Consider the following 110,665-nt stretch of genomic DNA (forward strand, 5'->3'; position numbering starts at 1 on the left):
AAACCTCTACAGGAGAGTCTTTGAGAAGTTTGATACGGACAGGGATGGACTGCTTTCTCTCGAGGTAAATCCAAATCAAATGGCATCGTGTAACGTGGCTCCCCCCACCACAGTGGATGGTCTGAGAGGAACCCTCACCAGCAGGCACCGACCCAGCAGAAACAATTGTTAGACTGACTCGTTTAAGGATGAAATGTGAGAATCTAAATCCATTTCAAGTGTATAATCCTGTTACAAAAGAGTTGTGGACAAATCTATATCGAATCACAATTTACAGACCACGTACAATGGGCTGTGTCTCTTTGTACTGCAGGAAATGGAACGTGGCATATGTGACCTGCACATGGCAGATGTCACCTCTGGGCAGCTCCAGCGGCTGTTGGTATTGATTGAAAGCAGATGCAAAATCACACTTTGACTGTGTGTCATTCTGCCCTGTCTGAAAGATAATTTCACTCTGCGTTAGTTTAAGTCAGTTTTGTGTGTGACACATGATAACCAACTGCCAAATTACAAAATAAATACACCGGGTGCATTCATGAATGACATGAACTTGTTCACTTTCACATAAAAGAAACAATCAAGAAAAGACCAGCAAATATAAATACTTACATTCTTAGAAGTTATCACTATTAACAGATTTAAATCAACACTTGAATTATCAACATGGGAAATACTGGAAATAATTTTGTTAGGAAAGACGACATGGAGGAATATTGTGAAATGGACCGTTTAGAAGAGGCAGACATTTCACCTCCAACGACTAGACTGTTGTTAATGATTTCAAGACTTAGATGTGTTCAAACAAACCTAGACCAGCACCTCAAAGGGATGTACTAGGCCAAGCAATCTCACGTACCAGACTTGATAGGGCTTTCTTTATAGACACTGTGGCTGTTGAGACTAGGGCCCCTGTAACCTAGTTAGGGTCTTATACCTGTCACGGTGACAATTCATATAAGTGTTTGTAGGCTTATTTGTCCCCTTTCATTTTAATAAACGTGTCAAAGCCAACATTCTTGTAATGTGAGCCTACATACAGTGCGTTCGGAAAGTATTCAGACCCCTTGACTTTCCACATTTTGTTACTCTACAGCCTTATTCTAAAATGGATTAAATTGTTTTTTCCCCTTCTAATCAATCTACACACAATACCCCATAATGACAAAGCAAAAACAAGTTTAGAAATTATTCACATTTATTAAAAATACAGAACTGAAATATCACATTTACTTAAGTATTCAGACCCTTTACTCAGTACTTTGTTGAAGCACCTTTGGCAGAGACTACAGCCTCGCGTCTTCTTGGGTATGACGTTACAAGCTTGGCACACCTGTATTTGGGGAGTTTCTCCCATTCTTCACTGTAGATCCTCTCAAGCTCTGTCAGGTTGGATGGGGTGTGTCCCTGCACAGTTATCTCTCCAGAGATGTTAGATCGGATTCAAGTCCGGGCTCTGGCTGGGCCACTCAAGGACATTCAGAGACTTGTCCTGAAGCCACTTCTGTGTTGTCTTGGCTGTGTGCTTAGGGTTGTTGTCCTGTTGGAAGGTGAACCTTCGCCCCAGTCAGAGGTCCTGAGCAGGTTTTCATCAAGGATCTGTCTGCACTTTGCTCCGTTCATCTTTCCCTCGATCCTGACTAGTCTCCCTGTTGCTGAAAAACTTCCCCACAGCATGATGCTGCTACCACCATGCTTCAACGTAGGGATGGTGTAAGGTTTCCTCCAGACATGATGCTTGGCATTCATCAATGTAACTGTGTTATTTGTCACACTGCTTTGCTTTATCTTGGCCAGGTCGCAGTTGTAAATGAGAGCTTGTTCTCAACTGGCCTACCTGGTTAAATAAAGGTGAAATAATAAAAATGTAATTTAAAAAAATTCAGGCAAAGGGTTCAATCTTGGTTTCGTCAGATCAAAGAATCTTGTTCTCATGGTCTGAGTCTAGGTGCCTTCCGTCTGGCCACTCTACCATAAAGGCCTCGACACAATCCTGTCTCGGAGCTCTACAGACAATTCCTTTGACCTCACGGCTTGGTTTTTACTCTGACATGCACTGTCAACTGTGGGAACTTATATAGACAGGTGTGTGCCTTTCCAAATCATGTCCAATCAACTGAATTTACAACAGGTGTAAATAAGGTATTTCTGGTCTTTTCTTTTATACATTTGCAAAAATTTCTTGAAACCTGTTTTCTCTTTGTCATTATGGGGTATTGTGTGTAGATTGATGAGGGAAAAAATTGTATTTAATCAATTTCAGAATAAGGCTGTACCGTAAAATGTGGAAAAAGTCAAGGGGTCTGAATACTTTCCAAATGCACTGTATTTCCCTGCCATACATGCTTAACTTTTTTAACACTGTTTATGTATATGACAACTGCTAGCAAATCAATGCAATCCATCATTACAAATGTTTTAACTTGACATCTTCAAAAGAAAGCTCTGATTAGAGATTTGGTGTAGGGGGCCAACCAACCATGAGCCCTGTGGTGGTTAGTAGCCTAGGGATGCATCTCCAACCTTCCACCAGTGCTTCTCAAATGACCGGGACTTAACATGGCCCACTGAAAATAAATGGGCATACATCCAACAGGCAAGCTTCCATTTTGTGAGTCATTTCTAACTACGTTTAAAAACACCCAATACCATGGCTTTACTCAGTTGCTTTATGAAAAGTCAAATCAACACGCATGAATTCATCGTCTGATGCAATCAACACCAATAGACATTTCGGTATGTTTAATTTAGATTGTTTAATGTTAATTCCATGCTGTGTTTCAGTAAGAACAATACAGATGCTCTGTGGCTCCAGTCAGATATCCAGTAGTACAAATTAGCTTTAAGTTACACATAATGCAGCAAAAAGAAAAGGAAAACATTGAGCTATATAAAAGGAGGGGAAAGAGGCAGAAAAATAACGATTCATTTACTCATGCAGGCTTGAAATCATCTCTTCAGAACCCTGTCATCTTGGAACAGAAGCCAATCGAGAACTGTGTTAACGCGACAACGCTCCCTTGGATTTTTACAGCTACCAGCCACCATCTGAAATCAGCAAGTATTCGCAATACAGTATTTTAGCACAACGTACAATCCAAAACATTACAACAGAATCACTATGGTGTAAAAGCTAAGCATTTTGCTCCACGTGGATATCAAGAATTTTGCCACCTTCCTCTGATCAACTAAGTTAACGAAAGAGGACTTTGTTTAGACTTGCCCTTAAAAAGGTTTAATGATTTGCATCTCTTTCACTAACACAGAAATATTATAGCTACCACAACTAATAGACATATCAGTAATAAAAGTAAATTTCTGTAATTACATTAAGAAAAAAAAATCTCAAAATACATCCAGCAACTGATAAAATATTGAGGAAAGAGTATAAACAAAACAAAATTAAAACAATACAATAATGAAAACAAAGAGTATTTTTCAGAACCGCGTGTACCAAGAAAAATAAAATAATCCAGGGACTCTTTGCCTTTCCAAAATTGTATTTATTGTCTCAATTAAGTGGTATTTATATTTGAATTGAATTAAAGGGAGAGAAAACAAAAAAACAAATATTAACAATGACTGATCATCTCTAAGACCATGGGGCCAGAGAGCTGCTGAGAGCCGCGGTCACTTGGGCGTGGTGGCTACAGTTTCTTTGTTGGGGGGGTGGGTGGGGGGTCTCAAGTTGGCTGTAATGTCTCACTGGGGCTCATCCTCCACATCTTGCAGCGCCTCTTTGTTCTGTTCTTCACCTGCTTGAAAACAAGAGAAACGGACAGTGAGGGCTGGGCTTTCAGGCTATGTACACCAGAGACAACCCTCAGCCTAGGTGATCAGACTCAGTGCCCAAACATATTGAGATGCTGTGGAAGTACTGCATTACTCCTGTGCCAGTTTTAACCTACAGTCTCCAAAGTTACAGGTGAACAGGCCGAAGTGAGCCCAGCACTGGTTTCATTCAGTGTGTCACAAACATCTTAGCACATGCAGTGAAACGTCAACCACCATCTACAACCTTGTAGGCCATATCAAAATAACTACTGTAGCGCTTCAATCAAATTAAAATGACATCTCTTTTAGTAATTAAAAACCCTTCAAATGAAACGTCCTATTATAGGCCCCACTTGACGACAACCTGACAGATGACTTCCGTTTACAATTGAGAAGCGTTTGATTTGTCAATTTCCCCATAGCCTACTCGTCCCATGATTTATAAGCCATCTAGCTAACACAGTGACATCCAATCTTTAAATCCCTCGACAGATCTGCCCAAGACTCACCTGCACCCCACTATTCTATTCCAACACAAGCCACTATATTGTACTGGCATTCCGTCTCTAGTGAGACAGCTGTCTAGTTGTGTCATGCTACAGGACGCCAGGCAGACAGAATGACAGAGCAGAGCGATTATGGGACTGGATGTAGATGCATGTCACCCAGTCAAAGACAGACAGGATATCCCACACAGCCTCAACAATTGGTGCCATGCTGTTAGTCCTCCAGTCTCCACAATACGCGGCTCTTACAATAGCTACGGAGATCAAGCACTGTACGTCAACAGATCAGGCGACTACAGAGCGTCAGAATCCACGCACAAACCCATTTTCTAACTTGGTGAGACACCTCGCAGCCCCACAGAGAAAGATAGTTACCGTGTACCTACAGAGCTGTCCTTTACCTGACCTAAAATGGCTCCAGCTGAAAGACGATACTCGCTCACCAGTATCAAAAACCCCAATAATCTGTCAGCTGTCCAAGACACGTGGAAATCATAACATGAAAAAGACAGTCGCTTCAGGTTACCTTCAAACTAAATGCATTACTGATACACCGGCGCCAAAATAAAATAAATCACGACGTAGAAAGACGTATTCATAAGACACAGTGTGTGAACATACAACTTTCCCGACGACACAAACCAAATGGGTGAGTGGCATTGCAGTGAGTTAATAGTGAAGGGGGACAGAACAAACGATTCAAACTAGGGCAGGGCAGAAAACACTTACAACGTACAGATTAAGGGAAATGAACAGCTGTTTTTGCTCCTTTAGGAGTCTACACAGATGGAACGAGAGAGGAGAGAGGAGTTGGACGTTAAGATGAAGGTTAAAGAAGCTACAGCGCTAGAGGGCAGAGGGGGCACTAAGCAATGCAGAAGGAACTGAAAGGTTGAAAGGCACAAGGTTGGGTTAGAGACGGATGGAGAAGGGAGACGTTAAGAGTTTGTGTAATGATCCACGTCAGCAGCTCTGAAAAGAGCTGAATTACCAACAGCACACACCTATAGGAAACACAGCGCTACTCTTTTCTGGAAGGATAGCATCCGTTCACAAACATCGTTATGGGCATACTAAAAAACAAAATAGCAGAGGCAAACTGCTGTAATATTGTAAGTATACCTCAGACTGGAAGGAATGAAGCATGTCCACTCAAACAGCAATTTCTCCATTAATAACATTACCAACTTCCTCCATGCGTTGGAAAAACCCCAGGTGGGTGAGCTCTCACTCACGCTTACCATCTCCCTGCATGTCTGAAGTCCATAGTGTCAGGTTGTCGCGTAACAACTGCATGATTAGTGTGGAGTCCTTGTAGCTCTCTTCGCTCAGCGTGTCCAGCTCTGCGATGGCGTCATCGAACGCAGCCTTCGCCAACCTGCAGTACAAACACCGGTCTTATGTCGCACTCGTATCAGGGGAATAAGTCACCGTATTGACTCGTTTGAGCACACATGATCAACAGCCAAATTAGAGCTCTAAATTAGAAGGAGAGCCGTGCGAGGTACTTGCCTGCAGGCGCGGTCGGGTGAATTGAGGATTTCATAGTAAAATACAGAGAAGTTAAGAGCGAGGCCTAGGCGAATGGGGTGTGTAGGTGGCAGTTCGATCATGGCGATGTCGCTAGCAGCTTTGTAGGCGACCAAACTGTTCTCCGCAGCCTCCTTCCGGTCGTTCCCGGTGGCAAACTCAGCGAGATACCTGTGGTAATCGCCTTTCCTGAGGGAAGAGCAAGACGGAGAAGAATCAGTGGGCCATCATGGTGTAAAATATACAAAGGCTCCGTGAAAACATGGGTCCATGTGAAAAACAACTATGTTCCCAACTCAGGGCCGTGACCAAGACAACCTAAAACATCTAGGGGATAGGTCCGTTTCAATGATCAACAAATGGAGGATAAATGTCAGAAAAGCAGGAAGAACCACAATCACTGTTCTATGCTTTATTCTAGAGCCATTAAAGTTGTGGAATACTGTTTTAATCCGGTTGTTAAAAAAACAGCAATAACCATCTATCAAGCATCTATTGCCAAACAACACATCGACAACAGAAGCTCGTACATTTTGTAGTAGAAGACCTTGGACTCTCCCGTGTTAGCAGCTGGAATAAGGTGCTTGTCCAATACATCAAGAATGTCATTACAGATAGACTTCAGCTCGTTCTCAACCTGCAGGAGAAAAAAAAAATCTCAATGAATGACCAGCCACTGGCACAATGTTAGGCACAACAAGCAACAATACAAATGGTATCATTCAGGTGAATTAGCCTAAATTATTTTATAATGTTCAACATTTTCTCTAGTGGAAACGCCACCATATTGCTTTAAGAGGGCTGCAGCTCAAATGCCTCTCTCATCATGTCAGATCTCTCTCGCACTACACTAATGCACTCAGAATGACTCATCCTTCTGGGCTTACTCACCGTTTGCCTGTATTCCCGGATCATTTTCAATTTGTCTTCTCCGCCCTTGTTTTCTTCCCTTTGTTCAATACTGCTGATTATCCTCCATGATGCTCTCCTCGCCCCAATAACATTTTTGTAGGCCACCGATAGTAGGTTTCGCTCCTCGACTGTTAGTTCCACATCCAACCCGGCCACTCTCTTCATGGACTCCACCATTTCTGTGGGGAGCAGAGAGGAAGTCATAAGTGCTTCTACACCTGCATTGCTTGCTGTTTGGGGTTTTAGGCTGGGTTTCTGTACAGCACTTCGAGATATTAGCTGATGTACGAAGGGCTATATAAAATAAACTTGATTTGATAAGTAATTGGTGCTGAAAGATCAGATCCAAAATAAAACTAGGGGACAACGTTTGATGACTTCACATTACATATCTTTCTTCCCCTTTTCTTATGTACAGATTAGAATTTCTCTATTCACAAAGTGTCTCAGAGTAGGTGTGCTAATCAATTTAGCATAATCGACCATAATGAATATGATTTTAAGGACAGGTGAGACCTGATCCTAGCTCGGCATGCCTACTCTGATGTGCTTTATGAATACAGGTTCTTGATAACACAATCTTGGAAGGTAGTATCTGCTGCAAACTGTAGGCTTACATTTTGCAAGAACATACACCCAGTGACAAGGTACATAATCATACGTTTAAGAAACCGGTAGTTACATCAATGTCAAGAATGAGAGCGACATGTCTGAAGAATCGCGTTTGATTTGGGGGTGAAATAAAGCTGGTTTTATTTCGGGGTAAATCAAAGTTGCATGTGACCAGGGTTCCATAATCTGACAGACATGATCATGCCCTGTAATCACACAACTAAAAACAGCTTCATGCCAATTGACAGGCATGTTCTCTCACTGACTAACTTAACTACGTCAAAATTGCTTATCATTGGGGGTAGGTTTTATTTAAGGTCAGTCTTCGATACGTCACACCCAGATAGCAGGCTATGGCTAACGTTGGACCACGAGAATGTTAGTAAACGTGGGTATTTAGCTGGCCAACATATTTACATAGTTATCTAATGTTAGATTATAGCTAGTAATGTAGCATAAACTTAAATTGGCTGACATTGTTTGGGAAAAGTAATCCCCACATAGGTACTGTAGTACATCTAACGTTAGTTTGGTAACGCGTTAGTTAGCTACCACCCCCACTTGCTTACTAGCTACCTAGCTCTCGCACCATCAATAATCCGCCATTTTGTATTCTCTTTAAATTATCCATATCTTTGAACAAATCTGGACAGTTAAGTAGCTATCGTATTGGCTAATTGATGCTAGTTACACGGCTACCTAGTTAAGCCAATGCGTTAGCTCAGGCTAACTAGCTAGCTAACGTTAGCGCACTGACATCACCATCCTCGCCCCTGCAAGAGGGAGGAGGGTGAGTGAGTGCAAGTGTTAGCTATGTTGGAAGCTACTAACGTTAGCTAGCTGGGGGAAAAAACAGCGGCGAACATGTCCCTCCATCGAATAATACAATTGTATCTCTTACCGTCATATCTTTCCGCCTGCTCGGCGAGTTTTGCCTGATATACTAAATCCTCCCGATCGCCCATTTTGTTGCGAGTGGCGAAGTTTAGTTAAACTGACAAATTGGTAAAAATGCTCGACAGTAGCTGCTAGTAGGTCAATCTGTCGGCGGGTCCTGGGAAATCAACGGATAGATCAGTGGCGTTTCCACCCCACCGGTTGTACTGGAGTAAAAAAAAAATGGCGAAAATCTCAATCCGGGAACCTATCACCCCCCACTGAGGATCACCCCTTCCTCATAAACCCCCCTCCCATTCTTGCACGGCATGGCAACCAGTGACTCGGGATTCCAAACATTTACACCCACAGTATTATTATCATGGTGAGCATTATCACACACAAAAAATGTAAGCTTGATAAGGCTTTCTCAATCTTCTTATCAAGGACATCTGTAAAATGGTATGGAATCAGCTTGATTCTTTTTTCAGTGGTATTGTTAACAAACACGCCCCCATAAAGAAAATGAGAATTAAAAACCGGTTCAGCCCCTTGATCTTACAAGAGTCCCTCCACCTTAAGAATTGCATTTGGTGAAAGGCTCCGCACACGCATACTCAAGCAGACTGGCTATCGTTCAGGCAAATGAGAAATAAGTGCACTCGGGCTATCCGGAAGGCCAAAGTTAGTTACTTTAAGGAGCAGTTCTCTCTCTGTGGGTCTAACCCCAAGAAGTTCTGGAAAACAGTTAAAGACCTGGAGAATAAACTCTCCTCCTCACAGCTGCCCATGTCCCTTAATGTTGATGATGTGGTTGTTACTGACAAGAAGCATATGGCTGATCTCTTTAATCACCACTTCATTAAGTCAGGATTCCTATTTGACTCTGCCTCTTTGCCCGTCCAACATTTCCTCATCTTCCACCCCTTCTAATGTGACTATCCCCGATGCTTCTCCCTCTTTTCCCCCTGCCCCGCTACACAGTTTCTCCCTGCAGGCAGTCACTGAGTCCGAGGCGCTAAAGGAGCTCCTTAAACTTGACCCCCAAAAAACATCTGGGTCAAATGGTTTAGACCCTTGCTTCTTTAAGGTTGCTGCCCCTATCATTGCCAAGCCTATCTCCAACCTTTTTAACCTGTCTCTCCTTTCTGGGGAGGTTTCCATTGCTTAGAAGGCATGTCAATAATCAACTGACTGGCTTTCTTGATGTCTATAGTATACTCTCGGGTATGCAATCTGGTTTCTGCTCAGGTTATGTATGCGTCACTGCAATCTTAAAGTTCCTCAATGATGTCACCATTGCCCTGGATTCTAAGCAATATTGTGCTGCTATTTTTATTGACTTGGCCAAAGCTTTTGATACGGTAGACCATTCCATTCTTGTGGGCCAGCTAAGTAGTATTGGTGTCTCTGAGGGGTCTTTGGCCTGGTTTGCTAACTACCTCTCTTAAAGAGTGCAGTGTATCAAGTCAGAAAATCTGCTGCCTCAGCCACTGCCTGTCACCAAGGGAGTACCCCTAGGCTCAATCCTAGGGCCCCAAGCTCTTCTCAATTTACATAAACATAGCTCAGGCAGCAAGAGCTCACTCATCCATTTATATGCAGATGATAGTCTTATACTCAGCTGACCCCTCCCTGGATTTTGAGTTAAATGCTCTACAACAAAGCTTTCTTAGTGTCCAACAAGCTTTCTCTACCCTTAACCTTGTTCTGAACACCTCCAAAACAAAGATCATGTGGTTTGGTAAGAAGAATGCCCCTCTTTACTACCTCTGAGGGTTTAGAGCTTGAGGTAGTCACCTCATACAAGTAATTGGGAGTATGGCTAGAAGGTGCACTGTCCTTCTCTCAGCACATATCAAAGCTGCAGGCTAAGGTTAAATCTAGACTTGGTTTAATTGTAATCGCTCCTCTTTCACCCCAGCTGCCAAACTAACCCTGATTCAGATGACCATCCGACCCATGCTAGATTACAGAATCATAATTTATAGATCGTCAGGTAAAGGTGCTCTCGAGCGGCTAGATGTTCTTTACCATTCAGCCATCAGATTTGCCACCAACGCTCCTTATAGGACACATCACTGCACTCTATACTCCGCTGTAAACTGGTCTCTTTATTCCCGTTGCAAGACCCACTGGTTGATGCTTATTTATAAAACCCTCTTAGGCCTCACTACCCCCTATCTGAGATATCTACTGCAGCCCTCATCCTCCATATACAACACCTGTTCTGCTGTTAAAGGTCCCCAAAGTACACACATCCCTGGGTCGCTCCTTTTTCAGTTCGCTGCAGCTAGCGACTGGAATGAGCTGCAACAAACACTCAAACTGGACAGTTTCTCAATCTCTTCAGACAATCATGGACACTCTTACTGACAGTTGTGGCTGCTTTGTGTGATGTATTGTAGTCTCTACCTTCTTGACCTTTGTGCTGTTGATTGTGCCCAATAATGTTTGTACCATGCTTTGTGCTGCTACCATGTTGTTATGTTGCTACCATGCTTTGTCGTCATGTGTTGCTGCCTTGCTATGTTGTCGTCTTAGGTCTCTCTTTATGTAGTGTTTGTTGACTCGTTGTGATGTGTGTTTTGTCCTATATTTCTTAATCCCAGGCCCCCGTCCCCACAGGAGGCCTTTTGGTAGGCCGTCATTGTAAATAAGATTTTATTCTTAACTGACTTGCCTAGTTAAATAAAAGGTCAAATAAAAAAATCAATAAAACACGTGAAACAGGCTGGCTGTGACATCTTTAACAAGTCTGGGACCAAGTTTTAGTAGAAAGGCCTGTAATAATAATCAGCTGTCTGGATATTTAAATACAAATAAACACACCAGTAGGGCAACTGGCTTTTTGTAAGTCTGTTGTTATGCATGACAAGTGAGCCAAATGATGAAAAAAGGCAGTGCAGTTTGATCTCATCAATTTATGACAATCAACAAGATTGCTAGGGTACATTATTTTCATTTGCCAATCCTTTGACTTTATTTACTATGTATATCTTAACACATTACATGCTACAGAAAATAAAAAGGTAATTTCAATTGTCTTAAAAGAATATATAGTGTTATAATACAATGGCACATTTTGATATCACAATTTCCATTCGCGGTTGCCAACCAAGCCCCATTATGAAAGGTAATGACTTACACAGGGTTACAAAAATACAATACTTAAAAATATTTATAGGCATTAAAATAAGAGCAGATTACATAAGCAACAGGCATGCACTGAGAAAATGAATGGAAAAAGCAGACATGATTTAACAAATGTTAATACTGGAGTAGCTGATTACAAAAGGAACTAACTGTAATCACTTACATTACCAGCAAAAATATTGTAACCATCTTACAAATAGTCTTAAAAATTCAGAAAGGATGTATGCAACAAACAAAAAAATATATTATGACACCTTTCTGTTTTCTCAATGACATTCAATTCCGCATTGAAAAAAGGGGCAAGTTTAAGGTTGTTCCACCTGAGCGAGTCTGACCACAAGTCAGAGACCACTATGACGACACACCAAATGCATTTGATGGTTCCTTTTTATCTGCTTCTAATGCTTATAAATGGGAAAGTACTCCAAAAGTAACTGAAAGTAATCAGATCATGTTACTGAGTTTAAGTCATCCAAAAGATATTACTGACTACAATTTGACAGGTAACTAGCAACTAACTGATTACATCTAGAAAGTAACCTACCCAACCCTGCCCATAAACATAGATTGTTGCATAAATTGGCAAAACAAGTTTGTCAGGTGGCCCAAAAGCTACAATTACACAGAGAAATGGTACAGTTTTGTGGGCAATGGGAAAACCCCTTTTGTTTGCGGACAATCCAATCGTTAAAAGGTTATATATTTTATTCATCTGGACTTTGCAGCATCAACTACCCAGAACCTACATCTAAGGCCAGCACCCAGTGTATTTTTGACAAGGTACTACATCATTGGAGTTTAACTCGTATTACCATAATCATTTCTGTACACTTCACACCCTGATAATGCGTTTAGATTTTTCACAGCTGCTTTTTTGGGGGATAAATTACCTTCATTATATATTTTTAAAAGCCACAGACAATGAACACAGCAGAAATTACATATTGGCACAATAAAAGGCAAGAAAAGGGAGGGGTCAGAACTGATAAGTAATTGTAATTTTTGGTTTTTGCTTGAAGTGCATTCTGAAAAAACAAAAACACATTTCACCTATAGCAACCTCAACACAGACTACTGTATTGATCAACATGGGCTAAGGCTCAAAGAGGCAGCCTAGCACTTAGGTTCTCCCAGAACTTCTCTGCCTAATGCTGTTGCAGTGCACCCTAGTGGCCAGTTCTACAGAGGACAAGGTCATCAATTTCTCAATTCACCTCCGCCTAAATCTGTGGGAAAGCACTCTAGGAAGTGAAGTTATCCAAGTGAATTTCAGGGGCACATTAATTGGGGTGCAAAGTGTAAGAACGGTCAGATACAGGTTTAATTCATAGTGGAACAGAGATACTCATCTGCTGTTCACAGTAAACTACTTACATCTGTAACATTTGTGATGCTGTGCCAGGGTGCAAACGTTGTCCTATTTCTACATAATAGGGATGGAAAGATTGTCATGTGTCAACAGGTGGACTTAACTGTGATCTCTTATCAACAGAGAACAACACTCAAAAGTTGACAATCTTAGCAATAGTATGGTGGTTTGTGGATACATGCAAATTAAACATGTTTTTTTTGCTCGCTCTATTACACTAATGAATACGGACAGACATCAATTCTCAAAATATAGTGGATGACTGGAATCTAGAACTGAAAAGTGAGAACAGTCAGTGTCAATGCCTTGACCCCGTAACCAATGTGTTCAAGAGAACAAGTAGATACTACCGTAATCAGTTTTGAATCTTGCAAAGAGAAAGCCAACTCATACTAATATTGACCTTAAAACAACATTTTCATACGAGTTAACAGTCTATCTTTGGCTATGGTATTATACGGTATGGCAGAACATTTACGCGACCCTGGCTGATCATACACAAAAAGGCATCTCCACTGTTAAGAACAAGGTGAAAAGTTAAGTGTAAAAAATATAAAATATGATGTTTCAGTGATTTGGAGTAGGAGTGGAGCAGACAAAGACTTCTTAAAAACAACACAGACAAGCAATGCAGGACAGACAAGCAAATAAGACAGAGATTTAGCGCCTGACAATACCATAAGCAGACAACATAGCCGACACATTTAATGAGATCTCCGCAATAGTGGTGGACTGGCAATGTTACTTCTCAGAAAAACAACACAGAAAAATTAAAAACACGATTTTAGCATGTGACGGTCATCAACAATTTCATAATGATATGTTCTTTTTTTTTCTTACAAAAGACTACTAGTTACTTGGTCGTGGACTTGTAGCGAGGATGATAGTTTTGGGTACAATGTAGTGTTATCCTAACGGCTCTCCTTGACAGTCAGAGAAAGTGTTTCTCCGTGGGTCTCTGTATGTACGTTTCCAGTCCAAGAGAGCATTTCTACCTTGCTTTCCCTCTCCCTGAATAGCTGTCCACACACTCCCCCTCTTCCTCTTGGTAACACACAGTCACTGTCCTCGTCCCCATCAGACAAGGCCTGAGTCTTTCTTTAGAAGGGGTATGTGTGTGGGTGTTTTGATAGAGCTGGCCATGGTGCGGAAGTGGTATAAATACTGGTGTTGTGAGTGAAGATGACACAGCATAATGATTATCTAACGGGACCAACTGAGGAAGAGGTCATGAGGAGGCTGCTGATTGGCACAGGGGCGATGGTGGCAGGAGAGGGAGTGAGTGTGTCTATTTAATGGCAGGGTAAGGGATGGGAGGAGCCCAAGGAGCCCAGTGTCCACTCTCAGCTCACCTCGTCCTCGGGGTTATTATGGTCCAGCAGCTTAACGTGGGTGAAGGGGAAGTGGCCGCGCTTGCCCTTGCACTCGCCCTCCCACTGGCCGTTCACGTTGATCTTTGTCACCTTCACCATGTCGCCCACCTGTTGGAGGAGAAGGACTCGTCAAACAGACAGACCTAGGTCATGTTCATTACGGCACGCAACGAGAAAACACTTCCAAACGATTTTCAAAGGAACACAAAAATGTTCCTTTCTTACTGGACAAGTCCAGGGAGACGCTCGCCGTTTCAGTCCGCTTGGTGCCCAACGAACACGGTGTTCACCCTGTACTGACCTTGTTGCAGTAGTTGCAGCAAGATAGCCACTTGTGAAACTTTGTGTCTTTGTATCGTAGCGGTTCATTTGGCCTCGCAAACACAAATCACAATGCAACTAAACACAAACCAGTACTGCAGAGGTCCATTTGCTGGTTCACCCTGTCGGCCTCTTCATTACAGGTGGACCATTCTTCTAAAGAGAGTGAAGTACTCTCATCGACTAAGATGTGACCAGAAAGTGTGTGCAGGGGGCTAATCATTAAACCTATATACCTCCTGAGTCATACCACTGGCAAACACCTTCATGGAAGGTAAATATCCTGTTGGTGATTATCAGAGCGCAGTGCTGGCTGACTCTTGGGTGAATAGAAAATCTAAACTCTCTGGGACCCAAAAGTATATTAAAGTTTGGCAAAAAGTCTTTGACATGACTTTTTGTCCTTGTAAGCATGTAGCCGCACACTTTGGTATTTCAAAAGACAGAGGCAAAACAGACTACTTCCACCCGGTAGTCGATTCCGTCAAGACAGAAAGTGAACATCATGTGTCTGTTTCACTGTTCTTTCTTCCCTCTCTCCAAGCAGGTAAAAAAGAGGAGAGAGGGGAGCAGCTGAGACTGCTGGCTTGTCGCCCAGAGGCCGGTCTGGCTCAGAGTAATGTCATTAGAGAAATTAAAGGAAATGTTCCTCTACACAAAGTATTTCCTTCCCACAACGAACTCCGCTTTGGAAGCCCTCTTTCCCCTTCCGGACAGTTAGTTAAGACAGTCAGGCAGGGAGCCTCTGGCAGCATTCTCTAATGAACTTCAGAGCAGTTCGCTATCGATTTCACTGACTGACCACCACCCTCCATAGACTGGTTCGTATTCATTAGGGCACACCCGTAGCAAAACGTTTTACAATGGAAAAAGAAAACAAGCATTGCTTATTGGACAAGATCAGGGAAGTCCCTCCCGGTTTTAGTCCGTTTTCTTCTGTTTGGTGACTAATGGACATGAACCAGACTACCTTGTTTTAACAAGCCTAGTGGCTGGGACACTGAGGGGCATGCAACTGGTTAAGAAGCTGAGGAGGAAGTCACAGACAACGAGTCACAGAGGCCGCATACCAACGCCTTCATTCCTTCCAGCAGTGAGCGGAAATGGAAGACATAACTTGGAATGACCCACTGGGAGGGAACCTAGGGACTTCTGTAGATTATGACTTCACAGAAGGCATAATAAAAAGGTAATTTGATTCCCTGGCCTCAATCTTGACATAATGCCAAAGGAAATCTATGTTTTACAAGACCAATAATAATTAGCCTCATTGCACTGAAGGCTGTGGACAAAGGAAAATCCATGACAAAATGAGGAGGATCAAAGAATCTGACAGAGGGATGATGAAAAAAGGGAAAGACGAGACAAGAGAACACAGCTAGGGAGTTACCTCTAAGGCAAGGGCGGTCTTGTCGTAGGCATTGGGCACCCTCTTCTGGATGGCCCTGGCAAAGACGGGTCCGTTCTGCAGGTTGGGCAGAGGTGTGGGCTGGGCATACTGGCTCGGGTCTAGCAGAGGAGGGCCCTGAACACTGGAGCCATCTACCGAACCCACCCCACCGGGACCCCCTGCTCCAGGGCCCCCCGAGGTGGGAGAGGCCGGTCGGTACTTCTCCACGTAGGGCACAGGTATCATCCCGGCACGCCCCTCTAAATTCTGGGCATTCCACCACTGCTCCTCAGGCTTCTCCAGAACCCGCAGGATGTCGCCCTTTTTGAAAGGAAGGTCCTCATCGTCGTTGCCTGGGAAATCAAAGACGGCACGGACAAACTCGTCTTCCAGCCGCTGCGGCGGGCCTCCAGCACCTGCGCTGACCAAGAAAGAGTGTTTGGCCTTGTTGATGGGCTCTATGAGAGTGGTGGTGTCCAGGTAGTGGATCTTGTAGAACTCTAGCAGGGAATGGAGGGCATCAAACTCCTGGTCCCCTATGCGGAACTGTGGAGGCGTTAGGCCTGGGAAAGGAGGGTGGGGAAAGAGGGATGAGTAGAAAAGAAGGAAAGAACAGAAACCATTTCACTGGCCAAAGGTATTAGGCCTTATTCATTGGCATGTGAATTACCACATTTATGGCCCATAAAAGGCAGTCGACTAGATATTTGACGTCTGGTTAATCCAAACGTCACTGTTTGGTTGATTCACGTGTAGTAAGTTAATCTAAAGTTATGTTCCAAATAAAGCAAAATCAACGTGTCTTGCTGGATTCATCTTTTATCATTGGGTTGCATGCGTTATTGTACATCCGGTGGCAATGAAGTCCTACAAGGACGGATACCCTGGGGGCTTCTTTATTCTGCAGCCCCAAAACATGTCTCTCTTACCTGCGCCAGACTGCCGGTTGTTGCTGATGCTGTTGATTATGTAATGCGAGACTTTGGAATTCTCTGAAACGGACAGGACGTAGTCGCCTGGACTTGTAATTGAGTCTCTCACCAAAAACACTCCGTGTCTCTGTCCTTGTAAAAGTGAAACTGCCTCCTGTCTACTTAATCTTCCCCAGTACCAACTTGCACGGTCCTCTGCGTCAAAATTTCCGGCCATGACTCCCACTCCAAAGCCGAGGCTTCACGGGCCTTCCCTTTGCCTCCCCTTATCCACAAACAGCATTCAACTCATACAAAAACTTTAGCGCGGAGAACACGTTTGGAAAATAGGCGACATTCGCAACTTGCTTATTCCCATCAATTTAAAATCCACAAGCCGGTCCTCGTACAAAACGTGTCTGATCGCCTGATTAAAATTATATGTCGATTATAACTTACCCAACCCAGTTGTAAAACAATACAATTTTGAATAAAACCTTGTAACTTGCCACAAGTAACTTCAAAAAATGAAATGGCGGATCCGGGGAAACAAAACTGACCCCATCAGCCGGATATGACGTCTATATAAATTACGTAGCAAGGTGTCAGATGAGGGTGTCCATGTTGATAAGGTCAAACATTACTTTATTTTTGATAGGATATGAGATAATAATAAGAACAGTATACATTGTATTAATTAATCCAACCCATGGATTATCTAACTTGTGGTCTATTTGATGGCCCATAAATCCAAAATATGATGTGCTTTAGGCCTGAAGGCCACTGATTTGGGCAATTATGCCCGACTACATTTATTTATACAGGTTAGTCAATTAAGAACAAATTCTTATTTACAATGACGAACTGTCAGGGTGCGGGCGCAGCACATATAACACACAAGTAGGTAAAACAATATCATACAAACAGTCAAAATACACATAATGCACAGTCAGTAAAACAGTCAGTAAAACATTCAGCAATAGGCAGCATTTAAGAGGCAGGGGGGAAACACATGCAGTTATCAGTTAAAGCTGCAATATGTAACTTTTTGGGCGACCAAACCAAATTCACATAGAAATACGAGTTATAGATCTGGCAATCGAGTTGAAAGCAAGTCTAAGAAGCAGTAGATATGTTCTATGTGGCTATTTCTATGCTTCATGTTCTGAGGTTTCATTTTTGCATCTTTTACTTTTGGTTTTGTACACCAGCTTTAAACAGCTGAAAATACAATATTTTTGGTTATAGAATAGACATTTTGTCACATTAACCAAAATTTGACAAACTATTAGAATTTTAGCAACCAGGAAAAGGCAGAGCGATTTCTGCATAGTGCACCTTTAAAATCTCTGACAGTTTTTTTTTTAAAGTACCAATGAACACAAAAGAGCTTAGTTTCAGTGTTTTTTGAAGGATGGTCCAGTCTCTAGCTGCAGAGAATTGAAAATCAGTTTCACCAAAGATATGAGGGACTTGAGGATTGCCAGGTTTATATAATTGCTGGATCTCAGGTTGCTGTTGGTGGTGGGGAGTCTTAGTTGTGAGCTGATATAAAGGGGGGTCTTGCCGAGGGGGGATTTGTATATGAATGTGAGGCAGTGGGTTTGACATCGTACATGTAGGGATGGCCAGTCAATGGATTAATATGTCACAGTGATGGGTTTTGTTAAAACGGCAGAGATGATCATGCAACAGGTACTACAACCAGAATGAGGTTCTGTGGTGCCAGTCCGACCAGCTCCGCGACGCCAGCCGTCAGAAGATGTTTGAGACTCTACGCCCTTCCACATCAGCTTCTCCATCAGCCCCGATCTCAGATCTCACCCTTGCTGTGGAGTCCCTCAGGAGATGCTACAGCTTTCTCCAGAGCCAGAGGAGATACCAGAGCTCACTCTGGGGCAGCACCCCTCACCCCACTGTGCTCCAGCCATTCAGATCCAGCCTGCTCAGTCCATGGTACTCAAGTTAGTAGTGGGGCCTACCACACCAGCACCTGCCATGGAGCCACAGCTCGCCACTCCCACCGCTGTGCTTCAACCAGCTCCTGTGTCTTAAGGAATTTTCTAATCTGACTTCTCTATGTGGCCGTCTATGGAAATGGTCTTTCTGGGCCGGGCGTCAGGTTAACTGTAATACCGAAGCAAGTCTGTAGGAGAAGTCGAAACTGTGCTTCTAGACCGGAACTCTGGCCCCTTGGTCTCAATTGACTTTATTTCACTTGAAAGGGAGCTGAAATGCAGCAGTCATGGTAAAGAAACGAGAGTTGTCATGGGGGGAGGTTTAATGTGGGTGTCTCTTGTGTGCGTTCGCACGTGGCAAGCAGTCAATGGTTTGTACATTCACTCTCCCAAAACAGTACACAGTTACATCACCCTTCTAGATAACTTGAAATAGTCTAACCAGGTCTTGTGTCCTGAAGTCGCCTAGCCAACTTCTTTCGCCAATTAGATTCAACCAGCTGGTGTGCAACCATGGTAAGGTTGGTTTGACATTGGATAGCTTATCTCTGGGGCTAATTAGGCAACGTCGATATATTACAAAGTGTAAACGGGACAATATTTTCAAGTTGCCCATCTTTAAGTTGTCTCATTAAATGCATTCAATATTTGTTTATGAATTTATACAATTTATAGTAGGTTTGAGGTTTTTAAGTCATTGAAATTTGGAGGTATTGGCATTTTAAAATAATTTACTGATAATCCCTAATTTGCCCAATTGGGATGTTATAAAATGTCAAACCAAGTTGACCATGTGCATTACGATTTGGTCGCATGTAGAGGTATAATAAATGATACTAGAATACATGTTTCTGACTCATATCGATGCCACACAGGACATTTTCAAAACAAGGTGCTGCTTTCCAGAGGCAGTCGCTCTTTGTTTTCACCTTTATGATGTTTCCAAAAGTGACCACCAGATGTCAGTCTAATACCAGAGACCCAAAAGAGTGCCAAAAAATGTGTTTTCAATATCATTTTCTGGGCATTATTCCAACGGTATCATTAGAAAATCAATACTAGATCCGGTGTAGTTCAGTTGGAGCAATAGCTCCCTAGGAAGTGGCACTCACAAATGTCCCTTGAAGTACCTACTTTAAGTAAAAAAATCCTTTCCAACCACCTTTTCTTCCTCACTCAAAAAGATTTTAAGAAGGCATTTGGGGTTTTCCTGAAAATATGTCTTAGGTATCTGGGGTTTTCCTGAATTTGCATATCTGGACTGATGCGATGGAAACTAGCTACATTTATTGTGGCCACCTAGTGTGAGACGACCCAGATTGCCTCCCAAAACCCTGACGCTGGAGCACTGTGTTACATCCTCTGGACTCTGGATGGATAGTGCAGAGAATCACAGAACAACTGGTCTGCTAGGGGGTCAGCAGAGCAGCACCCACGCCCCATATGTGTCCACCTCCAACTCTGTTACCAACTAAATGCGTCTAAGCCTTTGTTTGCTCGTTGTCTGTGTTAGTGGGAGAGACAGACTGCTCTAGTTATTGATCCAAGAAATAGCACTAAAACTCCATATATGGGAAAAATGCGAAGTTATTCTGGAAAAAGTGATTTGGGAGGAAATTTGAAGCTGAAGTCCAAGGCAACATTCCAAAATATTTTCAGGCAGAGAATTAGGAATTATTTACTGCAGCTCACTGCTCAGGCATTTTACTCATAATCTGTTACACTATAATGAGACCAAGAAGAGGGGGAAGACTAAGAAAACATGCAGAAAAAGAAGAAACAGATATGTTTTCCAGAATACAGTATTTATTCTTTTTATTTCATAGCATTGGCAAGACAGCAAGTCACTTGGTTTTCATTTCATGGAAATACACAGAAGTTTCCTTTCCAATTCATCACCTAAACTGAGAGAGCAAGGAACAACGAGAGCGCGCGAGAGAGAGAGAGACAGAGATTGAGAGATAGAGAGAGAGCAAAGAACTCAAAGTTGCATACAGACATGCTTTTAGAATCGTATAACCCTTTTCCCTTTCAGAGAGAGAGAGAGAATCCTTGAAATGTTGATGATCCTTATGAATCCATGATACACTCAATATCATAATAGCGAAATTCAAGTACACACAAGTCTAGAGATTCCAGTACACACCTTTGGTTTATTTGTATTTAACTGTTTAGTTTGCTCCATTAACTTGATTTAATATTCCACTAATAATCATCCACTGGTTTTGGAGGGGAAATTGCAGTCCTGTGGGCACTGGACAGTGAGGAGAGAGTTGCCAGAGATTCCCATCAAACAAGTATACACTACCGGTCAAAAGTTTTAGAACGCCTACTCATTCAAGGGTTTTCACTATTTTCTACATTGTAGAATAATAGTGAAGACATCACAACTATGAAATAACACATATGGAATCATGTAGTAACCAAAAAAGTGTTAAACAAATCCAAATGTATATTATATTTGAGATTCTTCAAATAGCCACTCTTTGCCTTGATGACAGCTTTGCACACTCTTGGCATTCTCTCAACCAGCTTCATGAGGTAGTCACCTGGAATGCATTTCAATTGTGGAAATTTCTTTCCTTCTTATTGCATTTGAGCCTATCAGTTGTGATGTGACACGGTAGGGGTGGTATACAGAAGATATACTTTTTGGTAATTGACCAATTCCATATTATGGCAAGAACAGCTCAAATAAGCAAAGAGAAACTACAGTCCATCATTACTTTAAGACATGAAAGTCAGTCAATACGGAAAATGTCAAGACATGTGGAGGTTTCTTCAAGTGCAGTCGCAACGCAAAAACCATCAAGCGCTATGATGAAACTAGCTCTCATGAGGACCGCCACAGGAATGGAAGACGCAAAATCAAATCAAATTTGATTGGTCACATACACATGGTTAGCAGATGTTAATGTGAGTGTAGCGAAATGCTTGTGCTTCTAGTCGACAGTGCAGTAATATCTAACAAGTAATCGAACACATTCACGACTACCTTATTTATACACACAAATGTAAAGGGATGAATAGAATATGTACGTATACATATATGGATGAGCGATGGCCGTGCGGCATAGGCAAGATACAGTAGATGGTATAGAATAAAGTATATACATATGAGATGAGTAATGTAGGGTATGTAGACATTATTAAAGTGCCGTTATTTAAAGTGACTAGTGATACCTTTATACCTATATTAAAGGGGCCAGAGATTTGAGTCTGTATGTTGGCAGCAGCCTCTCTGTTAGGGATGGCTGTTTAACAGTCTGATGGCCTTGAGATAGAAGCTGTTTTTCAGTCTCTCGGCCCCAGCTTTGATGTACCTGTACTGACCTCGCCTTCTGGATGATAGTGGGGTTAACAGGCAGTGGCTCGGGTGGTTGTTGTCCTTGATGATCTTTTTGGCCTTCCTGTGACATTGGGTGCTGTAGGTGTTCTGGAGGGCAGGTAGTTTGCCCCAGAGTGACCTCTGCTGCAGAGGATAAGTTAATTAGAGTTACCAGCCTCAGAAATTGCAGCCCAAATAAATGCTTCACAGAGTTCAAGTAACATACACATCTCAACATCAACTGTTCAAAGGGGGCTGTGTGAATCAGGCCTTCATGGTCAAAAGGCTGCAAAGAAACCACTACTAAAGGACACCAATAATAAGAAGAGACTTGCTTGGGCCAAGAAACATGAGCAATGGACATTAGACTGGTGGAAATTTGTCCTTTAGTCTGGAGTCCAAATTGGAGATTTTTGGTTCCAACCGCCGTGTCTTTGTGAGACACGGTGTGGGTGAATGGATGATCTCAGCATGTGTATTTCCCACCGTAAAGCATGGAGGAGGAGGTGTGATGGTTCTTTGCTGTTGACACTGTCTGTGATTTATTTAGAACTCAAGGCACACTTTACCACCCTGGCTACCACAGCATTTTCCACCGATACGCCATCCCATCTGCTTTGGGCTTAGTGGGACTATCATTTGTTTTTCAACAGGACAATAACCAACAGACCTCCAGGCTGTGTAATGGCTATTTTATCAAGAAGTATAGTGATGGAGTGCTGCATCAGATGACCTGGCCTCCACAATCACCCGACTTCAACCAAATTGAGATGGTTTGGGATGAGTCGGACCGCAGAGTGAAGGAAACGCAGCCAAGAAGTGCTCAGCATTTTTGCGGGAACTCCTTCAAGACTGTTGGAAAAGCATTTCAAGTGAACCTGGTTGAGAATGCCAAGAGTGTGCAAATATGTCATCATGGCAAAGGGTGGCTATTTGAAGAATCTCAAATATAAAATATATTTGGATTTGTTTAACACTTTTTTGGTTACTACATGATTCCATGTGTGTTATTTCATAGTTGTAGTGATGCCTTCACTATTATTCTACAATGTAGAAAATAGTATTTTTTTTAAATAAAAATTGAATGAGTAGGTGTTCTAAAACTTTTGACCGGTAGTATACAAAGAAACTGCATTATCACATCTCAGTATGACAGATAATATGGACTGAGTTCCAGAGAAACGTCTTCCAATTCTTATCACTGTTAGCAGTGTCTCTGGTGACTGTTACACGCTGTCTGGGGACCTAAGGAAGCAGTTGAGTCTATCCTCCCAAAACCAGCCATCGAGACACAAGAGACTGCGCCCAGACAGACAAAGCACTCGCACAGAGAAATTCATCAGAGACACAGTGGAACACAGACAGTGAACTCGTCCATGACATCTCCTATAGACCCACATACACACAACATTGTGTTCAACTGGACTCTCCCTGAAATAAGAAAGACTTGAATGAATAAGACATGTCTCAGATAGGAGTAGGCCTGAGAACAGAATACACACTCTTCTCATTTACAGTATAGTAACCACATTATCAGCACAAATGTCTATCTGTTTGGGGGATGATAATAGTTTTGAGGAATTACACTTCTGAGAACTGACATTGAATATCTGGACCCAATTGCATTCACCTCGGCTGACACATAACCCCATGTCACTGCCCTTAAAAGGCATAAGGTACCTCATATACACAATTAACAAAGAAGATGAAGCGCATAATCCTAATTCTTAAAGCGTTTTTTATTAGACCGTTGTTACAAATGGGAAAACATACGCTGTGCGAGAGCTACATAGTTACTGAGAATGAGGGAATGTTCTATAGCCGTAGCCTAGAGACAGTCCATGTTAGATGGCATTGTTGTAACCACACAACAAAATCCTATTAAACGTGTTGATACAAAAGTTATAAGTGATACGTGCACTCTACATGACTGGCAGGGATAAAGGGAACAAGTGAGGCTACTAAAGATGGGTTGTTATAGCTCCTGTCGCCGTAGCGCCTGTCGCCGTTGCGCCTGTCACCGTAGCTCCTGTCACCGTAGCTCCTAAGCCCTTTTCCTTAGCCTAAACAGTGCTTTTCGTCACAGTAACAGACTCCTCCCTCACATGCTTTACAATCATGAGCCTTATAGTCAACATCTTTTAACCCGCCTTACAACCAATCTTTTTTTTGGTTTCCATCAATTCTTTCCGCCAATAGCACTTGTTTCTCTCACTGCACTCAGATCACATCGGAAATCGACACACTGGAGCACGCATATGCATAAAAAAATACTGGGTAGGTAGGATTGGTGAAGAGAGCGCTGGTCAGAGAGATAGAGACACAGACGTACTGTAGTATCAGAGAGAAAGATGCAAGCTTTTTCACAGACCAAAGCTGTCTGGGATTACCGCTCTTCTTCTGTCTTTCTACCTGTCTGTTTGTCTGTCCATCCGTCAGCCATCTGTCTGTCTCTCTCTCTCTGACATACAGTCTCTCCACCAACAGGGGAACAAGTGGCTGGCACATAGGCATTCATCCAACTATAGGACAGGATGAGCAGGGAGTAAAACCTGAATGAAACATCTCATACGTGCCAGATATGACATACCCATTATTAGAAAATGTTTATTTGTTTTCTACATTTGATATATAATATATCTATTACTCTTTACTACAGAGGATTATAATCCTAATTCATAATGAAACAACAATAACAGTTATCACAAACGTCCTCTTTCAACCTGGATTGTCATCTCCTTAAACTGTGCATCCATGGACGAACAGTCCACCCAGATCAGTTGGTTATTCCGGAACTATTCCAGTCGGTTGAGATGACAGAGCCCCTCCCCCAGATGTCCAACCCAGGAAACAATTTCCGGTTACCTATGCATTCCAAGAACGTTACCTAACGTTATACGAACGTTCACTGCTTGCTGGTACTGCTCTCTTCTCATTCTAGACAAAACGTGGGAGGGTAAGTTCCAAGCAGAGTGGACCGGGGTTCTTGCTCAGGTCAGGTGGTCTAAGTGATCAGTCCCCTCCTCTCCTTCTTCCTCCTTCATCAGTTCAACCACTCCAGAAGAATGCTGCGATTGGCTGGAGCACGACAAGTGGGAGGACTGACTCTGTGTGTCTTCCTCCTCTAGCTCCACCCTCTCCACCATCTTCCTAATTCCCTGTCCCCGTGTCTCCTCCCTCCTCTGCTCCTCCATTGTCCACATGCTGTCCTCGATCTCGTTCTCCTTCCCCTGCACCTCCAGGTCAAAGTCCAACAACTCTTCCATCATCTCCTCAATCTCCGTCTCTCCGTCCATCTCCACCTCCGACCTCAGCTCATCCATGCTCTCTGTCCTGTTGATGTCATCCCTGTCATCCCTGTCATCGTCATCATCCCCCACCCTCCCCTCAGGCTCGCTGGCCTGGCTCTCACCAAACTCCAGGATGGTGGGCAGGTTGCCCTGCTTGGGGCAGCGCTTCCTCAGACTCACCAGGAAGGGCTGGGGCAGGGAGAAGATGTCCACGTTGTTGCCCAGGTCGATCCACGTGACACTGGGGAAGCTGGCCGGGTCCTTCAGGCTGTCCGTCAGCTCCTTGAGGACAGCACGGGTCAGTCGGTTGCCGTTGAGGGCCAGGGTCTCCAGGCGGGGCAGGGCGGCCAGCGTGGGCAGGAGGAGGAGGAAGGCGTCGTCGGTGAGCTCGGTGAAGCCCAGCTCCAGGCTGCAGATGATGGGCGCGTGGCGCTGCAGGTAGGCACACAGGCGCTCCATGTCACGCACCGTCAGGGGGATGCCCGAAAGGTCCAGCGCCCCGTTAGGGGGAGGGGTCGACAGCATCACCTTGAGACTGGAAGGCAAAGGGTGGGGGGGAGAAGTAATCAGTTACATGTCACGATGCGTGTTGACCAAACTGTAGGTAAATCTATTTAATATCTCCAATGCAAAATGTGTATGCAAATTGTAATTTTCCCAAGCACAAAACATGGTAAAGGTTAATTTATCATACAGTCAATAAAACTATCGGGGTGAGCTATCTCTGAGAGCACCATCCCCCTGACAGGAAGGATATTACATTACTAGACCGTTAGAAGAGCCTGTGATGAGACAAGGACAGCAGGAGCATGGAGCCCCAGGCGTAGCGACAGGTAGGTAGATCAATTACATTACTATCTGTAATGCGGTTGTTTTTACCATTTGCTGACACTTCATGTGCTGAGGGGCAGAGATGTGAGAAATGGGTTCACCCGCTTACATGGAAAGGTTTGCAGAGAGATAGAGGAGGAGAGATGAGGAGAGAGAGAGAGAGAGATGTTTAAGTTTCTGCATAATTAGTAGTCTGCCAGTCCGTGTTGCGTTTCAGTTTGCAAATCTGTCCATATGATCCAAACAAATGCGATGAGAGTGAACTGTGGGAGATTTTCTGCCGACCTCACCGAAACAAAGAAGTGGCTCTCTGTGGCACAGCTAGAGTGTTCACGCGTTTTGGCATAAGCTTGTGTCTTAATACTGTGGTTGACACCCAGGTGTGGAGTGTCTTTCAATTTGGTCACTATGAGTCATAATAACATAATGATTCCAGCGATGTGAGTTTGGATGAGGAGATGATACAGAGGGGTCTTTTTGACACCAGTCAACAAGCAGTAGACAATGCAGTGGCCTTGTGGTTAGAGTATTTGCCCAGAGATTGGAAGTTTGGGAGTTCAATGCCAAGTCATACCAAAGACTGTAAAAATGGAACCTGATAGGTCTCTGCTTGGCACTCAGCATTAGGGAAATAGATTGTGGGTAATGCCCTGCGATAGACTAGTTCGCTGCCCAGGGGGGTGTACTTGTACATCAAGCCACCTCATGCTTTAGAACCAGAGATAGGCTGCCACTCCAGCTTGCACAAGCCAAGGCTACTTATTTTACAACAAGAAGTAAAACACTGATTGGCAATATTGTTTGCTCAGTTCGGACTCTCAACCTAAAAATGACCACAGAATGAAATGAAAACTAGAAAGAAAGTGGAGATAAATAGAAAGAAAGTGGAGATAAATTGAAAGAAAGGGGAGATAAATTGAAAGAAAGTGATTGAGAAAGTGAGTGGGTCCAGATAATCCAGACCTCGAGGGACAGAAGAAGAAAAACAACTGTTATAAAGTGAAAATGCACTCACAGCACAGCAGAAGTCTAGTGCTTGGCAGTGAACAAACTGAACTGAACAAAGGCCTGCTCTGCATTTTATGCCATAAAAAAGCAAAAGTGAGATCAGACTTGAACGTCTTCCAGGTACAAAAGAATACAATGCATGTGAGGCAGAATGAGGTCTGGACCCCAATTATTACTCAACCCCCCCACACATTTTTTTTGTTGCTTAATTAGGAATTTACCGTAACAATAGTAAATCTCCCTCCCAATGGCTGTGTAGTGCTAGGATGTGAGCCAAAGAAACCCATTTATTAGTTGGTCCAGGCATAGAATTACAAGAAGGGACTAATCACAGAACATTGACTTGAACGTGAAAATCCGGTATAATTCTTTGGGTCAAGCACTCCGCTCTAATCCGTCACCAACATTGAGACATGGTGTAGTCCCACTTATGCTGCTAAATCAGTCCAGATTTTGTTTTGTTATTAATTACTTAAAACAAAAAAGGTTTTATAACTTCTCTCAAGCTAATGGCTTTTTATGGGAATTGGGTCGTAGCAAACCAATGGAATTACTAGAACGGGGAAATCTTTCAGACGCTGTACAATTGACAGTACAGTCATGCCTACACTCAATATGGCTGACGGCCCACCCAACACGGAATGTTGACTTAAATATCCGTTCCATTTATTATTTGTCTATGAGTCGAAGTCAATGGTCCCTGGGTTATGACCTCATGATGGATCTCTGGCTCCCTTTCAGCATTCTCCCTGTGACTTCTCCCCCGATAGTTTTAACTAACAAATCTAAAAAGCAGAGCAGAACGTAAATAGAAACAGATGAAACCGGTGTACAGGACATCAATCCCACACTATCAGCCTGGCTTCCGACCAGAATCCCACGCTTTATGCTAGAGCAACGCTGAGCCGAGTTCTCTCCCTCTCAGACACAGGAGTCAGGACCTCAGGGCTTAGATACTACATACCACATGGGGACCTTTCTCCAGAAGATCGACTAACAACATACATTTAAATCCCACGCTTTATGCTAGAGCAACGCTGAGCCGAGATCTCTTCCTCTCAGACACAGGAGTCCTTAGGGCTTAGTAATCAAATGTTATTGGTCACATACACATATTTAGCAGATATTATTGCGGGTGTAGCGAAATGCTTGTACCACATACTACATACCACACGGGGACCGATCTAGCCAACCAAGACATTTTTTCAAAGTTTTATCCTTTCTTTTCATCTAACTTAGTTTCTAATGTAAAACACAGCTCATCTGTTTAACCCCAATAACAAACAAATTATATCACATTAATGTGTGTTTATGATAATACGAGTAAATCACTGTTTACCCTCAAGGATAGACAATAGATTATACCTCAAATCAAATCCAATCACATTTTATTGGTCACATACACATATTTAGCAGATGTTATTGCGGGTGTATCGAAATGCTTGTGTTCCTAGCTCCAACAGCGCAGTAGTATCTAAAAACGATTCACAACACACACAAATCTAAAAGTAAAAAAAAATGGAATTAAGATATAAATATTAGATTGAGCAGAATACAGTATATACATACGAGATGAGTAAAGCAGTATGTAAACATTATTTAAACATTATTAAAGTCACTAGTTATTATTAAAGTGACTTGTGACTTGTGTGAAGCTCACTGTCGAGTGAGCTTCACACAAATCTCTGACCCTTGGTGACCTGGTGACACCATTGTTCAGTGACATAACTCAACCCTCGTGACAGCACAGTGCCATTGCAATATCATGAGTGTGGTATTAAATTACACTTAGGTCTCAGCTAGTCCATTGACAGCAAAGATGATATCACTTTTCCCGTGTGTGTGTGTGTGTCTCACCTTATCCTGGTCATCTGTCTCTATGGGAGACGTGCAGAGCTACGGCTGGCCCCGATTACTGCTCCATTATCTCTATCACCACATTCAACTCCACTTCTCAGATCATTACAGTTGCCACATTGTTTTGTGTAGGCCTGACATACATGCGCTATTCTTAATTTGACAGTTGCTTACTTGGTGGCTAAGCATCTGTTCTCTCTTGGCTTCCAGTGGTCATCACTGTCAGTTGCTGTCTTGCTGCAGGGAACAGTGCTGTTATTTTTAGTTAGCTGATCCTCACTCCAATGCAGAGACTGCTTAAAGCCTTTCAATTCTAAAGAACAACAGCTAGTATCCTTTTTTTCATATAAGAACATGATCAATTAGCAACCACTCTTATCCACAAGAATTTACAGTAGTGAGAGCATATCATATTGTAGCGTACTGGTCCCCTGTGGGAATTGAACCCACAACCCTGGCGTTGCAAGCGCCATCCTCTACCAACTAAGCCACACGGGACCTTAAGGAGGGTAATGTACACACACAACCACATCTCGTTTCTATTTATTATAGTTATCTTTCAACATTTCCTACCTTGACATTCCTTATCCATTCTAATATATATATATATATTTTTTTATCTCCCCAATTTTCGATCTTGTCTCATTGCTGCAACTCCCCAACAGGCTCGGGAGAGGCGAAGGTGGAATCATGCCTCCTCCGAAACATGACCCGCCTAACCACGCTCCTTAACACCCGCCAGCTTAACCCAGAAGCCAGCCGCACCAATGTGTCGGAGGAAACACCGTTCAACTGGCGACCGGGGTCAGCCTGCAGGCACCCGGCCCGCCACAAGGAGTCGCTAGAGCACGATGATGCAAATTGTGTGCCGTCCTATGGGACTCCCGGCCACGGCCGGATTGGGCACAGCACCGGGAATGAACCCGGGTCTGTAGTAACGCCTAAGACCGCTGCACCACTCGGGAGGCCCCCAGGACAAATTATATTTCCTGTTTAAGGCTGAGTCAGCCACTGCCCAATTACAAAGCCATCCTCAACATTTATCAAGACTACGGTTCAGTATCTAACTAGGGGAAGTTCACTCATTAGGTTTCCAAGTACTTTTTTTTAACCAATAACCACTTGAACTGGAAATGGGGCTTAGGGGCTGGCACAACTCAGTCACGCAGTTTCCCCTGGAAGAAGCAGTGTGTGTGTGCGTGCGTGTCTCCATATGTGTGTGTCCATCTATACGTGTGTGTGTGTGTCCTTTCGTGTGTTTGTGTGTGCGCGGTGGGTGCTGAGGTCATGACCAGTCCAGAGCTGAGGCAGAGTGTATGTGACAGCAACGGCAGAGGAGGAGGAGGAGATGAGCCCTCTCCTCCAGTGCTCCTGTCCCCCATACTAATTAGCTAGCGGCTAATGAAACCCATGGCAAAAGGCATTAAGGGCCCCAACTCCTCCACCACAGAGACAGGGGCCCGGAGACAAGATTCACGGAGATAAAGCTAAAGTGATCCACAGAACACATTATATGCAGACCTGGGTTCAAATTTTGCAATCATTTCAAATACTTTAGCTAGGCTCGCTTTGAGTTTGCCTTGCGCTATAGAGCCAATGGAATAGTCCCAATTGTCCCAAACGCCCGCCCCCTGTAAGTCCAGGCAGACTAAAGCAAACAGTCAAAGTATTTGAAGCCTAGGTCTGATTATATGCAGTGAGGTGGAGATATTAAAGGTTTCCTCTAGCTACCTCTGTAATTACGGATGGAATGGTGTCAAGGATGGAGTCAAGGAGGACCCGGCAGGCACTGACATGCACAGTGCTTCTCTACAATAGGACCCAGGCACTTCAGACTACGTGACAAGAAGGAGTTTTCATCACTAGCAAACCGTGTCACAATAACCTTCTCAAAACCATTTTCAAATGACATACTGGTGGGCGACAGTAAACTAGCCTTAGTGATCTATGCACCCAGTCCAAAACCCAGTACATAATCAACGACATCAGCCTCGATCTGACAAACAGTAGAACGGACAAATAGAATGCATCTCTCCTGAGACACAAACACACAGACGCCGTACTGAGGAAGAACGCCCACGAGGTAGGTCACAGAAACAGGGGTGTTAATCACAGCACTGTACATAAATCTCAAAGTCCATTGTGATTACCATAGAAGTACAATGACCAGAACAGTCATCATTTTAATGATATGGTAATTGCACTGTCCTGTCAGAGCAATATAAATATAATTATATTTCTATGGTCAGAGCCGTGTACAGTGCTAACGTGATTAGAACCCTGTTGTCTGGGCTACTGCGTAGGCGTAGTATTTTCCCTTCTACGGATCCTATTTCTATGGTGATTACGCTGTGGAACAATAGCAGGCGATAGTAGAGCTCAGAGCTGTAAAGGTAAGAGAGACTGGAGACAGAGGGAGCTGAGGAACATCTGTACCCCAGTGTGTGTGTGGTGAGTGTGGTGTGTGTGGTGTGTGTGGTAAGTGTGGTGTGGCACTGAAAGAAAAGGCTCAGGCAAGAGCTCTGGGGATATAAACACCACCGCTGGGCCCCTGTAATAACCACCTCCGGGGTCAACGGACCCATTACACGCTATATGGAAAGTTACACCATAACACACTTTGGAAGTTGTTACACAGGAATACACACACACACACTACATCACCAGTTGTATACAGTGCAGCAGCTGCGCCATATATTGCACAGCTATGAGAGTTAGAAGATCTGCAGTACTGATGGGGAGGGTGCAGCACACACACCCATCTGTGGCGCTGTCATTCACTGACTCACTTAGCTGAGTAAATATTACTCCCATTCATCAATGTACTAACGGGTAGAACAGTTAGAGCTAGGGGCAGAGTGAAGGCTTCTGGGAATAGATGATGAATGAAAAGACGAGATAAGATTTGCTCTAGATTAGATTTATACAGAAACACACACACACACACACACACACACACACACACACACACACACACACACACACACACACACACACACACACACACACACACACACACACACACACACACACACACACACACACACACACACACACACACACACACACACACACACACACACACGATGTCTTGTTTTAGTTGAGTTAGACTGGACCAAGCCAGACACATACACCAGATTATGTGGCATTTTCGTGACTTCCTCTGCATTGACCAATGAGGAAGGAACTGGGAAATCAGGGAGGATGCCAGGTGAAACGATGATTCAGTCCGATCCTTCGGCCCAAGACGCCACGTCAAGCCTTTTATTTGCACGAACTAATTACATTAATTAACAGCAAAAAAGGCCTGCCCGTGCAAGCCTGCAGTTTTTGCGTGTAGGCCAAAGAGTGCGCCAGTCCACACTGATCCAGAATTACATTAGGAAATGAGAAACGTACATTTGACAAACCTTCGCACATATAAATAAATAATCATAGCTTCTTCTGTGTGTGTATGCTGCCTTTGACCAAACTTTCTCTCTAGCTCTAGTGACCCATCAGAGGGCACCACATGCCCATGTGATACACACATGTAGGCGCGCACGCACAACGTTTCCCCTGTCTCCTCACCATGCCTGCGGCTTCCTCTTCAGTATGCCCTGCCGTCTCCACTGTGAGTGTGGGCTCAGGTGATAGGTCAGCTGGCGACACACCTTCTCCATGGCACCCAGAGAATCCTCCCCCTGACAGAGAGAGAGAGAAGGAAAGAAAGAACGTAAGAGGGAAAGAGAGAAAAACAGACAGCGTAGGTTAATATTGGCTGACAGGGGACCAGAGGAGCTGAGTTGTAGCACACAAACACGTCTTCCTTCGTCTGTGATGACAGGAGAGGAGCTGAGGGACTGCACTGAACGCTGTGTGGCCTCCTGATGGACTCAGGCCCTGGGTTATACCATGTGTTATCTCTCTCTCTCTCTCCCCCCCCCCCACCCCTCTCTCTCTCTCTCTCGCTCTCCCTCTCTCTCTCGCTCTCCAAAAGCACTACGTATCGACGCCAGTTTTTCACAACAACTACACAGGTAAACACAACCCACAGGGACATATAACACATTTTACGGAGAACATGGAATGCTCTTACCATGGCCGTCAGAGGAAAAAAGTGAAGGGTGGCACGGGTATGAAAAGATATTATACAGGTCATTATTGTCTGTGAGGTCATATCGACGCCCTATTGGTTAATCTCTGCTATTCTGCACCTAGGTCATCGTCCCAGAAGGCCAGTATGTGCTGTTGGTGGTAAGATCCCTAGGAATGAAAACAAAGCCATTATAGGCGGCCACTTAGGTTTGTTATTCAGGGAGAGATTGGTAAGAGGTTCAAGGGTCTGCCCTGTTGCTGCTTTGTTCCAAGCGTGTGTGTGTGTGTGTGTGTGTGTGTGTGTGTGTGTGTGTGTGTGTGTGTGTTCATTGTTTCCAGCTCCCTGCCTGTGTCCTCTGGAGGTAAGACATATTACATTATTGATGTCTCCACTTTCTCCTCCACTCGTTCAGCGAGCCCTACTGACGTGGTAACTATACCAAGCATGTGTACCGCCAAATACGCATCTTGTGGATTATATGATTGTGTGTGGATGCCCGTAGTACAGTAACACAGGATTTTATAGCTCTTGCAATTTCCTTTGAGCAGATGTGGTTCCACAAGTGCTAGATGTAACAATATTGTTACACATGTTGATCAAATATGAGATATTTACAGTCATTCGTTATAAGCCGTTCTAAGTATCTATCTCAATTTGGCTGTGTAATAAACCTGTTTGTGGTGTCTCTCTGTCTGAACAGTAGTTTGTGGGAGTAGGGGAACAGGAGGTATCGACCAGTCTGTTACTGATTATCAATACTCTGCACTAACTCACCATGACCCAAATGGCAACCTATTCCCTACATTGTCCACTCCTTTTGACCTGGGCCCATATGGATCTGGTCAAAAGTAGTGCACTACTAAGGGAACCGGGTGCCATTTGGGATGAGGCCTTTCCCCACTGATCTGATACAGGCAGCAGCAGGCTAGCAGCATATGCTGGGCTACCGAGGGATTCCTCTCCATGCTGTGTCCACTGGCCTAGTTATGTCTACAACAACCAGCAGACTCTGTCTCAGACCGACACACAGACAGACATGTACAGGATTACACTGTACTGTAGAACAACACTGTTGTGGTAGTAGGGAAGGGAGAGGCAGCTATGCTTTTCCTCAGAGACATTTATTTACATATATATGGGGCTCTGGTTTTCCTTCAGTCATGTAGCTATCTATCAGCTGTATAGCACTCTATCAAAATGAAACGTCGCACACACACATACACGCACACACAACTTGGGATGCAATCTGCACTGTAAACCTCTCTCCGGTTCTGTTCTATTTGACTACCTGACCTTCACAATAAACATGACAAGGACAGATAATGAATTCAATACCTACCGACTCCCCACTGTCTCCTCTCCTAAGACCCAATCAAAACCATCTCAAAGGAAGTGCAGTACGGTCAGTATGCATTCCCCTGTGTGGTATGGCTGGCTGCGTGAGTGTATATATATAGTTGTGTGTGTGTGTGTGTGTGTGTGTGTGTGTGTGTGTGTGTGTGTGTGTGTGTGTGCGTGAGTGTCACTGTGACACAGGGCAGAGCTGCTCTGCTCTCTGTCCCTGTAGACAGGCTGCAGTCCCCTACTGACAGAGGCATCAGAAACTCAGCACCTCACCGTTGGGCCTCACAGCACTCTCCACTCCTCTCCTCTCTACACTGTGGCAACTGAGCTGCCACCAACTCTGCTGGAGTATTGAAACACATCATCCTGAGAAGTTTTGAAACATTACATTACAGACCACTTAATCAAGTATTGTGCAACACCTTGCCAGGGACTGGGAGCACTAACAGAAAAGGTTGAAAACACTATTTTGGTGTTCCGTGTTTTGTGCAGAATTAGGTACCTTCTCTTTTGGTGCCGTTTCCTTTCTCTAATGCTTCTAAACACAATTATGATGTTTTAATCCTGTTTAGTGGAGAATTACATACTTTTTCTGTAATATCGTTTTATATATTTGATAATTTGCCATTATATACCTTTCGGCAGGCATTGTCAAGCACAGTATTCAAACCACCAGCAGTAACTGGAGGTTGAACTGCAAGAACTGAGGATTCTGCACTTGCCTCTTCCATTGACAATCTTGAATGTGGGACTGGGTGCTATCCTCACTGAACCTCAGTTTGCCTGACGGTTTTGATAGCTATGATCCATTACACCTCATGGCACAACAAGCTTAATACTAATATAGAAATATACTTTTTTCTTCAAACATGAATACAAGATTGTGTAAATGTCACGCCCTGGCCTTAGTTATCTTTGTTTTCTTTATTATTTTGGTTAGGTCAGGGTGTGACATGGGGGATTTATGTGTTTTGTCTAGTCTAGGGGTTTTGTATGTTTATGGGGTGTTTTCTAGTCTAGGTGTTTGTATGTCTATGGTTGCCTAGATTGGTTCTCAATTAGAGGCAGCTGTTTATCATTGTCTCTGATTGGGAACCATATTTAGGCAGCCATATTCTTTAGGGATTTCGTGGGTTATTGTCTATGTATTGGTTGCTTGTGTCTGCACTTTATATATATATAGCTTCACGTTCGTTTTGTTGTTTTGATTAGTTTGTTTAGGTGTTCTTCGTTTCGTTATTAATAAATAGAAGAATGTATTCGTATCACGCTGCGCCTTGGTCCTCCTCTCTTCCTCCATACAACGAATGTGACAGTAAAATAATCATGAAGTCCTCCAAACAATTGGGGGCCACAATCCTCTAAAAACAGTCGTGGCAAGATAGGAAATGCAAGGTAATTAAACCAGTTTTCCAATGACTTCAATCACTCTATTCTCTCTCTTTTGTTATCCTCATGAAATATACTTACATTTAGAGAAACATTTTAAGTTGGATTTCAATTATTTTGGTAAAATGAAATTAACAAATCATTGAAACGACTTGCATACATTTTATAAAAAGATATTTGGGGGTATTTTGACACTTTATTGAGACAGCTCTGTTTTAAAACCCATTCAGTGTATCAGAACACTTACATTGGGTTTACATTCAAGCACCCTTCAAACACCAGATCTCAGCTTAGGTGCACTACTTTTCATGGTTTCATTACACAATCATGGAGTTTTGAGACTTTCTATTTTTACAGTGTACACTAAGACACACTCTCCCCCCCGGGATTGATCTCTCAGCTAGTCTCTCTAATTTTTCCTGCCTTCTGTGCTTTCTTGCTTTTCTTCCCTCTCTCCACTACATCAACACATAAATCTGTTTCTCTCCTCTGTACCCAGAAACAAAATAGTGTCTTCGTAGCGCAGGTGGACTACTAGTTTCCCCATGGTGTTATGCGTCGTCATGGTGTTATGAATAACAATCTTCCATCGCTCATCCTTCCTGTTTACCACAAAGCCCAACTGTGTTTTCTTGCACGAACCACTCAGCACAAGCAGTTCCCTCACAGTACAAACGCAGTTCTTTGAATTTAATTTGGTAAATTGTTACAGGGCTGAAAACGGCAGCAGACTGGGAGAGAAAAAGAGAAGTCGAAAATAAACACCTGGGTTCACAATCTGCCAAGCTATTCTTTTTTTTTTTTAAAGTTTGGGTTCAAATTGTGGCTAAGCAGAGCAGTAAGAGGAGGAATGTGGGCTGAATCAGTCTTTCAGACACATTTTCTATAAGTTTCAAGTTTTATTATCAAGCGCACAATTACAGTGAAATGACTTTCTTCCAAGCGCTTTCCCAACAATGCAGTTGTCAATATCAGTAGTACTATAAAAAAATTAAAATAAAGACCACTGGTTACGACACAAATAGAGATGTTTACCATCTGTGTGTGTGTGGTAATATTATGCTGGGCTCGCTCCATTGTGAGCAGTAACAGCACTGAGGCTTGGAAGGCTGCCAGTATTTTCAGTGTGTGACTCATACAGGAGAACAAGGCACCGCTGGTCTGTCTGTCTGTCGTTTTCCCCTCTGTCTGTCTGCCTGCCTGTCGTTCCTCCCACCGTTCTGCCTCTCCCTCCCTCCGTCTTTCCCTCCATCTCTCTCTATCACTCCCTGAAAGACATGCGTCTATCCTTCCATAATGACTAGTGAAATCTGTCTCTCTTTCCTAGTTGCCACATCCATCTATCCACCGCTAACTCCTTTCATCATCTCGCTCAGTGAGCAAGACAGAAGCATGATTGTTAGAAAAAGCTTAGGATTAGGCATGGGTGTAATCAAAAGGTATAATCCTTCTTTATCCATCATAACTATCTCAATATAATAATATATAGATTCAACTAAAACAGATTGAACTCCTTATGGGAGTCTGTTATTCAACGGTAGGTCATTTTAATCCTTCTGGGCATGATTGTGTTGTTATTAATCACATACAGTATGTGGGTAAATGCAGAGATGTTATGTTATTCATGCCATGTGGAGTTCCGAGCCGGTCACACACACACACACACACACACACACACACACACACACACACACACACACACACACACACACACACACACACACACACACACACACACACACACACACACAGACACAGAGACAGAGACCCTCACATCCCTACAGGCATTCATGCGAGTGCATTTAGATTTCAGTCACAGCATCTCACCAGCTGATCATCAATACACTGTACTCAGTGGCGACCCGTCATTCAGGGCTGGTGGGGCAGAGCAATGTCACTGACAAATCTAAGGGCAGAGCTAGAATATTCAAGCCCCTTGGGCGCTGTCATAGAGTTACACTAGAAGTGCCCATCCAAGAAGGCTCCAGGTCATTGGCCACAGATAAAACGACGTCAAATCACATATATATATATATATATATATTCAGTAACTTTGATTGGACTGATCATGTCAACATCACAATTTTCAAAATCTTAGCTAGCAGTCATTATCATGAATCAAGTCGACAATCTACTGGCAAATCCTTTTTAATCCTTGTCATATGGAGAGAAATATTGAAGAGAAATTATAGATAAAATCGTGCTCATCGGTCATTGGACATAAACATTATACAACAAGTTGGAAATCACAAATGTAACAATGAGTGGTTTGGAAGGAATTAGTGGCTAACTGCAAGCATTGCAACGCAATCATTAGCCTGCTATTCAGTGGAATGGGTGAGTGGTACCAATTCTGGGTTCAAGGGTCTCTTTTCCAAGCTTAAAATGATAAACATTCAACATTGGCCATGCTGTCAATGAAGCATGATTTCTGCCGCGCTCAAAACAACTGTTAACTCGGTACTGGGAAATCTGACTTGAGTTCAAGATAACTGGGAACTCGGGGAAAAAAACAAGCTCCAGCTGGGAAAATACGTTTTGAACGGTCATCCAACTTTGAATTGTAAGTCGGGAACTCTGGCCTTTTTCTAGCACTACCACCAGAAGATCACTGACATCATCGTGATTCAACTTTTTTTTTTACGCGTTCCCAGTTGTCTTTCAAGTTGTCTTGAAAGCACCATAAATCCAGAGAATGTCAGACTTTGATGACAAAGTTTTATGTCAAGGGAGGACCGCCGCGCCACCTTCCTGTTCAAGTGAGCACAACACAAGAAGGTGAGTCCAAAAATGTATTGTATGCTGCTGCATAAATTCTGTAATATGCCAGGGAAATATGTACAGTGCCTTCGGAAAGTATACAGACCCCTTGACTTTATGTTACGTTACAGCCTTTTTCTAAAATGTATTCAATTGATTTTTTTACCTCTTCAACCTACACACAATACCTCATAATGACAAAGCAAAAATATGTTTTTAGTAATTATTGCTAATTTATAAAATGTTGAAACTGAAATATCACATTTACATAAGTATTCACACCCTTTACTCAGTACTTTGTTGAAGCACCTTTGGCAGCGATTACAGCATTGAGCCTTCTTGGGTATGATGTTACAAGCTTGGCATACCTGTATTTGGGGAATACCTTCCATTCTTCTGTGCAGATCCTCTCAAGCTCTGTCAGGTTGGATGTGGTGCGTTGCTGCACAGCTATTTTCAGGTCTCTCCTGAGATGTTCGATAGGGTTCAAGTCCGGGCTCTGGCTGGGCCATTGAAGGACATTCACAGACTTGTCCCGATGCCACGCCTGCGCTGTCTTGGCTGTGTGCTTAGGAAGGGGAACCTGTTGGAAGGGGAACCTTCGCCCCGGTCTGAGGCCCTGAGCGTTCTGGAGCAGGTTTTCATCAAGGATCTCTCTGTACTTTGCTCCGTTCATCTTTGCCTCGATCCTGACTAGTCTCCCAGTCCCTGTCGCTGAAAAACATCCCCATAGCATGATGTTGCCACCACCATGCTTCACCGTAGGGATGGTGCCAGGTTTCCTCCAGACGTGACGCTTGGCATTCAGGACAAAGAGTTCCATCTTGGTTTCATCAGACCAGAGAATCTTGTTTCTCATAGTCTGAGAATCCTTTAGGTGCCTTTTGGCAAACTCCAAACGGGCTGTCATATGCCTTTTACTGAGGAGTGGCTTCCGTCTGGCCACTCTACCATAAATGCCTGATTGGTGGAGTGCTGCAGAGATGGCTGTCCTTCTGGAAGGTTCTCCCAACTCTACAGAGGAACACTAGAGCTCTGTCAGAATGACCATCAGGTTTTTTGTCACCTTCCTGACCAAGGCCCTTCTCCCCCGATTGCTCAGTTTGGCCAGGTGGCCAGCACTAGGAAGAGTTTTGATGGGTCCAAACATCTTCCATTTAAGAATGATGGAGGCCACTGTGTTCTTGGGGACCTTCAATGCTGCAGACATTTTTTGGTACCCTTCCCCAGATCTGTGACTCGACACAATCCTGTCTTGGAGCTCTACGGACATTTCCTTCGACCTCATGGCATGGTTTGTGCTCTGACATGCACTGTCAACTGTGGAACCTTATATAGACAGGTGTGTGTCTTTCCAAATCATGTCCAATCAATTGAATTGACCACAGGTGGACTCAAATCAAGTTGTGAAAACATCTCAAGGATGATCAATGGAAACAGGATGCACCAGAGCTCGAGTCTCATAGCAAAGGGGCTGAATACTTATGTAAATAAGGTATTTCTGTTTTTAATTTGTAAGAAATTTGCAAAAATGTAGGATTTTTATTTATTTAATCAATTTTAGAATAAGGCTGTAACGTAACAAAATGTGGAAAAAGTCAAGGGGTCTGAATAGTTTCCGAAGGCACTGTATACTGTAGCTAAGAAAGTAATACTCAGTGTATGTTGTATAGTAAGCTGTTAGTAGCCCATGTGCCTCAGCCTAATAATTTGGTCTATTTTCACCTCTTAATTTAGCCTACTGTTCTGACTTGGTGCTGCACATGTAGCCTATAACCTGTTTTAGAGAAATGTAATCATTGAATAACATGTGTATGTGTTCGTGACAGCTGGATCAGTCACAGGACATGAGGGATCCAATTCTACCCGTGCCCGGTGAGCGAGCTTTAAGAAATCAAGCAGCGATGCAAATACATTTCCATTGAGGGGTTATCTATCTGCCATATCTGTGTGTTATCTTCGGCACAGCAGGTTTAGGTACCTGCAGTTACAGATTGGCCAAGAACCACGAAAAACAGCACCAGACCATTATTCCTACTCCACCAAACTTTACAGTTGGCACTATGCATTGGGGCTGGTGGCGTTCTCCTGGCATCTGCCAAACCCAGATTTCCACTGCTCCAGAGTCCAAAGGAGGCAAGCTTTACACTACTCCAGCCAACGCTTGGCATTGGTGATCTTAGGCTTGTGTGGGGCTGCTCGGCCATGGAAACCCATTTCATGAAGCTCCCAAATCCACTAATTTGAAGGGGTGTCCACATACTTTGTATATATAGTGCATCTCTCTCGCACTCAGACACACACACATACGGATATGATATACACACACCGAGATACACACAAATGTATATACACCATTACATACACAAGCACACTTAGAGCACATTTATAACCTAATTTCCCAGCCAAAGACTGGAGGATAGGATCTGGTCTCATTGCACCAGCACACTGAAGTAAATAAGGCTGAAAGGTAATATCGTGACGGGCCAGCGTATCTGTGAGTAGCATGTAATAATGGATTAATAATACATTGCTTTTACATGCGCTTTTTACTAGGTCTCAACGCACTTCACGTGCGCGTATATGTGTGTATGCCCACGTACGTGTACGTGTGTGTCCGCGTGTGCACATGTGTACTTGCACGTGTTGTGTTAACACGTTGATGTGTGCATGGAGTGTTCGGTGTCCTACCGGGCATGTCTTGGGGGGGCACTGGATGTATCTGGCCAGGCTGATGACGAGGTCGTGGGTGATGGGGTCCACCAGGTTCCTGAAGCTGGCGTAACGGTACAGCACGTCATCCAGAGACGTGGACTCCATCCCCAAGTCCTACACACACAGAGAGAGAGAGAGACAGGAGAGATGTAGAACCGGGTTACATGATTAGAGCCAGCGGTTTTCACTAACCATGTGATCCGGACCAGGAAAAACTCTGCCTCCTACTTATCGCCTATAACTCAGGCCCTGGGTTTCCCCAGGTTATACCACATTGTCAGGGCAAACTCTATATAATACACATAATTAATCTCCTGCATAATATATCAATATTGCATTAGTTTATGTGACAGTGACTGACGGACATACAGGAAACTAACACACATCCTTATTGACTTGTACTCAGAGGTGGGATGAGCAGAAGTGTAAACATTCACCACAGCTAAAGCAAACTTAACACTTAAATCGTAGCGTTGACTCAGATACTAACAGCACCTGGAAAGATTTTGGCACCTGGAAAGAGACTGCTTGCTGTATGTCAGAAGCCTGAATCTTTTTCATCAGGCACAGGAAGTCTTTGCCAATTCATGCAAAGATCTTGAATTTGCTTATAGGTTCCCTAACGTGTGTGTGCGTCCGTGACAGCTGGATGAGTCACAGGACATGAGGGATCCAATTCTCCCCGTGCCCGGCGAGCGAGCTTTAAGAAATCAAGCCGCTATGCAAATAGATAACCCCTCAATGGAAATGTATCTGCCATCTCTTTGTGTTATCTTCGGCACAGCAGGTTTAGGTAGCTGCAGTTCCAGATTGGTCACGAATTGGCGAGGGATAGGGGCGGTCTATGGTTCTAGCCAAGGTAAAAACAACATGGTAAAGGCAGAATGATAGTGAGGTGGAGAGAGAGAAAGGACAGAAAGAAAAAAAAATGACTTGAGGAGCAATACCCTCTAGTAAAGAAAAGGCCATGCATTTTATTATGTCAGTAGTCTGTTATTAAAAATGAATGACTATGACAACTAAAGTCACAAAATTGTTTGAACTGTAAGGTGCTGGTGATGATGGTGGCGTGAGTGGGAGGGTTGTGAGGACAATAAACGGTCTTTCAATTTATCTGGCAGTATTCCTCCCACATAAATCAGCCACATTCAACATCAAAGCAGTGTACTCCATGTATAAGAAACTGAAAATGGACTCAGGAGAAATTAAGAGTTTTTCGGGTACATTAGGTGTTAAGAGAGCTGCCCCTTCATTCATCAATTCTCATTTAATGGGAATTTTCATGGTATCCGGGCAACAACGGGGTGCACCTGGTTGCCGGAGAACTGAGATGCTTCTCTCAGTCTCTCCGTCTTTTTCGAAGAACAGGCACTCTCTGTCTACCCCCCACATCTCTTTCTCTCATTCCGTTTTGTACCCCCAAATCAACTAGCAGGACAAACAGTATCAGAATTAAACGTTTAGTTTCTAATCAACCTGTTGCTGTGTGGACTCAGGGCATGATTTGTATAAACCTTGCTGACTTTTTCACCGACATTTGCAACATTGTTTCAATATAGAAATTCGATCTCCAGCTGTCCCATAGTAATGAACGTGTCGGACTGAGACAGAAAGGCAGAGAGCTTTTCTCAGCCATTCGAAATCATGAATCAGCTGGCATAATTTTTATGGATATATAGCAAGGAATGTCAATAGAATATAGGTAAAACTAAATTAAATGTAGCTAGATGCAGTCTTTCCAGCTTCAGTTTGAAGTGGTTGTGTTAGCTGTGTTGTTGGCTAGCTCCTCTGAACAACAGTGTCCTGATGAGAGCACATTTTCTATGCCAGGCGAAATCGTGCCTCATGAGCTCCTTGTTATGGATATATCCAAATAAATGTCACTAGAAAACAGCTTAAACAAACGCAAATGCAGCTACTTTGCTGTTATTCTGGCTGCACTGTTTGACGTGACTAAGTTAGCCGTAGTTGGCTAGCTAGCAAGTAAGGGATAAGAACGTTGCCAGCCAGTATGGCAATAGACAGCTTTGAACAAACAACCTGGTCGCATCCATAGATACAGAACAAAAATACTTAGACTGGGTCGCATCTCTGGCAACCGAACCAATAGAACAAACGACCAGCCGGCTTAGCAACCCTAGATTTATGTCGGGACTATATCACATGGAAGGATGAAACAGTATGAATAAATTCATAAAAAGTGTTTTTTATGAAAACATGTCAATCATGTTGGTAACCACTCCCTATTCTAATTAGGGCTAATTGGAAAAGCCTTTCAAAAGAGGACATTGTATTCTCCTTTTTCTGTACTCCCTGACGAAGGCCATGCAGCCGAAACGCGTCGGTTTTTAAACAACTTTGTTTCTATTGAACATGCCATACTAATAAAGGCATTTCAATTAATTATATGAAGAGTGCCTTGGTCCTCCTTTCTTTTTGATGACCAATTTACACCTTTTACCAAAGAGCACCTTCTATCTACCAAAATATACTATAGTGTACCTTAGTAGCGCTTCCCTTCCTCCTCTTTCTACATGTCAATCATTATTTGAATATGTTAGTAACCCGTTGTGTAAAAGTGATAATGCCCTCGAAGCCGGTGTTTGGAGGATATATTTGCACGGTTTGACTTCGTCTCGGGCCTAACAACACCCGTGCCAATATATCCTCCATACAGCGGCTTCGAGGGCATTATCACATAAGTGGTGCAGGTGTGTGTTGAAACTGAGGGCCACACTCTTAGAAAAAAGGTGAGATCTAGAACCTAAATAGGTTTTTCGGCTGTCCCCTTAGGAGAACCCTCTGCACTCTGAGAAAAAAAAGGAACCCAAAAGAGTTCTATCTGGAACCAAAAAGGGTTATCCTATGGGGACAGCCGAGGAACCGTTTTGGAACAATTTTTTTCTGAGAGAGCAGAGCCAGAGCTAGAAGATTGATAATGACATGATAGACTGTTTGTCCCTCCCTGGCCTCATCTCAGCTTAGCTCAGCCAGTGCCTAAACTTACAAAGTGTCTCAGAGTAGGAGTGCTGATCTAGAATCAGGTCCCCCCCTGTCCGTATAATCTAATTCAGTCTGGTCGAAAATACAAGACTGATCTTAGATCAGCACTCCTACTATGAGATGCTTTGTAAACAGAGGCTCTGATCTCAGAACAACAACCAGCAGGGATTTTTTAAATTTAAGCAGGGAGTCATGCTGAGACCACAGTCTCTTTCGCAGAACACCAATAAACATCAATTCCACTATACATATCTATATACACATCAATTCCACTATACATATCTATATACACATCAATTCCACTATACATATCTATGTACACATCAATTCCACTATACATATCTATATACACATCAATTCCACTATACATATCTATATACACATCAATAACACTATACATATCTATATACACATCAATTCCACTATACATATCTATATACACATCAATAACACTATACATATCTATATACACATCAATTCCACTATACATATCTATATACACATCAATAACACTATACATATCTATATACACATCAATTACACTATACATATCTATATACACATCAATAACACTATACATATCTATATACACATCAATTCCACTATACACACATCAATTCCACTATACATATCTATATACACATCAATTCCACTATACATATCTATATACACATCAATTCCACTATACATATCTATATACACATCAATTCCACTATACATATCTATATATACATCAATTCCACTATACATATCTATATACACATCAATTCCACTATACATATCTATATACACATCAATTCCACTACACATATCTATATACACATCAATAACACTATACATATCTATATACACATCAATTCCACTATACATATCTATATACACATCAATTCCACTATACATATTTATATACACATCAATTCCACTATACATATTTATATACACATCAATTCCACTATACATATTTATATACACATCAATTCCACTATACATATCTATATACACATCAATTCCACTATACATATCTATATACACATCAATTACACTATACATATTTATATACACATCAATTACACTATACATATCTATATACACATCAATTCCACTATACACACATCAATTCCACTATACACATCAATTCCACTATACACACATCAATTCCACTATACATATCTATATACACATCAATTCCACTATACATATCTATATACACATCAATAACACTATACATATCTATATACACATCAATAACACTATACATATCTATATACACATCAATAACACTATACATATCTATATACACATCAATAACACTATACATATTTATATACACATCAATTCCACTATACACACATCAATTCCACTATACATATCTATATACACATCAATTCCACTATACATATCTATATACACATCAATTACACTATACATATCTATATACACATCAATTACACTATACATATCTATATACACATCAATAACACTATACATATCTATATACACATCAATAACACTATACATATCTATATACACATCAATTACACTATACATATCTATATACACATCAATTCCACTACACATATCTATATACACATCAATTCCACTACACATATCTATATACACATCAATTCCACTACACATATCTATATACACATCAATTCCACTATACATATCTATATACACATCAATTCCACTATACATATTTATATACACATCAATTCCACTATACATATTTATATACACATCAATTCCACTACACATATCTATATACACATCAATTCCACTACACATATCTATATACACATCAATTCCACTATACATATCTATATACACATCAATTCCACTATACATATCTATATACACATCAATTCCACTATACATATCTATATACACATCAATTCCACTATACATATCTATATACACATCAATTCCACTATACATATCTATATACACATCAATTACACTATACATATCTATATACACATCAATAACACTATACATATATTATATACCACTATACATATTCCACTATACACACATCAATTCCACTATACATATCTATATACACACATCAATTCCACTATACATATCTATATACACACATCAATTCCACTATACATATCTATATACACATCAATTACACTATACATATCTATATACACATCAATAACACTATACATATCTATATACACATCAATAACACTATACATATCTATATACACATCAATAACACTATACATATCTATATACACATCAATAACACTATACATATCTATATACACATCAATTCCACTATACATATCTATATACACATCAATTCCACTATACATATCTATATACACATCAATTACACTATACATATCTATATACACATCAATAACACTATACATATTTATATACACATCAATTCCACTATACACACATCAATTCCACTATACATATCTATATACACACATCAATTCCACTATACATATCTATATACACACATCAATTCCACTATACATATCTATATACACATCAATTACACTATACATATCTATATACACATCAATAACACTATACATATCTATATACACATCAATAACACTATACATATCTATATACACATCAATAACACTATACATATCTATATACACATCAATAACACTATACATATCTATATACACATCAATAACACTATACATATCTATATACACATCAATAACACTATACATATCTATATACACATCAATAACACTATACATATTTATATACACATCAATTCCACTATACACACATCAATTCCACTATACATATCTATATACACATCAATTCCACTATACATATCTATATACACATCAATTACACTATACATATCTATATACACATCAATTACACTATACATATCTATATACACATCAATAACACTATACATATCTATATACACATCAATAACACTATACATATCTATATACACATCAATAACACTATACATATCTATATACACATCAATTACACTATACATATTTATATACACATCAATAACACTATACATATCTATATACACATCAATTACACTATACATATTTATATACACATCAATTCCACTATACATATCTATATACACATCAATTCCACTATACATATCTATATACACATCAATAACACTATACATATCTATATACACATTAATAACACTATACATATCTATATACACATCAATTACACTATACATATCTATATACACATCAATTACACTATACATATCTATAGCTACTTTCTGATACAAAATGCAATGATGCGTACGGAACTTATCGCCCGTAATAAAGCACAAGGCGCTATGATGAACTGCATCCAATGGCTTCAATACAGTGGCAGCTGCGTTCACATAGACTATATTGCCATAGTCAATATTTTATGTTTGATTTAAACTTCATTTAACTAGTCACGGTATGGTCAATAAGCGGAATGAATGTTGACTGAATTATATGTTTTCTGCTATTTGATCAAAGACCTGTTCCTAAAGAGGAAGCCTATTTTAATTCTTAATTTCTTAATTTCTAACTCATCAACATGCTTTTTGAAAGATAGCTTTTTGTCAATCCAGATGCCAAGATATTTATAAGCGGGGACACAATCAATGAGGGCACCAAAAAACTTTAAGCCAGCAGCATACCACCCTGCATACCACTGCTGGCTTGCTTCTGAAGCTAAGCAGGGTTGGTCTTGGTCAGTCCCTGGATGGGTGACCAGGTGCTGCTGGAAGTGGTGATGGAGGGCCAGTAGGAGGCACTCTTTCATCTGGTCTAAAAAATATCCCAATTCCCCAGGGCAGTGATTGGGGACACTGCAGGGTGCTGTCTTTCGGATGGGATGTTAAACGGGTGTCCTAACTCTCTGAGGTCATGAAAGATCCCATGGCACTTATTGTAAGAGTAGGGGTGTTAACCCTAGTGTCCTGGCTAAATTCCCAATCTGGCCCTCAAACCATCACAGTCACCTAATAATCCCCAGTTTACAATTGGCTCTTTCATCCCCCTCCTCTCCCCTGTAACTATTCCCCAGGTCGTTGCTGTAAATGAGAATGTGTTCTCAGTCAACTTACCTGGTGAAATAACAGATGAATTAAAGGGTGAGGATTGTCTGCCCTCACCAATATGATCCACAGGATAAGATTTAAGCTTACACAGCTGGCTCCTCTTAAGATTGGATACTAGATGGATTGATTGGAACATAGCCTCTATGTCCAGGCTTCTTTTTTGGCAAAGCTCAAAATGTATACGGGGAATGTGACAATATGACAGACTAATTTGATCGTAACAAATTATACCTAGTGTTGAGGTAATGAAAATCATTAACCCTTGAGAGTGATATCAACAAAAGGAGTGAACCAATCGATGAAATCATGTCCGATATTCAATATAAAGTGTATAGATCTGGTGGATATAGCTTCATGTGGGCCTCAACTACATCGCAAAGTTGCATGCATAGTTAAGTTCTCGTTCTCAATTTAGTCTGGAGATAAATGTTATGAGGTAAAAGTACATTAGCAGGAGTAGCTCTTCTTCCAAACTATCTCTCCCTCCCTTTTTATCCTCTCTATCTATTCTTTACTCCACTCTACCCTCCTTTCCCTCTCTCTCTCCTTCCTTTCCTCATCTCTCTCCTTCCTCCTCTCTTTCCCTCATTTCCTCCACTCCCTCCCTCGCCTCTCTTTTTCTTCCTCTCTCCCTCCTTTTCTACTCCTTACCTCCACTCTCTCCCTACTTTCCTCCTCTCTCCATCCTCCCACAGGCCGATCGAGCCAGGCTGAATGGCATCAAAGAGGGGCTATAAATTGTTGCCACTCCTCTAATTACAGCAGCAGGGAAGGCGAGCCGAGCCTGTGGGCATCTGTTTCAACAACATGACACAGCCCAGGATGAGTTATACTTTCTCACAAAAACCATGCATAGTGTGGCAAAGGAGGTGCGGGACGGGAGGGACACGGGAGTTGCAAGATGCATCTCATCGGCTTGCTATGGTATCACAACGAGCAGATACTGTAGATAGCTGTTGGTGTAAATGTCTATCTGTCATCTAAGTTGATCTAATATCCTTTGGTCATTTGACTATATTCGAATGCTGGGTCGTATTCATCAGGGCACACCGTAGAAAAACACTTCATATTGGACAGTTTCAAATTGGACAAGTTCAGGTCGCACCTCCCCGTTTCTTCCTATTTTCTAAATTTTCGTGCCTAGTGAACACAACCCTGGAGTGACATAGAATGGAGGTGTAGTTTACTAAGGAAGACCAACTCATTCACATCCTCTCCTCACTCAGACAGCCAGTCCCTCTAGTTACAGTGGGGAGAACAAGTATTTGATACACTGCAGATTTTGCAGGTTTTCCTACTTACAAAGCATGTAGAGGTCTGTAATTTTTATCATAGGTACACTTCAACTATGAGAGACAGAATCTAAAACAAAATCCTGAAAATCACATTGTATGATTTTTAAGTAATTAATTTGCATTTTATTGCATGACATAAGTATTTGATCACCTACCAACCAGTAAGAATTCCAGCTCTCACAGACCTGTTAGTTTTTCTTTAAGAAGCCCTCCTGTTCTCCACTCATTACCTGTATTAACTGCACCTGTTTGAACTCGTTACCTGTATAAAAGACACCTGTCCACACACTCAATCAAACTCCAACCTCTCCACAATGGCCAAGACCAGAGAGCTGTGTAAGGACATCAGGGATAAAATTGTAGACCTGCACAAGGCTGGGATGGGCTACAGGACAATAGACAAGCAGCTTGGTGAGAAGGCAACAACTGTTGGCGCAATTATTAGAAAATTAAATTAGTTCAAGATGACGGTCAATCACCCTCGGTCTGGGGCTCCATGCAAGATCTCACCTCGTGGGGCATCAATGATCATGAGGAAGGTGAGGGATCAGCCCAGAACTACACGGCAGGACCTGGTCAATGACCTGAAGAGAGCTGGGACCACAGTCTCAAAGAAAACCATTAGTAACACACTACGACGTCATGGATTAAAATCCTGCAGCGCACGCAAGGTCCCCCTGCTCAAGCCAGCGCATGTCTAGGCCCGTCTGAAGTTCGCCAATGACCATCTGGATGATCCAGAGGAGGAATGGGAGAAGGTCATGTGGTCTGATGAGACAAAAATAGAGCTTTTTGGTCTAAACTCCACTCGCCGTGTTTGGAGGAAGAAGAAGGATGAGTACAACCCCAAGAACACCATCCCAACCGTGAAGCATGGAGGTGGAAACATCATTCTTTGGGGATGCTTTTCTGCAAAGGGGACAGGACGACTGCACCGTATTGAGAGGAGGATGGATGGGGCCATGTATCGCGAGATCTTAGCCAACAACCTCCTTCCCTCAGTAAGAGCATTGAAGATGGGTCGTGGCTGGGTCTTCCAGCATGACAACGACCCGAAACACACAGCCAGGGAAACTAAGGAGTGGCTCCGTAAGAAGCATCTCAAGGTCCTGGAGTGGCCTAGCCAGTCTCCAGACCTGAACCCAATAGAAAATCTTTGGAGGGAGCTGAAAGTCCGTATTGCCCAGCGACAGCCCCGAAACCTGAAGGATCTGGAGAAGGTCTGTATGGAGGAGTGGGCCAAAATCCCTGCTGCAGTGTGTGCAAACCTGGTCAAGAACTACAGGAAACGTATGATCTCTGTAATTGCAAACAAAGGTTTCTGTACCAAATATTAAGTTCTGCTTTTCTGATGTATCAAATACTTATGTCATGCAATAAAATGCTAATTAATTACTTAAAAATCATACAATGTGATTTTCTGGATTTTTGTTTTAGATTCCTTCTCTCACAGTTGAAGTGTACCTATGATAAAAATTACAGACCTCTACATGCTTTGTAAGTAGGAAAACCTGCAAAATTGTCAGTGTATCAAATACTTGTTCTCCCCACTGTATGTCCCTTAAAGTGAGGTGTGCTGGGGCAGACGGTGTCAGTGTGTCTGTGGTAGAGCTAATCACAACCTAATTGAGAGAAAGCACAACCAGCTTTCTGATGATCACACCTCTCTACCCGTCTTTGCATCAGTCCATCTGTCTGCCCTCCTCTGTCCTCTGAAGCTCACCTCCCTCCCATCTGTGTCTTCCTGGCCTAGTGAAGGACTTCTATCAGAGTTGATGTTATCTAGACTCAGACTAGGATTTGCAGTGAACTGACATGGGATTTGGGGTTATAGTAGATGAAACACACCTGTGCATGCACATGCACACACATAAATACACGCAAACACACACATGAACACGAGCACACAGGTGCACAAACAAACACACACACAGTCAAGAACACGCACATAAACACACGCGCACACTTACATATAAACACACACACACATACACACCTGCCGGAGTGTCTGCAGCATCTCTGTGGCCTTGTCCTGTTTGCCTTGCTTGGCCATCAGCATCATCTCCTGGATCATGCCTATCCGGCGCTGGTAGGGCGGAGGGGACCCTCCACGACTCAGCCGGTCCCCTGACCTCAACATGAAGGAGGTGAAGATGTCACCCCTCTCCTTGGTAGGGGTCCGTTTCCACCCGTGCTGTGGGCTGGGCCCAGCCTCTTGGCCCCCAACACCTTTGGTCTGTTTGGTGCCCATGTTTAGATGTTAGAATCTGCTGTACGAAATGACTTGCTCCCCCCAGGCAGTCATGCAAGGCTGACTTGCATAAAAATATTTGTTTTTGCACTAAACATTAAAACCTTGCACACGAAGTCACGAGGCCTTAAAGTGGATAGGACCTCTGGGTTCGTTCCCCACCTGACTAGTTGGACAACACACCTGTCCTGTCCTCTAGTGAATGGTGCACTGTCCAGCTGTTAAGAGTGCAATACCAGTTGGGGAAACAACCTCCAACACATGTATTCAGATTTCAATAAAATGTCTAACTCGCACAATAAGCTTGAGCGAATTGGCTGCTACGCGTGCCTACTATAAACACAAACAGACACACACTCAACCCGGGACACAAGCCAAAACTTTTGTTATGCAATTCGCGGAACATAGCCTATAAATAATTAAATGTTTTCCACAGAATTTTGTTAGGATAAAAATGTCCGAGCTAAAGAGCTAAGTGAAATATGATCAGCTCTCTCTGCGCAGGGTTCTTTAGCAAACGATGAAACAAACGCTGCAAAAAAGCCTCGGGGTTATCCGTCTTCTAGACAACGAAATAATTTTAACGAATGCACTGTTATGACAATCGGCTGGTAAAAGCCCCTTAAGTCGGGAAGAGCTCGGAGGATGATTCCCGCAGCATGGCCGCAAATACGGGGAGCAGCAGTCCCGCAGATCGCCAGCAAACTCCCGGTCGGATGCACTCGCTCACAGTGCTATCCTGGAGACGACTTCATTTCTGTCCTTCAAATATAAGGCCGCTACTAAATTGATGTGACTGTCAGTGTTGCGAGTGCCTCCTCTCCTCGCGTCCACATTGGATTCCTCTTCCCTTTTAATCAATAATTCCACGCATTCTGCGTCTGTGCAGAAAATGAAGGGAAAGCTAAACGAATGTGGTGGTGGCGATGGAGACAGGACATGGTCATGTTTACATCTTTATCTGCTCCGTTTGTTTATTCACCTCTGCCTCTCCAAATCATTCACATGTGATGTCAACCTTTTCCATGGCAAGATATTGGAATCGTTGTTCCTTTATTCTATGATTCGCTCTTCGAGGCATGTCCTATTAGAACGGCCTCAGCAGTAGCCTAGGTAGAGTCCGGGACCTGGTTGAAGGTGTCTCTTGTTGGGACTGAATATAGGCTGCGCACTGTCGGAGGAGCCGACCAGAGCAGGCGCGGTGTGTACAGTGCTTCTCTCCTCAAGTCCTCGCACTGAGAATGGGTTGGGCAGGCTGCTCCCCACTACAAATACGTCCTGCTAAGAGGATATCGCAACGACTATTGCTAGGTCAACATCCTTTGCCTTTTCTTCTGAACGGTGAATGGGGATTGGGTAGGCTAATTTAGAGGTAGTCTAGTGGGTAGACTAATTTAGAGGTAGTCTAGTGCTTACAATAACCTATAATAACACAGTACTATGACATGCAAATACTTAGATAATATTATGACCTTGGCTTGTACGTTAACCACTTTGCAAAGACGACTTCAACAGCAACTTTTAGTCTCGTAATTGCAGTATTTCAAATGACAAATCTGCAGCATTGGACTGTTCACGGGAAGTGAAAATCATTGAATTGCATTATATTGACCTCTGGTGTTGGCGGCGTGGATTTACATACTTTTTATTTTAGGGCCATAGTGTTGTTTTATAGCATTATAGTGTAATATTAAACTATAGAATAGCATAGTCTTTTTTTGTAAATATCTAAGTAGACTATTTCTCAGATTTAAAAAGAATATAATACTCACTGTCATCAGTTAGATTTGAAATGGGAGTAAAAATTATATTCAATATACTATCAAATGACATTTTCATTTCAAGTTCAGTCATAAAATGGATCTCACAGTAATGATTTCAATATGCGCAAGAACAAAATCACAGGTCAGAGATCCAACAGGAAAGATAGGGGCATGTTTGTAGGGGTTTGGTCTAGCAGTGTGCGCTCCGTTCAGCATAATCTAATAATATTCACCATCTGTATACTCGAACCTTCCCTTGAAAGCAACTACAGGTATGGCAACAGTATGTGCGATACGTCAGCTGAGCTGGTTGCCCTACTCAAATGCATTAGAAACTATTCAATTAAGTTTTAGTGTCGATCCATGATGGCTTCAAACTCAAATATGAGTAATTGCCACTGGTTACTATGGAACTAGATTTCTTTCTGGCATGAGGTTTCTAGATGAACAGCAAGAGGGGCGGGTCGGGGGGAACGTATGACCTTCTGCTGTCCTAATACGCTGAGTGCGCACAGCTCTATTTCTCAGCTGCAGCGTCAGCCGAATGCCCCACTCTCCTGCAAGGATAGACCAGCATTTCCCAAACTCTGTCCTTGGGACCAAAAGGGTGCACGTTTTGGTTTTTGCACAAACACTACTCAGCTTATTCAACTTTTCAAAGCTTGATGATTAGTTGATTTGAATCAGCTGTGTAGTGCTAGGGCAAAAACCAAAACATGCACCAAGTTTGAGAAACCCTGGGGTAGACTAACAGTCACTGTATCAATCAGCAAATGGACAATCTCTTTGAAATTGATGTTTATTTTTCTTTACAACTTTATTTTACAGATTACCATTCAATCATTAGACAGTAATTTCACATCACCCATCAAAAAGCTAGTTTCCGCCTTTAACAAAGCAAAATCTAAGTTTGAGACTCCAACCAACAGAACTGACTCAAGGGACAGATACTACAGACTAGAACAGCATAGCAGCCAGTCAGTCTCCCAGACACCTCCCTCACCAACACACACACCATGGTCAAATTCAGTAGGGCGCAACAACATGAAATGTTCCGATAAATGCATTGTGTGGAACAGACATGATTCTCTCATGTAGAATGAAGAACCATGTCTGCTCTATGCATGACATTTCTATCTGAAACAGAACATTTGCACCCTTCTGAATCTGGCCCTCACATCAGCCAAACCGACAGTTGGTAACATCAATGTGGGTCACTATTTCTCCTGTATTCACTTTCTTATTACATTCAAAGGCTTCATCCCAAACAGCAACCTATTCCCTATACAGTGCACCACTTTGACCAGGGCACGTGCACTTTATAGGGAATAGGGTGCCATTTGAGACACTACCACAGGTTCACTTTCCCTTTTCTAAGTTTCACCACAGGCCCCATCACGGAGGCTCACAGAAGTGACAGACAAGCCAAACAACACTCAGAGGAATTTGCAGAACACTATAGATCAGAGAGCAACATGAGGTCTAGACGTGACTGAGGACTCTTAAAGAGTAGGGCTACTATTGGACACGTTCTATTTGGATTTAGTAAAGTCCTTTCAAATGGTTTCCCAACGGGTCTGCTAATTTGAGCTACTTAAAAACACCAATAAAATACAAGGGAGCCTGGCTCCAGACGTCTACCTCTGGGTCAAGTAACTACAGCTGAGAGAAACAATTGGCATATTTTATTCCCACTCCTAACAATACAAGCTAATACCATCAGTGCTCACCGAGCCATTCTACCTATGCAGAACGGTCTCAATCAACAACCTCTGACGGATCGCTTGTCCTTCTCCTTTCCACTAAAAAGCTGAAGTTTTCATTAGCTACAACACAGTGTTGGGAGGACATGTTTTGTCCCTTTTCATTGAAAATCTAACTTCAATGTGCTCGATTAAATACGTTTCTTAATCTCAAATGAGGAAAAGTAGCAGAGGAAGGGTTTTGATCCGTTCCTAAGGATGGCTTGGCTGTTCGACTGCGCTGAGGGACGTGGCCCTGCTGCTGCGTTGCCTCAGAAGGTGTAGCCAGCAGGGGGTGCCTTGTCGTCCTTGTTGCTCTCCAGGGAGAACGGGGGGATGCGAACATCAAAGTGGGAGCCGTCCGTCCTCTCGATGCGGAACGTCCCCCTGCACAGAGAGAGCATCATTAGAATCTTGACCATCACACCTCTGTACTAAAATGGGAGAAAGGTTGATGTTATTTTTTTTAATGTTGGAAAGCTTGAGTTACACTTGCGTTTCCGTCTGTGTTTTAGATCGTTTGTTTACTTGCCTGTAAATCTGTGCAAGATTCACTCAAACGTCAATTAATATTTTAATGTTTCCCCAGCTTATGTTTAAGGCAAGGACCAGGTTCAAATAGCAAAACCAATTTATTAAGTCATTCTCAGACCAGAACATCCATAAACCTGCATTTCAGGTACTGCTGTGTCTGCTGCAATACTCTTAACTCATGTTAATAATGCAGCTCCAACGTCACTGTGTGCTCCAACGTTACTGTGTGTAGAAGTACTTACCACATGTGTCCACTGGGTGCTTGAAGGGAAACATGGCTGCTGTACTGGAAGGCTGGCTGCTCTTTGGACAAGACTGGCTCCTGGAGACAAAAAACATAGGTTATAGCCTCTACTCAGTCGTGGAAGTAACATACTGTATGAGTGGCTGTGTCAAATACATGCTTCCTCTGACCATAGATCCTCTCAGCCAATGAGCTTGGAGAGGAATTGAGGAAACAAAGGACAGAGGAAGCAAGTGTTTTGGCATTTAGTAAGGTTCAGAGACAGCCATTGAGAGTTTGTAATTCTGTTGTGTGGTGGCGGTTGTACTACTGACCCGACCTACGACCCCCCGGCCTCGGACCGTCTCCAGGGTGCCTGACAGGCTGAAGATCCTCCAGTGTCTCTCCCTCAGTTGCACCACCTCACTGCCCATGTTCTCCAGGCGGATGCAGTACCGCCACTGACACACACGCCATATAAGCATCGGGGACACATTATGTTGCCGTTCTTACAGTCTACATTTGTACCCTTGACTGGATATACGAGTCCTACATCATACATTGGTAAAAGTTCTAATTATTTGTACTTTTTCAGGGAATTGTAAAAAATAAATGTTACTTACCCAGTACACATGAGAACTTTGAGCATCCTGAGAAAGAAAATACTGCATTTATTCTTTGTGCTCAGGCAGATTCAAGATCATCATAAGAATCACACGACAGAGTGGGAGGACTCAGGGACGAGCAGAACATTATTGAAAGGGTTGAGTTATGGAAAGATCTCATAGTACCTGGTATAATATTTATTTGATAGCAACTGACATAATTAAAACAGAGGCTTTCTCTCAATGTCTTAACCTTCATCTGCACAGATTGAAAAAGACTCGAGGGGAAAACAATATGGTGGAAGAACCTGGTCAGTTCTTTCAGATCAGAGCAATAAAAATAAGTGGCAAGGGGGCCTCCCGAGTGGCGCAGCCATCTAAGGCACTGCATCGCAGCGCTAAAGGAGTCACTACAGACCCGTGTTCAATTCCGGGCTGTGTTGCAGCCGGCCGCGACCAGGAGACGGCGCACAATTGGCACAGTGTTGTCCGGGTCAGGGGAGGGTTTGGCCGGCTGGGATGTCCTTGTCCCATCACGTTCTAGCAACTCCTTGTGGGTGGGCCGGGCGCCTGCAAGCTGACTTCGCTTGCCAGTTATACGGTGTTTCCTCCGACACATTGGTGCGGCTGGCTTCTGGGTTAAGCGAGCAGTGTGTCAAGAAGCAGTGCGGCTTGGCTCTCGACCGTCGCCTCTCCCTAGACCGTACAGGAGTTGCAGCGATGGGACAAGACTAACTACCAATTTGATATCACAAAATAACAAGAAGCTAAAAGGAAGGCAGATTTTTGAGAAAGAGCCTCATAGTCCAAACAGCGACATCATCCTTACCCTCATGCCCATGTAGAAGGGGATGACGGTGACCCTGATGTTCTCCGTCGTCTCTCTGTGCACGTCAGACAGCTCCAGCCAGGGATGGTTCTTCTCCTGCCATGCCTTCAGAGTGTCCCTCGCACTGAACGGGGGAGCTGGGGTGGCTGGACACACAGAATGCTCAGTTTACACAGTTGTAACACATACATACACACACTTGTGAATGCCCACAAAGTAACTGGATATATTGTATACTTTACAGTACCTGTGAATGTCAAATCTTTGAACACTTTATAGTACTACTGAATGTTTAAGTTGGAAGAAGAAGTTGTAATTTGTGAATGTTCCAAAAAATTACTGGAAATGTACACCGAGTGTAGAAAACATGTTTCCAACCTCAAGTCTGTGACAGACTGACCAGGTGAAAGCTATGATCCCTTATTGATGTCACTTGCTAAATCCACTTCAAATCAGTGTAGATGAAGGGGAGGAGACAGATTAAATAATGATTTTTGTTGTGTATGTGTACCATTCAGAGGGTGAATAGGCAAAACAAAAGATTTAAGTGCCTTTGAACAGGGTACTGTAGTAGGTGCCAGGCGCATCGGTTTGTGTCAAGACCTGCAACGCTGCTTGATTTTTCACGCTCAACAGTTTCCTGTGTGTATCAAGAATGGTCCACTACCCAAAGGACATCCAGCCAACTTGACAACTGTGAGAATCATTGGAGTCAACATGGGCCAGCATCCCTGTGGAACACTTTCGACACCTTGTAGACTCCATTCCCCGAACAACAGGGGCTGTTCTGAGAGCAAAAGGGGGGTGCAACTCAATATAAGGAAGGTGTCCTTAATGTTTTGTACACTCAGTGTGTACTATGCTGTACAATGAAATGACACGTGGAAACTGGAAAACAGCGAGTTGCTGGCGCTTACTTTTGTCAGGGTTGAACATGAGGAAGCGCTCAAACAGCTCGTGCTGGATGGGGACCTGCTCTGTGGAGTTGTAGGGCAGGATGTCTTCATGACTCACATAGTCCAGACCTGAAACACACACATTGACAGCCAGGCAAAACGCCAGTCAGGAGGGAGGCTGGCAGGGACAGAAGTAGTACAAGGAAGTAACTAGGTTAGTTATACAAAATCACGTGGCAGCCAAGATTACTCACACACACTGACAGTGCCAGTTCCTGATAAGAACTCAACGCATTTTTGTGGGTGGTGGGAGAATTCAATATGTCCCGTTTGAAAAGAAATCCAACCACGTAGCCACGTACCACATTTACTACACAGGGAGCAGCGGGTCATGTGTTGTTTACCTGGAATGGCATAGAGGGCTCTGCTGTCATCATGGTTCGCCAGGAACGTCACTGCTTCTGTCTGAGACCTCTGAGACTGTCAACACAACAGGAGAAACAACTAGAAGACTAGCAGTCTGGTATATGTCATCATTTAGGCCTAGTCAGCAAGAACAATGGCATTGCATTGGTAGTGTTCAGAGGTTACGTACTATGTGAGGGCAATCCCGCGTGTCGATGAGGACCTGGTAGTAAGTATGAGTTTTCCCCTTCACCTCTTTTGACCCATGTGAACCAGGAGGCTCTGGCTTGCTGAGGATGGGACATGGGTGTAAAAATGTTTATATAAAAAATATATATATCACCATTAAAACACACTTCTAAGAAGATGTAAAACGCACCTGTCAGACATGGGAGGAATGACATCTCGGTCATAGATACGGGCGTGCCAGGGGAACAGCACAATCCCTCTGTAGCCAAACACACTATGAAGGAAGAGCTGAGGAGAGAACATGGAGGAACAGACTTGAGGTTGATAACACCCTTTGTGACAAGGACAACTACAGTATAGGCTAGGCCTACTGTACAGAGCCACCATTCACCTAGGACCGGTTCCTCAGACACAGATTATGACTAGTTCTACACTAAAAAGCAAGCTCAATGAAAAATCTATTTTCAGTCCAAGATTAGGCATAATCTGTGTAGAGGAATCAAGTCGCCCCCTAATGTTTAGGTCTAGGACAGCGAGGCAAAAGATCAGTATGGTTATGGAGGGGGGGGGGGGGGGGGGGGCTGACCAATAGCTCTGGTCTGGGTTGGTAAACCGCATGGCGCTGCCCCTCTTACCTGGCCCGTTTCATATTTGCCGTGCTGCTTCAACGCCTCAAACACTCCCACCGTCTCCAGAACCTTCCCCTCTGGCCTGTTCCTGCCAAACACAGGCCACACTATGACAACCAGGAACAAAAATCACATCACACTAGAGGTCTTCACAGGTCCACCCGAACCTGAATACCTGAAATCTGACCCAGATCCTATTTGTTAACCGGAACAGCAACTTGGCTGATAAATATCATTTTGTCACTCGGGTCCAATTGGGTCTGGTCTAAACTTGGACCCGTTAGTGTATGGGTTGGGTCTAGGTATGGTTGTAGTCGGGTCGGATTGTCCTCGGGTCCAACTTTTTGGACCCAAGAAGACCTCTACATCACACTGTAGAACTACATTAGTCTCACATAGCCAAGTGTTGTAACAGCTTGGAAATGGAACCTAGTGCACACAATACGCAACATGAGCACTGAGATGACATGTCATCTCATAGTCATCCCCCTTGGACTAAAGCTTAATCTCAAAAATCAGACAAATTGAATAAAACACCTAGATTTATCAAAGTTCAACAAACATAAATACCAAGTCTAATCTATGTCATTCCCTTTGCAGAATTATATCAACAAGGTATTGTGAACAACAGCTGGCTGTGTTCAAGTCACTCATACTTGGACAGATCTATTCTTCAAAACATTGGGGGGTGATACAGGATGGGGGATTTAGTTTTGCGTGGCTCCTCTAGATATCCATATTATTGGCAGGTGATATAGAAGAGATCTGACCAAAGGCTTGCGTGTTCATCAGCTATGTTGGGGATTACTGGCAGAGGTTGACCCTTGGATTATAATACCGTCGCTGACAAGAACAACAACCAGGCTGCTGAAATACCAGCACAAACACATTGTTAAAAACGGAGGGTCAGATCGGTAACAAATGTTTCCTCATTTCATGGAGATTATCGTAACAAAAATAAGTTCTCATTGAGAGAGAAATAACAGGACAGCAATACCTTACACAAGATTTACATAAAGTATAGACAGAATTACAAGCTGGATCGGTCTTCCAATTAACAACATCATGGGGTCCATGTCAACCCAAGCCCTCCACCCCTTCTACATTTATTCCCTTGGCACAAGGGAGGCAAATAAATAGGACTCATTACTCGGTGCTGGCTCAAGCTAACCTGCACTCTTATGTAATCAACAGCAGATCAGGCTTTGTAGATGGGTCCAAAGCTCTCTACGTTCTTCCACTCAGACAAAAAGTGAACTAGCTAATATAGGTCAAATATGTTGCCAACTTCCTACTAGTGTTCCAATGTCACTTTTTCCACGATAGGTGGCTTAGTGGCTATGTAAGTCGACACTCTAGGTCTTCACAGGTTTACCCTAACACCGGAGACCCGAGGGAGCCCGGGTCCAAAATTCAAACTTTTCCCTCAGGTCCTGGTCAGGTCCTGTTTGATTGTCATCGGGTCTATGGAACTACAGCTGATAGACCCGACTACAGCTCTGTATAGCATATGTATTTCACACTAATAAAGTGCATTTATTGACTTACAGAAAGCCTAGCCAACATATAAAGATATATTCGTTAACCAGAAAAGCAACAGGGCTGATAAATGTAATTTTGTCACTCAGTTCCAATTGGGTCTGGTCTAGGCTCGGACCCATTAGGGTACGGGTCAGGTGCATTCAGGTTTGGGTCCGATTGTTCTCGGGTCCCGGGGCCAACGTTTAGGACACGAGAAGACCTCTACTACACTCTCACTTTGACCTGTCTGAAAACAACCAGGCTTGCAGCTAGGGCTGACCCCATTTAGTAAACTGGTCGATAGGCTGTTGGTCGACTGAGATTTCTTTAGTCGAGCAGTAACAAAAATAAATCATGGTATACAAGACATCTGTCTGAGTGGACTGATCCATTGTTGGGGCCGTGAGGATGGCACGGTCCATCAATCGAAGACGTGCTAGTGAAATTGTATATGGTTATATTATGTATGAACAAATGGTGCAAATAATATAACAAATGCACTTTCTCCCGCATTGGATAGCGGTTGCTGTCCGTGGTTCTAAAACCCATCAGTGCGCTGTTGAATTGGCACCTTTTCCTAGACCATGTTGCTATGTCCATAGAAGCAAAGTTAACCAGCATATTGGTGTTGAGAACAATGCGGTGGAGGCAGGAGTGGAGTTAGAGACGAGAAAACAGCCCTTGCCTTCATTGTCTATGAAAAGTGAGGAGAGGAAACGCCAACTTAATTAGATCTATAACCAATAGTCTAACGTTAAAATGTGTCTGACTTTATAAATCATCCATATACATCTACAGAAATAAGACAGATCCTGCTGCTGTTGCCTGTGAGTGTTTGTTTAATAGTCTACTGATTCCGTGCGCACCAAGCCTCACAACAAGTCGGATAAACAATTTCACAAATTCTGCAGTATTTAATCTTGGCTTGTGAGGGAATACAGAATGTTTTTCCTAAACAAATGAGGGATTTCGGTAACAGAACTTTCTCTCAACCAGCTTCATGAGGTAGTCCTGGAATGAATTTCAATTAACAGGTGTGCCTTGTTAAAAGTACATTTTTGGAATATCTTTCCTTCTTCATGCGTTTGTGCCAATCAGTTGTGTTGTGACAAGGTAGGGGTGGTATACAGAAGATGGTATTTTACCAAATAGGGCTAAGCCCATATTATGGCAAGGACAGCTCAAAAAGGCAAAGAGAAACGACAGTCCATCATGACTTTAAGACATGAAGGTCAGTCAATTCGGTAAATTTCCAGAACTTGTAAAGTTTCATCTGCAGTCGCAAAAACCATCAAGGGCTATGATGAAACTGGCTCTCATGAGGACCACCACAGGTAAGGAAGACCCAGAGTTACCTCTGCTGCCGAGAGTTAACTGCACCATAGAAATTGCAGCCCAAATAAATAAAGTCCAAGTAACCGACATCTTAACAGCAACTGTTCAGAGGAGACTGTGTGAATCAGGCCTTCATGGTCAAACTGCTGTAAAGAAACCACTACCAAAAAGGACACCAACAAGAGACTTGCTTGGGCCAAGAAACACAAGCAATGGACATTAGACCAGTGGAAATCTGTCCTTTAGTCTGGAGTCCAAATTGGAGATTTTCAGTTTCAACCGCCATGTCTTTGTGAGACACAGAGTAGGTGAACAGATGATCTCCGCACGTGTGGTTCCCACCGTGAAGCATGAAGGTGGTGGTGTGATGGTGCTTTGCTGGTGACACTGATTTATTTAGAATTCAAGGCACACTTAACCAATATGGCTACCACAGTATTCTGCAGCGATTCACCATCCCATCTGGTTTGTGATTAGTGGGAATATCATTTGTTTTTCAACAGGACAATGACCCAACACACCTTCAGGCTGTGTAAGAGCTATTTGACCAAGAAGGAGAGTGATGGAGTGCTGCATCAGATGAACTGGCCTCCACAATCAGCCGACCTCAAACCAATTGAGATGACCGCAGAGTGAAGGAAAAGCAACCAACAAGTGCTCAGCATGTGTGTGAATTCCTTCAAGACTGTTGGAAAAGCATTCCAGGTGAAGCTGGTTGAGAGAATGATGACAGCATTGCACACTCTTGGCAAAGGGTGGCTACTTTGAAGAATCAAAAATATATTTTTATTTGTTTAACACTTTTTTGGTTACTACATGGTGTTATTTCAGTTTGATGTCTTCACTATTATTCTACAATGTAGAAAAATAGTAAAAATGTTTTTAAACACTTGAATGAGGTGTCCAAACGTTTGACTGGGAATGTATGTATGGTTAAAGTCGGAAGTTTACATACACCTTAGCCAAATACATTTAAACTCAGTTTCACAATTCCTGACATTTAATCCAAGTAAAAATTCAATGTCTTAGGTTAGTTAGGATCACCACTTTATTTTAAGAATGTGAAATGTCAGAATAATAGTTGAGAATTACTTATTTCATCACATTCCCAGTGAGTCAGAAGTTTACATACACTCAATTAGTATTTGGTAGCATTGCCTTTAGATTGTTTATCTTGGGTCAAACATTTTGGGTAGCCTTCCACAATAAGTTGGGGGAATTTTGGCCCATTCCTCCTGACAGAGCTGGTGTAACTGAGTCAGGTTTGTAGGCCTCTTTGCTTGCACACGCTTTTTCAATTCTGCCCTCAAATTTTCTATAGGATTGAGGCCAGGGCTTTGTGATGGCCACTCCAATACCTTGACTTTGTTGTTCTTAAGCCATTTTGCCACAACTTTTAAGTATGCTTGGGGTCATTGTCCATTTGGAAGACCCATTTGTGACCAAGCTTTAACTTCTTGACTGATTTCTTGAGATGTTGCTTCAATAAATCCACAATTTCTCTTCCTCGTGATGCCATCTATTTTGTGAAGTGCACCAGACCCTCCTGCAGCAAAGCACCCACACAACATGATGCTGCCACCCCGTGCTTCACGGTTGGAATAGTATTCTTCGGCTTGCAAACCTCCCCCTTTTTCCTCCAAACATAACGATGGTCATTATGGCCAAACAGTTTTACTTTTGTTTCATCAGACCAGGGGACATTTCTCCAAAAAGAACGATATTTGTCCCCATGTGCAGTTGCAAACTGTAGTCTGGCTTTTTTATGGCACTTTTGGAGCAGTGGCTTCTTCCTTGCTGAGCGGCCTTTCAGGTTATGTCGATATAGGACTTGTTTTACTGTGGAAAAATATACAGATTTTTACCTTGGCAACTCGGGGATTCAATCTTGCAACCTTACAGTTAACTAGTCCAACGCTCTAACCACCTGCTTTACATTGCACTCCACGAGGAGCCTGCCTGTTACGCGAATGCAGTAATAAGCCAAGGTAAGTTGCTAGCTAGCATTAAACTTATCTTATAAAAAACAATCAATCAATCAATCATAATCACTAGTTAACTACACATGGTTGATGATATTACTAGTTTATCTAGCGTGTCCTGCGTTGCATATAATCGATGCGGTGCGCATTCGCGAAAAAGGAATGTCGTTGCTCCAACGTGTACCTAACCATAAATATCAATGCCTTTCTTAAAATCAATACACAAGTATATCTTTTTAAACCTTCATATTTAGTTAATATTGCCTGCTAACATTAATTTATTTTAACTAGGGAAATGGTGTCACTTCTCTTGCAACAGAGTCAGGGTATATGCAGCAGTTTCGGCCGCCTGGCTCGTTGCGAACTGTGTGAAGACTATTTCTTCCTAACAAAGACAGCCAACTTCGCCAAACAGGGGATGATTTAACAAAAGCGCATTTGCGAAAAAAGCACAATCGTTGCACGACTGTACCTAACCATAAACATCAATGCCTTTCTTAAAATCAATTCACAGAAGTATATACTTTTAAACCTGCATATTTAGCTAAAAGAAATCCAGGTTAGCAGGCAATATTAACCAGGTGAAATTGTGTCACTTCTCTTGCGTTCATTGCACGCAGAGTCAGGGTATATGCAACAGTTTGGGCCGCCTGGCTCGTTGAACTGATTTGCCAGAATTTTACGTAATTATGACATAACATTGAAGGTTGTGCAATGTAACAGGAATATTTAGACTTATGGATGCCACCCGTTAGATAAATACGGAGCGGTTCCATATTTCACTGAAAGAATAAACGTTTTGTTTTTGAGATGATAGTTTCCGGATTCTACCATATTAATGACCTAAAGCCCGTATTTGTGTGTTATGTTATAATTAAGTCTATTTGATAGAGCAGTCTGACTGAGCGATGGTAGGCACCAGTATGCTCGTAAGCATTCTTTCAAACAGCACTTTCGTGCGTTTTTCCAGCAGTTCTTCGCTGTGCTTCAAGCATTGTGCTGTTCATGACTTCAAGCCTATCAACTCCCGAGATTAGGCTGGTGTAACCGATGTGAAATGGATAGCTAGTTAGCGGGGTGCGCGATAATAGCGTTTCAAAAGTCACTCGCTCTGAGACTTGGAGTAGTTGTTCCCCTTGCTCTGCATGGGTAACGCTGCTTCGAGGGTGGCTGTTGTCGATGTGTTCCTGGTTTGAGCCCAGTTAGGGACGGAAGCTATACTGTTACACTGGCAATACTAAAGTGCCTATAAGAACATCCAATAGTCAAAGGTATATGAAATACAAATCGTATAGAGAGAAACAGTCCTATAATTCCTATAATAACTACAACCTAAAACGTCTTACCTGGGAATATTGAAGACTCATGTTAAAAGGAACCACCAGCTTTCATATGTTCTCATGTTCTGAGCAAGGAACTTAAACGTTAGCTTTCTTACATGGCACATATTGCACTTTTACTTTCTTCTCCAACACTTTGTTTTTGCATTATTTAAACCAAATTGAACATGTTTCATTATTTATTTGAGGCTAAATTGATTTTATTGATGTATTATATTAAGTTAAAATATGTGTTCATTCAGTGTTGTTGTAATTGTCATTATTACAAATAAATAAAAATCGTCCGATTCATCGGTATTGGCCTTTTTTGGTCCTCCAATAATCGGTATCGAAAAATCATAAATCGGTCGACCTGTAGTACGTTCATCTCTAGGAGACAGAACACGTCTCCTTCCTGAGCAGTATAACGGCTGCATGGTCCCATGGTGTTTATACTTGCATACTATTTTTTGTACAGATGAACGTGGTACCTTCAGGCGTTCGGAAATTGCTCCCAAGGATGAACCAGACTTGTGGAGGTCTCAATTTTTTTCTGTGGACTTGGCTGATTTCCCCATGATGTCAAGCAAAGAGGCATTGAGTTTGAAGGTAGGCCTTGAAATACATCCACTCACCTCCAATTGACTCAAATGATGTCAACTAGCATATCAGAAGCTTCTAAAGCCATGACATTTTCTGGAATTTTCCAAGCTGTTTAAAGGCACAGTCAACATAGTGTATGTAAACTTCTGACCCACTGGAATTGTGATACAGTGATTTATAAGTGAAATAATGTCTGTAAACAATTGTTGGAAAAATTACTTGTGTCATGCAAAGTAGATGTCCTAATCGACTTGCCAAAACTATAGTTTGTTAACAAGAAATGTGTGGAGTGGTTGAAAAACGAGTTTCAATGATTCCAACCAAAGTGTACGTAAACTTCCGAATTCAACTGTACGTACGTACGCACGCATGTATACAGTACCGTTCAAAAGTTTGGGGTCACTTAGAAATGTACTTGTTTTTGAAAGGAAAGCAAAAAAAAAAAGTCCATTAAAATAACATCAAATTGATCAGAAATACAGTGTAGACATTGTTAATGTTGTAAATGACTATTGTAGCTGGAAACGGCAGATTTTTAATGGAATATCTACATAGGCGTACAGAGGCCCATTATCAGCAATCAGCACTCCTGTCTTCCAATGGCACATTGTGTTAGCTAATCCATGTTTATCATTTTAAAAGGCTAATTGATCATTAGAAAACACTTTTACAATTATGTTAGCACAGCTGAAAACTGTTGTGCTGATTAAAGAAGCAATAAAACTGGCCTTCTTTAGACTAGTTGATTATCTGGAGCTTCAGCATTTGTGGGTTCGATTACAGGCTCAAAATGGCCAGAAATAAAGACCTTTCTTCTGAAAATTGTCAGTCTATTCTTGTTCTGAGAAATGAAGGCTATTCCATGCGAGAAATGGCCAAGAAACTGAAGATCTCGTACAACGCTGTGTACTACTCCCTTCACAGAACAGTGCAAACTGTCTCTAACCAGAATAGAAAGAGGAGAGGGAGGCCCCGGTGCACAACTGAGCAAGAGGACAAGTACATTAGTGTCTAGTTTGAGAAACAGACGCCTCACAAGTCCTCAACTAGTAGCTTCATTAAATAGTGCCCGCAAAACACCAGTCTCAACGTCAACAGTGAAGAGGCAACTCTGGGATGCTGGCCTTCTAGGCAGAGTTGCAAAGAAAAAGCCATATCTCAGACAAGCCGATAAAAAAGAAAAGATTAAGATGGGCTAAAGAACACAGACACTGGACAGAGGAAAATTGGAAAAAAGTGTTATGGACAGACGAATATAAATTTGAGATGTTCGGATCACAAAGAACAACATTCGTGAGACGCAGAAAAAAATCAAAAGATGCTGGAGTAGTGCTTGATGCCATCTGTCAAGTACGGCGTAGGCAATCTGATGATCTGGGGGTGCTTTGGTGGTGGTAAAGTGGTAGATTTGTACAGGGTAAAAGGGCTCTTGAAGAAAAAAGGCTATTACTCAATTTTGCAACACCGTGCCATACCTTGTGGACGTCACTTAATTGGAGCCAATTTTCTCCTACAACAGGACAATGACCCAAAGCACAGCTCCAAACTATGCAAGAACTATTTAGGGAAGAAGCAGTCAGCTGGTATTCTGTCTATAATGGAGAGGCCAGCACAGTCACCGGATCTCAACCCTATTGAGCGGTTGTGGGAGCAGCTTGACCATATGGTAAGGAAGAAGTGCCCATCAAGCCAATCCAACTTGTGGGAGGTGCTTCAGGAAGCATGGGGTGAAATCTCTTCAGATTACCTCAACAAATTGACACCTAGAATGCCAAAGTTCTGCAAGGCTGTAATTGCTGCAAATGGAGGATTCTTTGATGAAAGCAAAGTTTGAAGAACAATTATTATTTCAATTAAAAATCATTATAATCTTGTCAACGTCTTGACTATATTTCCTATTCATTTTGCAACTCATTTCATGTACGTTTTCATGGAAAACAAGGACATTTCTAAGTGACCACAAACGTTTGAATGGTAGTGTATATCAGTGGAAACTCCTCAGAGGATGGGGAAGACCATCCTCAGTGAATTTCATAAAAATTTAAATGGTAAAATATTAAAATGTATACTTTCTAGATAAAACTATACTAAATATAATCACATCACCAAATAACTGATTAAAACATACTATTTTGTAAAGAAGGTCTACAGTAGCTTCAACAGCACTCTGTAGGGTAGCACCATGGTGTAGCCTGAGGACAGCTTGCTTCTGTCCTCCTCTGGGTATATTGACTTCAATACCAAACATAGGAGGCTCATGGTTCTCACCCCCTACCATAGACTTACACAGTAATTATGACAACTTCCAGAGGACGTCCTCCAGCCTATCAGAGCTCTTGCAGCCTGAACTGACATGTTGTCCACCCAATCAAAGGATCAGAGAATGAACCTAGTACTAAAAGCATAAGCTACAGCTAGCTAGCACTCCATAAAATGTTGTGAGTAGTTGACTCAAAGAGAGAAAGACAATAGTTTAACAGTTTAACAAATACATTAATTTCTTCCAAAATGATGGAGAAGCATCACTTAGCAAATGCAGCTAGCTGGTTTAGCCTACTGAAACAGGGGAATGCTATGTTAGCTAGTTGACTGAGACTTTCCAACACAACACTGGAAGTCTTCCAAGTCAAGGTAAGCTTTTGGTATTACAAATTTATTTCCACCGGGGCCCACCGGTGTAAATGCTTACTGACTGTACACTAACGTTAATGCATGATTGTATCGGGTTTACTAACGCGTTAGTTCTATTAGCTATGCTGACTATGACGTTACTTTAGCTAATATGGTGACAACGATGTAGGCTGTTTTTTTCGCCTGGTCACATACAGCTGATGTGTTGTCCATAGAAATCCACAAGCGAAGGAAAGAGGTGAGAGAAGGAATACAACGTGGCTGCTATTGATGCATTATTGGGCAGAATTCAAGACAGTGGACGAACTGGCTAGCTAACTTGCTAGCTAGGTCACATTAGCTTAGAAGGTAGCCCTTACCGTGACGACATAAACCTCGTCTGCTGAATGTTGGGCAATCCACATGCTAAACACGGTAACCGGGGTCTCTTCTTCACCTCAAGTCCACTACTCCCTTCAATAATACTCAATATTCTATGTGTGTGTTTCCTGTTGTATTTACTGACAGTAGTCAGAAAGCCTCGTCGTATTGCACAAGCAGCCATCTTTCCTACTTCTGCACAAGCACGCCGAGGCTGACGTGTATAAAAGCGGGCGAATTAAAAACTTGATTTAAAGGTCCAATGCAGCCGTTTTTATCTCAATATCAAATACTTTCTGGGTAACAATAAAGTACCTTACTGTAATTATTTTCAATTAAAATGGTCAAAAATATTCCTAGCAAAGAGAAATTTCTCAAGCAAGAATTTAGCTAGGACTGTTGGGGGTGTTCTGAGTGGGGAGGGAAATTTGAAAACTAGCATAAAATATCCTGCCTCTTCTTCACCAGTGAATCAATGAGGATGTGCAAGCAGCACTTCGGGTATTTTGTCTTTGTATTGCCTAATCTTATGATAATGGATCACATGACTATGAAAGCTCAGTCTTTGTGGTCAGATTGGTAACAAAATCATCCTGCCTGGTCTAGCTGGTTGGTTTGTGCTTGTGTACTACCTACAGGCATACATGAGCATAAATATTTCAGTTATGGACTATCAGATATTAAAATGTAAAAACATTTTTTTGGGGGGGGGTTAAAAAGTAACTTTGTCACCTTGCAAACAGGTTGATAACTTGTAGTTACACAATTCCCTTACATTCATGATCCCATTTCTTATGTGCTTAAGGGTCATCGCTGATGAAAGGCCTGCAAAATGAGGAGGAGGAGCTACTTGAGGACGAAGAGTATGCGATTGAGACACAGACACACATACACAGGACAGACAGGTGAACATCGACTGGCAGAGAAGCAGTTGAACTGGTTCCCCCCTAACCCTTCTAGTTTGATCTAGGAAGTTATGGGAAGGTACGTTTTTGGTTTCCCATTGGTTCTGGGAACAAAGCCAGAAGTTTCCGTACCGGTAAAACTGAATGTTTTTTAAACGTTCTAAGAACGGAAGTGAACATTTTGCCTGTTCTGGGAACGTTAATTTTTAGGTTGCAGGTAGGTTCTGAGAAATGTTTTACTCTGGTTCTATTAAAGTTTTCCTGGGAGGTTTTATTAATGCTCTGAGAACAAAATTATAGGTGATTTGTTTTTTTAATAACTTCCTTAACTTTCACTGAATGTTTCAATAAGTCTTTTAATAACACTGCTAGCTTATTTTGGGCACATTTTTTTTTAAACTCCAAGCACAGATAGGACACATGGAAATTAGTTTCCTTAGACATGAATCATTAAAACAAATACAAATATATTTGTTTATTGTGACAGCATCTGTGAAATGTGAACCTATAATCTTCTGTCTATCCATGGAATTAGCAGTGGTGGAAAAAGTACCCAATTGTCATACTTGAGTAATTTTCTATTAAGGTATGTTTACTTTTACTCAAGTAAAAGTGAGTCACCCAGTAAAATATTGCTTGAGTAAAAGTCTAAAAGTATTTGGTTTTAAATATACTCAAGTATGAAAAGTAAATGTAATTGCTAAAATATACTTCATATTGAAAGTAGAAGTGTAAATAATTTCAAATTCCCAATATTAAGAAAACCAGACAGTACCATTTTATTACGGATAGCCAGGGGCACACTCCAACACTTAGACATAATTTACAAACGAAGCATTTGTGTTTAGTGAGTCCGCCAGATCAAAGGCAATAGGGATGACCAGGGATGTTCTCTTGATAAGTGTGTGAATTGGACCATTTTCCTGTCCTGCTTAGCATTCCTAATGTAACGAGTACTTTTGGGTGTCAGGGATAATGTATGGAGTGAAAAGTGCATTATTGTCTTTTGGAATGTAGTAAAGTAAAAGTTGTCAAAAATATAAATAGTCAAGTACAGATACCCCCAAAACGACTTAAGTAGTACTTTAAAGTAATTTTACTTAAATAATTTCCACCACTGGGAATTAGTCCACTGCGCCACCAAGATGGAGCTAGCATGCCTTGTTTCTTTACTCATACAAAGCTGTTCATTTTAGTCTGTCCAACAGACCCCATTTCAAAGGAAACAAGAACTTATTAAGATGAGGTGTGGCCAATTAGTGGCGAGGCCAGCACACCTGAAAACACTTAACAAGAAAGAGGATAGAGAAAGTTTTGTTTATGCTGAGAATAAAATCTATATGTTTTTAAATAACATTATTTAGAATGTTCTCTGAACTAAAGTTTTCTTGTGTTGTTTTTATGGGAAAAAAAGCTAAATAAGTATTCTGCAAGGTTTTCCCCAAAATCTATCACAGATTGACATTCATAGAACAAATTAGTCAGATTTTTACCTTCTTTTTTCGCAGAAAATGCAGATATCATCAGTAGCCACAAATTTGGACAACATATAATTACATGGATAATATCTTATGTGAAATCTTAAAGTGCACTTCCTTAAATTTGCTTGATATACAATATTTGTAAAGCATCAAGCAAGCTTTTTTCCAGACAATGTCAGATGGTTCCCTGAATGGACAATTTGTCATATATATTTATTACAACAAGATTTCTCAAGTAAGCCCACGCCTTCCAAACTATGATCATCACCAAAGCTAAGATGAGTTTTCATTAGTGTAGTTAGACCACTGGGAACGGCTTTGATCACAGAAATAAACTCTCTGAAAGGTATTGGAATCTCATTCAATGTTATAAATTGTTCATATGCAAGAATATTACCCGTTGTCAAAAACATCAAGAACAAAGTCAATATTCCTCTCATGCCAGCTGGGGTAGAACAATGACTTATTCCTTACAGTTATATCTGAATTATTACACAAAAAAAAGCTTTATGTGGGGAAAAAATGTGCAGGAAACATATTTTCTAGGACATTAAAGCTTTTTGGTGGAACCTAGCCAATTTAGCGGGTAATCTTTCAGGAATATAACTACATTTCAGTAAAAATTTAAGACCTCCCAACTTATTAAACACATTATTTGGAATGAAATTCCATATTGATTTTGTATTGATCAAACTTCTTTTCAACCAGTTGATCTTGAAAGTGTTATTTATGTCACAAAATCCAACACTTCCAGAACGCCTTCACCTCTTTTATTACAGAGGACTGCCTTTTTTTTCCCCCAGATGAAGTCAAGATTGATCTCTTTACAGGTAGAGGGATTTACAAATAAAGATAATGAGGGGTACACAAAACGAGACAGTCCCTCTGCTTTGGACAGAAGCACTCTCCCCAAGTATAGAAAGATCCCTTTGTAGCCAATTATTAAATATATTCTTGGTTTTCTTAATTTTAGGAGAGAAATTCATATGTTGTCTGACTAAGTGTTTTTTTGACAAATGTATTCCTAAATATTTAACACAGTCCTTTTTACAGGAATATTTTCTATTTCTTTATCATCAGAGTCATATAAACATACGATTTCACATTTAGAAACGTTTTAATCCAGATGCAATAGAGAATGCAGTGATAGCATTAAGGGCATGTGCGACCTGGTCTTTGTCTTTAAAAAAAAGAGTAGTACCATCAGCCAGTTGGGACATTCTGATTTCTCTGTTAAAAATGGATAAACCATGTGGATTTACATTATTCAGAATATCTAGAGATAGAAGTTCCACTACCAAAAGGAATAAAAAGGGCGTACACTTCTGTTGATACTGAATATTTTGGATGTATTAAGGTTCAGTAACACAGTATTTAAAAAAACATGTTTTTTTGTGGAAGTAGCTACGTACGTCAGATCCTGTCACAAGGTGAACATAGATGCTTCAAAGACAGCTTTCTCTCTCCTGTCGTTACTAGTTAGTAAAATTAGCCAAACTCTCATCGTTATCGGACAACTTAAAATGGGTAGTTGATACAATGATTAGATTAATACTAAATGTATCCATTTGTGAAGAATTGAGAATGGATCATCTGTATAAACTGCCAACGTTTGCTCCTGGTCGTAGGTTTGCTAGCTAACGTCGTTAGCTATATTTGTAGCCAGAGCACTCTCTTCTTGTAGCTAGCTAGTTTAGCTGGCTAACTCTGCTCGGCCAGCTACGGGCGAACAACAACTAGCTAATCCAGCCACTTGTCAGCACAGTTCATTGTAACTAACTACGTAAGTCTGACAGTTAACGTTAGCTAAAGAGAATGGCGTCGTCATTTGTGATTGGAAACACATTTCGAGAGAGGGTAAGAGACTTGCTGGAGAAGGATGAGGCTTCAGTTCCAACAGAACTACAGAACGAATTGGAAGATATTCTTCAACAGGAACAACCATCAACTCTGTCTTTCAGAACTGCAAGAAAACTTCATAAATGTCTGCTAGACAATGGTATGTATAAACACAGTTGTATAAACATAGTTGCACAGGTTTTACATTTCACGAATTAAGTACTAGCCTATGTGTACTTTACCTTCCTCTCAGGTCAACCCTTCTACCTTAATGAGTTGTTGGAGGACAGCTCATTGCACCTGCCTAAGGTTGAAACGCCCCCCAGAGTAAGTGAGACCTCGATGTATGGTTATTCCTTCAACCCCTTAATTTGATGTCCGTCATGAGGACTACACTAAAGCGTTACACCCTCTTTGTGACAGAACCCTGTGCTCGTGGCTCGTCTGGAGAGAATCAGAGCCAAGTTGGCCAATGAAGAATACAACAGGATCACACGGAATGTAAACACTCAGGTGAATTGCACAGTCCACACTCAGCATGTAGCCTACTGTACGTATTGGATTGATATATGGCAGCCAGCTTAAATATATGATAGTGTTTTGGTTGTTGTTGATTCATGCGAGAACTTCTCTCCCCCCCCAGCAGATGAATCGTCGTGAGACATTGGCGGACTTTGGGAGAGAAGGTTGCTATGGGTTTCAAACGTTTGCATGCAATCAGTCTCTTATGATTGTCACTATCGTCTCCATCTACCTTTCCCTCAACCCTCCCTCCTCTAATGCTGACGTGTATGTATGTGTGTGTGTGTGTGGTCTGTCTCTAGTGCGCTCAGCCAAAGCTGCTGTTGTGACGGTCTTAAACTTCCTAGTGACAGTGGTGGCGACGTTCGCCTGCTCCTATCTCGGCAGTCAATACCTCTTCACAGAGACAGCGGCGGTAAGATTTCGTACAAAGATCCCTCACTCGTACAAGCTGGGCAAGCGTAAACCCTATTGCCTGACGAGATTAATAGTGTCACTTAAACCTCGATTGTGTGATAAGCGATGATTAAGCTAGTACTGCATTGTGTTGTAAATTAACAAAAATACTGTTTGAAAATGTAATCATGAAGAAAGCTACATTTCAAAACCCTGTTTAAGAATCAGTATCTTTGTTGACATGTTTGATTGTGTGTTTCAGAGGGTGATATCTGCAGTGATTGCTGCATCTGTAGTCGGCCTGGCAGAGCTGTATGTTCTGGTACGGACCATGGAGGGAGAGCTAGGAGAACCATAGCGCCAGTCAGTGTTCTTATCAACAAAACACATTGCTGGAGAAATATGCCCTTAACTGACCCACTAGTGGACTTCAAAACGGAAATCAAAGGGGTTACATTTACATTACATTTTAGTCATTTAGCAGACGCGCTTATCCAGAGTGACTTACAGGAGCAATTAGGGTTAAGTGCCTTGCTCAAGGGCACATCGACAGATTTTTCACCTAGTCAGCCCGGGGATTCGAACCAGCAACCTTTCAGATACTGGCCCTACCTCTTAACCGCTAGGCTACCTGAGTGGAAGTCGATGTACAGCTTTGACTTAACCCCAAAACTAGTGATAAGAATTGTCCCACGTTATTCATGAATTGAAAACGGATTAGTGTGAGGATCTTGAATGTGACCCAGATGTAAAAGTTGTTTGTGCTTTAGCATCGCTGCTCTATCAGGATGACGTTGACTCCGTGTTTCCCAACTCATTTATTTACTAATGTGCACTAAACAAGTTGGGATATTTAGCTATTTATTTCCATCCATTTTGCTTTCATAGGGCCTGTTAAAATAACCCCATTTAAAAGAAAATGTAGGATAATTTCCTACTAGGATGTATCAGGGATTTTTTCATACAATAGTTTATTCATACTGTACTTTACACTCCTTCAGTGTGTTTCTGTGTAGTCAATATTGTTTGTTTGTCTACTCAATAAAATGAGCGGCCATGTAATTACAAACTCTAAGATCAGTTTGGTTCAATGTAAAAAGATATATATATATATATATATATATATCTCGCATACATACATACATACAGTACCAGTCCAAAGTTTGGACACACCTACTCATTCAAGGGTTTTTCTTTATTTTGACTGTTTTCTACATTGTAGAATAATAGTGAAGACATCAAAACTATGAAATTACACATATGGAATCGTATAGTAGCCAAAAAGGCTTAAACAAATCAAAATACATTTTAGATTCTTCAAAGTAGTCATCAAGGCAACGGGTGGCTATTTGAAGAATCTATTTGTTTAACACTTTTTTTTGGTTTCTACGTGATTCCATATGTGTTATTTAATAGTTTTGATGTCTTCACTATTATTCTACAATGTAAAAAATAAAAGTGTGTGTGTGTACACAAACCCCCCTCTATGGTTAGGATTGAAGTTTTGAGCTGCTTCATAACAATTCTTGATAAGTCCCACTTGACCCTTACGTTGACATTATTAGCCCTGGTAATATTAGGGATATTCCATGTTCTATTGGAAATAAAACAGATTAAGTTGTTTTTGTCCATTGTACCTGTCCATTTACAGTAAATTGAGGCAAGTGGTAAACTTTGAGTAACAATTGTCTCACATCAGACTGAGTACAGTTAACATATTTACATTATGAAAGGCTTATCACTTCTATTCATGCCAGTAGTAGCCTATACTTGGGCTAGAAAAACTCCCAGGCAGTGTCTTTGGAGAATATGGTTGTTTATGACTAGTGAAGTTATTATTCCAGCCAGCTCTCTAGCACACGGTTTCTCGAAGTCAGTCCTGGGGGGCCCCCTGGGTGAACTTTTTGGTTTTTGCCCCTAGTACTACAAAGCTGATTCAAATAATCAAAGCTTGATGATGAGTTGGTTATTTGAATCAGCTGTGTAGTGCTAGGGCAAAAACCAAAAGGTGCACCCAGGGGAGGCGTCAGGACCGAGTTTGGGAAACCCCGTTCTAGCATCCAGCTACCTGCTTCCAGATGTGGCAGACAGTATTGTCTTCAACTGCCGATCGGCACTTATCTGTTTCGAGGTGAATTCGAGAGCAAGATGGATTTTACAGGCCACAAACAAACAAACCAATTACAGTTATCCTGGGAGCTGTGTAGTACTTAAATCCGTTCCATTACAACACAAAACCATTTTAATACGATATCTGACTTTGGCTTGTGTTATGACTTTTCCCCCACCTATACTGTATCTCTGGACAATTTCCTTTCATATCAGTTGAAAGATTAAAGGATGTAACTACATCTGGAATACAAAAAAGTATCTCAAAGATCTGAGATTTGACACCCAGATTAAGGGTTTATTGAAAGATTATTTGGTATTAAAGATGATTATGATATGGAGAGATCACTGTCCAGCAGGCTGGGGTGAACTGTCATAGTGCTTTTGTCATATCTTGACTGTATTACTCACATGTAATACTTCACTGGAGACCTTAAACCCAGCTAGAATTAAAGAGTTGGTAAGCTGATAGACGCTGAGCTTCAGTTTTAATTTATTTCTTATTATTCATTTTTTCTCTGTCCAACCCATATTATTGGAAAAAAATGTTTTTATTTGGAAAATTATTATTTCTGTCATGGTATCTTGCCACAAGAAATCATTTTAATCAGGATATTTTGAAAGATAATACTCACGGAAACATTAAATGTTGAATCAAATCCGCCGAGAATGAATAACAGACCAAATGGATCTATGAGACCTGATTCTATGTCAGGTAGAATACAAATACCTCAGTAAACAACTATGTAACGTTACAGTATGTAATGCATATGGGTCCTTTTGTACTCCGCAGAAAGCTGCTTGTCCATCAAAGACCCTAAAAAATACAACTACGAGAGGGCTACCCTATAGGTAACCCTATCTCTGTAACTATATATTATATTATTTAACTGTTTTAAAAAGGTAATATTAAACTTCTAATCAATCATTACTATGGTGAAATAAATCTATTCCTCTTTGGATGAAGTAAACGATTATTACGATTATTCACAAGCTAATGAAAGACACAAGACATAAGATTCACACATTCAACAACAAAATAAAAACAAGCAAAATGATACAATTGGTCACAAATTCTGCCAATGTGGAGAGACAGACAACACACATACAGTGCCTTCAGAAAGTATTCACACCCCTTGATCTTTTCCACATTTTGTTGTGTTACAGCCTACAAACAATACCCCATAATGTCAAAGTGGATTTAGGATTTTTAGAAATTTGTACAAATTAATTAAAAATTAAAAGCTGAAATGTCTTGAGTCATTTAACCCCTTTGTTATGTATGGCAAGCCTAAACAAGTTCAGTAGTTAAGCTGCACGGACTCACTCTGTGTGCAATAACAGTGTTTAACATGATTTTTGAATGACTACCTCATCTCTGTACCCACCACATACACGTAACTGTAAGGTCCCTCAGTTGAGCAGTGAATTTCAAACACAGATTCAACCACAAAGACCAGGTAGGTTTTCCAATGCCTCGCAAAGAAGTGCACCTATTGGTAGATGGGTAAAAAAAAAAATAAGCACCCACTGAATATCGCTTTGAGCATGGTGAAGTTAATTACACTTTGGATTGTGTATCAATAGACCCAGTCACTACAAAGATACAGGTGTCCTTCCTAACTGACTTACTGGAGAGGAAAGAAACTGCTCAGGGATTTCACCATGAAGCCAATGGTGACTTTAAAGCAGTTACAGAGTTTAATGGCTGTGATAGGAGAAAACTGATGATGGATCAACAACATTGTAGTTGGTCCACAATACAGTGAAAAGAAGGAAGCCAGTACATAATACAAATATTTCAAAACATGCATTTGTTTGCAATAAGGCACTAAAGTAAAACTGCAAAAAATGTGGCAAAGAAATATACTTTATGTCCTGAATACAAAGTGTTATGTTTGGGGCAAGTCCAACACATCACTCAGTTCCACTCTTCATATTTTGAAGCATAGTGATGGCTTCATCATGTTATGGGTATGCTTGTCATCGGCAAGGACTAGGGAGTTTTATTTAGGATAAAAAGAAACAGAATAGAGTTAAGCACAGACAAAATCCTGAAGGAAAACCTGGTTCAGTCTGCTTTCCAACAGACCCGGGAGACAAATTCACAGGAGAAGGCCAAATGTACACTGGAGTTGCTTATCAAGATGACATTGAATGTTCCTGAATGGCGTAGTTACAGTTTTGACTTAAATCGTCTTGAAAATCTATGGCAAGACTTGAAAATGGCTGTCTAGCAATGATCAACAACCAATTTAACAGAGCTTAAATAATTTTTTTAAGAATAATGTGCAAATATTGTACCATCCAGGTGTGCAAAACTCAGAGACTTACCCAGAAAGACAGCTGTAATCCCTGCCAAAGGTGAGTCTAACATACAGTATTTTGACTCAGGGGTGTGAATACTCATGTAAATGTTATATTTCTGTATTTCATTTTCAATAAAATTGCTAAAATGTCTAAAAACATGTTTTCACTTTGTCATTGTGGGGTATTGTGTGTCGATGGATGAGAAAAATAATATTTAATCCATTTTGAATTCAGGCTGAAACACAAAATGTTGAAAAAGTCAAGGGGTGTGAATACTTTCTGAAGGTACTGTATTGGGCAAGCATTATAGCCTAGTGGTCCTACATCTGTTTGTGTTGTCTTGCCAACTCATGGCAAGACAGCACCACCAGAGCTGAGACAACCAGGCTATAGGTAAGCAGGGACAGGACATTAGAACTCCAGGAAGTTGGTGACAATAGCAGCATTATAGATCAGGTCTGAGATGTATCCGATGGAGGTCTGGGGGCCCACCTGAGGATGATGAACCTGTCCTTGAGTCACATCCCAGTACATCTGCTGTGGATGGGAGGGGACAACCTGGTCCACTGAGGTTTGGTGACCATATCTGGCCTGTGACCCAGCTAGAGTCTGTAGATTAAAGTTCCTATACCCTGAGGTGCCCACGCAGGGCTGGTTGAACCCATCCCGGTATGGCCGCGAGGAGTGTGCTTGCCTTCCAATGGGTGCAGTGGTAGTAGCAAGAGATCCCAGGTGAGATCGGCGGTCTTCCTCCCACAGTAGGGATTCTGCCAGGTTTGGGGAGACGGGTGTAGGCTGATGAGACACAGGGTTGCTGTAGAGACGGATCCAGTCGGAGTAGAACTGCTGACCATCGTCACACTGAATCTGGTCTGGTCGGAACATCTCCCCCATTGTGGTTGGAGTGAAGGAGGGACCAGGGGAGGGAACCACTGGGAGAGGTTGGCATGTTGCACCTCCTCTTCCAGAAGTAGGCTTAGTTGATTTGTTGAGTCTTCCACTCTTGATACTTCTTGCCCGCCTGTTTTGGAACCACACCTATGAACAATGAGTAGAGTCAGGTAAATATGTTGTTCTAGCCTAAATGCATAGATATATACAGAAAGTGTAAATAACTAACTTGTAGTTATAATCACTGCACAAACCTGTATCTTGCTTTCAGGTAGATGCGTATGTGCGGCCAAGCGTTCACGGAGAGTGATGTCTGGGTACGGTGTCAGAGCGAAAGCTTGTTCCAACTCAGACAATTGTGCGCGGCTGAAGATGGTTCTTTTGCGCTTCCTTTGGCCCTCTGTACACACGCTTCTCTCAGGTTCAGGTGATGAAAGTCCATTGTCATTCCTCACGTCTTAACAACAACAAAAACAAAAAATGTGAGAAATTAAAATTGAAATTAAAATTTGGCCAAACATATGGTTCATAGATGATTATTTAAGTAGTCCAAAATACCGGTATAGCGTTATAAAATTATTCAAGACAATTATTAAACGAAATGTACCGTATGTTTTCGTTTTCTTTTCATCTGCATTCCTGTTTATATCAATGGATATCTTTCTATATATTATGACTTTGTTTTTGTTTGTTTCTTTGTGCTCTATTTATTTTAGGCAAAATCTAGACAGAATATTGACAATTTAATTAATAAATGCTATTCATAATAAAATAATCCTAAAGGAAACTATAAAAGTCAATAAACAAATATAACTCACTATTGTAACATATTTTTTTTACGTTGATGGTAAGCTTTTACGAATAGGCCTACAGCCTGAACATTTGAAAACTATTTACATAGCCTACCTTTACATTGACCTTGGTCTCCAAAATGTGCTGTAAAATCCATCTCTTTCTGGTCAGTCAGTCTGTGTGCAGTGAATTCATGATTGATGAAGAGAGACATAATTCTACAGCTCGGTCTGTTGATGCGTAAATGATGCGCTCAGTCCTGGGTAGCGGTGCCCTCTTATAGCGGGAACTCACATCTCAATCCCATACCGCCCACGGTCCACTCCAAATTAATCTGGGCACGTTCAGGTGTTATAGGCCTATAGTGGAGCCTAGTGCCCACCTGTCTAATCCTGAAATGCAGATGGTGACGTTGCCACGAATTGACAAGAAACAGATGAAAGCAGCAATGGTGTATAAACCCGCTGTTTCCGCTGTCGCTATTGTCTGACACTCCCTGTGTCAGACTGTCAGATCTCATCCCGGGGCAATCGACTGCAAAGAGGAACCCCGTGGAGGTTAGAGCGCAGGGCAGGCAGACCTTGTTGGACGCACAAAGTAGAGTCAATCTACATAGGCCTAATGTATCCAACCATGTTCACTGCGAGAGTCATATTTGTTATTTCGCCCTCCATTTGCTGTTAGGATGAACGAAAAGTAAACTATAGCCTAACTATTATTTTATACAGGAAAAAGCCTAGCAACTTCAAAGGCTGGTTTCACACTTTCTCTTCCTGTGTATTGAAGTCAATTAGCCTAGTGATCGATTTCCATTCCCATGAACAGCCGTTCAACTTCTGAGAAAAGCTCTAAATACACCAATTTACACAAATCCTAAAATGTACATTTCTGAACGAAGCTGGAAGGTTTTAGAGGAATACACATTGTACAAAAACCAACTCCATATCTTCTTTTTTAATGAGCCAATTAGTAATGATTTCAATTGACTTGCCCACCCCATTCCTTTTTTTCCTTTTATGTGAAGAGATCATGCAAAATAGTCAAATCATATTTTGGTCCTCAAATGTGTGCATTTATTGCTAAAGTATTGCTGAAGACCTTTAAATATATATATGTATATATATATTAAATAGGGCTGTCAAACAATAAAAACATTTAATCAAGTTAATTGCAGGATTTGTCGATTAATCAGATTAATTACAAATGCCTAATTTGCTTAATTGGAGCTCTAATTTAAGATTTTTTTTCATACAACCTACAGGGCAAAAAGTGGTTGAACTAACGTTGTTACCAAGTCATTTCAAACCAAAAAATCTGTGATGATATTGTGCAAAACTGACTGTATTTGCAAGAAGTCATCAATGTAAGGGCTTTTCATATTTTTCTTCACCTAACTTTTCACCTAAATCCAACAAATGGTGAAATTAGTTCACGTTGAGTTCACGTTGAGTTCACGTTGAATTCACGTTAGTTGACCATTTTAAGGTCTTGATTTTGTCCAAAGTGATGGTATTCAAAATCTGGTAACTTGATAAAGCACACTTTCTTTAATCTGTATAGATTATGTATTTTGGATGTTTTCAGACGATTAATCACGATACATTTTTTTTTGTGCACTAAAATTACAAAAAGTTAACTCAAGTTAATTAATTAACTGACAGCCCTACTATAAAATTATGACATAAAAAAACAAAACAAAGGTGTGTGTGAAACAAGTAACAATTTATTCAGGATTTCTTTGTCTTTTTTTTGTCTATGAAAATAAAATAAAAATCACAACCATAGCAATAACACTATGAACATAGGCCGTTTTACATTTGCATCTCGTGGGTACATATGTGCAGTTAATCTTTGCACTTCTAGCTCGTTAAATAGCATACCCTTCAACTTTATAGTGAGTGTACTTTGGTTCCTCTGTTCGGCTGATGTAAAGGCACACTTTGGTATAGCTTTTCTATTGTGCTGCAATGCAAGGCCTTTTGTAGACACATTCGGGTCTGAGAAAACCACAGTGGAACAATAAAGTAAATGAGGCCTGAACAAATACAACTCTAGAAGGAACCAAATGATGGTAACATGGTATGTAGACTGATCCACAGTGTCAATCCTCTGGATCCTTAGTCCTTTGTCCTTGGTCCAGTGTTATAGGCCTACTGCTCAAGTCCTCTTGCAGCTTCTTCAAAGGGACTAGGTTTTCTCCCCAGCAAAGAGTTCATTCCGCAACCTGTCCCATTCTCTCAAACAGCAACTGTGCCAATATAAGCCTTAAACATGGTCGGTCACCAAAAAAAAGGGAGAAAGATCCTTCCTCTCTCTCTGAAACATAACACAGAACTTTCAGGGAATCCCCACCCAGCCACGCTGAGCACTCAACATGGCAGAGTGAAACATTTCTCAAACTGGAGAAATACTTGTAATAATCTGTCCATTACAGCAGGGGGAAGTGTCGTCTCTCAGTGTGCATTGCTGCTGTCCCTGAAGGCAAGAGAGTGGTGGTAGTGGTGGTGGGGCGGTGATGTCGTCGAGTAGCTGCCAGGTCATCGTTCATCACTCAAACTTGCGCAGGTGGTTGTACATGGACTGGACGTAGGTAAAGACACACATGGGGTCCGGCTTGCGCCCCATCACCATCATATCGTCCACCTCGATGAGCCGGTCACAGCCCGCCTTCTCCCTGAATCAGACAGAGGGCACGGCACAAGTCAGGAGGAGACCAGGACTATCAATTTCATTCCTTAGTTAAAGGGGCTGATCGTTCATTAGCCTGATCCCAGATCTGTTTGAACTGTTTTCCCCAACTCATATCTATGATAATTCGGTGTGGTTGGTAAGACAAGACAAACAGACCCGGGACCAGGCAAATAGATCACATGGAACTATGTTGACTAATTTGGGGTATTGTACAAAAGCCCATGTGTTAGAACTCTCTCTGTATGTGGCTAGAGGCACACATGGTTCTGATCTATATTTTTTCTGTGTTCTGCATGCATCCACGTGTCAGCAGGACTACGAGACGCTGTGCTGCAGCAGCGGTGTTCTCGGTAGTGAGGTCAGGCTGGAGGAATGTGAGGGGAGGCGGATGGAAGCAGAGCAGAGGGAAGAGGCGGTTACCGCGGGGACCGAGGAGAGGGTATTCTCTGGCAGCGGCTGCCTCGCTGGCTTAACGTGTGGGCTGGAGACACTCGTTACCAAGATGTAACAGAAACATTGTAAGGTCATCTCAGTGCTACAATGTTCTATGTATCAACGCTATTAATGGAATCTGAAGGTGATTCCGTTAATGTTATTTCTACTTGTATGGTGGCCAGGGACACTGTGACTCTAAATGTATCAACACAGGTAACTTGGGATTGCCTTCATATCAAGCACAGCATTGTAGTGTCCATAGCTTGACCAAACCAAGAGGAGAGCGACATTGGAAATGCAGGTGAATAGGCCCGATACATAAAACGTTGTCCCACTGAGATGATCTTACAATGTTCCTACATAATGAATGGATGATTCGTTCCGACATGATTCAAGACAGAAGTGCACGGGTATGTGTATAATGCTCAGAAATACAGAACGTATACATAACGCGCATTACAATGTAAAAGTCACTTACTCTGCTGTCCCGAAGGCCAGCTCAAAGTTGTGTTTGCGGTCGGCAGGCGTCAGCACGTTGTAGTCAAACTCAGTGGGGAAGAAGGAATGGACCAGGGCACAGAAGGCCATGCCGTCACTCCAACTGGACGAGAAGTTCTGGATGTCTATGTTCTGGGGACGGCGAAACAGAGTTAGGAGTGTGTGGTTGTGTGTGCGTGTGTGTGTGTGTCTGGACTGTAAATGTCTCTGAGTGTGTGTGGTGTATTTGCACATGTGTTTAGTGGGGGAATACGGAAATACTATAAAAGAGGAGTAAGAATAAACCAGACATACAACAAAAAAAACGATAAAAATGATTGGCTACCTATTCTAACTTTATGAAATGACCTCTCCTAGGTTTCTCTGTCGGTCCAACTGTCATAATGTGGAAAACAGAAGAGGAATCCTGAATGGTTCTTTATCCTCAATTCCTCTACCTGCGTCTCTCTCTCTTTCTCTCCAATTGGACATGATTTCAGAACTGTGTAATTTCACGGTTTTTGTGTCCTTAGCCTAGCCTATAAAAACCTCAGCGTGTCAGTGGGAAAATACAACTTGTCATGTTTGTTGAGCGCCAGTCAGGTCTCTAATTTGAGTGTGAGGAGGAGCTGCCTGCGGGAATCGGCCGGTGCTGTTTGCTCTGCGGGGACGGCCTTGGCCCGTGACAGCTCTCTGTTTAACCAGAGCCACATGGACAGACTGGCACAGCTGCTGCTGCAGAGTGAAGCCAACAGCCCTAGCAATGAGCCGTAACTCAAACACTCACACATGCAGACACGGATATGCATGTTCACACACACACACACACACACACACACACACACACACACACACACACACACACACACACACACACACACACACACACACACACACACACACACACACACACACACACACACACACACACACACACACACACACACACACACACACACACACACACACACACACACACACACACACACACACACACACACACACACACACACACACACACAATATACTACAATAATACGCTTAGTTCAGTATGCAGCATAACCATGGCAAGTTGCTTCTCATCAACACATCAACGCTCCGCTATGTGCTAATGGTTTAACCCATGGAGAAACCAGGAGAGTTATTTTAATGCCCTCTTCAGGAGCTAGCAAAAATGACAAAAGACTGCTCCTGTGTAGTGGATCCATTTCAGGTGACCAGATGACAGTTCCATATTCATCATCTTTGTTACTGGCTGCTATAGAGGTGTATTCATAACGGGTGGACCTGATCCTAGATCAGCCTCTACTCTGAGGTGGTTTGTGAATACGGCCCAGGACTCTGTTCCGGTGTGTAGCTGTGTTCTGTCACCACAGTCTCACCTGGTATCCTATGGTTTTGGAGCGGCACCACTCCAGAAGAATCTGCTTGATGCTGCTGGCGCTGGACACACCAAAGCTCTGAGAACGCTTCAGCTTGGGCTTGGAGTCCATGGGCTTGGGCCTACTGAGAGGAGAGGGGACAGGGGTCAACAAGATGAGCCAGCAAACATGACAGAGGTCGTGTCCCTATTCTCTCCTGAAGTGTACACTTGCACACTCCCCGTGGTTGAGTGGTGTTTTTCCACCATTGTTAAATTTGAGAGAGAGAGAGAGAGAGAGAGTGCAAGTGTAGAGAATTGGGACGCACCCGAAGTATGAGTTAAGAATTACCCAGAAGAAAGGAGGGATAATATAAGGGAAAAGGAGAGGACATATCAGTTTAGGGATGGATGGCATAGAAAGAGAGATGATGGTGGCAGGAGAGACGGTGGTACCTGCTGGCTTCAGAATCCAGCTTCTCAAAGATGGACCGGCGGGCCTGAGCACCAAGGTTGCGTGGCAATGTCTGTGACCTCACCAGCTCCCGCCTCCGCTCAACTCCCCTGCCAAAGGGCATGTCCCCGCTCACATCTTCCACCCTGCGGGACGGAGAACAGAGGAGTGTCACACATCTTGGGCCACAATGAGGCCATTCGAAATGGCAAGTGGGTTATGGCATGTTGGTTAAAGCACGGACTATCTCAATTCTCTAGGACTGAGTAAAGAATAGTTCACTCACCGGTCTGTGTTGTGTTGGATGAGGCCAGAGTAAGTCACTGACTTTAGGGGAGCGGACAAGGACTTTTCTGCAAATGACAAATCAATGAACAGATAAGGAAACTGTGGGAATAAATCATTGTGTGAGTCTGGTATGTTCCAGTTCTAGTAACAGGCCTGACTTGATAGATCCCTCTTACCTGACAGTCGAGGAGAGCCCAGACCTCGGCTGAGACTGGGGGTCCATGTCTTCATAGAAGACACTAAACAGCAAAAAGACAAAGAGTGTTTCAAAGGATATTATGGCTTACGGATCAGAAGAACCAGAGAAAGATATGGAAGTCAAGAGCTTTTAGCTGATGTCTGGTGCCTCTTACCTGGTTGAATGGGGGATTCTGGGATGGCTTGAGGCTGGTTGTTGTCAGTAGGCTCTGACACAGGCGAGGGCTGAGAGCGTACGGGACTGGTGGGAGATTCGCTCTTCATAACTGAGGGGTCAGCCGTTTTGGTTGTGGCTTTGATGGGTAGGTGGGGCATCCGCATGGCAACAGGGGCCGTGTTTTCATACGGGACGTTGTTATTGGCTGGCGAGCTTTTTCCATGTGACACTGTCGAGTTTTCTGATTGGACAAGCATTGAGAAAATAAATCCCCTCATACAGTATATGGTTGGTAAGTTTGGCTGTATTTCTACTGTAGCTGAGATGGTAGAGAATAGAGCAGTCATTACCTGGGTCAGTAGAGTGTCCATTCTCCAGTCCAGGGGATACAGGGGCTGGATCCACCTCTATTGGCTCCTCACGTTCAATACTCTACAGGACACAGAGAGAGAATCACATGAACACCCCAACCCAGACTACTCAGGTGTCACAGTATCTTCTATTTTGATGACAGGCCCTTTAAAACACGTGAACAACTTTTGGATGCCAAAATATGCATGTTATCCGAGACATGATCAGATCAAGTCATTTCAAAGTGCTGACATGTTTCAAGTTCCCATTCATGGCATCCATGGCCAAGGAACATTCTTGTTCCGTATTTATCTTGTAAAATCCCCCTACAACGTTACTACCGCACCAGATCTATTACTTTCATTAGTATGTGACTGCCGCTCAGTACACGGTGTGCCTGACTAACCAGCCAATCCACAGAGGAGTCTTTCAGGAAGACAACCAGGAAGTGACTGAGGGCTGTGTGATTTGTCTGTGGAGGATGTGTAATGTTTCTGACTTGCTCTTTCTTGCCCTTTCTCGCTCTCACACATACTCACACATGCATGTATGCACGTAAGCACGCACACCCACACTAACACATGCGCACACACACATACAATACAAGTTATTATATACAGTTATTATCAAAGAAAGGGTACATTCCTCCCAGTGAAAATAATATCAGTAATTGAGCTGTAGGGGAGAGAGGAGCCAGGTGACCTCAGCAGAGAGGAATGCTGTTGCTGCTGGGTTGTGTGTGTGTCTGTGTGTGTGTGTGTGTGTGTGTGTGTGTGTGTGTGTGTGTGTGTGTGTGTGTGTGTGTGTGTGTGTGTGTGTGTGTGTGTGTGTGTGTGTGTGTGTGTGTGTGTGTGTGTGTGTGTGTGTGTGTGTGTGTGTGTGTGTGTGTGTGTGTGTGTGTGTGTGTGTGTGTGTGTGTGTGTGTGTCGCATTAGGAGGACCGAAGGGAGCTGGGAACAGCTGGCTGTCCCACTGGGAGAAGGTGATGGAGGGAGACACATTTCCCCCACTGAACCATGGAAGCCCCTGAGCCCTGATCAACCCTGATGCTCTGGCTGAAACTCAAAGCTCCTCCTGTCTTGGTGTGTCCCAGCCATGGAAACTTTCTGTACTAAGCCACGCTTCTCCCCCTGTCTGAATGGGCCACCAGACATGTGTGTAAGACTGTGGTGCTCTGGGCCTGACGATACAAGTAGGCAGATCTATTAGGATAACAACGATCGAACGTAGAGGGTACCCTCGGTTTTATCTGATCTTGGACCAAAGTTAACGTCAAATAGTTCTGCAGCTGAATTTTATGGACAACAAAAGGAAGGCACTTTTCAAATCTATATTTAAGAGGAGGACCAGGAATCAAGGGACACCCCACAGAGCAACACCCACAGACACCAATTCTCCACACAACACAGGCAGGGGCACACAACAGCCCTTCTCTCCGCCTCACTGGAACAACAAATCCCCCGGTCCCTGAGAGTGCGTCATTGTATTATCAGTGGGGAACTATAAAATATTTGGAGGAAATCGTGAAAGGATGTAGGAAATGTGGAAAAGCCCTCAGTCTGCTACACAGACTCACGAGAGAAAGGGGCGGGGGGTGGGGGGGTTGGGGGGCTCAGTCTTAGCCTGCAGGGCTGGATCAAAGATGAAACCCCCTGTCCTGTGTGTTCAGTTTCTCAGTCTCTATGTCTTTATTGTCTTAGAAGCAGTGCTAGTGGGCACACTGGATCAACAATGTAGCCATTCTAGGAGCCTCCACTCTCTCTTCTCCCTAGGGAGGCACACCTGACCTGAGAGTGGATAACTACATTAGAATCTCCCCATTCAGCAAGACTGTAACCCCACTCCTAAACGCCTCCCTCTCTCCCTCCCTCTCCCTCTCCCTCCCTCCCCCTCTCTCCGACCTTGTTCAGCAGAGTACGGACAAAAAGCATCAGGGCCAACACAGCATTCAAGGGTATGAGACTGAATACAGATGGTAACTGGTGGTGGTGGTAGTAGAGTGGGACAGTGGGTTCTCCCAGGCACATGGCACTTTCATGTGGGTGTAAATATCACAGCTGTCCCATGTCCCTCCTGGCAACACGCCATAGAAATGTTGATGTGCAAACAGATCATCTAAGTGGATTGTTATATTGCGAGTCTTGCAGTTTCGACGACGGTTCAATGAAGGGGTGCAGCGTATTGAGTGGTTGCGGAATGGAACATGAAGACAATGGGGGGCATGTTGTGAGAGAACTGGGCTGGGGGGTTGATTTGGGTGGGGGTATGACAGTATGTGTCACTCAGGATTTTGGGCACAGTGCTGGGCACAGTGTTGGGCACAGAAACAAAGATAGCCAGCTCTTATGGACAACACCACCCTTCCATACAATAAGCCTCACTAATAGGAATATTGACATTTTCCATTGATCACAGACCAATCCTTTCCAATACAGGACGTTGTTCTATAAACGCTTCACAACGTAGCGGTCTCAGTTTCCAAACACAATAGGAGGAAATATCTATGTATAAACAATGCTACAGTAGACTGTGGTAAACAGCATGCAAACACATGCTTTCAATGTACCTTCATGATCATTTAATAAGACAATTAGAGGGATAGAAATATATTGGGACTAAAAAGGTACATTACTCATCCAGGCGGGTACAGTACATTATCACATATTAACTATCTCTGCACCCCCTTCTAAAGTCAAATTAACAACACCAACACACACACACATACCGCACGCATACACACATGCGCGCGAACACACACACATGCGCGCGAACACACACACATGCGCGCGAACACACACACGTGTGCGCGAACACACACACACACACACACACACACACACACACACACACACACACACACACACACACACACACACACACACACACACACACACACACACACACACACACACACACACACACACACACACACACACACACACACACACACACACACACACACAGCCATCAGAGCTGTTCAGAGCAAGCAGACAGTACAGTTATAGTGGGCCTCTCATCACAGGTATAAAAGGGGTCTTTGCTCTGTAATGAGGGAAGTCCTCATGGAGGGAGAGACACACAAAACCACCTGTTCTTTCAAAAGACCAACAAAGCCTGCAATTTAGCAGGGAGACCCAGGTCAGCGCCTTGGTCCTACAGAAACGAGGGGGGCCCTTTGAACACTTTCTTTACATCACCTGACTACAGGGGCCCGTGCCTTATCTGATGGGTGTTTGTGGGAGCGAGGCTGTTTGGCCGAGCACACACACACACACACACACACACACACACACACACACACACACACACACACACACACACACACACACACACACACACACACACACACACACACACACACACACACACACACACACACACACACACACACACACACAGGCCCTTGTATTAAACTAACTGGGCACGCATATCCTTCTCAAGGGCTTCAGCGAGCCTCCCACCTCTAATCCCCCTTTAAACCTGCTTCAGGATCTCTCCTCTGTTACTGGGATTTTCCAGGGTTTCAGTCACAAGGCAGGGTCCATAAAACACTGTCAAAGGTTAAGAATAGATATACCCCAATGTTACTGGCGTACAGATAAGATAACCGTATGTTCCGGTCAGGGGCTGGAAGACCATGTACCATTGAGAGTGTGACGCATACGGCAATGTAAGATTGTGTGTGCGTGCCGCAGAACGACATGTAGGATGTGTGTGTGTGTGATGCGGAAGGCCATGTAAGATTGAGAGAGCGTAAGGGGAGGGAGATGGGACCGACTCCCCAGGACAGCAGGACTCAATAACTTCGACATCTCCAAGATCCAAGAGGCTTAGTAGTACGCTCTCGGGTTACAAGGCACCAGCTGTGCAAGACATCGGTGTCCCAGCCTACCGACACCAAAACAAATCAATAAAACCTGGTGATATGACATGCCTGTCTGATGATTCAATCAGCTAAGTTAGGAGGTGCTAGGACACGTGCTCCAATCTGACGCTCACCAAAAACAGCACACCCTCTCTAGTCCATACAGTATGGCTGCATGAAAAGTGTTGAGTCAAACCAGTGCAAACAAGTCTAATACAAACACTAATTCATACTATACGTTTTCTGTTGTTGTCTGTCTGTTTGAAAATGTATAAATATAATATATATATAATAATAATAAAACAAACACTATTTCCCTCTCTTTCTCTGAGTCCTACCTCCCCGTCTCAGAGTCCTCCCTCTTTCTCCGAGTCCTCCCACTCTCTCCCGCCCTCCCTCTCTCCAAGTCCTCCCTCTCTCTCCCTCCCTCCCTCTCTCTGAGTCCTCCATCTCTCGCCCTCCCTCCCTCTCTCCGAGTCCTCCCTCTCTCTCCCTCCCTCCCTCTCTCCGAGTCCTCCCTCTCTCTCTCCCTCCCTCTCCCTCCCTCCCTCTCTCCCCCTCTCCGAGTCCTCCCTCTCTCTCCCTCTCTCTCCCTCTCTCCGAGTCCTCCCTCCCTCTCCCTCCCTCCGAGTCCTCCCTCTCTCTCTCCCTCCGAGTCCTCCCTCTCTCTCTCTGAGTCCTCCCTCTCTCTCCGAGTCCTCCCTCTCTCTCCCATCCTCACCCTCCCTCTCTCTCCCTCCCTCTCTCTCCGAGTCCTCCCTCTCCCTCCCTCCCTCGCTCTCCCTCCCGCCGAGTCCTCCCTCTCTCTCCCTCCCTCCGAGTCCTTCCTCTCTCTCTTTTCGAGTCCTCCCTCTCCCACCATCCCTCTCTCTGAGTCCTCCCTCCCCCTCCCTCCCTCCCTCTCACTCCCTCTCTCCGAGTCCTCCCTCTCCCTCCCTCTCTCTGAGTCCTCCCTCTCTCTCCCTCCCTCCGTCTCTCTCTCCGAGTTCTACCTCCCTCTCCCTCCGTCCCTCTCTCCGAGTCCTAACTCCCCCTCCCTCCCTCCCTCCGAGTTCTCCCTCCCTCTCTCTCTCCGAGTCCTACCTCCCTCTCCCTCTCTCTCTCCCTCCGAGTCCTCCCTCTCTCTCTCTGAGTCCTCCCTCTCTCTCCGAGTCCTCCCTCTCTCTCCCATCCTCACCCTCCCTCTCTCTCCCTCCCTCTCTCTCCGAGTCCTCCCTCTCCCTCCCTCCCTCGCTCTCCCTCCCGCCGAGTCCTCCCTCTCTCTCCCTCCCTCCGAGTCCTTCCTCTCTCTCCCTTCGAGTCCTCCCTCTCCCACCATCCCTCTCTCTGAGTCCTCCCTCCCCCTCCCTCCCTCCCTCTCTCCGAGTCCTCCCTCCCTCTCACTCCCTCTCTCCGAGTCCTCCCTCTCCCTCCCTCTCTCTGAGTCCTCCCTCTCTCTCCCTCCCTCCGTCTCTCTCTCCGAGTTCTACCTCCCTCTCCCTCCGTCCCTCTCTCCGAGTCCTAACTCCCCCTCCCTCCCTCCCTCCGAGTTCTCCCTCCCTCTCTTTCTCCGAGTCCTACCTCCCTCTCCCTCCGTCACTCTCTCCGAGTCCTCCCCCCCTCCCTCCCTCCCTCCCTCCCTCCCTCCCTCCCTCCGAGTCATCCCTTTCTCTCCCTCTCTCCGAGTCCTCCCTCTTTCTTTCTCCCTCCCTCCCTCCCTCCCTCCCTCCCTCCGAGTCCTCCCTCTCTCTCCCTACCTACGGGACCCACGGCCAACAATGAATGTAGAGGGCAGTGGAACCTGTAACCACGGCGATGGGAAATACAGGGCATTGTCTGGAAGTAATTAGGAAAGCCAGGGGCAGCCTGGGAGGGGAGCGGCCGGCCAGCCAGCCCAGCCCTGCTCGCATGCCTCTCTCAAGCCCCCTTCACCCCTGACTCTGGCCTCTTTTGCTCTCTCTCTCTCTCTCTCTCTCTCTCTCTCTCTCTCTCTCTCTCTCTCTCTCTCTCTCTCTCTCTCTCTCTCTCTCTCTCTCTCTCTCTCTCTCTCTCTCTCTCTCTCTCTCTCTCTCTCTCTCTCTCTCTCTCTCTCTCTCTCTCTCTCTCTCTCTCAAATTCAATATTGCCAAAGCAACAATGTATACAATATACATTGTAATAAAATTATAAACAATGACAAATAATAATATAGAATGGCAGTAAATAATAATACAAAATTAAATATAAAAATAGTAACAATAAAATGGTAACAGTCAATAATCGAATGTAATGTAATAAAAAAATGAAACTATAACTAACTTATAACTAAATAACGGTCATCTTCACCATTACATCGGTACTACAACTACTATCATCATTACCACTACTACCACCACCACCATCATTAAACTGCTATCATTACCATTACCACCCATACCATTACTACTTGGAATGATAAACAACAATAATAATAGTAATAACAATAACAGTAATAACAATAACAGTCATAATAAGTAAGTTACTGCTTACTATGCAGATGTTATTATTCAGTGTCCCTCAGGCTATGGCAGGCAAATACATATTTGGCTGCAAGAGGAGCCATTGCTCCTTCGCCCATGAGTATTTTTAGTTTTTCCTCTGGGTTTAATAAGATAAAATTTGGAATAAATGTAGACATTTCTGTGAATAATGAATCTCTTGGTGAGGAATATTTATCACAGTAAAGGAGAAAGTGCATCTCTGTTTCTACATCCCCTGTCGTGCAGTGACCACATACACGCTCCTCTTTGGGTAGCCATGTCTTTTTATGTCTGCCGGTTTCTATTGCCAATCGGTGGTCACTCAGCCTGTACTTGGTAAGGATCTGTCTCTGCTTCGTATCTCTGACAGAGTAGAGATATTCAGCCAATTCATATTCTCTGTTTATTATTATTTTATTCTCTCTCTCTCTCTCTCTCTCTCGATAAACTCCCCAATATATATATGGGAGTTGATCAAAATTTGTTTTGTTTTTGAATTCTTTGTGTATCTGTGTAATCGGAGGGAATATGTGTCTCTAATATGATCATACATTTGGCATTTGGCTTAGTTTCCACCTCATTTGTGGGCAGTGTACACATAGCCTGTCTTCTCTTGAGAGCTAGGTCTGCCAACGGCGGCCTTTCTCAATAGCAAGGCTATGTTCACAGTCTGTACATAGTCAAAGCTTTCCTTAAGTTTGGGTCAGTCACAGTGGTCAGGTATTCTGCCACTGTGTACTCTCTGTTTAGGGCCAAATAGTATTCTAGTTTGCTCCGTTTTTTTATTAATTCTTTCCAATGTGTCAAGTAATTATCTTTTTGTTTTCTCATGATTTGGTTGGGTCTAATGGTGTTGCTGTCCTGGGGCTCTGTGGGGTCTGTTTGTGAACAGAGCCCCAGGACCAGCTTGCTTAGGGGACTCTTCTCCAGGTTCATCTCTTTGTAGGTGATGGCTTTGTTATGGAAGGTTTGGGAATCGCTTCCTTTTAGGTGGTTGTATAATTTAACGGCTCTTTTCTGGATTTGAATAATTTGCGGATATCGGCCTAATTCTGCTCTGCATGCATTATTTGGGGTTTTTACGTTGTACACTGAGGATTTTTTTGCAGAATTCTGCATGCAGTCTCAATTTGGTGTTTGTCCCATTTTGTGAATTCTTGGCTGGTGAGCGGACCCCAGACCTCACAACCATAAAGGGCAATGGGTTCTATAACTGATTCAAGTATTTTTAGCCAGGTCTTAATTGGTATGTCAAATGTTATGTTCCATTTGATGGCATAGAAGGCCCTTCTTGCCTTGTCTCTCAGCTCGTTCACAGCTTTGTGGAAGTTACCTGTGGTGCTGATGTTTAGGCCGAGGTATGTATAGATGTCTAGATGGAATTTGTATTTGTGGTCTTAGCAACTGGACCTTTTTTTGGAACACCATTATTTGTGTCTTACTGAGATTTACTGTCAGGGCCCAGGTCTGACAGAATCTGTGCAGAAGATCTAGGTGCTGCTGTAGGCCCTCCTTGGTTGGGGACAGAAGCACCAGATCATCAGCAAACAGTAGACATTTGACTTCAGACTCTAGTAGGCTGAGGCCGAGTGCTGCAGACTGTTCTAGTGCCCTCGCCAATTCGTTGCTATATATGTTGAAGAGGGTGGGGCTTAAGCTGCATCCCTGTCTCACCCCACGGCCCTGTGGAAAGAAATGTGTGTGTTTTTTGCCAATTTTAACCGCACACTTGTTGTTTGTGTACATGGATTTTATAATGTTGTATGTTTTTCCCCCAACACCACTTTCCATCAATTTGTATAGCAGACCCTCATGCCAAATTGAGTCGAAAGCATTTTGGAAATCAACAAAGCAGAAGAAGACTTTGCCTTTGTTTTGGTTTGTTTGTTTGTCAAATAGGGTGTGCAGGGTGAATACGTCGTCTGTCGTATGGTAATTTGGTAAAAAGCCAATTTGACATTTGCTCAGTACATTGTTTTCACTGAGGAAATGTACGTCTCTCTCTCTCAGGCTGAGCTCCACTGTATTAATAACTATGCTGAGGGGTTTGTGCCAGGAATCTGGAGCTCTGGGCTGGATGGCCTGGCCAAGGCAGGGGACACACAGAGAGGCAGAGAATAAAAGACCCTGTTCCATTGTGAGAGAGCTATGAATTTGGGAGGGGAGTCTCTGTGGCTGTGCTGTAAATGTCAAGCGTATTTATCATGGGGATACACACACACACACAAACACACACACACACACACACACACACACACACACACACACACACACACACACACACACACACACACACACACACACACACACACACACACACACACACACACACACACACACACACACAGACCCACACACACAGACCCACACACACACAAGCACACGCACACAAAGATTTGAAGTGCTCTTGAAAGACTTGTGATAGAAACTTCCAACTCAGGCACGTAAAACAAAAAGGCATATACCATTCTAATTAAGCTCAAAAGACATATTCTGAGAATGTGACCATTTTAATAGTGAAAAAGAAGCGGAGGTGGAGCTGTTTGATGTTGCTGAGTTGCTCCCATCATGTTTCTCGCCTTTAACGGCCCGAGTGGAGAGATCTGCTACTTTTACCCCTTTTTTTCCCCAACTGGTAGTTACAGTCTTGTCCCATCGCTGCAACTCCCGTACGGACCTCAGGAGAGGCGAAGGTCGAGAGCCATGTTTACCATGTTTACCATGTGTTTGATGCCATTCCATTTGCTCCGTTCCAGCCATTATTATGAGCCGTCCTCCCCTCAGCAGCCTCCACTGCTGTGTGCATACGTGCACATCGTGAGCCAACCATCACAAACAGTCATTTGGTTTGGAGCAGGATGAATGCTTCCCCCCCCCCCCCATTCATACAATCTATCCATCAGACTATACTAGACTGTGACGAACACACGCACCTATGGCACTGCAAGGTAAACCAAGCAGTCTGTTAGTAATTGCATGTTTGAGCAGCAGTGCAGAAGACGGTGGTTGAGTAATGTTAATAGCGGGGGTCCTGTATTGTAGGGAGCGGAGAGAGTATATGATGCTGGTGTATTGTGTGTGTGTGTGTGGGGGGGGGGGGGGGGGGGGATTTTACGTGTAGCAGTGACAGGGAGCGTTGGCTTTCAGCTGATTTGAGGGGTTTTGATAATAAAACCTGTGTTCAGCTCCTCTTTAGAAGTCCTCTCCATGTGTACTGTATAATAGTATGTGTGTGTTTAGTGTACGCAATGGGATCCTACCGTTGGAGGTGTGTTGAGGGCAGGACGCAGTGGGGGTTGTTTGTACAGTACGTTCGCGGTGTGTGTCTGTGTCTGCGGTGACAGTGTGAGCGTGCTCTGACGTAGTTTCCACTGATAAAGTCTCACACACACACGTCCGCCCCAGTCCGTCGGTTCACATGCCCTGAAGATGCCTCAGTCTGAGAGAAGACACACACACACACACGCGCACGCACGTACGCAACCAGGCACGCACACACACACACAGCCCCCATGAACACAACCCAGCCCAGGGCAGGACAGTGAGGTACCTAAGGATTCACACTGTGGTCCTGTGTTATGTAGTTACGTTAACTGTCAAAGATAACATTGTGACCTGGGTGGAATCGATCCAGATCATCTTCATCTATCATCTTCATCTTTTCTTCTCCTCAACGGGAGTACACCGAGGAATGTAGCGAACGTGAGGTTGGAGGTATGCAGGTGTGGTCTGTCTGTGAAAGCATGCCTGTGTCTGAGAGTACTTGAGTGAATTCTGACGCATGCTACAAGTGGAGCAGAGGTGAAGAGGAGGTCTGTGAGAGGAGGGGAGGAAGGGGGAGTGTTGGAGGGGGCCCTGACTCATTCCTGAAGCCCAGAGTGTGGAGTCTGGGGATGGCTGGGTCCTGGGTGACCCTCTCCTCTTAATCCCCTCCTCGGTCAATGTACTTCAAATGAGGCAGAATGTCGACACAATAGCCCTTTCAGACAGCAGCTATGGTGGAGTAATTGGCGACAGGCAGCATTGTGTGACTCCTCGGCAGAGACCGGACAGACTGACGGACGTAGGTGGCTGTGGAGGATGAGCAGTAGGAGGGAGGAGGAGGATTCCTGTCTAGTATTGTCAGAGCAGCAGCCTTGACCAGCACAGTGGTAGAGGCTCATAGTTTCTCTATTGAGAGAAGTATCAAATTATCCCAGTGAAACCCACTACCTGTCCTCCTCAGACTCTGGGGGAGCTGGTGTGTGCTCAAAGGGACCGAGGGGAACTTCTGATGAACTGTGCTCAGCCACGTAAGACTGCATAAAAACACAGCCCAGTCAGGACCAGAGGGCTCTATAGAGAGAGAGAAAAGAGAGAGAGAGAGAGAGAGAGAGGGAGGGAGTAAAAAGAGAGAGAGAGGAAGCGAGTAAAAAGAGAGAGAAAAATAGGGAGGGAACGAGAGGTGGGAAGTTAGAGAAAAAAAAAGGAAAGAGATTGAGAGGAGAGAGAAAGAGAAAGAGAGAAAAAAAGACAGAAAAAAAGAAAGAGAGATTGAGAGAGCGAGAGAGAGAGACTCATATCTATCTGCATCAGAGTGTCAGGTGTCCAAGGCACAGTCAAGCACCCAGTGGGGATGTACTGTAACCAACCCTATAGTGAAAGTGCAGGCCCGCACACATCCCAATTGGCTGTGCTCTCTCAGTGGGGTGACGCTTAACTCCAGGGCTGCAAAACCATCTTCAGATGTGCCTGGAGGTCCTTAGCGCAATCGGCTCCCTCCCTCAGACCTGCTGAAACAGCCCCATCGGTCTTTACGAAGTCAACATACTGTACAGTCTTTCTCTATCTCTCATTGGCTGTGTCTAGACTTGACAGTTCATGCAGCTTTTGTATTCTGATCATGGAGTTCTGGTCATGGAATTCCAAACACGTCTACACCTACATTTAAATGTGTCTACTGTGTCCACATTGTGTCCGGATTCCCTTTTCCCACACTATATTCAAATGCAGTTAGCATTCTGCAAACGGTGGAACAGGCTAAATCTGATTACACAACAACAACAACTTGATGGCAGTAGCCAACTACTGAAGCTAACTTGCCAGCTAACCTCAAACTAGCCAGCATGCTAACTAGCAAAGCTAAAGAGATGGCAAACATGTTAGCATAACTCTAGCAAACAAAAATATAGTTTTTTCTAAATAAGCTAGCTGGCTAGCATTTATGAGGCCAGTGTAACCGATGTGAAATGGCTAGCTAGTTAGCGGTGGTGCGCGCTAATAGTGTTTCAATCGGGTGACGTCACTCGCTCTGAGACCTGAAGTAGTTGTTCCCCTTGCTCTGCAAGGGCCGCGGCTTTTGTGGCGCGATGGGTAATGATGCTTCGTGGGTGACTGTTGTTGATGTGTGCAGAGGGTCCCTGGTTCGAGCAAGGGAACGGACGAAAGTTAAACTGTTACACCAGCAAACACGTTTCTCACATGCTAGGAATGTATTTCCTCCAACGTTTAATGAAAAAGTGTGCTCTTTTCTGGAGACTTGTGGGTGGAGAGCTGATGACGTCGCCCACTGTATGCGCTTTCAGTAGCCTGGTTGCATTCAGACCGAGGAGAAATCCGCACACAATGCTTCCCTGACCACCTCCTGAGGTGGTTAGGGAGATCTGAACACAATCCGACCTTAATGCGACTTTTCTGCGTCTAGACCTGTCTTTTCAATCCAATCTTCGTACTCTGATAGCAGAAGTCGCATGTAAGTGTCAAGTGTAGACATGGCCATTGAAGCTGAAAGGTGTTGATGGGGCTGTAGGGGAAATCTGAATAGGATAGTGTCTCCCTGTTGAGTTCCGGGTACATGTAAATATTCACTAGAATGAATGAATTGGATCAATAGATGAGGAACTCACATTAGTTTTCTACAGTATTATGATCCAATCTGTCTGGTTGTTGGGAAATTTGAAGAAAAATGTTTTGGCCACAAAAAGGGGGCTCTCCAACAATCTGTTATGAGAAACAAAGAACCTCTGTTTCATACGAACCGACATATTTACATCAGATAAGAATCCTCAGATGCTTTACAACATACTTTGTTAAGATGAGGTGCATGACATCAGTCATTTGCATACATGCTGTGTACGTGTGTGTGTGTTTGTTGCGTCTACGGCTGTGGGTGAGCAGTCACAGTTAACAGTCAACATCCGTGCCAGACCGTCAAGGGTTAGTTTGCAGAAAGCTGCTGTGAGTTTACAACCAAGACACAACAAAGAACCTCAGAGCCGAGAGGAATGATTTGGAATCAAATAAAGAGGAAATCTGAATATTGACCTTATAAAAGGGTGAATGTTACCGTTGTAGTTTCCAAAGCAGCATAGCCTTAGGGCCTTGTGTTGGGATACAGTCAAGAGAAACCTCAGACTTTTCAAACAGACACTACTGTGGTTTACAATACACCAAGGACTAAGAGGGTAACTTTCCCAGACTTATCACTGAGTTCCCACCCAAACCTCATCAACAAGTGTCAAACTGTACTGGACCTTAGAACTGACCAACATAGACAGCGTTAGCATTTCGTCAACTATAACAAAGTACACGTGTTTTGTCTTTCAATCCCTCATATTAGTCAAATGTCCCAATGAATGTCTGGATAGGGGTAAGTGAGAAACAATGTACTGTGTTTATTGTTGCTCGTAAAACTGAAGGACACGATTGAATCCATTCAAAAAAGGTTGCGCAAGCTGTGGTGCCACTCAACAAAGAGAATAGTGGGAGAAGATTCTCGAGCAACATGTTGTCAGCAGCATGATAGCAGTATATGAGCGCAAAAGAACCATTCATGAGAGAGAGAGAGAGAGAGAGAGAGAGAGAGAGAGAGAGAGAGAGAGAGAAAGGGAGAGGTATATTCTTCCGAGGATCTATCACTCTCAGGAAAGAGAAGATCTAACGCTACAAGAACAGCTTCTTTCTCAGACTGCAGAGGCTGGACGGACATTAAAATAAGCAATTACTTCGACCAAAAATGTTCAGCGATGGGAAATGATCCTGATTGCTTTCATCTGGTATCTACTCCGCTCGCGTGTTTAAATATTAAGTTGAATATGACCCGAGTTTCCCCACCGCTGTCAAAGCTCTGACATCATCTCAGTGAAGTGGCCAAGAAAGTCTATTCAACCCCCAATATCATGATTTAGTATAAACACACTCTGGAGTCTGGATGAATCATTGCACAATCTTGACAGTCTCTCAGAACCACATACTGTCACCACCACAGAATGAAATACAACCCTTTCATTAGATAACTGGAGGTTCACAACATAGTCTACTGCTCTAATGTATCTCTATGTTCGCCATAACCCCAACCCAGTCTCCCCAGTGTATAAAGCTGAATGACCACTTCTCAGATAGAGTTCAGTGTGTCAAATCGGAGGGCCTGTTGTCCGGACCTCTGGTAGTCTCTATGGGGGTGCCACAGGGTTCAATTCTCGGGCCGACTCTCTTCTCTGTATATATCAATGATGTCGCTCTTGCTGCGGGTGATTATTTGACCCACCTCTACGCAGACGACACCATTCTGTATACATCTGGCCCTTCTTTGGACACTGTGTTAGCAAACCTCCAAACGAGCTTCAACAACATACAACACTCCTTCCGTTGCCTCCAACTGCTCTTAAATGATAGTAAAACTAAATGCATGCTCTTCAACCGTTCGCTGCCCGCACCCGCCCTCCCGACTAGCATCACTACTCTGGACGGTTCTGACTTAGAATATGTGGACAACTATAACTACCTAGGTGTCTGGCTAGACTGTAAACTCTCCTTCCAGACTCATATTAAACATCTCCAATCCAAAGTTAAATGTAGAATCGGCTTCCTATTTCGCAACAAAGCCTCCTTCACTCATGCTGCCAAACATACCCTCGTAAAACTGACTATCCTACCGATCCTTGACTTCGGCGATGTCATTTACAAAATAGCCTCCAACACTCTACTCAGCAAATTGGATACAGTCTATCACAGTGCCATCTGTTTTGTCACCAAAGCCCCATATACTACCCAACACTGCGACCTGTATGCTCTCGTTGGCTCGTCCTCGCTACATATTCGTCGCCAAACCCACTGGCTCCAGGTCATCTATAAGCCTTTGCTAGGTAAAGCTCCGCCTTATCTCAGCTCACTGGTCACCATAGCAACACCCACCCGTAGCTTGCGCTCCAGCAGGTATTTTTCACTGGTCACCCCCAAAGTCAACACCTCTTTGGCCGCCTTTCCTTCCAGTTCTCTGCTGCCAATGACTGGAATGAATTGCAAAAATCACTCAAGTTGGAGACTTATATCTCCCTCACTAACTTTAAGCGTCAGCTGTCAGAGCAGGTTACCGATCGCTGCAGCTGTACACAGCCCATCTGTAAATAGCCCATCCAACCAACTACCTTCCTCATCCCCATATTTGTTTTAGTTTTTCTTTTGCACACCAGTATTTCTACCTGCACATCCTCATCTGCACATATCACTCCAGTGTAAATTGCTAAATTGTAATTACTTCACCACTATTGGCGTATTTATTGCCTTACCTCCTTACTTAATTTGCCCACACTGTATACAGATTTTTCTATTGTGTTATTGACTGTATGTTTGTTTAGCCCATGTGTAACTGTGTTTTTGTCACACTGCTTTGATTTATCTTGGCCAGGTCGCAGTTGTAAATGAGAACTTGTTCTCAACTGGTCTACCTGGTTAAATAAAGGTGAAATAATAAAAAAATATTTAATAAAACTCACGTTAGTCTTGCTGGACACAGCGAAGGTAGCTCGGCTGGAGAAGCGGGTGGCAGTGGGGCTGGAGGCCGAACCTAAGGCTGACCCGGTCAGGGCTCCCATACTGGGGCCACCAGCAGGGCAGGTGGGGGATGTGGAGGGGGACTGGGGGCTCGCCCTCCCCTGGCTGCTGCTGTGTGTCTGGGCCTGGAAGGACGCTGGCTGGTGCTGGTTGTTGTTGTTGTTGGTCATCAGGGCGCCTCTGTCGCACATTATCCCAGTGAGGAGCTCCACCTGATGTTTAAGGGCCTCCAGCTGGCTCCGGAGCTGCCGGTTCTCCTGCTGCAGCTGGGCCACAGCCAGGCCTAGGGGGCCATCGCTGGCGTGGGCCGTCGCCTCCACTAGACGGCGCTCCACGCCCTGCTTGAAGGCGCTTACGTCCACGTGGATCTCACGCACGGCATCCCTCAGTGTGGCCTCGTAGCGGGCGAGCGCGGAGCACACCGTCTCGCCCTCTGGAGAGGAGCCCTCTCCCTCGGCTGTCAGAGGACCTGCGTCCATCTCTGCTGCACTGCCTCCAGTCGCTGTGTTCCTTACTGGGTCTTCTCTGCTCTCTCTGGGGCTGCTCCCTCCTCCTGTCTGAGTGTCCCAGACACACACACTTTGAATGGAGATTGGGGAGGAGTCAGTCTTGTCAGCTGCAGTTGAACCGTCAGGTCCCATGCGCCCCAGGAGGTCCCTCAGGGTGTCCACTATCCTGCCGAGTCAAAGCTCACATTTATCAGGCTGCTCCGACACACCGAATGACCATACTGAGGTCTCTCGAAAAGCAAACACTATTCAAACATGACAGACTCTGAAAGACGGGAGGAGAAAAGTAAAAAGATACAATCTGTGTTGAAGCCAGGCATGTGACAAGGCTGTTGAGAATTAAACCAGTGAGGTAATTGTAACTTAGTTTTCGTGAGTACAGTGTGTGTGTGTGTCTGAGAGAGACAGACAGACAGACAGACAGACAGACAGACAGACAGACAGACAGACAGACAGACAGACAGACAGACAGACAGACAGACAGACAGACAGACAGACAGACAGACAGACAGACAGACAGACAGACAGACAGACAGACAGACAGACAGACAGACAGACAGAGAAACAGAGAGAGACAGACAGACAGAGAGAGACAGAGACAGAGACAGAGACAGAGAGAGAGAAACAGAGACAGATAGAGATAGTAGTAACCCATACGTAAGTTCACCTCTCGAGCTCCAATATAGTATTCCCCCTCAGCGCTGGCCAGCTATGAGTGTCTGCTCTGCTCTGCCCGGCTTTAAACACTCCTCTCTCTCACACACTCACTCAGGTTAATCTCCCTCTTCTCCACTGGTCAGGGGGAGGGAGCAGGCATACAGAGGAGAGAGGAGGGAGGGAAAGTGAGAAGGAGGGAGAGAGAGAGACGGAGGCGGGCTAGATTTCCTCTTTATCCCTCCCAGCACTCGGTGAACTGTTGGAAGGAATCATCTGTGTTGATGTTGCCTTTCCCACCTCTCGTCCTCCTCCTCCTCCTCCTCCTCCTCCTCCTCCTCCTCCTCCTCCTCCTCCTCCTCCTCCTAGTGTATTTGTGTCATTCTCTCACCGAGTGAACTTTTAACAGCAGGACGTTCAAGCAGCATTCTCTCTCTCTCCATCTTTCTCTCTCTGATCTAATTTCTTTCGGTTCCAAGTCTTGTCAATCCCGCCGGCTGTCTCCCTCTTTTAGCAGTGCTGTCATACATCAGGGGGGAAACTGACGCTTTCTTCCCCCCCATGCCTCTGTCTTTTCCCTCCCTCTCTCTTTCTCTCTAATTGTATTATTATAGGTGGGTGGACAAGATAAGAGAGATAAGACAGGACAAATAAACTTGTGAGATTACATTTAATGAGAGAGAGATTGACGGGCAAGATAATGATTGACTTCAGGTAATCTGTGAAACAGAACATCCAAGTAGTGGAAAATGCCTGTCTCTGTCAGTATTCCATTGTATAGTTGTATTGTGATGTGAACAATTATTGCTAAGATTGTATTGTCAAAGTGGGTAGCTGGGTTTGAGCCTGGTGAGTGAAGGGTAGGGCTGCACCCCTCTTCTCTTCCCCTCCCCCGCGTAACAGGACCCTAGCAGAGCAAACATTCCATATCAGATTGGAGAGTGAGTGAGTGGGGGTCTGGCTGGGATGGTTGGATGGGTGGCTTGGACTAACACTGCCCTGCACCACCATCACAATGAGAGCAGACGAACAGACACAAATAACTTTACATTCCACCCCACTGTTTACTGTAAACACAGGGGGTTGGAGAGGTGGCTTGGGAGGGGGGTGATTTACGATGGCAGACTGACTGTCCACCCTGGACATCCCTCCATCCGTAATTCCCTCCCTCCCTCATACCCAAGGTCTTATGTAAGTCTGCTTGGCTGAGACACAACAACCAGCCACCACAGGAACCACAGTCTACTGTAGCCTGGTTAAATCAGACTGAATGCGGTGCTCACCATTGTTTCATTTGAGTGCTGCATTCAGGGTGCTTTAACCAGGCTAGATCTGCAGGGGTGAGAAAGAAGAGAACTCCTAACAACTCCTGTTCTGTCAATGTGTGTTAATTGAATATCTGGATAAATCATGGCAAATACATTTACTTCACCGATCCTTTAAAATGAATTAGTGGGCTGCTTTGCACGGCAAGCGTTACCAGAGCGCCAAGTCGAGGTCCAAAAGGCTTCTTAACAGCTTCCACCCCCAAGCCATAAGACTCCTGAACAGCTAATCAAAAGGCTACCCAGACCCCTCTTTTACGCTGCTGCTACTCTCTGTTTATAATTTATGCATAGTCACTTTAACTCTACTTACATGTACATATTACCTCAATTACCTCAACCAACCAGTGCCCCCGCACATTAAGTCTGTACCGGTACTTACTGTATATAGCCTCACTTATTATTTTACAGCTGCTGTTTAATTATTTGTTACTTTCATTTTCTATTTTCTTCTTTTCTATTTTTAACTTAACACTTTTTTTTCTTAACTTCTTAAAGCATTGTTGGTTAAGGGCTTGTAAGTAAGCATTTCACTTTAAGGTCTATACCTGTTGTATTCGGCGCATTTGACAAATAACATTTGATTTGATGAGCAAAATCCACTTGCCATTCTCCAAACAATGTCTCTCATTCCCTGAGTCGCTGGGCCAAGAGCAGCTGTTTCTTGCAGTGTTTTCATAATGACTAAATATGACTGAGCTCCTGGGGTGACGTCAGCCCTGTGGCAGCGCCGCTCGGCTCTGCTCAGGTCGTAAATGTCAGACGTGATTAGTGGGACGGACCAGGTGAGTTCACAAACTCTGTTGTGCTCTGCTTATCCACGACAAGTGTTTGTTATCGTACCCGAATCCCCCTAACCCTCTAGTCTGCTGTGCTTCTGCCTGCTTTCAGCCGTATCATTGTAGTATGGAGAGAGAGGGGCCCAATGAAGTCATTGCGAGTGGTGCGTGGCGCTTGACGAAATGAACTCACGGATGTTTGTGGTTCAGCTCTGGACCTCACCGGGCTGCTGAAGAAAGGGCTCTTTGATGTAAAACCGAGATCCCCGATAGCGATAACCAGCTTAGGTTAGGTATTGCGCAATCCAGTAGTAGTGAGACAAAAGCAGGAAGTCAGAGAGACACAACAAAAAAAACGTGACGCATGCATAGTCACACGCCTGTTCCTACAGTCTGCGCTGGCTTCATTTCAGGGAATCGTGTTGGGCCCCATATGACATGATGACACTTGCCGTATAATGTGTGTCATTCATGACCAACTCTTGGTGATGCTATCCAGACAGTGGGATCCAGAGATACTGTCTGTGCTGCACCCTGTCTTATACAGAGTTTCAGTTAGCCTTGGAATCCTAACCGAGTCCACACTATTAGTGAAACAATAGTGAAACGTCACATGGATTCAGTAGCGAGATTTCGATTCCATGTCAGTCTGGGGATCAGTGAGAGAGGACAGAGGAAAGAGGTTGTGAGTTTTGAGGGGTAAAGTATGATGATCTCTGACCTCAGAGTACTGGAAGCAGGTCAGTTTCGACAGTACCTTTGCTTATTCTATTCTTGACATCACCACGTCAATGTATCAGTCAACATATTATCACAACGGTCGATTCATTAAGTTAGTAATAACCTCGGGCTAACCCATAACTAGAGTCTCAGGTAATTCGGCAGCTGCTCAATTAAGTTCTGGATCCATTTGTGTTAAAAGAAGAGATTAAGAGATGCTAGAACGAGGAGCGGAACCGGAATGAGGAGCTCCGCCCTCTCTCTTTGCGGGAAAGTCTTCTGTCCCCTCCACCTTCTGAAATTCGAAAGATGCTAACACCAGCAAAACCAAATAACCAGTGACAGAAAAACTCCAAGCACCGGAACTACTGCTGCTCGTTAGCTATCAGTGGTCATAGTATAAAGATCGATCTACAGTATCATTTATGTTTACGTATTTGAAGTTAGTAAGTATAGTAATTGGCGTGTAGTGTCAACATTATTAATCTCTTCAGAGGGTGCCAGGCTAAACCCCATTCCTATGTCCCCTGTAACTTCTCCTCCCTTCTCCTCCCCCCACCCCTCTAACTGATGGTTTTGAGCTGTAAAGATTAACAAGGACCGCTGAAGCTTGCCCACAGAGCAGGGCTGCGTCACTACACTATTAAAACTGTACACAAACATGTCTGTCCACTCTCTCTCTTTCTCGCTCCACTCAACCTCACGTTAAAACTCCCAGTGCGCACATGGAGGCTAGCACTCGTCTCTGAACTAGACAAGCCCTCCTCTCTGAACTAGACAAGCCCTCCTCAGCCAGAGAAAATGCCATGCAAGCACCTCTTTGTCTTCATGTATTTACGAAGTGTCTCAGGGTAGGAGTGCTGATCTAGGATCAGGTCCCCCCTCTTATTTAAAAAAATGTATGTAACCTTTATTTAACTATGCAAGTCAGTTAAGAACAAATTCTTATTTACAATGATGGCCTACACCGGCCAAACCCCCGATGACGCTAGGCCAATTGTGCGCCTCCCTATGGGACTCCCAATCACAGCCGGTTGTGATACAGCCTGGATTCAAACCAGGGTGTCTGTAGTGACGCCTCTAGCACTGAGCTGCAGTGCCTTAGACCGCTGCGCCACTCAAGAGCCCTTATTCATTATGATTTACAAAGCAAAACAGATGCTAGATCAGCATTCCTACTCTGAGATGCTTTGTGAATACAGGCCCAGAGCTGCATGCACTCAGCACGGCACAACATTGTGGAACGTTCAGACCAAAATACTCTATATGAACAAAGATGCCTCTCTGATATGTAAGGGATCACGTCAGCTCTATTCATGATATTTCTAATCGGCAATATTCCATAACGTTTGCCTACTGAACGTGCCCCAGACGTCTGACTGAGGGATGGACAGAGCAATCTCACTAGGGAGAGAGGAAGAGACTGAAGGAATGTCCCGGCTGCCTCTCCTGTCTCCTGGGAAAAGATAAAATACCTGCTGGCATTTTGACCACAGAGACAGCCCGTTGATCCTGCTGATCCTTCCTAAACAAAAGCCCTCTCTCTTTCCCATGTCGGCTGTGCTGTGATTTCCCCGAAAACAAGCCTGCATGGATGTGATGACATCAGAGTTTCCATGGGAACCCTGCAGCCCAAAAAGAATAACAGGCAGCTGATGATGTCATCGTCACATCAAAATAAATGTAATTAAGTGCACATGGAGCCAAGACAGAGAGTGAGAGAGAAAGAGAGAAAGAAAGAGAGAAAGAGAGAAAGAGAGAAAGAGAGAGAGACAGAGAGTGAGAGAGAAAGAGAGAAAGAAAGAGAGAAAGAGAGAAAGAGAGAGAAAGAGAGAGAGAGAGAGAAAGAGAGAGAGAGAGAGAGAAAGATGCACTCAGAAAAAAGGTGCTATCTAGAACCTTAAAGGGTTATTTGGCAGTTCCCATAGGATAACCCTTTGAATAACCCTTTTTGGTTCCAGGTAGAACAATTTTGGGTACCATGTAGTTCTACCTGGAACCAAAAAGGGTTCTCATATGGGGACAGCAAAAAAACAAAACATTTGGAACCCTTTTTTCTAAGAGTGTAGAGAAGAGAGAAAGAGACAGAAAGAGTGTGAGAAAGAGAGAGGGGGAAGTATGCTAATAAAATGTATTTAAAGTTACCAGCGTTTAATGTTTATTGCACGGTTTCTGAGCTACGTGCAGAGACATCCTGTGATGAGGTGGATTGAGAGGTTGGCTGATTACCATTATACGGCAGGGGATGCATAACTCCAACCTTGTGAAACACTCTCTACACTGAACATCCCCCTATGCAATGCATGAGAAGGTGACAAATAGAATCAGATCCCTATAGGGGAGTTTAACTTAATCTAAAATAGAAAACATACATAGCCTAAAGATAATTGGGCTAGTACTGTCTTATATGCTAGCAGAGAGATACTGGTTGTCTGGGAGACCTTGAGCAGAGAGAAATGCTATGAGAAGTGTATGAGGCACACACCACACACATGCAGACACACACCACACACACCACACACATTGACGCAAACACATGCTTGCAAACACGCACGCAAGAAAATGTCTACACTTGTTGTATTCGCCACAGGTGACCAATACAATTTCATTTGATTTGACATGCTAGCAAACGCACAAGATTGCACACATGCACGTGTAGCGCACGGGGATGTGTAAAACGTACTCCTCGGCTTGAAGTGTCGCCACTTGCACAGCTGTTACGTTTTGGGTGGGGCTGACTGGTAAGATGCTTCGGGAAGGCACGGCAGAGGTCTGGGGGTTGAAGCCTTGATGTGAGCTGAATCAGGAGGAAGTGGTAGTCGCTAAGCAGTCAGCACAACGTCCATCACACACACGTCGCTCCGTCATACGCACAATAAATACAAATACACATCACGTTTAAGACATCCTCAGAGACAGGAAAAGACAATGACCAAACACACACAGGCTCAGTGGAAAGTGGAACATCATGAATGTCACCTCCTTGGGCCTGCACTAGGGGAAACAGACTAACCCTTACTATCAACACACAGTGTACTGTCTCCAAGAGGCTGGATGCAATTGTGAGAGCTGGAGTGCATGTGAAAGACCGCGATACACACAAAGGAACACACGCACAGGAACACACATGCTGAAACGCTATCAGTCTGTGTGCAGCTTCAACAAAAACTGATACTTCAGTGATGATGGATTCTCAAGGAAGTGAGCAGTGCTGATGTCATAGTCCCAGGCCGAGCCAAAACACATCTCTGTCATATCCATCAATTGTTCCCCACAATCTGCTCTCCTATATCAAAAGCTCACAACCTTCTCCCAGGCCTCCCTCCTCTGGCAACCAGACAGGCCCTGATTCAGCATGACATCACCCTCTCCTTTCTGTGCCCCCAGGGCCCTTAAGAACACGCATATACACATAGAGAGAAAATGAGCAGGACAATTAAGGTTGTCCGTCTGTCAAAGACTAACGTTTTTCACTTAAAGACCCTGAAGTGAGGTTTGGAAACAACATCACTATTTGTCCTGGCAATGAAGGTCTGTCCTCTGGAGCACTCACGAAAAAAAAAGAGAATGGTTTTTCGTTGAAGTTGTCCACTTTAAAAACCCTTCGGCTTCTCCCTCTCTCGGAGTTGCTTGAGGACACAGTAGCGCTGTGGCGAGGATGCACAAGATAGGTCCTTCAAATAATGTATCTAAGGCTACTTAACCCTGTGGAAACTCTGGAATCCCACCTTGTTGGCATAAAGACACCCACAATCTCTCCTTTCATCTCGGTCCATTTCTGAAGGGCACCAACGTGCGTTCAGTCCTTGCACGCCATATAATGGATGGTGTCATTCCAAAACACCCCTTCACTGTAGGGAACCTGCTAGTTACCGAGGCAGTTGAACGTTAAAATGATTGAGCGTGACTTTCACCACGAAATAAACTTCCACAGTTTGACAAAGCTACATCAAGGGGAAACAGCTACTCAAATTAAAAACCTTTCAATATGGCCTTAGCTATTTGCTGCAGTGACTGAGAGCCCATTGAGGCTCAGTATTCTCAGTTCTTCTGGGGCCTGTGCAGTGCAGGTGAATGGTGTGTGTGTGTGTGTGTGTGTGTGTGTGTGTGTGTGTGTGTGTGTGTGTGTGTGTGTGTGTGTGTGTGTGTGTGTGTGTGTGTGTGTGTGTGTGTGTGTGTGTGTGTGTGTGTGTGTGTGTGTGTGTGTGTGTGTGTGAAATGTAGGATTGTGTGAGCACAAACATAGCTACTTCTTTTGGCAATGCATGAAGCAGAGTTGGGAAACAGCTTGAGTGATGAATGACAGGCTGCTAGGAGAGGCAAAGAACCCAACGATCCCTCCTCACTCACACGCCCAGAAAAGGCTTTTGATTTGCTGTGAATCCAGCGGT

At 43.3% G+C, this 110,665-nt stretch overlaps 7 protein-coding genes across 14 annotated transcripts; 1 reads left to right on the top strand and 6 right to left on the bottom strand.

The window, feature by feature from the left end:
* Positions 1-2,737: 2,737 nt before the first annotated feature.
* LOC139549054 (14-3-3 protein epsilon-like) lies at positions 2,738-8,556 on the bottom strand. 2 transcript variants are annotated; one of them, XM_071359145.1, is made up of 6 exons: positions 8,236-8,556; positions 6,702-6,901; positions 6,341-6,447; positions 5,793-5,999; positions 5,522-5,658; positions 2,738-3,755 (listed from the first exon to the last, which is right to left on the bottom strand). In XM_071359145.1, exons 1-6 carry the CDS (start codon positions 8,297-8,299, stop codon positions 3,703-3,705), a joined length of 768 nt encoding a protein of 255 aa, XP_071215246.1. In that variant the 5' UTR covers positions 8,300-8,556; the 3' UTR covers positions 2,738-3,702. The 2 variants fall into 2 exon arrangements, with proteins under 2 accessions (XP_071215246.1, XP_071215245.1); XM_071359144.1 differs by having other exon boundaries at positions 2,738-3,758.
* A 5,005-nt stretch (positions 8,557-13,561) lies between these two features.
* On the bottom strand, positions 13,562-17,329 carry LOC139549055 (adapter molecule crk-like). Its single transcript, XM_071359146.1, has 3 exons — positions 16,749-17,329; positions 15,820-16,382; positions 13,562-14,216 (listed from the first exon to the last, which is right to left on the bottom strand). Exons 1-3 carry the CDS (start codon positions 16,966-16,968, stop codon positions 14,079-14,081), a joined length of 921 nt encoding a protein of 306 aa, XP_071215247.1. The 5' UTR covers positions 16,969-17,329; the 3' UTR covers positions 13,562-14,078.
* Positions 17,330-23,734: 6,405 nt separating this feature from the next.
* Positions 23,735-53,215, bottom strand: LOC139549056 (leucine-rich repeat-containing protein 75A-like). The gene is made up of 4 exons (XM_071359147.1): positions 51,658-53,215; positions 41,265-41,402; positions 32,573-32,685; positions 23,735-25,841 (listed from the first exon to the last, which is right to left on the bottom strand). The coding sequence occupies exons 1-4, from the start codon at positions 51,910-51,912 to the stop codon at positions 25,007-25,009; spliced, it is 1,341 nt and encodes a 446-aa protein (XP_071215248.1). The 5' UTR covers positions 51,913-53,215; the 3' UTR covers positions 23,735-25,006.
* A 1,243-nt stretch (positions 53,216-54,458) lies between these two features.
* On the bottom strand, positions 54,459-69,704 carry LOC139549057 (polymerase delta-interacting protein 2-like). The gene is made up of 11 exons (XM_071359148.1): positions 69,478-69,704; positions 59,734-59,815; positions 59,289-59,386; positions 59,100-59,199; positions 58,909-58,984; positions 58,526-58,633; positions 57,609-57,745; positions 56,798-56,824; positions 56,510-56,635; positions 56,194-56,273; positions 54,459-55,804 (listed from the first exon to the last, which is right to left on the bottom strand). Exons 1-11 carry the CDS (start codon positions 69,660-69,662, stop codon positions 55,690-55,692), a joined length of 1,134 nt encoding a protein of 377 aa, XP_071215249.1. The 5' UTR covers positions 69,663-69,704; the 3' UTR covers positions 54,459-55,689.
* A 3,539-nt stretch (positions 69,705-73,243) lies between these two features.
* LOC139549058 (transmembrane protein 199-like) lies at positions 73,244-75,696 on the top strand. Of its 2 annotated transcripts, none has more exons than XM_071359150.1 (6): positions 73,244-73,863; positions 73,957-74,030; positions 74,127-74,216; positions 74,350-74,389; positions 74,528-74,640; positions 74,884-75,696. In XM_071359150.1, exons 1-6 carry the CDS (start codon positions 73,680-73,682, stop codon positions 74,977-74,979), a joined length of 597 nt encoding a protein of 198 aa, XP_071215251.1. In that variant the 5' UTR covers positions 73,244-73,679; the 3' UTR covers positions 74,980-75,696. The 2 variants fall into 2 exon arrangements, with proteins under 2 accessions (XP_071215251.1, XP_071215250.1); XM_071359149.1 differs by having other exon boundaries at positions 73,293-73,863; positions 74,347-74,389.
* Positions 75,697-79,361: 3,665 nt separating this feature from the next.
* On the bottom strand, positions 79,362-81,030 carry LOC139548703 (homeobox protein SEBOX-like). The gene is made up of 3 exons (XM_071358440.1): positions 81,018-81,030; positions 80,186-80,388; positions 79,362-80,078 (listed from the first exon to the last, which is right to left on the bottom strand). Exons 1-3 carry the CDS (start codon positions 81,028-81,030, stop codon positions 79,452-79,454), a joined length of 843 nt encoding a protein of 280 aa, XP_071214541.1. The 3' UTR covers positions 79,362-79,451.
* A 1,396-nt stretch (positions 81,031-82,426) lies between these two features.
* Positions 82,427-103,681, bottom strand: LOC139549059 (smoothelin-like protein 2). 6 transcript variants are annotated; one of them, XM_071359157.1, is made up of 10 exons: positions 103,464-103,681; positions 102,230-102,962; positions 87,134-87,215; positions 86,782-87,024; positions 86,605-86,667; positions 86,427-86,493; positions 86,143-86,286; positions 85,709-85,829; positions 84,328-84,479; positions 82,427-83,397 (listed from the first exon to the last, which is right to left on the bottom strand). In XM_071359157.1, exons 2-10 carry the CDS (start codon positions 102,926-102,928, stop codon positions 83,271-83,273), a joined length of 1,698 nt encoding a protein of 565 aa, XP_071215258.1. In that variant the 5' UTR covers positions 102,929-102,962; positions 103,464-103,681; the 3' UTR covers positions 82,427-83,270. The 6 variants fall into 6 exon arrangements, with proteins under 6 accessions (XP_071215258.1, XP_071215257.1, XP_071215253.1 ...); XM_071359156.1 differs by having other exon boundaries at positions 85,709-85,832; positions 102,230-102,957; positions 103,464-103,679; XM_071359152.1 differs by having other exon boundaries at positions 85,709-85,832; positions 103,464-103,679.
* Between the last annotated feature and the right edge of the window lie 6,984 nt (positions 103,682-110,665).

This window comes from Salvelinus alpinus, chromosome 22 (assembly GCF_045679555.1).
Source record: "Salvelinus alpinus chromosome 22, SLU_Salpinus.1, whole genome shotgun sequence".
Classification (NCBI taxonomy): Eukaryota; Metazoa; Chordata; class Actinopteri; order Salmoniformes; family Salmonidae; genus Salvelinus; species Salvelinus alpinus.

What these genes read in the sequence shown, in the direction of transcription:
- LOC139549057 (XM_071359148.1), bottom strand. Translation starts at nt 69,662, where the DNA reads ATGGCTGCTTGTGCAATACGACGAGGCTTTCTGACTACTGTCAGTAAA. An exon ending in AGCCCTCTATGCCATTCCAG is followed by an intron (nt 58,634 to 58,908) that starts GTAAACAACACA and finishes TGTGTGTTTCAG; the next exon opens with GTCTGGACTATGTGAGTCAT. An exon ending in CCTTCTACATGGGCATGAGG is followed by an intron (nt 56,825 to 57,608) that starts GTAAGGATGATG and finishes TTTCTTTCTCAG; the next exon opens with GATGCTCAAAGTTCTCATGT.
- LOC139549054 (XM_071359144.1), bottom strand. Translation starts at nt 8,299, where the DNA reads ATGGGCGATCGGGAGGATTTAGTATATCAGGCAAAACTCGCCGAGCAG. An exon ending in GCAGGCGGAAAGATATGACG is followed by an intron (nt 6,902 to 8,235) that starts GTAAGAGATACA and finishes TGCTCCCCACAG; the next exon opens with AAATGGTGGAGTCCATGAAG. An exon ending in TCCGGGAATACAGGCAAACG is followed by an intron (nt 6,448 to 6,701) that starts GTGAGTAAGCCC and finishes TTTCTCCTGCAG; the next exon opens with GTTGAGAACGAGCTGAAGTC.
- LOC139549059 (XM_071359156.1), bottom strand. Translation starts at nt 102,928, where the DNA reads ATGGGACCTGACGGTTCAACTGCAGCTGACAAGACTGACTCCTCCCCA. An exon ending in AGAATCCCCCATTCAACCAG is followed by an intron (nt 86,668 to 86,781) that starts GTAAGAGGCACC and finishes TTTGCTGTTTAG; the next exon opens with TGTCTTCTATGAAGACATGG. An exon ending in CCAAAACCATAGGATACCAG is followed by an intron (nt 84,480 to 85,708) that starts GTGAGACTGTGG and finishes CGCCGTCCCCAG; the next exon opens with AACATAGACATCCAGAACTT.
- LOC139549055 (XM_071359146.1), bottom strand. Translation starts at nt 16,968, where the DNA reads ATGGCCGGAAATTTTGACGCAGAGGACCGTGCAAGTTGGTACTGGGGA. An exon ending in CAACCGGCAGTCTGGCGCAG is followed by an intron (nt 16,383 to 16,748) that starts GTAAGAGAGACA and finishes CTCCTTTCCCAG; the next exon opens with GCCTAACGCCTCCACAGTTC. An exon ending in AGACCGCCCTTGCCTTAGAG is followed by an intron (nt 14,217 to 15,819) that starts GTAACTCCCTAG and finishes CTCCTCCAACAG; the next exon opens with GTGGGCGACATGGTGAAGGT.
- LOC139549058 (XM_071359149.1), top strand. Translation starts at nt 73,680, where the DNA reads ATGGCGTCGTCATTTGTGATTGGAAACACATTTCGAGAGAGGGTAAGA. An exon ending in TAAATGTCTGCTAGACAATG is followed by an intron (nt 73,864 to 73,956) that starts GTATGTATAAAC and finishes CCTTCCTCTCAG; the next exon opens with GTCAACCCTTCTACCTTAAT. An exon ending in GGCGGACTTTGGGAGAGAAG is followed by an intron (nt 74,390 to 74,527) that starts GTTGCTATGGGT and finishes GTCTGTCTCTAG; the next exon opens with TGCGCTCAGCCAAAGCTGCT.
- LOC139549056 (XM_071359147.1), bottom strand. Translation starts at nt 51,912, where the DNA reads ATGGGCACCAAACAGACCAAAGGTGTTGGGGGCCAAGAGGCTGGGCCC. An exon ending in TGCTGCAGACACTCCGGCAG is followed by an intron (nt 41,403 to 51,657) that starts GTGTGTATGTGT and finishes CTGTGTGTGTAG; the next exon opens with GACTTGGGGATGGAGTCCAC. An exon ending in GCCCCCCCAAGACATGCCCG is followed by an intron (nt 32,686 to 41,264) that starts GTAGGACACCGA and finishes TCTCTCTGTCAG; the next exon opens with GGGGAGGATTCTCTGGGTGC.
- LOC139548703 (XM_071358440.1), bottom strand. An exon ending in TACCTGAAAGCAAGATACAG is followed by an intron (nt 80,079 to 80,185) that starts GTTTGTGCAGTG and finishes CATTGTTCATAG; the next exon opens with GTGTGGTTCCAAAACAGGCG.